The following is a 144179-nucleotide window of genomic DNA, read 5'->3' as shown; positions in this document are numbered from 1 at the left end:
GGGCCATGGTCAAAGGTAGTGCACTATGGGCCCTGGTGAAAAGCAGTGCATTATGGGCCATGGTCAAAGGTAGTGCACTATGTTGGCGATTAGGGAGCCTTTTGGGTTAGAGCCCTGGAGAAGCCAGGTACAAAACAAGAACCAGGGGACCAAAGTAGCAGTGGTGTCACTATCGTGTCATATTTTGGCAAATTACTCTCAATAAACTTCCTCATTTGTTCTGCAAGCTGTTTGGTAGAGGGTTTTTATAACTGAGGGGATCCCTCTAGCCTGGCAGGCACTGTAAATTGCTCGGCGGGTTGTTTTTAATGGGATTATAATGACAGTTATGGTTTACAAGAATTGATGTTTGTGACTTTTATGAGGTGTGAGTGAAGGGGCGGGCCTAGGCCGGGTCATAAAGGTAGCAGGAATGTTAATTGGTGGAGAGGCTGGGGACTACCCGGCCGACCTGCGGTAGTCCTCTTTGTTCTCAAACCTCAGTCCTCAGAACACTCACACTAGGCTTCTGTTGAGGCCGTTAAAGGCCAGGAAACTCATTTAAAATCTGTGACTGACCGCACTGACGCAAGCTCCAACTAGGAGTCTAGGATGACCTGTGGACTTTAATGTGAAGCGGTGTTCATTCTCTAAATGCTCAGATGGGACTGTGCCTCTGCTAATGTGCATATAGAGTTATTTTCCCATCATTAACAAATCCCAAAGTGAAATTACGTTTGTACACATTTCGAAGCATTGAGTTTTAATACCAGGGTATCGATAAGGGTGATGCCAAAAGCATATTTAGTATAAACTGAAAACCTAAAATAAGAGGAGAAGAGAGGATGAGGAGAGTATTGAACTTTCCTAGAAGAGAGCAGCTGTTTTATGTACAGGAGAGTAAATCCGCCATCAATCAATCAACCAATCATTATTAGGACAGTCCGATATCAAACGGGCCTCAGGAAACCTCTGGGACGATACATTGCCTCCTAGTGAAGGTCTAAACACTTGTTGCACAGTCTTTACATTTTGCTGCCTTTAAATTTAATCTAAAAAGGGATTAAATTCGATTTTTCCCCCCCTGCAGATTTACACAACCTGTGAAAGAAAAAAGTATTTTCTGTATTTTCAAGTATTGTGGTGGCAGCATCATGTTATGGGTATGCTTGTCACCAGCAAGGACTGAGGAGTTTATCAGGATCACAAGAAATATGAAAGGAGCAACACCCAGGTAAAAAGTTAGAAGACTTCTGAATACCTAACCCTGGGATGAGCAATTTATTTAGAAAAATAAATAGATATATGTTGCCTTAACTGTGTGCACTGTTGGTAGACTCTTTTTCAAAATTATTTACAGCTGTAATTGCTGTCAAAGGTGCTTCCACCAAGTATTAACTTTGGGGTGTGTCGAAGACATTCGCAATCAAGATATCTTTGTTTAGAATGTTTTATAAGGCCTTGATTCAATCAGACCGAGCGTTGGCAGATATCTGCATAGCAGTGGTGGAGTTGTTGGCGGTGTTGGAGGTGTTGGCGGCGTTGGAGGTGTTGGCGGTGTTGGCCGTGCTGGCGGTGTTGGAGGTGTTGGAACTGTTTTAGGTGTTGGAACTGTTTTAGGTGTTGGGGGTGTTGGAACTGTTTTAGGTGTTGGGGGTGTTGGAACTGTTTTAGGTGTTGGGGGTGTTGGAACTGTTTTAGGTGTTGGGGGTGTTGGTGGTGTTGGCGGTGTTGGCGGTGTTGGAACTGTTTTAGGTGTTGGGGGTGTTGGTGGTGTTGGCGGTGTTGGCGGTGTTGGAACTGTTTTAGGTGTTGGGGGTGTTGGAACTGTTTTAGGTGTTGGGGGTGTTGGAACTGTTTTAGGTGTTGGGGGTGTTGGAACTGTTTTAGGTGTTGGGGGTGTTGGTGGTGTTGGCGGTGTTGGCGGTGTTGGAACTGTTTTAGGTGTTGGGGGTGTTGGAACTGTTTTAGGTGTTGGGGGTGTTGGTGGTGTTGGCGGTGTTGGAACTGTTGGCCGTGCTGGCGGTGTTGGAGGTGTTGGAGCTGTTTTAGGTGTTGCCAGTGTTGGCGGTGTTGGAGGTGTTGGAGCTGTTTTAGGTGTTGGAGATGTTGGCCGTGTTGGCAGTGTTGAAGATGTTCGAGTTGTTGGAGATGTTGGAGGTGGAACTGCAGTATGAGCTGTCAAACACTGTAGGCGAGCGGCTACTCTTGTCTGTCACAAACCACGCCCTTCCTTACTATCCCTTTTGCGTTAGAAGTTCAAAACGGCGATAGAAAGTGTAGGCTAATGCATGTTTTCATGTTAATTTGGATGGGGGGATTTAGTCTAATTGAGGTGTAGAACATCACGCAATCAAGTTTTTGAACTTGTAATGCAGCTGCAGGAACTTCTCTGCCGCTGCATGGGATGGGATTTGTCAGATTAAAAAGTTGGGTGATTTCGTTGCATCCAATGACAGTGTCCCGGATAAACTAAGGCAAGGAGCCACTTGTGGATTTGACAGCTCCACCTCTGACACAAAAAAACACTACGCGGGCCCGGATCTGATAGAATCCAGCCCTTAGTTTAGAACATTTTCTATACTTTTTGTTTCACATTGAAAATGTGGCGCAGGTTGTGTAAATGTAATTTTAGATTTAAATTTAAGGCAGCAAAATGTGACAACTGTGGCCTTTCACTAGGCCACCGCCAACACTGGAATAACTGTATAAATGATCTGAAATCTGCCTGTACATGTGACTTTTTCATCTATGCAGATGATTCTGCTCTGTTGGTAAGACAAGGGGCGGCAGTCTCTGTATTTTTGTAAACAATAGCTGGTGCACGATATCTAAGGAAGTCTTGAGCTCTTGCTCGCCTGAGGTAGAGTTTCTCATGATAAGCTGCAGACCACATTACCTACCGAGAGAGATGTAATCTATATTCTTTGTAGCTGTTTACATACCATCACATTCAAAGGCTGGCACTAAGATAGCATTGAATGAGCTGTATTCTGCCATAAGCAAACAAGAAAACGCTCACCCAGAGGCGGCGCTCCTAGTAGCCGGGGACTTTAATGCAGGAAAACTTAAATCTGTTTTACCAAATTTCTATCAACATGTTAAATGTGCAACCAGAGGGAAAAGAACTCTGGACCACCTATACTCCACACACAGAGATGCATACAAAGCTCTCCCTCGCCCTCCATTTGGCAAATCTGACCATAATGCCATCCTCCTGATTCCTGCGCACAAGCATAAATTAAAGCAGGAAGCACCAGTGACTCGCTCAATAAGGAAGTTGTCAGATGACGCGGATGCTAAGCTACAGGACTGTTTTGCTACCACAGATTGGCATATGTTCCGGGATTCTTCCAAAGGCATTGAGGAATATACCACCTCAGTCGCTTGCTTCATCAATAAGTGCATCGATGATGTCATCCCCACAGGGACCGTATATACATACCCCAACCAGAAGCCATGGATTACAGGCAGCATCCGCACTGAGCTAAAGGCTAGAGCTACCGCTTTCAAGGAGCAGGACTCTAACCCGGAAGCTTATTTATTTATTTTTATTTTTACTTCACCTTTATTTAACCAGGTAAGCTAGTTGAGAACAAGTTCTCATTTACAACTGCGACCTGGCCAAGATAAAGCAAAGCAGTGCGACACAAACAACAACACAGAAATCCCGCTATGCCCTCCGACGAACCATCAAACAGGCAAAGCGTCAATACAGGACTAAGATCAAGTCGTACTACACCAGCTCTGATACTTGTCGGATGTGGCAGGGCCTGCTAACCATTACAGACCACAAAGAGAAGCACAGCCGACAGCTGCCCAGTGACACAAGCCTACCGGACGAGTTAAACTACTTCTAGGCAAATAACACTGAAACAGGCATGAGAGCACCAGCTGTACCGGAAGACTGTGTGATCACGCTCTCCGAAGCGGATGTGAGTAAGTAACATTCACAAGGCCGCAGGGCCAGACAGATTACCCGGACGTGTACTGCGAGCATGCACTGACCAACTAGCAAGTGTCTTCACTGACATTTTCAACCTCTCCCTCTCCGAGTCTGTAATACCAACATGTTTTAAGCAGACCACCATAGCGCCTGTGCCCAAGAGCACTAAGGTAACCTGCCTAAATGACTACCGACCCGTAGCACTCACGTCTGTAGCCATGAAGTGCTTTGACAGGCTGGTCATGGCTCACATCAACACCATCATCCCAGAAACCCTAGACCCACTCCAATTTGCATACCGCCCCAACAGATCCACAGATGATGCAGTCTCTATTGCACTCCACACTGCCCTTTCCCAGCTGGACAAAAGGAACATCTATGTCAGAATGCTATTCATTGACTACAGCTCAGCGTTCAACACCATAGTGCCCTCAAAGCTCATCAATAAGCTAAGGACCCTGGGACTAAACACCTCCCTCTGCAACTGGATCCTGGACTTCCTGACGGGCTGCCACCAGGTTGTAAGGATAGGTAACAACACATCCACCACGCTGATCCTCAACACGGGGGCCCCTCAGGGGTGAGTGCTCAGTCCCCTCCTGTACTCCCTGTTCACTCATGACTGCACAGCCAGGCACGACTCCAACACCACCATTAAATTTGCCGATGACACAACAGTTGTAGGCCTGATCACCAACAACAACGAGACAGCCTATAGGGAGGAGTTCAGAGACCTGACCGTGTGGTGCCAGGACAACAACTTCTCCCTCAACGTGATCAAGACAAGGGAGATGATTGTGGACTACAGGAAAAAGAGGACCGAGTACGCCCCCATTCTCATCGAAGGGGCTGCAGTGGAGTAGATTGAGAGCTTCAAGTTCCTTGGTGTCCACATCACCAACAGACTAACATGGTCCAAGCACACCATTACAGTTGTGAAGCGGGCACGACAAACCCTATTCCCCCTCAGGAGACTGAAAAGATTTGGCATGGGTCCTCAGATCCTCAAAAGGTTTTACAGCTGCACCATCGAGAGCATCCTGACTGGTTGCATCACTGCCTGGTATGGCAACTGCTCGGCCTCCGACCGCAAGGCACTACAGAGGGTAGTGCGAATGGCCCAGTACATCACCGGGGCCAAGCTTCCTGCTATCCAGGACCTCTATACCAGGCGGTGTCAGAGGAAGGCAAAGACTCCAACCACCCTAGTCATAGACTGTTCGCCCTGCTACCACACGGCAAGTGGTACCGGAGCGACAAGTCTAGGTCCAAGAGGTCTCTAAACAGCTTCTACCCCCAAGCCATAAGACTCCTGAACATCTAGTCAAATGGCTACCCAGACTATTCGCATTGCCCCCCCCCCCCCCCCATCTCCACACCACTGCCACGCTCATCTATGCATAGTCACTTTAATTAACTCTACCTACATGTACATAGTACCTAAACTAACCGTTGCCCCCGCACATTGACTCTGTACCGGCACCCCCCTGTATATATTGTGATTTTTTTTACTGCTTCTATTTAATGACTTGTTACTTTTATATCTTATTCTTATCTGTATTATTTTTAACTGCACTGTCATTTAGGGGCTCGTAAGTAAGCATTTCTCTGTAAAGTCTAGACCTGTTGTATTCGGCGCATGTGACTAATAAAATTTGATTTGAAATGGTTAAATGAAAATAAGCTGTCACTTCACCTTGTAAAAACAGAGTCCATCTTGTTTGTGTAGAAAGTGACACTGAGAAAATATCCAGAGTTGAAGGTGGTAGTAGGTGATTTAGTAGTCACAGAAAAATACTCTGTTAAGTATCTTGGATGTTAAGTATCTTGGATGTTAAGTATCTTGGATGTTAAGTTAATTTTCCTGGATGTTAAGTATCTTGGATGTTAAGTATCTTGGATGTTAAGTATCTTGGATGTTAAGTATCTTGGATGTTAAGTATCTTGGATGTTAAGTATCTTGGATGTTAAGTTAAGTATCTTGGATGTTAAGTATCTTGGATGTTAAGTATCTTGGATGTGTGCTAGATAACCTTCTGACAAGGGGAGAGCATGGCACAAAACGTTATCTCCAAAGTGAACCATAGAATTAGGTTCCTGGCAAGAACCTCCAAATATCTGGATAAGAATAGAATGGTGTCATTGACAGTGGCTCTTGTTCAGTGCCACTTGGACTCTGCGTGCTCTTCCTGGTACAATAGTGCCACCAAGATAATTAAAAAATAAATTGCAGACATCTGAGAACAAATTAGTCAGGATTATTCTTAAACTTCCAGCACCTACTCATCTTGACCATTCCCACTTTGAAAGCCTCAGATAGCTCAAAGTGGAGGAGACAAGTCTCAGATTAAACGGTGTCCTGTTTATAAACTTGTCCCCAGCATGGTCCCCAGGTACCTATGTAACTACTTTAACTCGGTCCGGGACAACCATAACTGATGTTGTTCCTTCTAGATTTAATAGTGGTACAGAGAAATAAACATTTTATCAATCATCTGCTATTTTTAGGAATAGTCTTGCTAAGAATTTGAAATGTATACCTTCAATGGGTAGTTTCAAGTTCTCACTGGGAAAAAAATGCTAGATAGTAGCATGTCTCAAAAGTGAGTCATAAGATTATAGTACGTGGCTGAGAAGGAAATTCCCCCCGGGGATAGCATTCGGTCTAGGGTGTATATTATGTATCATACTGTGATTGGTTTGTGTATACTAGGGATTGATCGTTGTATATATTAAGGGTATGTGAGACAAGGGAGATGTACCTGTCCATAGTTGTTTATTAGGAAATTGAACTGTACCAATTAGCTCATTTTAAGAAACAAACAACAATTTTGTCTGTCTTTGTGTGTTGCCACTGCAATTCCCAACCTCGCTGCGTTCCCCTCTCCTTCTCTACAAAAGGACCACAATGGAAATCATCTGTTGAACTTTATTGTGTTATTCTTGGTGCCTAGCCCTGCTAATATGTACTGTACTGTACTATCACAACCTAGCCCTGCTAAGATGTACTGCACTGTACTGTACTGTACTGTACTATCACAGCCTAGCCCTGCTAAGATGTACTGCACTGTACTGTACTGTACTGTACTGTACTATCACAGCCTAGCCCTGCTAAGATGTACTGTACTGTACTATCACAGCCTAGCCCTGCTAATATGTACTGTACTGTACTATCACAACCTAGCCCTGCTAATATGTACTGTGCTGTACTATCACAGCCTAGCCCTGCTAAGATGTACTGTACTGTACTGTACTGTACTGTACTGTACTGTACTGTACTACACAACCTAGCCCTGCTAATATGTACTGTACTGTACTATCACAGCCTAGCCCTGCTAATATGTACTGTACTGTACTATCACAGCCTAGCCCTGCTAATATGTACTGTACTATACTGTACTATCACAGCCTAGCCCAGCTAATATGTACTGTACTGTACTATCACAGCCTAGCCCTGCTAAGATGTACTGTACTATACTGTACTATCACAGCCTAGCCCAGCTAATATGTACTGTACTGTACTATCACAGCCTAGCCCTGGTAAGATGTACTGTACTGTACTGTACTATCACAGCCTAGCCCTGCTAATATGTACTGTACTGTACTATCACAGCCTAGCCCTGCTAATATGTACTGTACTGTACTGTACTATCACAGCCTAGCCCAGCTAATATGTACTGTACTGTACTGTACTATCACAGCCTAGCCCTGCTAATATGTACTGTACTGTACTGTACTATCACAGCCTAGCCCAGCTAAGATGTACTGTACTGTACTATCACAACCTAGCCCTGCTAAGATGTACTGTACTGTACTATCACAACCTAGCCCTGCTAAGATGTACTGTACTGTACTGTACTATACCAGCCTAGCCCTGCTAATATGTACTGTACTGTACTGTACTATCACAACCTAGCCCTGCTAAGATGTACTGTACTGTACTGTACTATACCAGCCTAGCCCTGCTAAGATGTACTGTACTGTACTGTACTATACTAGCCTAGCCCTGCTAAGATGTACTGTACTGTACTATCACAACCTAGCCCTGCTAAGATGTACTGTACTGTACTGTACTATACCAGCCTAGCCCTGCTAAGATGTACTGTACTGTACTGTACTATACCAGCCTAGCCCTGCTAAGATGTACTGTACTGTACTGTACTATCACAGCCTAGCCCTGCTAAGATGTACTGTACTATACTGTACTATCACAACCTAGCCCTGCTAAGATGTACTGTGCTGTACTATCACAACCTAGCCCTGCTAATATGTACTGTACTGTACTATCACAGCCTAGCCCTGCTAATATGTACTGTGCTGTACTATCACAGCCTAGCCCTGCTAAGATGTACTGTACTATACTGTACTATCACAACCTAGCCCTGCTAATATGTACTGTGCTGTACTATCACAACCTAGCCCTGCTAATATGTACTGTACTGTACTATCACAGCCTAGCCCTGCTAATATGTACTGTGCTGTACTCCACTATCCTTTGCGGCTCTAGTTCTCCTAATAACACCGCTGTGTGCACTACGCCCTTAGCCGTGGCATATTGTCCATATACCACAAACCCCGGAGGTGCCTTATTGCTATTCTAAACTGATTACCAACGTAATTAGAACCGTAAAAAGTACTTTTAAGTCATTCCCGTGGTATACGGTTTGATATACCACGGCTTTCAGCCAATCGGCATTCTATGACTCGAACCAGCCGGTTTATAATGCAGTATAACACAGCAGGGTTGTGAGTCTCAGAGAGAGAAAGCAGACCTAGTTTTGCACGGGGTCCGGCTGGCCCATCCCAGCGGGCGGAACATTCCCTGTGATCAAATCAAATAAATGTGTATTTGTCACATGCGCCAAATACAACAGGTGTAGACCTTACAGTGACATACTTACTTACAAACCCTTAACCAACAATGCAGTTTTAAGGGGGGGAAAAGTGTTAAAGTATTTACAAAAAAGTTTAAAATAAATACAAATAAAATAAACAAATAAATGAAAATAAGAAAAACATTGAGCTCCATCTCTCAGCGTAGATAATCCAATCGTCTTGGTAGTGAGACTGGGCATTGAGCTCCATCTCTCAGCGTAGGGAATCTAATCGTGATGGTTGTGAGACTGGGCATTGAGCTCCATCTCTCAGCGTAGGGAATCTAATCGTCCTGGTTGTGAGACTGGGCATTGAGCTCCATCTCTCAGCGTAGGGAATTTAATCGTCCTGGTTGTGAGACTGGGCATTGAGCTCCATCTCTCAGCGTAGGGAATCTAATCGTCCTGGTTGTGAGACTGGTCATTGAGCTCCATCTCTCAGCGTAGGGAATCTAATCGTCCTGGTTGTGAGACTGGGCATTGAGCTCCATCTCTCAGCGTAGGGAATCTAATCGTCCTGGTTGTGAGACTGGGCATTGAGCTCCATCTCTCAGCGTAGGGAATCTAATCGTCCTGGTTGTGAGACTGGGCATTGAGCTCCATCTCTCAGCGTAGGGAATCTAATCGTCCTGGTTGTGAGACTGGGCATTGAGCTCCATCTCTCAGCGTAGGGAATCCAATCGTCTTGGTAGTGAGACTGGGCATTGAGCTCCATCTCTCAGCGTAGGGAATCTAATCGTCCTGGTTGTGAGACTGGGCATTGAGCTCCATCTCTCAGCGTAGGGAATCTAATCGTCCTGGTTGTGAGATTGGGCATTGAGCTCCATCTCTCAGCGTAGGGAATCTAATCGTCCTGGTTGTGAGACTGGGCATTGAGCTCCATCTCTCAGCGTAGGGAATCTAATCGTCCTGGTTGTGAGACTGGTCATTGAGCTCCATCTCTCAGCGTAGGGAATCTAATCGTCCTGGTTGTGAGACTGGGCATTGAGCTCCATCTCTCAGCGTAGATAATCTAATCGTCCTGGTTGTGAGACTGGGCATTGAGCTCCATCTCTCAGCGTAGATAATCTAATCGTCCTGGTTGTGAGACTGGTCATTGAGCTCCATCTCTCAGCGTAGGGAATCTAATCGTCCTGGTTGTGAGACTGGTAATGACCAGAGTCCTGTTGTCTATATAGGGAATGACCAGAGTCCTGTTATCTATATAGGGAATGACCAGAGTCCTGTTGTCTATATAGGGAATGACCAGAGTCCTGTTGTCTATATAGGTAATGACCAGAGTCCTGTTATCTATATAGGGAATGACCAGAGTCCTGTTATCTACATAGGGAATGACCAGAGTCCTGTTGTATATATAGGGAATGACCAGAGTCCTGTTGTATATATAGGGAATGACCAGAGTCCTGTTGTATATATAGGGAATGACCAGAGTCCTGTTGTATATATAGGTAATGACCAGAGTCCTGTTATCTATATAGGGAATGACCAGAGTCCTGTTGTATATATAGGGAATGACCAGAGTCCTGTTGTCTATATAGGGAATGACCAGAGTCCTGTTATCTATATAGGGAATGACCAGAGTCCTGTTGTCTATATAGGTAATGACCAGAGTCCTGTTATCTATATAGGGAATGACGGGGTGATACCCACTACACCCAGGGCTAAGATGGAGCAGCAGGGTGATAACTACTACACCCAGGGTTAAGATGGGGCAGCGGGGTGATAACCACTACACCCAGGGTTAAGATGGAGCAGCAGGGTGATAACTACTACACCCAGGGTTAAGATGGAGCAGCGGGGTGATAACCACTACACCCAGGGTTAAGATGGAGCAGCAGGGTGATAACTACTACACCCAGGGTTAAGATGGGGCAGCGGGGTGATACCCAGGGTTAAGATGGAGCAGTGGGGTGATAACCACTACACCCAGGGTTAAGATGGAGCAGCGGGGTGATAACCACTACACCCAGGGTTAAGATGGAGCAGCAGGGTGATAACCACTACACCCAGGGTTAAGATGGGGCAGTGGGGTGATACCCACTACACCCAGGGTTAAGATGGAGCAGCGGGGTGATACCCAGGGTTAAGATGGAGCAGCGGGGTGATAACCACTACACCCAGGGTTAAGATGGAGCAGCGGGGTGATACCCAGGGTTAAGATAGAGCAGCGGGGTGATAACCACTACACCCAGGGTTAAGATGGAGCAGCGGGGTGATACCCAGGGTTAAGATGGAGCAGCGGGGTGATAACCACTACACCCAGGGTTAAGATGGAGCAGCAGGGTGATAACCACTACACCCAGGGTTAAGATGGAGCAGCGGGGTGATAACCACTACACCCAGGGTTAAGATGGGGCAGCAGGGTGATAACCAGGGTTAAGATGGGGCAGGGGGGTGATAACCACTACACCCAGGGTTAAGATGGGGCAGCGGGGTGATACCCAGGGTTAAGATGGGGCAGCGGGGTGATAACCACTACACCCAGGGTTAAGATGGGGCAGCGGGGTGATAACCACTACACCCAGGGTTAAGATGTGGCAGCGGGGTGATACCCACTACACCCAGGGTTAAGATGGGGCAGCAGGGTGATAACCACTACACCCAGGGTTAAGATGGGGCAGCGGGGTGATAACCACTACACCCAGGGTTAAGATGGAGCAGCGGGGTGATACCCAGGGTTAAGATGGAGCAGCAGGGTGATAACCACTACACCCAGGGTTAAGATGGGGCAGCGGGGTGATAGCCACTACACCCAGGGTTAAGATGGGGCAGCGGGGTGATAACCACTACACCCAGGGTTAAGATGGGGCAGCGGGGTGATACCCACTACACCCAGGGTTAAGATGGGGCAGCGGGGTGATAACCACTACACCCAGGGTTAAGATGGAGCAGCGGGGTGATACCCAGGGTTAAGATGGAGCAGCAGGGTGATAACCCCTACACCCAGGGTTAAGATGGAGCAGCGGGGTGATAACCACTACAACCAGGGTTAAGATGGAGCAGCGGGGTGATAACCACTACACCCAGGGTTAAGATGGAGCAGCGGGGTGAAAACCACTACACACAGGGTTAATATGGAGCAGCGGGGTGAAAACCACTACACCCAGGGTAAAGATGGAGCAGCAGGGTGATAACCACTACCCCCAGGGTTAAGATGGAGCAGCGGGGTAATACCCACTACACCCAGGGTTAAGATGGAGCAGTGGGATGATAACCACTACATCCAGGGTTAAGATGGAGCAGCGGGATGATAACCACTACACCCAGGGTTAAGATGGGGCAGCGGGGTGATAACCACTACACCCATTGTTAAGATGGAGCAGCGGGGTGATAACCACTACACCCAGGGTTAAGATGGGGCAGCGGGGTGATAACCACTACACCCAGGGTTAATATGGAGCAGCGGGGTGATAACCACTACACCCAGGGTTAAGATGGAGCAGCGGGGTGATAACCACTACACCCAGGGTTAAGATGGAGCAGCCGGGTGATAACCACTACACCCAGGGTTAAGATGGAGCAGCGGGGTGATAACCACTACACCCAGGGTTAATATGGAGCAGTGGGGTGATAACCACTACACCCAGGGTTAAGATGGAGCAGCAGGGTGATAACCACTACCCCCAGGGTTAAGATGGAGCAGCGGGGTAATACCCACTACACCCAGGGTTAAGATGGAGCAGTGGGATGATAACCACTACATCCAGGGTTAAGATGGAGCAGCGGGATGATAACCACTACACCCAGGGTTAAGATGGGGCAGCGGGGTGATAACCACTACACCCATTGTTAAGATGGAGCAGCGGGGTGATAACCACTACACCCAGGGTTAGGGTGGGGCAGCGGGGTGATAACCACTACACCCAGGGTTAAGATGGAGCAGCGGGGTGATAACCACTACACCCAGGGTTAAGATGGGGCAGCGGGGTGATAACTACTACACCCAGGGTTAAGATGGAGCAGCGGGGTGATAACCACTACACCCAGGGTTAAGATGGGGCAGCAGGGTGATAACCACTACACCCAGGGTTAAGATGGGGCAGCGGGGTGATACCCAGGGTTAAGATGGGGCAGCGGGGTGATAACCACTACACCCAGGGTTAAGAGGGAGCAGTGGGGTGATAACCACTACACCCAGGGTTAAGAGGGAGCAGCGGGGTGATAACCACTACACCCAGGGTTAAGATGGGGCAGCGGGGTGATAACCACTACACCCAGGGTTAAGAGGGAGCAGCGGGGTGATAACCACTACACCCAGGGTTAAGATGGAGCAGCGGGGTGATAACCACTACACCCAGGGTTAAGATGGGGCAGCGGGGTGATAACCACTACACCCAGGGTTAAGATGGGGCAGCGGGGTGATAACCACTACACCCAGGGTTAAGATGGGGCAGCGGGGTGATAACCACTACACCCAGGGTTAAGATGGAGCAGCGGGGTGATAACCACTACACCCAGGGTTAAGATGGGGCAGCGGGGTGATAACCACTACACCCAGGGTTAAGATGGGGCAGCGGGGTGATAACCACTACACCCAGGGTTAAGATCGGGCAGCGGGGTGATAACCACTACACCCAGGGTTAAGATGGGGCAGCGGGGTGATAACCACTACACCCAGGGTTAAGATGGGGCAGCGGGGTGATAACCACTACACCCAGGGTTAAGATCGAGCAGCGGGGTGATAACCACTACACCCAGGGTTAAGATGGGGCAGCGGGGTGATAACCACTACACCCAGGGTTAAGATGGAGCAGCGGGGTGATAACCACTACACCCAGGGTTAAGATGGAGCAGCGGGGTGATAACCACTACACCCAGGGTTAAGATGGAGCAGCGGGGTGATAACCACTACACCCAGGGTTAAGATGGAGCAGCGGGGTGATAACCACTACACCCAGGGTTAAGATGGCGCAGCAGGGTGATAACTACTACACCCAGGGTTAAGATGGAGCAGCGGGGTGATAACCAGGGTTAAGATGGGGCAGCGGGATGATAACCACTACACCCAGGGTTAAGATGGAGCAGCGGGGTGATAACCACTACACCCAGGGTTAAGATGGAGCAGCAGGGTGATAACCACTACACCCAGGGTGAAGATAGAGCAGCAGGGTGATAACTACTACACCCAGGTTTAAGATGGGGCAGCGGGGTGATAACCACTACACCCAGGGTTAAGATGGAGCAGCGGGGTGATAACCACTACACCCAGGGTTAAGATGGAGCAGCGGGATGATAACCACTACACCCAGGGTTAAGATGGGGCAGCGGGGTGATAACCACTACACCCAGGGTTAAGATGGAGCAGCGGGGTGATAACCACTACACCCAGGGTTAAGATGGGGCAGCGGGGTGATAACCACTACACCCAGGGTTAAGATGGAGCAGCGGGGTGATAACCACTACACCCAGGGTTAAGATGGAGCAGCGGGGTGATAACCACTACACCCAGGGTTAAGATGGAGCAGCAGGGTGATAACCACTACACCCAGGGTTAAGATGGGGCAGCGGGCTGATACCCACTACACCCAGGGTTAAGATGGAGCAGCAGGGTGATAACCACTACACCCAGGGTTAAGATGGGGCAGCGGGGTGATAACCACTACACCCAGGGTTAAGATGGAGCAGCAGGGTGATAACCACTACACCCAGGGTTAAGATGGAGCAGTAGGGTGATAACCACTACACCCAGGGTTAAGATGGGGCAGCGGGGTGATAACCACTACACCCAGGGTTAAGATGGAGCAGCGGGGTGATAACCACTACACCCAGGGTTAAGATGGGGCAGCGGGGTGATACCCAGGGTTAAGATGGAGCAGCAGGGTGATAACCACTACACCCAGGGTTAAGATGGCGCAGCAGGGTGATACCCACTACACCCAGGGTTAAGATGGGGCAGCGGGGTGATAACCACTACACCCAGGGTTAAGATGGGGCAGCAGGGTGATACCCACTACACCCAGGGTTAAGATGGGGCAGCGGGGTGATAACCACTACACCCAGGGTTAAGATGGGGCAGCGGGGTGATAACCACTACACCCAGGGTTAAGATGGAGCAGCGGGGTGATAACCACTACACCCAGGGTTAAGATGGGGCAGCGGGATGATAACCACTACACCCAGGGTTAAGATGGAGCAGCGGGGTGATAACCACTACACCCAGGGTTAAGATGGAGCAGCAGGGTGATAACCACTACACCCAGGGTTAAGATGGAGCAGCGGGGTGATAACCACTACACCCAGGGTTAAGATGGGGCAGCGGGATGATAACCACTACACCCAGGGTTAAGATGGAGCAGCGGGGTGATAACCACTACACCCAGGGTTAAGATGGGGCAGCGGGGTGATAACCACTACACCCAGGGTTAAGATGGGGCAGCGGGGTGATAACCACTACACCCAGGGTTAAGATGGGGCAGCGGGATGATAACCATTACACCCAGGGTTAAGATGGAGCAGCAGGGTGATACCCAGGGTGAAGATGGAGCAGCGGGGTGATAACCACTACACCCAGGGTTAAGATGGGGCAGCGGGATGATAACCACTACACCCAGGGTTAAGATGGGGCAGCGGGGTGATAACCACTACACCCAGGGTTAAGATGGGGCAGCGGGATGATAACCACTACACCCAGGGTTAAGATGGAGCAGCGGGGTGATACCCAGGGTTAAGATGGAGCAGCAGGGTGATAACCACTACACCCAGGGTTAAGATGGGGCAATCCTATACACACACTATCACACACTGAGAGAGATGGAGGAGGGCAGATGAGGGGAGGGGGGTCAAGGCAGAGGGCACAGGGGCAAGAACACTCTCTGGACCTCACTGTCTGTCTGTCTGGCTGGCCAGGGAATGACAGGCCAGTTGTGTGTGCGTGCGTACGTGTGTACGTGTGTGTGTGTGTGTGTGTGTGTGTGTGTGTGTGTGTGTGTGTGTGTGTGTGTGTGTGTGTGTGTGTGTGTGTGTGTGTGTGTGTGTGTGTGTGTGTGTGTGAGAGATGGTCTCAAAGATAAAGAGTGAAGGTGGGGTGGGGGGGTCGACATTCTGTGATTACTGAACCCTGTCGTTGAGATAGACCCACCTAGATAAATACGTGTCTCTATGGGACTGTAAACATGACATATTATTATTATTGTAAACAAATTAGGATACTTAGGCCAGGCTTCAATCCAAGTCGTGTTATAGAGTAACGCATTGCTCTTGACTTTTAAGGGGTAATTTACGCTTCACACTACATGCGCAAGCGTTTACCGTGAATGCGATCTTCTGCTGAGTGATCCGTACAGTGACCTACGCTATAACAGCACATTGGATTGAATACCAGCCTAAATTCAGCCTACATGCGCAGCATTTACCGTGAATACGATCTTCTGCTGAGTGATCCGTACAGTGTGCTACGCTATAACAGCACATTGGATTGAATACCAGCCTAAATTCAGCCTACGTTGGAACAGCGTTGCGAATGCGATCTCCCGAAACCGACATAGAAATATCTATCCTGAGACCAAATATCTTAGTAGAGAGATGCTTGGAGTTGCTTGTAACATCATTTCCCACTAGATGGCAGTACTGAGAAAGATAAAGTTCATCAAGACATCCTGGATTCTGTAGCCGTTAGGTTTTTTGCGGCTATTTATCACCTCTGACCTGCTGCGAGAGATCAAAACAAACCCCACCGTCTAAAGGTCTCACGTGATGTGTTTATATATTCACTGTAATACGTCCCACATTGTCTCAACATTTGTTACAGGTTGAGTATGAATGTGTTAGTGTAAGAATGTGCCCGATAGTGTTCCCATGAATTACCTTTCAACGTCAGCAGGCCTTTAAATTAACCAGAGCTCCCTGTCAAGGGGGTGGTGTGTGTGTGTGTGTATGTATGTATGTCTCAGTCAAGGCTGAGGAGAGGAGAACGTTCCCTGACCCCACCCCCAGACTCTTTGTCACCATTGTGATTGGTAGACTAAACAGCAGACAATATTCACCAGATCCCAAGCCCCTACGCGTTGGATCATTAAAACATGAAGATGTTCAACAAACGGGAAGCAAAACTCTGAACCCAAAGCGCCCACACACACACACGCACACGCACACGCACACACACACACACACACACACACACACACACACACACACACACACACACACACACACACACACACACACACACACACCCGCACCCGCACGTGCACGCGCACGCGCACACGCACACGCACACGCACACGCACACACACACACACACACACACACACACACACACACACACACACACTCCAGCTGAACTGTGATGTGTCCCTAGCATTATTAAGGCAGTAAACAAACACACACACACACACACACACACACACGCACACACGGACGGACGGACGTACGGACGGACGGACGGACGGACGGACGGACGGACGGACGGACAGACAGACAGACAGACAGACAGACCAGACAAGGGCCCACTAGACTGGGAATGTTGATGTTAATTTGACGCCCTCTGAGGGTCTCCTCTGAAGCCACTGATGAATCACAAGTGTGAGAGGAAGTAATGAGGCACACTAACTGGCATCTCTGAATCAGGTTCAAGAGCAGGCTTCATTAATGTGGTGTAGGAAAGGGTCCTTATGGACTGGTCCTCATCGACTGCTGATTCTATTTACACATAAGTCTTTCTACAGTCACTGATATGCTCAAATAGTGTAATTGAATGTCACGTGAGTCCACAAAACTAGCTGCCATCTCTGAAGGATGGGCCCTGGTCAAAAATCGTGCACTATGTAGGGAAGAGGGCTCTGGTCAAAAGTAGTGCAATATATAGGGAAGAGCACCCTTGTCTAAAGTAATGCCCTATATAGGGAATAGGGTTCCATTTGTTAGCCACTTTGTCTAAGTCCAGTTTTCAAGGCCCTCAGTGTTTGCTGTTGTTCTCTTCTCTCATTGGTTAGTTACTGTCTGTTATGTTCAACTAGTGTAACTGAATGAACAGCAAGTCGGAACACCCAACGAGTTCCTAACCAGGTCGGAACACCCAACGAATTCCTAACCAGGTCGGAACACCCAACGAATTCCTAACCAGGTCGGAACACCCAACGAATTCCTAACCAGGTCGGAACACCCAACGAATTCCTAACCAGGTCGGAACACCCAACGACTTCCTAACCAGGTCGGAACACCCAACGAATTCCTAACCAGGTCGGAACACCCAACGAATTCCTAACCAGGTCGGAACACCCAACGAATTCCTAACCAGGTCGGAACACCCAACGAGTTCCTAACCAGGTCGGAACACCCAACGAGTTCCTAACCAGGTCGGAACACCCAACGACTTCCTAACCAGGTCGGAACACCCAACGAGTTCCTAACCAGGTCGGAACACCCAACGAGTTCCTAACCAGGTCGGAACACCCAACGAATTCCTAACCAGGTCGGAACACCCAACGAGTTCCTAACCAGGTCGGAACACCCAACGAATTCCTAACCAGGTCGGAACACCCAACGAGTTCCTAACCGGGTCGGAACACCCAACGAATTCCTAACCAGGTCGGAACACCCAACGAGTTCCTAACCGGGTCGGAACACCCAACGAGTTCCTAACCAGGTCGGAACACCCAACGAATTCCTAACCAGGTCGGAACACCCAACGACTTCCTAACCAGGTCGGAACATCCAACGAGTTCCTAACCAGGTCGGAACACCCAACGAATTCCTAACCAGGTCGGAACACCCAACGACTTCCTAACCAGGTCGGAACACCCAACGACTTCCTAACCAGGTCGGAACACCCAACGACTTTCTCTACTTCCGGCGCCAACAGAGATGGCCGCCTTGCTTCGCGTTCCTAGGAAACTATGCAGTATTTCGTTTTTTTATGTGTTATTTCTTACATTGTTACCCCAGGAAATATGAGATTTTATTACATAAAGTCGGGAGGAACTATTGGATATAAGAGCAACGTCAACTCACCAACATTACGACCAGGAATATGACTTTCCCGAAGCAGATCCTCTGTTTGGACCACCACCCAGGACAATGGATCCCAGTAGGCGACCCAAAACAACGGCGCCGCAGAAGGGGCAGACGGAGCGGTCTTCTGGTCAGGCTCCGTAGACGGGCACATTGCGCACCGCTCTCGAGCATACTACTCGCCAATGTCCAATCTCTTGACAACAAGGTAGACGAAATCCGAGCAAGGGTTGCCTTCCAGAGAGACATCATAGATTGTAACGTTCTTTGTTTCACGGAAACATGGCTCACTCGGGATATGTCATCAGAGTCGGTACAGCCACCTGGCTTCTACACGCATCGCGCCGACAGAAACAAACATCTCTCTGTTAAGAAGAAGGGCGGAGCTGTATGCCTTATAATTAACGAGTCGTGGTGTGATCATAACAACATACAGGAACTCAAGTCCTTTTGTTCACCTGACCTAGAATTCCTTACAATCAAATGCCAACCGCATTATCTACCAAGAGAATTCTCTTCAATCATAATCACAGTCGTGTATATCCCCCCAAGCAGATACATTGACGGCCCTGAAAGAACTTCATTGGACTCTATGTAAACTGAAACCACATATCCCAAGGCTGCATTTATTGTAGCTGGGGATTTTAACAAGGGTAATCTGAAAACAAGGCTGCCTAAATTTTATCAGCATATCGAAAGCGTGACCCGGGCTGGTAAAACCCTGGATCATTGTTATTCTAACTTCCGCGACGCTTATAAAGCCCTCCCCCGCCCTCTTTTCTGGAAAATCTGACCACGACTCCATTTTGTTGCTCCCAGCCTATAGACAGAAACTAAACCAGGAAGCGCCCGTGCTCAGGTCTGTTCAACGCTGGTCCGACCAATCGGATTCCACGCTTCGATCACGTGGACTGGGATATGTTCCACATAGGGTCGAACAATAACATTGTTCAATACGCTGATTCGGTAAGCAAGTTCATTAGCAAGTGCATCGGTGATGTTGTACCCACAGCCTCTAGTAAAACATTCCCCAACCAGAAACCGTGGATTGATGGCAGCATTCGTGCAAAACTGAAAGTGCTTTTAATTAGGGCAAGGTGACCGGAAACATGACTGAAAACAAACAGTGTAGCTATTCCCTCCGCAAGGCAATCAAACAAGCTAAGCATCAGTATAGAGACAAAGTAGAGTCGCAATTCAACAGCTCAGACACGAGAGGTATGTGGCAGGGTCTACAGTCAATCACGGATTACAAAAGGAAAACCAGCCCCGTCGCGGACCACGATGTCTTGCTCCCAGACAAACTAAACAACTTCTTTGCTCACTTTGAGGACAACACAGTGCCACTGACATGGCCCGCTACCAAAACCTGTGGGCTCTCCTTCACTGCAGCCAACGTGAGTAAAACATTTAAACGTGTTAACCCTCGCAAGGCTGCCGGCCCAGACGGCATCCCCAGCTGTGTCCTCAGAGGATGTGAAGACCAGCTGGCTGGTGTGTTTACGGACATTTACAATCAATCCTTATCCCAGTCTACTGTTCCCATATGCTTCAAGAGGGCCACCATTGTTCCTTTTCCCAAGAAAGCGAAGGTAACTGAGCTAAATGACTATCGCCCCGTAGCACTCACATCCGTCATCATGAAGTGCTTTGAGAGACTAGTCAAGGACCATATCACCTCCACCCTATCTGACACCCTAGACCCTCTCCCATTTGCTTACCGTTCCAATAGGTCCACAGATGACGCAATCGCAATCACACTGCACACTGCCCTAACCCATCTGGACAAGAGGAATACCTATGTAAGAATGCTGTTCTTACATCGACTACAGCTCAGCTTTTAACACCATAGTACCCTCCAAACTCGTCATTAAGCTCGAAACCCTGGGTCTCAACCCTGCCCTGTGCAACTGGGTCCTGGACTTCCTGACGGGCCGCCCCAGGTGGTGAGGATAGGTAACAACATCTCCACCCCGCTGATCCTCAACACTGGGGCCCCACAAGGGTGCGTTCTCAGCACTCCCCTGTACTCCCTGTTCACCCATGACTGCGTGGCCATGCGCGCCTCCAAGTCAATCATCAAGTTTGCAGACGACACTACAGTGGTAGGCTTGATTACCAACAACGACGAGACGGCCTACAAGGAGGAGGTGTGGTGTCAGGAAACTAACCTCACACTCAATGTCAACAAAACAAAGGAGATGATCGTGGACATCAGGAAACAGCAGAGGGAGCACCCCCCTATGCACAATGACGGGACAGTAGTGGAGAAGGTGGAAAGTTTTAAGTTCGTCGGTGTACACATCACAGACAAACTGAAATGATCCACCCACACAGACAGCGTAGTGAAGAAGGCACAGCAGCGAGGCTGAAGAAATTTGGCTTGTCACCAAAAACACTCACAAACTTCTACAGATGCACAATCGAGAGCATCCTGTCGTGCTGTATCACCTCCTGGTACGGCAACTGCTCCGCCCACAACCGTAAGGCTCTCCAGAGGGTAGTGAGGTCTGCACAACGCATCACCGGGGGCAAACTACCTGCCCTCCAGGACACCTACACCACCCGATGTCACAGGAAGGCCAAAAAGATCATCAAGGACAACAACCACCCGAGGCACTGCCTGTTCACCCCACTACCATCCAAAAGGCGAGGTCAGCACAGGTGCATCAAAGAGGGGACCGAGAGTCTGAAAAACAGCTTCTATCTCAAGGCCATCAGACTGTTAAACAGCAACCACTAACATTGAGTGGCCGCTGCCAACATACTGACTCAACTCCAGCCACTTTAATAAGGACAAAAATGGATGTAATAAATGTATCACTAGCCACTTTAAACAATGCCACTTTATATAATGCTTACATACCCTACATTACTCATCTCATATGTACATGCTGTACTCGATACCATCTACTGCATCTTGCCTATGCCGTTCTGTACCATCACTCATTCATATACCTTTATGTACATATTCTTTATCCCTTTACACGTGTGTGTGTATAAGGGAGTAGTTGTGGAATTGTAAGGTTAGATTACTCGTTAGATATTACTGCATGGTCAGAACTAGAAGCACAAGCATTTCGCTACACTCGCATTAACATCTGCTAACCATGTGGATGTGACCAATACAATTTTATTTTATTTTATTTGACCAGGTCGGAATCAGGTGTGAATTAGTGGCACATGCTGAAAGGTCAATTCTATTCTACTTTATGTTCCTATTTTTTATTTTTATTTTTTATTTTATTTTATTTATTTTATCCCCTTTTTCTCCCCAATTTTCGTGGTATCCAATCGCTAGTAATTACTATCTTGTCTCATCGCTACAACTCCCGTACAGGCTCGGGAGAGACGAAGGTCGAAAGCCATGCGTCCTCCGAGGCACAACCCAACCAAGCCGCACTGCTTCTTTAACACAGCGCGCCTCCAACCTGGAAGCCAGCCGCACCAATGTGTCGGAGGAAACACCGTGCACCTGGCTCCCTTGGTTAGCGCGCACTGCGCCCAGCCCGCCACAGGAGTCGCTGGAGCGCGATGAGACATGGAAATCCCTACCGGCCAAACCCTCCCTAACCCGGACGACGCTAGCCCAATTGTGCGTCGCCCCACGGACCTCCCGGTCGCGGCCGGCTGCGACAGAGCCTGGGGGCGAACCCAGAGACTCTGGTGGCGCAGTTAGCACTGCGATGCAGTGCCCTAGACCACTGCGCCACCCGGGAGGCATGTTCCTATTCTAATCTTTTACTATTTCTTACTGCAATTAAACTGCAATTAAGCATTTAGTTGGACACTGTATACTATGTGTATTCTGTACATAAGACTAATAAGACTTGACACTTGATCAGGTCTGAATTAGTCCTCTATCAAAATGTTATGGTGGAAAGAAAAAACAGTAGACCCTGTGGAGATTGAGGACTGGAACCCCCCATTCTCTCCACCATGTCGCCCCCCCCCCCCCCCCCCCCCCCCCCATCACTCCAACATCGTGGCCAATGAACTTATATCGTCTCCAAGTTGATAACAAGGCCTCTTGAGCCTCGCGGCTAATCAACCCGAAGGAGAAGATAGCAGAGGAGAAGAGAAGGAAGTCTGTGGATGGAGAGATGTCTTTCTCCTCTTCGTTTTTCCATTTCTCTTATCTGAGCCTCTCTCTGCAGGGGATGCGGGGGGCCTAATAGCCTGCATGGGGGCTGCGGGGCTGCTCCTACATACCAGTACTCTGGCTGAAACGTCCTGATAAATCATACAGCGTCACACCATGTTCCCCCTGGTCGAAGAGGAACCGGAAACAAGTCTCTCCTCTGTGCCCTGCAAAGCGACCCCAGTGATCTGCACTGGGCTGATTGGAGTGCACTGCAGTGGTTCTCTCCGGGACTCTCCCTCTTTCTACTTCCTCGTAGGCACTTTTGCAGGGGCTTTACCCAGGGTGCCCTGCAGGTTGAAATGAGTCCTGACCCCATCCTCCAATGATCTGGCAGCACTTTTAGTTGGGTAATGTACAGGAAAACAGCTATTGCCTCTATGCTCGCTTCGAGGCAAGTAACACTGAAACATGCATGAGAACATCAGCTGTTCCGGACAACTGTCTGATCACGCTCTCCGCAGCCGATGTGAGTAAGACCTTTAGACAGGTCAACATTCACAAGGCCGCAGGGCCAGACGGATTACCAGAACATGTACTCTAAGCATGCGCTGACCAACTGGAAAGTGTCTTCACTGACATTTTGAACATCTCCCTGTCTGAGTCTGTAATACCAACATGTTTAAAGCAGACCACCATAGTCCCTGTGCCCAAGAACACTAAGGTAACCTGCCTAAATGACTACTGACCCGTAGCACTCACGTCTGTAGCCATGAAATGCTTTGAAAGGCTGGTCATGGCTCACAACAACACCATTATCCCACAAACCCTAGACCCACTCCAATTTGCATACCGCACCAACAGATCCACATGCCCAGTCCCCTCCTGTACTCCCTGTTCACTCATGACTGCACGGCCAGGCACGACTCTAACACCATCGTTCAGTTTGCTGATGACACAACTGATCACCGACAACGATGAGACAGCCTATAGGGAGGAGGTCAGAGACCTGACCGTGTGATGAAAAGACAACAACCTCTCCCTCAATGTGATCAAGACGAAGGAGATGATTGTGGACTACAGGAAAAGGAGGACGGAGCACGCCCCCATTCTTATCGACGGGGCTGCAGTGGAGCAGGTTGAGAGCTTCAAGTTCCTTGGCGTACACATCACCAACAAACTAACATGGTCCAAGCACACCAAGACAGTTGTGAAGAGGGCACGACAAAACCTATTCCCCTTCAGGAGACTTGAAAGATTTGGCATGGGTCCTCAGATCCTCAAAAGGTTTTACAGCTGCACCTTCGAGAGCATCCTGATGGGTTGCATCACTCCCTGGTATGGCAACTGCTCGGCCTCCGACCGCAAGACACTACAGAGGGTAGTGCATACCGCCCAGTACATCACCGGGGCCAAGCTTCCTGCCATCCAGGACCTCTATACCAGCCGGTGTCAGAGGAAGGCCCTAAAAATTGTCAAAGACTCCAGCCACACCAGTCATAGACTGTTCTCTCTAGTACCACACGGTAAGCGGTACAGGAGCGCCAAGTCTAGTTCCAAGAGGCTTCTAAACAGATTCTACCCCCAAGCCATAAGACTCCTGAACATCTAGTCAAATGGCTACCCAGACTATTTGCATTGCCCCCCCCACCCCTCCCCACCCTCTTCTACACTGCTGCTACTCTCTGTTATTATCTATGCATAGTCACTTTTACAACTCTACCTACATGTACATATTACCTCAACTAACCGGTGCCCCCCGCACATTGACTCTGTACCGGTAGACTATTTGCATTGACTGCCCCCACCCTCTCCCCCTCTTTAACACCACTGCTACTCTCTGTTGTTATCACCTATGCGTAGTCACTTTAATAACTCTACCTACATGTACATATTACCTCAGCTGACCGGTGCCCCCACACATTGACTCTGTACCGGTACCCCCTGTATATAGCCTCCACATTGACTCTGTACTGGTACCTCCTGTATATAGCCTCCACATTGACTCTGTACCGGTACCCCCTGTATATAGCCTCCACATTGACTCTGTACCGGTACCCCCTGTATATAGCCTCCACATTGACTCTGTACTGGTACCCCCTGTATATAGCCTCCACATTGACTCTGTACCGGTACCCCCTGTATATAGTCTCTCTATTGTTATTTTACTGATGCTCTTTAATTACTTGTTACTTTAATCTCTTATTCTTATCTGTATTTTTTTACTACATTGTTGGTTTGGGGCTTGTAAGTAAGCATTTCACTGTAAGGTACCTGTTGTATTCGGTGCATGTGACTAATACAATTTGATTCGATTTGATGAACAAACACACCATGCAAAACACACACACATGAACACACACACCATTAAACACATAAATATGAACACACACACACATGAACAGACACACCATGCAAAACACACACACATGCACACACACACACACACACACACACACACACACACACACACACACATGAACACACACACACACACAGATGAACACACACAAACACACCCCAGGTTGCAAGCCCTTAAATAGAGCCGTCATTATATCATCGAGAGAGTCACTAATCACGCTCGGCTGTTTTCTTCCACGGGTTTTAATGGGCCCCAACAAAACCCATTAGAGACCCCCAACCCCTCAACACACACACACCCTCAACACACACACACACACACACACACACACACACACACACACACACACACACACACACACACACGCAACACACACACACACACACACACACACACACACACACACACACACACACACACACACACACACACACACACACACACTCTATCACACATCCTCCTTGGTCTAAACAAAGTTGAGGTGGGAGACTAGGCACTTACTCTCCATCTCTCTCCACTAATTCTCTTTACTTGCACCTATTAAAGTCTAAGGTGTTGCGCAGTGCCAAGGCTTAACAGCTGAGGTGAGGGGAGAAACTATTAAAGAGAAGAGATCCATTTAGAATTAGAACCGGTGTCCTGGTAAGAGCGAGTTGAACTCCAAAACGGAATAACATTCCCGAGCACGTTGTCAAAACATCTGTGTATTTAATTTCCATCCGAACACTGATAATAAGTCACACTGCAGTAGCCTTTGAAACCCCGTCCAAGCCTTTAGCCGTAATGGATTAAAAGTCATTAAAGAAAAGGGAACTGGATCAAAACAATATGAGAAATCCAGACGTCTCCTAGACTGATTATATTGATTGACTTTTAGTTTCAAATAAAAGTTAAATAATTTTTTTTTTAAATACAAATTTAAGAGACTGTGGCTAGCGGGCCATAGATACGCCGCCTTCTGCAGCCACATCAAGCTTCTCCTGCCTAGTAAATGTCAGGTGAACTCGGAGAGAGATGTCATCCAGGGGTAAGCTGAGTCCCAAATGGTTCCATATTCCCTTAATAGTGCACTACATTTGACCAGGGACCATTAGTCTCTGGTCAAAAGTAGTGCACAATATAGGGATTAGGGTGCCATTTGAGACTTAGGCTGAGACACCCAAACCCCCATGTTAAACCTCCGGGGGTCACAAAGTTCAACCACAGAACAAGACTTACGAAGAAAAATAAAATTTCTGACTCTCATCGTCACCTTGAGCACAAAAGTAAATGTTTAAGTGAGCCGTGGTAAACACTTCTAAATCATGTTTGGGTGTTCGTACACGCACCTTAGGGGAGAATGGAGGAACTATGAATACTGAAGCTCTCTTAGCCGTCTCTGATCTGTCTCTTAACCGTCTCTTAGCCGTCTCTTAGCCGTCTCTGATCTGTCTCTGAGCTGTCTCTTAGCTGTCTCTGAGCTGTCTCTGAGCTGTCTCTGATCTGTCTCTTAGCTGTCTCTGATCTGTCTCTTAGCCGTGTCTGATCTGTCTCTTAGCTGTCTCTGATCTGTCTCTGAGCTGTCTCTTAGCTGTCTCTGAGCTGTCTCTTAGCTGTCTCTGATCTGTCTCTTAGCCGTGTCTGATCTGTCTCTTAGCTGTCTCTGATCTGTCTCTTAGCTGTCTCTTAGCCATCTCTGATCTGTCTCTTAGCTGTCTCTTATCTGTCTCTGATCTGTCTCTTAGCTGTCTCTGATCTGTCTCTGATCTGTCTCTTAGCTGTCTCTTAGCTGTCTCTTAGCCGTCTCTGATCTGTCTCTTAGCTGTCTCTTATCTGTCTCTGATCTGTCTCTGATCTGTCTCTGATCTGTCTCTGATCTGTCTCTTAGCTGTCTCTGATCTGTCTCTGATCTGTCTCTTAGCTGTCTCTGATCTGTCTCTTAGCTGTCTCTTAGCCGTCTCTGATCTGTCTCTTATCTGTCTCTTAGCTGTCTCTGATCTGTCTCTTAGCTGTCTCTGATCTGTCTCTTAGCTGTCTCTTAGCCGTCTCTGATCTGTTTCTTAGCCGTCTCTGATCTGTCTCTGGTCTGTCTCTTAGCCGTCTCTTCACAGTGTCTGAGCTGTCTCTTAGTCGTCTCCGAGTCGTCTTTGAGTTGTCTCTTAGTCGTCTCTGAGCGGTCTCTTAGTCGTCTCTGATCTGTTTCTTAGTCGTCTCTTATCTGTCTCTTATCTGTCTCTTAGCCGTCTCTGAACTGTTTCTTAGCCGTCTCTGATCTGTCTCTGATCTGTCTCTGATCTGTCTCTTATCTGTTTCTTAGCCGTCTCTTATCTGTCTCTGATCTGTCTCTGATCTGTCTCTTAGCCGTCTCTGATCTCTCTCTGAGCTGTCTTTGATCTGTCTCTTAGCTGTCTCCGATCTGTCTCTTAGCCGTCTCTGATCTATTTCTTAGCCGTCTCTGATCTGTCTCTTAGCCATCTCTGAGCCATCTCTGAGCCGTCTCTTAGTCGTCTCTTAGCCGTCTCTGATCTGTCTCTTAGCCGTCTCTTAGCCGTCTCTGAGCCGTCTCTGAGCCGTCTCTGAGCCGTGTCTGGGCCTTCTCTGAGTCGTCTCTGAGCCGTCTCTTAGTCGTCTCTGAGCCGTCTCTGAGCGGTCTCTTAGTCGTCTCTGAGCCGTCTCTTAGTCGTCTCTGAGCCGTCTCTTAGTCGTCTCTGAGCTGTCTCTGAGCGGTCTCTTAGTCGTCTTTGAGTTGTCTCTTAGTCGTCTCTGAGCGGTCTCTTAATCGTCTCTGAGCCGTCTCTTAGTCGTCTCTGAGCCGTCTCTTAACCTTCTCTTAGCCGTCTCTGTCTCTTAGCTGTCTCTGAACCGTCTCTTAGCCGTGTCTGATCTGTCTCTTAGCCGTGTCTGATCTGTCTCTTAGCCGTTTCTTAGCCGTGTCTGATCTGTCTCTTAGCCGTCTCTTAGCCGTCTCTGAGACGTCTCTTAACCGTCTCTTAGCCGTCTCTTAGCCGTGTCTGATCTGTCTCTTAGCCGTCTCTTAGCCGTGTCTGATCTGTCTCTTAGTCGTCTCTGATCTCTCTCAGCTGTCTCTGATCTGACTCTTATCTGTCTCTGATCTGTCTCTTAGCCGTGTCTAATCTGTCTCTTAGCCGTCTCTGAGCGGTCTTTTAGTCGTCTCTGAGCCGTCTCTTATCTGTCTCTGAGCCGTCTCTGAGCCATCTCTGAGCGGTCTCTTAGTCGTCTCTGATCTGTCTCTTAGTCGTCTCTTATCTGTCTCTGAGTCTTCTCTTAGCCGTCTCTTATCTGTCTCTTAGCCGTCTCTTAGCCGTCTCTGAGGCATCTCTGCGCCGCCTCTGAGGCGTCTCTTAGCCGTCTCTTCACCGTGTCTGGGCCTTCTCTGAGCCATCTCTTAGTCGTCTCTGAGCCGTCTCTTAGTCGTCTCTGAGCCGTCTATTAGTCGTCTCTGAGCCGTCTCTGAGTCGTCTCTTAGCCGTCTCTTAGCCGTCTCTGAGACGTCTCTTAACCGTCTCTTAGCCGTCTCTTAGCCGTGTCTGATCTGTCTCTTAGCTGTCTCTTAGCTGTCTCTGATCTCTCTCTGAGCCGTGTCTGATCTGTCTCTTAGCCGTCTCTGAGCGGTCTCTTAGTCGTCTCTGAGCCGTCTCTGAGCCGTCTCTTAGCTGTCTCTTAGCTGTCTCTGAGACGTCTCTTAGCCGTCTCTGAGACGTCTCTTAACCGTCTCTTAGTCGTCTCTGAGCCGTCTCTGAGCCGTCTCTTAGCTGTCTCTTAGCTGTCTCTGTGTGAATATTTGAAGTGCGACAGAGGAACGTTTTGGGTGATTAACTCTCACAGAGAGAGAAGAAAGCCACACAAACGCTGTGATTTGTTTGAAAACTGCAGCTGTTGCGAGCTCTAGCCACAGCGTTTTTTTTCCATCACTAGATCTGTGATCATACAAGATACTGTAGCACTTATGAGAACATGGTTTTGTTTGCTTCCCTCTTCTTCACATATAATAAACAAAAAAACAAAAAACAGGAATTTAGAAAAAAAAATGTAAACATGAAATATATAATAATTGAAAATATTGTATGATGAAAACAAATGTCTGAAGGCAATAATACAATGATGAATGTATAAAGATAAAGCTCACTGTGTGAGGAGGTATCCTTTGCTTTCCTTCGTTTCTTGATCATCTTGAGAACCAAACAAATCATTCCTGGGAATGTGGATAGGGCCTAGTGATGGTTGTGTGAGGTTGAGGTTAAGGGTCAACTCCAAAATAAAGATGTTGTGCCCCCTGCCATGGCGGACCTATCTCCAGCTCCCAGGAAGCTGCCGGGCTTTGGTGGAGCCAGAGACCTGCCCATCCATCATCCTTATCAGGGGGAGTCTGGCGGCACTGGAGTCCCAGGCTGCAGCAGGCCCAGCAAGGCCTGCTCCAGAGAAGAGGAAAGCAGAGGGCTGGCCCAGTGAGTGCTCCTGAGGCCCAGGACACTGGGACCGGCAGACAGAGGGAGTGAGGGGGAGAGAGAGGGAAGAAGGGAGGGAGTGAGGGGGAAAGGGAGGGAAGGAGGGGGAGAGCTGTAGCATTGCACTGATAAGCCCTGATACAAACAAAAACAACAGGCCCCGTCCACTAACATCAAAGACCCCCATTTAGATTTGCAACGAGGGGCCGGGGGTGGGGGGTGGGGGGGGGGGGGCAAGGAGTGTTCATCAAAGCCTGTACACAAACTGACCTATGCTGGGAGTCGGAAGACATCTTTTACAACGCGATGTTAAATAAACAAAACACAGTAAAACAAAAAAACGCAAGGGAGAAGCGGTCGGAATGTCAAATCTATCTGTTTTGTCTTGATATAGTGTTTCTGCTAAGGCAAGCTGAGTGGCTCCCGAGTGGCGCAGCGGTTTAAGGCACTGCATCTCAGTGCTAGAGGTGTCACTACAGACCCTGGTTCGATTTCAGGCTGTATCACAACAGGCCGTGATTGGGAGTCTCATTGGGCGGCACGCAATTGGCCCAGCGTCGTCCGGGTTAGGGTTTGGCCGGGGTAGGCCTGTCATTGTAAATAAGAATTTGTTCTTAACTGACTTGCCTAGTTTAAATAAAGGTTAAATAAATAAATAAAAGTTGAAATGTGCAAACAGGAGGTTTTTACTTTCCCAGAACCTATTCTTTTGAATGGCACAGATGGAAGATACTATGAATAACAATGTTTTACAGACATGAATTGTGAATAGTTCATCAGTGCAAATATTATAGCAAATATTATATTTGGCCTCGGCTTACTCTTGTTTGGTAAAGTTGAGTGTAGTTCAGAGTTCAGCTTCGCAGGATGTCAACCTTCAAAGCACATTGCCTTTCAGTAAAACCTTGTGCCGTGTACGTTGTCTTGTACTGCGTGCCAGTCGTCAGAGTCAAAGTGCTGCGTTGTTTCAACTGACCTACATTCGTACGCGACATATTGGCTCTATCCTAACCTATTCTGGTGACTGTAATTCAATAGCCTCTAGCTATAGTTGTCCATGTTGTTCCAACGACATCAGATAAGTATCCCTGGCTATGGAGTGTGGCTTTAAAGCGCCCTCTGTCTGGTTCACGCCAGAGACCATTAGAAATGGCACTGAACAGATTGCAGCCACACAAAGGAAGCTTTCCTTTAATGTTATCAGAAAGTGATGTATGTTGCTACAGTAATGAAGCTGTATCCCCTCCTGCCATGACAGTGGCCGTATGGTTTTTATAACCAGCCTTTAACACAACTAAGAGCCATTAGAAATATTTTGTTATTACATTTCCAAGCAGAGAAAACCTTCTTCATCTTCAGTGAGATGGATGGCTTTCGAGATTCATCAAGATACATGGTGCCATGTTTTCTGTGCCGCCAGGATGTTTGTTTCATGGGTGCTGGTGCATCTCACGTTGAAAAATCAATGACTTTTGGCTGAGAAGACACAGAGATGATCAACTTGACTTTACAAAAAGAAAATTGGTAACAATATCTTTTTGTTATGGTCAATGTAGTCATTTCTCACGAGGGAAATTGTTGTTTGGATGTTGTCAGTGCAGCCGGCCGTTACTGATCATCAGTATTAGTCCTCTGTTTCTAACAATCCTTTTTATTGCAGTGGTGGGGTGGACAGGACAGGCCTACAGGGATATTCATTCAACTCTCCCCATGCCGTGTCTGATCCCTGCCTACCTCTCATATTTCACCTCTTCAATCATCTTTCACATTCAGAAAATACTTATTGCTTTCTATCCCTCTGAAATCCAGCTTTTATTTTTATTTAACCTTTATTTAACTAGGCAAGTCAGTTAATAACAAATTCTTGTTTACAATGATGGAACTCAATGGAACTCTTACATCCAGTCCTTATACATCCAATCCTCATACATCCAATCCTCTTACATCCAATCCTCTTACATCCAGTCCTCTTACATCCAATCCTCTTACATCCAATCCTCTTACATCCAGTCCTCATACATCCAATCCTCATACATCCAATCCTCTTACATCCAATCCTCTTACATCCAGTCCTCTTACATCCAATCCTCTTACATCCAATCCTCTTACATCCAATCCTCTTACATCCAATCCTCTTACATCCAATCCTCATACATCCAATCCTCTTACCTCCAGTCCTTTTACATCCAGGCCTCTTACCTCCAGTCCTCTTACCTCCAGTCCTCTTACATCCAGGCCTCTTACCTCCAGTCCTCTTACCTCCAGTCCTCTTACATCCAGTCCTCTTACATCCAGTCCTCTTACCTCCAGTCCTCTTACCTCCAGTCCTCTTACATCCAGTCCTCTTACCTCCAGTCCTCATACATCCAATCCTCATACATCCAATCCTCTTACATCCAATCCTCTTACATCCAGTCTTCTTACATCCAATCCTCTTACATCCAGTCCTCTTACCTCCAGTCCTCTTACCTCCAGTCCTCTTACCTCCAGTCCTCTTACCTCCAGTCCTCGTACATCCAATCCTCTTACCTCCAATCCTCTTACCTCCAGTCCTCTTACATCCAGTCCTCTTACATCCAGTCCTCTTACATTCAGTCCTCTTACATCCAGTCCTCTTACATCCAGTCCTCTTACCTCCAGTCCTCTTACCTCCAGTCCTCTTACCTCCAGTCCTCTTACATCCAGTCCTCTTACATCCAGTCCTCTTACATCCAGTCCTCTTACCTCCAGTCCTCTTACCTCCAGTCCTCTTACATCCAGTCATCTTACTCTTACATCCAATCCTCTTACATCCAGTCCTCTTACCTCCAGTCCTCTTACATCCAGTCCTCTTACCTCGAGTCCTCTTACATCCAGTCCTCTTACCTCCAGTCCTCTTACCTCCAGTCCTCTTACCTCCAGTCCTCTTACCTCCAGTCCTCTTACATCCAGTCCTCTTACATCCAGTCCTCTTACCTCCAGTCCTCTTACATCCAGTCCTCTTACATCCAGTCCTCTTACCTCCAGTCCTCTTACCTCCAGTCCTCTTACATCCAGTCCTCTTACATCCAGTCCTCTTACCTCCAGTCCTCTTACCTCCAGTCCTCTTACATCCAGTCCTCTTACTCTTACATCCAATCCTCTTACATCCAGTCCTCTTACCTCCAGTCCTCTTACATCCAGTCCTCTTACCTCCAGTCCTCTTACATCCAGTCCTCTTACCTCCAGTCCTCTTACCTCCAGTCCTCTTACCTCCAGTCCTCTTACCTCCAGTCCTCTTACATCCAGTCCTCTTACATCCAGTCCTCTTACCTCCAGTCCTCTTACCTCCAGTCCTCTTACATCCAGTCCTCTTACCTCCAGTCCTCTTACCTCCAGTCCTCTTACATCCAGTCCTCTTACATCCAGTCCTCTTACCTCCAGTCCTCTTACCTCCAGTCCTTGGTTGGCTTCAGTGATTTTTCTTTCCAGGCCGTTGTTTTCATACTTTAAGGCTCCTGACAGATATAATAGAGTGCGTCCCCAATAGCACCCTATTCCCTATATAGCGCCCTATGGGCCCTGGTCAAAAATAGTGCACTATGCAGGGAATAGGGTGCCATTTGGGACGAGGACATAAGGATGTAATTGAAAGCGTCTGGTGTAGCGTGTTAGCCTACGGCCTTAGTGCTTCTGTCTTCACGTACAGAGAGATTCCGACCTGGACACACAGTTATAGGTGAGTCCCAGTACATCACGACTAAACGTCACAGCCATTTTACCCTGATCTATTGACTGTGAGACGTGTTGTCCTATGGGAGAGAAAACTCTAGGAACATCTCTGAAACACTGGTTCACTTTGGGTCGTAAATACCTCAGAAAAGACAAAGCACCACTACTGAGGGACAGTCAAACCAAGCAGGGAAGAAGAGAACAGATATTATAGGAATCTAAATGATTTCTCTTTCACCCCAGAGACAAGGGAGTTCCTCCTCTCTCTGATATAATAGGACGATCCTCATCGACTAATACAAAGTCTGTGTCCAAAATGGCAACCTACAGTATTCCCTATTTAGTGCACTACTTTTGACCACAGTCCAATGAGCTCTATGTGGCATTTGTCAAAGGAAGTGCACTATATAGGGAATAGGTTGCTATTTTGGATACAACCAATGTATCTATCAAGTCTTCCTCCTTTGTTTTAAGTGCTTCCAAGCCATGTACCCATAACAGTACCTAATGCCTAATACCGTACATGCTTTCCCAGTCAGAACCACCATAACATGACACCGCGGATAGTGAAGGGACTCAAGGGAGGCTAAACAGCATGTGAGGTCAACGGCATGGCCTATAAAATGGGGTGTAAGCTCCGTGGCTCAGTAGGTATGAGGAACAATGAGTGGTTAGAGGGAGCGGGGCGGGGCGGAGCGGGACAGATGTGGTATGGTGAAGCTGAGTGGGGAGACAGATTTACGTCCCTTTCTTTAATGAGGTAACATCCTTTTCACTCATAAGACTTTTTTTAAAGAATCTTTTTCCTCCCACATGCGAGGAAGCAGTTCTCCACCGAGGCGAAGGGAGAGGAAAACATTAAGACCTATTGTCTAATTTATTACGTCAACATAAACAAAAACGAAAGTAATCGGGCCAAGGGAGTTTTTGGCTATTTATGGTAAGTCAGATTACTCTGAGAGCAGCGTCAAGAGACTGTTCAATGGTTCATGACCTCTACATATCTCTTATCAAGCCAAATGAGTCTACTAAAGAAAGCCAAAGCGTGATTAGAGCCCACAGTAGTGTGTCGTATATAATCTGAAGGCCCTAGATTGTTTCTGCCGAAGCAGTGGGCGGCCCTTTATGAGCTGCTAACATGAATGAAACAAGGTTTTAAAACAGAGTAGGTAACAGAGGATTTGTGTGGCTGCACTCTGGGGCCTCCTGAACACTGGTCTAGATTGTTGCCCAGTCCTGAATGGTTGAGTCAGCACCCTTTAACTCCTCCACTTTTAGTTTGCGTCCCAAATGGCACCCTATTCCCTATATAGTGCACTACTTTTGACCCGGGCCCTATGGCTCCCTATTCCCTATATAGTGCACTACTTTTGACCAGAGCCCTATGGCACCCTATTCCCTACATAGTGCACTACTTTTGACCAGAGCCCTATGGAACCCTATTCCCTACATAGTGCACTACTTTTGACCAGAGCCCTATGGCACCCTATTCCCTACATAGTGCACTACTTTTGACCAGAGCCCTACGGAAACAGGGTACCATTTGGGATGAAGTTCTCCACCTTTACTCAACAATTTTTGAACGATGTTGAAGGACCCTCGGGTTGAAGAAAAAACACCCATATCATTCATGAATGGGTGTTGCATTCTGGGCTTTCATAAAGAATGAGGGAGAAAAGAGTCACAGAGGACCCGAGAACGACAAGTCTAAATAGAACTACTGTGAAAGTGATGTAATCCGGCTCTCCGGGTCATGCAGAGATGTTATTATCTCGATTTGGGGTTCGTTAATCCCTTGCGGAGCGGCCCGATGACAGGGTTTCCACCTTGTCCCAGCTGCCTGGACCTGACAGCTGATTTAGGAAGGCTCCCTGCCTTGGTATGTAAACCATTTGCAGCAGGAATGTATAAGCAAGCCATAAAAATAGGATTTTGGCTGAGACTCACAAGACAGATCGCATCATTAAACAACGTGCCCCATCTCCAGCAGCCAACGGTGGTTCTCACCGGCAGAGGGGAGCCCGCAGGTTCAGAGTTCGTCCAATGACAGACCATAGATTTGAGGGGGAGCGTATTTAAACCCGAGAACGGATTGTTAGCCCAGAACTTTTAAATCCTACTCACAAACAAACTATATATAATACATGACTCTCAAGGGGGGGACTTAAAGACCCAGTGCAGCCATTTTTATCTCAACATCAAATCACTTCTGGTGTCACGCCCTGACCTTAGAGATCCTTTTAATTCTCTCTTTGGTTAGGTCAGGGTGTGACTTGGGTGGGCAATCTACGTTTTCTATTTCTTTGTTGGCCGGGTATGGTTCCCAATCAGAGGCAGCTGTCTATCGTTGTCTCTGATTGGGGATCATACTTAGGCAGCCTTTTCCCACCTGTAGTTTGTGGGATCTTGTTTTGGTACTGTGCTGTTTAGCCCGACTAGACGTTACGTTTCGTTTGTATTTGTTGTTTTCTTCGGTGTTCATTGAATAAAGGAAGATGTACGCCTACCACGCTGCACCTTGGTCCACTCATTCCACCAACGAGCGTAACATCTGGGTAAAAATGAAGTACCTTACTGTGATTGTTTTTTAATTAAAATGGTCAAAAGTAAACAAAAATAGCTTCTTAGCAAAAAGCCATTTCTCAGGCAAGAATTTTGCTAGGACTGTCTGGGAATGGTTTGAGTGGGGAGGGGAAAACTGAAAACTAACTGTTATTGGCAGAGAGGTTTTGAACTCTCTTATTGGTCTATTAACTAATTTACCGGCTGGTGATGTCACCAGGCCAGCCAAAACTCCATCACACCAAAACAAGCTGAAATTTCAGGCCGTCTTTTCAAACAGCTCTGACACTAAAAGGGAATTATCACAATTTTCACAATTTCATAGTATTATTCCAACCTCATAGTGTGGGAAATATATATATGTAACGCACGTCGTCGGGAGAAGGAGAAGAGGACCAAGGTGCAGCGTGGTAAGTGTTCATATTATTTAATCAAATACGCAACACTTGACAAAACAACAAACACGACAAACGAACAGTCCTGAAAGGTGAAACAAGCACTAAACAGGAAACAACCACCCACAAACACAGGTGGGAACAGGCTACCTGAGTATGATTCTCAATCAGAGACAACGATAGACAGCTGCCTCTGATTGAGAACCATATCAGGCCAAACACACAGAAATACAAAACAAGGACAACATAGAACACCAGACATAGAATGCCCACCCAAACTCATGACAATATATATATAAAACACATGAAATTCACATTTTCGACTGCACTGGGACTTTAAGAAGAACACATCAGCTCGTGGGCTCCTGCGCTATATTCTGCCAGTCAAAATCATGGCTCCATGGCTGATGTGCTAATCATTATTTTTTACAACAAATAAGGCACAAAATCCTTCGTAACGGCATGGACAGAAATAGACCTACTTGACGGGCTCGTATGCCATGAGATGAGTTCACAGGACATCTATGGACACTGCTCTCTCCATCCATCCATGTGTCTCTCTCGCTCTCTCTCTCTCTCTTCCACCCTGACCTACTGTCCATGCATTACGACTGGATAATTAAAAAAAATTCTCTCCAGATATTCTGAATAAAAGTGAAATAAGTCCTTATAATTTGTATTATTTGTATTATAATTTGAATTGTTTTAACTTCACAGGAACCACGTTCAACAGTTATTTGTACCAGATTGAATGACGTAGTTCATTTTAATCTGCAGTCCCTTTGTGTTGAATATTGAATCAATGAAGACGAATAAGAATAAAGATCAATGAACGACAGGACAACATTTCTCTCCCTCGGATAGGATGGCCTTTAAACATCGACTCAACATCTGATCTAGGATCAGGTCCCGACACTACATCTCCTCCACAAAAGAGAACCAGACACCATTACACAGGAACAAAACACAGGAACAAAGCACACAAACCTTTAACAACAACAAAAATGTTCATTGTTAAACAACAACTTTGCCTTTCCAGCGTACATCGAGTAACATTGAGCTCCCTTTGTTCATAAAAAATAAATAAAAAATCATTCATTTTGGTGGCAGCCAGGCAGCACAAATAGGCTTCATGCAAATGAGTGAACTGTATACAGAGAATTACAGCATGTCATAATGCATAAGACAATAGTTGAGCAGAGAGTTCACAGAAACCTGCACTCATGCAAGGTAGAAAGCTTTACAAAAAAAAATTGCCCAATGAGGTCTACACTACACAGAGATGATGTCCTACCTTCCTGTAAATAACCAAGTGTACTAAATATCCAAGTGTACTAAATATCCAAGTGAATTGGATTAAAGTATATACGTTTTAGGGGGGATAAATCAACCACGTTATCACTGCTGAAAACTGGCATGGACAGAGATTGGAAAGTAATACTTCCTATTACATATTTACACGGACATAAATATATAATCACATGCTCTGTATATCTGCCGTTGTACGATAGTGTACACGCTGTCTAATGCATGGCAGAGGTCATATGTCAGAAACAGAGGAGCTGCCATAAAACCCCTAGAGGGAAAGGTACAGAAAAGAGAGCTGGGAGAGGGAGGAGGGGAGGAGGAGAGGGGAGGGGGGGGGGGGGGGGGGGGGAGGGGTGGTGGTGTCTGCTTTTTCTCAGGAGCAAGGCTGCAGAGCGAGGCCGACGTGGAAAAGCCAGAGAATGGGAAAGCGGTGCGAGCGGGGCAGAACCTCCAACCCTAAGCATTGCTCCAAACCCACTCTAGAACCACAACTCAGGACAGGGACAGCACACAGCCCTGGTCCCAGAGGCAGTTAGGGTCCAGATGAAACCCAGGGCCAGGTTTTAGGCTGTGACGGCCCATCCTGGCTTCAGACAAGCAAGGTGGTTCACCGAGCACCATTAGAGCTCAGCTGAGATATTCTCTTCCCAGAGAATTCCCTTCATAACAAAGTTCAAACAATATGGACAGATTTTAGGTTCCATCCTTCCATTATTTCTATTAAAAAACAGATCTAAAAACATCTGAAAGTACAATAATGTCATACACCTTGATGGATGAACAACAATATTCCATTTGATACAAGGATCGTTATTTCTCTCAATGGAAACACACAAAAGTAGTGTATATCTTTAAATGGACGATTTCATTTCATAGAGAATTGGTCCCTATTGAAGAAAGTAAAACAGGAGAGCTCCACGACAGCAGTATCCTCTTTCCTTGTTGGGAAGTGAGTCCACTTCCTCTCAGACGAGACCTCAAATTGCAACGGTCCAGACAGAATCACTGTAATTCACATGAAAATAACTTCATTTTGGGGGGGGGGGGGGGGGGGGGGGGTTTGCGTGAGGTACAGCGTTCAAAACACTCACTCTTTGCGTGACGTTATCCTGTGGTCATAATGCTATTTTGTAGTTTTGCCAAACACACACACGTTCCACTCTGTGATTATTATACACGGGAAAGTCCAGACTGCAGATAGCAGCTACCTCACCCAGGCAAAGAATTCACGGCTCATAATCAGGCTGTGTCGCAATTGGCACCAGGTTCCTTATGCAGTACACTGCTTTTGACCTGGGCCCATAGGACTCTGATTAAAAGTAGTGCACTATATAGGGAATAGGGACTCTGGTTAAAAGTAGTGCACTATATATAGGGAATAGGGTCTCTGGTTAAAAGTAGTGCACTATATAGGGAATAGGGGCTCTGATTAAAAGTAGTGCACTATATAGGGAATAGGGGCTCTGATTAAAAGTAGTGCACTATATATAGGGAATAGGGGCTCTGGTTAAAAGTAGTGTATTATATAGTGAATAGGTTGCCCATTTGGGACGTAACCTGAATATCATAACATTAGCACAGAGCCGACCATGGTTATGATAAGCGATCCAATCAGGAACAGCATTGCTATGATAAGGATCCAATCAAGCGCTGGTCTGAGAGCTTGTCACTGCATTCCGGCGGCAGTTCTGACATTATCACGTAGCCTGACACAGATAGACTTCCTGTGTCTGTTTTAGGGTCTATTCAGATATATCTAGATGCTTCAGGGAGGTGGACAGGGCAGGACACTGCATGCCGTGGGCATATTAATAAGTCAGACTACCTTTCCTGGCAACACAACGGACCAGCAAATTGACATGCCTTGTAATGCTAGCCTGGTCCCAGATCTGTTGTCTCCTTCTATAGCCTGGTCCCAGATCTGTTGTCTCCTTCTATAGCCTGGTCCCAGATCTGTTGTCTCCTTCTATAGCCTGGTCCCAGATCTGTTGTCTCCTTCTATAGCCTGTTCCCAGATCTGTTTTCTCCTTCTATAGCCTGGTCCCAGATCTGTTGTCTCCTTCTATAGCCTGGTCCCAGATCTGAAAGTCTCCTTCTATAGCCTGGTCCCAGATCTGTTGTCTCCTTCTATAGCCTGGTCCCAGATCTGTTTTCTCCTTCTATAGCCTGTTCCCAGATCTGTTGTCTCCGTCTATAGCCTGGTCCCAGATCTGTTGTCTCCTTCTATAGCCTGGTCCCAGATCTGTTGTCTCCTATAGCCTGGTCCCAGATCTGAAAGTCTCCTTCTACAGCCTGGTCCCAGATCTGTTGTCTCCTTCTATAGCCTGGTCCCAGATCTGTTGTCTCCTTCTATAGCCTGGTCCCAGATCTGAAAGTCTCCTTCTATAGCCTGGTCCCAGATCTGTTTTCTCCTTCTATAGCCTGGTCCCAGATCTGTTTTCTCCTTCTATAGCCTGGTCCCAGATCTGTTTGTGCTCTTGCCTACTCCTTGTCACTCATTGGCTCACATCATCATCATGTTCGGCGTGACAATTCCATAAGGAGTTGTCAAGAGAGGGTGGCATGCCAGAGAGCAGAACGAGGCTATTGTAATGCAAAACACTTATAAATAGCATTTAGGGGAATTTTCCCCTCCATGGCCTTAAGAGTTATATGCTACACCATATTTATATCCTCTTACAGTTCACTGAAAATCTTTTTGCCTCGAGCAAACAGGTTTCCCAGATGCTTACAGTAACAGGTTCACTGTGCTCTTTCAGATTTTACCACATGGCTCTCAGTCCTACCCCTCTGTCTCTTGGTTTCTCTCTCAAGTCTGTGTGATGTGTAACTTCGTTAAACCTCAACTAAAGCCTCTTACAATGCTCCCTCCGGGTAAGCTAACGGCAATCTGACATCTGTAGCTCATTCATTGGTTTTAATGAGCGGAGAGACTTCAGTATGAATGAACAGAGTGGCTACCTGTTTCTACCATTAAAGGCAATTAGTCCTACGAACACAATGACAACAGCAGCATTATAGCATTCACCGACACATAGTATTATAGAATGGTACATAAAAACATTTTTTTTTTTACTAAGACGTGCTACTTACTTCCAGTATCAACAAAGCCTTTTAAAACAAACTTCCCAGAGTCACATCTATAGGATGATGTTTTTGTGTGTCTCAATGCTGTTCTCCCAAAATACTCTGCAGCATTTTTGACATAGAACAGCTGTGCACTTTTAAAATGACTGCTGTGAAATCATTAGTGCCAGTCCGGTTGGTGGTCTCAGGAGCCGGGACTGTAAAATGTGGCGGGGGGGGGGGGGGGGGGGGGGGTCGTGTCTGCCCAGAGATGGGGCTGGAGGTAGTATTCTGCTGGGTTGGGTAGGCTTCTGTCCAGACCACTGGTCTCTCTCTCCCTGGCTGTACACACAGCATAAATCAGCTCAGAGGGCACTAGGGTCTCCCAGGCTCATCACTGCTGTAAACAATCACAAGAATCTGCCCCAAAATGTACCTCGCCGAGCCACCCTCACCACATTCCAGCCGGGGTGCCTTATCTTTATTAGTGGAGGATGGGGGAAAAACACAACAGCGACCGACAGTCATGAGGGTGATGCATGAGAGAGATGCTGCTTGAGATTGAATGGGACAGGGAGACAGCCAGGGAGGCACATGAAGCCAAAGAGCATATTTCCCCCCTAACGAGCAGCCATGGAGAGAGACTGTCTGTTTGTGTGCATAATGTTTAATCAATTTGCATTTAGATGTTTCATGTGAGAGATGGATATAAGAGAATACATTAAACACAGCCCTGAAAGTAAAGAGAAGAAGCGAGGGAACATACTGTGTAGAATAGTTTCCTAGAGTTAGTTATTATGCCATGCTGAGCACATAAGCTTTGAATCATTCTGGGGATATTTGTTTAAAATCTGAAGTCCAGAGTAAGCATTCTGAAGAGGGGGGAAACGGCACCATTGAAAAATCTACATGATGACACAAATAATTCTGAAGAGAATTCATAACACGGTCAAGATGGCTCCTATGACCTATTTTGGATGTTTCCCCAGGCACAGCTAGAAACGACAGAGAGAGAGAGAGAGAGAGAGAGAGAGAGAGAGAGAGAGAGAGAGAGAGAAGGAGAGAGAGCGAGAGAGGGAGAGAGAGAGAGAGGGAGAGAGAGAGAGAGAGAGAGAGAGAGAGAGAGAGAGAGAGAGAGAGAGAGAGAGAGAGAGAGAGAGAGAGGGGGGGGGAGAAAGGACAGAGAGAACGAGAGGGATTAAAAGAGAGAGACCACGAGCGAGAGAGCAAAAGAGAGAGAAAGAGAGGGAGATGGGAGTGGAGGGGTAAAGGCATAAGGTTAAGAGGTCACTGTTGGTGCCAGGGACCAGGGTCTTTCAGTGCTCCTGTTGGTGCTACAAGATGCCCAAGCCTATCCAAGCCTATCCAAGCCTATCCAAGCCTATCATAGCCTATCCAAGACAATGAGGAAGCTGATGCCTTTTTCGTGTTGAAAAGTGTCGGCTACAGCGAGCTACAGAACAATATGACCAGTATTGTATTTCATATCTGCGTAGTGGACTCTTAATCAACAGTGTCAGGTTGTCTTTTCAAGAGGCTGTGTCTGCATTGGTTGTTTCATACTCATAGGAGAACTATGGGGGGAGAACTATACCATACAAACGGAGGGTACATTAAATGGAATGATTGTAAGTCATTCATTCTTCTTGAGATATGCAGAGAGTGAACCTTCCCACTGGGCACAGATATCTAATCAACTTCTATTCCACATTGGTTCAACATAATTTCATTGTAATGACCTAGAAAAAACGTTGATTCAACCAGTGTGTACCCAGTGTGTAATGCCAGAAAGAAAATGGATATAAATTATGATAACCTTTTGCAAATCACATATTATTCATTTTAAATGTTTTAACTAGGCAAGTCAGTTAAGAACAAATTCTTATTTACAATGACGGCCTACCCCGGCCAAAACTCGGACGAAGCTGGGCCAATTGTGCGCCGCCCTAAGGGACTCCCATTCACGGCCAGATGTGATACAGCCTGGATTCGAACCAGGTACTATAGTGACGCCTCTTGCACTGAGCGCCTTAGACCGCTGTGACACTCGGGAGCCCCACGGGTAGAACATGCTATGGATTTAATTGTCTATACCTTCTAAAATGAGATAGCAGTAGCCACGTAATAGAAATCAAAGATCAGCACGAAAAAAAAAACATATTCCAAAAATACATTTAAGAAGCTAAAGAAAAGGCAGAAGCAACGATTTAAAATGCTGGAAAGTTGCAACCCGTTGATTATAATATAGTCTAATATTAATAGAACAATGTAGACTACATCCAATAATATTGAAAATGTCAAGCACAACACTTCTGGTGCACTCGAAAACAACAGTGTTGCACCCCCCCCCCCCCCAAAAAAAAATGACACGGACATAATGATTATTGTTGCAACTGTACAACAGTTATTTGCTATGATCCTACATCTTTACTGACGCTGAAAAGGCAGCTAGCCGAACATGACTGCATGGCCATTCATAACGGACATATTGTTGTGATTGATTATTTCTCGTGGCCGTTGACGTTAACATAGGTGACGTTAAAATATGTAACCAACTGCCCTAATACAAACAGTGGCCTTCCAAGGAGTGCTTTTATGGAATATGTGTGATAAACAGGAACGTGACACCTCTGATTTATTACTATATTTAGATAAGACATGAAGTAAATGGTTTCAAAATAGCGTCAAGGTCACACAATGTAATGGGATAATGTTTTAGGCTGATAGAGATTAGATGGTATGTTAGTATGGGGCTGCAGGCAGCAATGCGGAATTCTACTTGACTGAGCTATGGAGAATTAATAATCCTGAGCCCAAGAGAGATAACCGGCGCGTTCCCTTCAGCCGTCTCCCTCTCGACTGGCTCTCATGTCATAGCATCATTGAAGCACGTGATGTTACAGATCTGTTATTTAGGCCTGTGTATTTGTACACACGTGTTACACAAAACATTTTTTTTTTTTAAATATTCACACAAACACACAGAACCATCATTCATTTCAACCCCAAGACCATAAACATTCATTCAAATTATGCGTCATTGCGTTTGAATTGTAAACATTTAACCTATGATAAAATGAATAATTGTAATACATTTTAAAATATGTATATTAACATTAATGTTTTTGTAGCATATCAATACTTAGACTATATGCCGTTACTGCATATTTTTACTTAATATACATTTAATTACTTGAGCATTGAATTAAACATCTAATATCAGAAGCCTCTACAATTAATGGAATATTGGCTAATAAATAATTTATCTTTTCCCATGTTGATCACATTAACTGCTTAGACATTTTAATAGCAGCCTCTAATGAATGTATGTTATTGTGTAAACAAGTAGACTTATTTGACGAAATAGGCAGCTTCGAAATATTTATATTTTATTCCCAAATAGGACAAATATCCCAAATGATCCACGCCGTTGAATGTAACTTGCTAGATTTACGAAACGATGTTAACATTTCATTATTTAGAGGACACACAAATATGAGGCTACACCTTTTTTTCTCCCCCTATTCAGGTAAACTCATCAAGTAAGGTCATGATTTTAAATTATCTTTATAAATTCAGTTTATATGGTTTTATTTGCTTAGGCATTTGTAAAACTATAACAAAGGTTGATTGTACAGTTTTTGGTATGATTATTAAAAGCAACAGTTGTTGCATTGACGATTTCAATGCAGGGGGTTGAAATCAGAGAAAACAACAATTGACACATTTTAAAGGTTAATTGATAAAAACAAATGTTTCCAAATGTTCTTTTGGGGTTGCCACTGCTCAGTCACACATCTTACAAATGAGAAACCACAGTTTGCGCACTAACCAAGTAGACCATATTATCAATTTGGCAAAATAACAATGTTAAAATACACCATTGCATTTTGTCTTCTTCTAGGTGTAGGCGTATTACCTCCACGTTCATTTTTTCATTCCTATCTATAGCCTACGTTATATTTAATTAACCATTTCCCTTTCTCAAAGTATTTCACATCTATTTGTATTACATATATAGCCTATATTACATAGCCTATGTGCTCACAAATAAATAAGCTACAACATGCATACAATTAACTTATTTTTCCCACAAATCCATGCAATGTAGTACCAATGGAATCTATGCTGAACGAAAACACAATATTTTACTAACTGAAGCAATATAGACAAATAAAAAAATCTGAGTATGGGGGGGGGGGGGGGCGTGCGTAAAGGCTGCAGAGAGCTCAATATGGAATCCGCATGAGCCTTTTCAACTATAACTAATCGAACTAAACATGAAAACTATACTCTTCTTCTGGTTGAAAGGGGAACAGGCCGTACAAATGATGTATTGGTTTGCATACGTTCTCATACCGGTTTTGGTTGTGGCACCATGGCGCATGTTATTGTAAACCTCGCTGACTGCTCTGCTCTCCCACACTCTCCACCCCAACCTGTGGCCATCTCACCTCATTGGCTGACTGGTCGTTCTGTTGTTTTCGAAACCATATAAACCTGAGGCCCCGCACCTTCAGTAGGGTCAAATTTCTTGCGCAAATGAGAGCAATCCCACGAAAAAGAAGTGCTCTCCAGATTGTCAAAACCTATCCGGATTATACTACTTCACTTTACACGTAATTTTTCTAGCCTTATCAGAATGACAACGACGGTTATTCAACAAACTTGACACTTTTTTGTTTTTTAGGAGAAACGTTTGTACAAGTGTGTTGCTTGCTTGTCTTATGTGTTTGTATTTGTTATAGTGAAGGTATTCCTATGTCGATTTGGAGCATCGTTCGCTAATGTCACTTTCCCCTGATCACTATAGCTTTGGTCAGTGACGAGTGTTACCAACCTCAAGACTCCAAAAGACCTGCTGGGACCTGAGGAGATTTTGTTTTTGATCTATTTTCCAAAATGAACCTTATTGGGAGCTACCAGCATCATCATCTGATGCACGAGACCTTTCCATTCGTCCAGAGGTGTCATCAAGATAACCCGTACTTCCAAAGCTGGGTGGTGAACCACGGCGAAGTCCCTCCTGATTTCCAGATCCAGTCGCCGTACTCCACGGAGTTTGGGGCTCAGGGTCCGTCTCACGACAGCCAGCTGGACGCTCCCTCAGCGCGCACTGGGAAGAGGAGAGCCTCGGGGCCGAAGAAGGAGCGGAGGAGGACCGAGAGCATCAACACTGCGTTCGCCGAACTGAGAGAATGTATACCAAACGTACCGGCAGACACGAAACTGTCCAAAATTAAAACGTTACGACTAGCAACAAGTTACATTGCCTACCTAATGGACGTGTTGGCTAAAGACACTGGAGAGACCGAGGGATTCAATGCCGAAATCAAGAAATATGATAACAGAGATTTGAAACGGAAACGGGAAACGGTAAGCTATGTGTAATACATTGTATATTGTTCTAACTTTGTATGCCTAAAAAGTATTTGTTGGTATTTACATTCTGCCATCAACCTAAATTATTTTCATCGTTATTGAGTGTATTTAATGCGTAATTATGGAATATGCACCTTCGTGATTGTGGTTTTAAAAGTTGAAACAAAGTTGAGGCCATAATATTGTAATTCATGTATAGGTCTATTAAATTCATGTTCAAATTATTTGCTTAACCACATTTGTTGACAATTTAAAGCGAAAACATTTCACAGTTTAGAACAATGAAAGTTATTTTATTATCGCATATCAAGAGTTACATGTTTTTTGCTCAATTGAACAAGCCTGAGAAGGCCTTTAAAGATTCACAGTAGAGCACTGTGATCCTGTTAGCCTGGTTGTTAAATAGTACATGTAGGCTAATAGCTGTTTATTTAATTCAGACCATGTCAATATACATTGAGTTAAAAGTCAGTTAGCAATACAACTGCATAATGCTATGCTATATCATTATTCTGATCCCCTTGTGTATTGTCTTTCACAGAACGAGGACCTGCAAGAGTCATTAGGAAACGAGAAAAAGTTCAAAGGGCGGACAGGTTGGCCTCAGCAAGTCTGGGCTTTGGAATTGAACCAGTGACTGTTCTGACCCCACTGAGCAGAGCAGCAGCAGAAACCCACGCAGACTCCGTATTCAAGCACTTCGCTGCAAGGAATACAACCACTTAATATACACATCTATAGGCCTTCTACGTGCAATGTTCAAATTCAAACACGGTAGACATTGGTGAAATGCAATATTATGCAAATGATTCAAAAAATACCTGGATACCTTTTCTTTGTCATTTGTATTCTTTGATAGAATATAATTGAAAGTTAGGCTATATAGCTTAGAATAAATATGTTTGGTTGTGGATAGGCCACAATACTGAACGGAGAGACTGACACGGTGGGATGTGTGTTGGTGCTTCTTTATTCTTTACGCGGCAATCAATGTTCAGCACTGTTTTTTTATGCTATGCATTGTCTTGTTATAATAGTGTCGACTTGTCGTGTTTATGTCTTGTAAATATTTGTTGGGAATCTACCTCAAATTAACGTATCTGTCCCTTTGAAATAGAAAACAATTACATTTAGAGAAGTGCAGGATAAATATCTGTTAAAAAAACAACAAAAAAGGCACGTAATTCCAAAGGACACAGGTGGTTAACTATTAGACTGTATATTTGAATCTGACGAAATTGTTGTCTTTGTGTGGAATTGGATGTAAAATTATATTAATAGATGACTTAATAAATGAATTACATAATTAATCACACAATCGTTGTAAAACGGCAATGAAATCATTCAGTGCTTCAAAATAACGATTAGGTATAGGTCTCCAAATATTGATATGCAAATCTCTAGGCATATTAATTTCCTTTATTTGAGGATACACTTTCTAAGAGTTCATTTTTTGTTGTTGTATTGATACCAATCATGAGACACATCCGGGTAATGGTACAGTTTGGTAAAACATTTTAGGTTACAAATGGAACAATTTAATCATAGCATGTGTGGAAAAATAAAAAATAAAAGATTGCGGAAGACCATAAGAAGCCCATTTCCTCCCACTATCCCAGGTCTCCATACAGCTCGGCCCTCGACGATACATTTTCTTATTTTGTTTCTTCAATCTTTTGTTTTATGGTAATGTACTAAATAACATAAGGGTTTGAGTTGCAGTGGTTTAAAATATGAAAACACACGCTTCAGGGTGCTGGGTCCGAAGTACAATAAATAATCAGTGGCATATATCTCTAGTCATAATTGATATAGGTGAGGGAAGTCATACGCCATTCGTGATGGCAGTTATAGGCAATTTTCTTGGGTATGAGCTAAAACATTTGATTGGCTCTATACGATATTTACCATATTCAGAAATTCATTATAGATCAATATATTCAGTTAAAAATGTAGACGAAAAAGTAATATTTGGTTACGTTCAATTTACGTTGATTTCGTTCCATTTTTTCATGGGACAGACGCACGCTGTTTCGCCCGGAACCAATAAAACCGTCTTTCGATTGACTTATCAGCCCACAAGATAAACTCGTCCCATCAATCAATCAATTTCAAAGCATAGCCTATACCACGGTTTCCCAAATTAGATCCCGGGGCCACGTTTTGGTTGTTGCCCTGGCAGCTGATTCGAGCATGACCGAGTTTGTGAAACCCTGGCCTATTTAAGTATAGAATAATCAAATTAAGAGATAAGATTAGGCTATTATTTCAATGATGCAAAAAAACATATAGGCTTGAACAAAGATTTTCTTATAGATCACTCAGCAACTAGTGCTCAATATTTGCAGAGGCCTATGCATATACAGTGTTTTCAGAAAGTATTCAGACCCCTTGACTTATTCCACATTTTGTTGTGTTACAGCCTGAATTCAAAATAAAACATTCTCATCCATCTACACACAATATCCCATAATGGTAAAGTCAAAACAGGTCTTTAGAAATGTTAGCAAATTAATTGAAAATGAAATACAACAATATCTAATTACCACCCCGAGTCAATACTTTGTAGAAGCACCTTTGGCAGCGATTACAGCGGAGTCTTTCTGGGTAAATATCTAAGAGCTTTCCATACCTGGATTATACAACATTTGCCCATTTATTCTTTCCAAAATTCTTCAAGCTCTGTCAAATTGGTTGTTGATCATTGCTAGACAACCATTTTCAGGTATTGTTATAGATTTAACTCGGCCACTCAGGAAAATTCACTGTCTCCTTGGTAAGCAACGCCAGTGTAGATTTGGCCTTGTGTTTTAGGTTATTGTCTTGGTGAAAGGTGAATTCATCTCCCAGTGTCTGTTAGAACGCAGACTGAACCAGGTTTTCCTTTAGGATTTTGTCTGTGCTTAGCTCCATTAGGTAAAAAAATGTTATCCTGAAAAACTCCCCAGTCTTTAACGATTACAAGTATACACATAACATGATGCAGCCACCACTATGCTTGAAAATATGAGGAATGGTACTCAGTAATGTGTTTTATTGGATTTGCCCCAAACATAACACTGTCTTCAGGACAAAAACATAATTTCTTTGACACATTTTTTGCAGTACTACTTTAGTGCCTTGTTGCAAACAGGATGAACGTTTTGGAATATTTTTTATTCTGTACAAGATTCTTTTTCACTCTGTCAATTAGGTTAATATTGTGGAGTAACTACAATGTTGTTGATCCATCCTCAGGGATATTCAGTGGCTGATTTTTTTTTTTTTTTTTTTTTACCAATCTACCAATAGGTACCCTTCTTTGCGAGGCATTGGAAATCCATGCTGGTCTTTGTGGTTGGAATTCACTGCTCGACTGAGGGGTCTTACAGAAACATGTATGTGTGGGGTACAGAGACGAGGTAGTCATTGACAAATCATATTGAACACTGCTATTGTGCACAGAGTGAGTCCATGCAACTTATGTGTCTTGTTAAACTTAAGCAAATCTTTACTCCTGGGCTTATATAGGCTTGACATAGCAACGATTTTGAATACTTATTGACTCAAGACAATTCGGCTTTTCATTTATGGGATATTGTGTAGGCAAGCGACAAAAAAAACTACATTTAGGTAGTTGGAATATGGTTCATTTCTCTCAAGTTGAGACTTTCTACATTGTGCCTGTGTTAGCACAGCAACTACGTTTACTTTTGAAATAATATATATATAGTAACAATTACGTATTTTCCACCCTAATGAACACAACTTCAATTAATTGCTTAAAATGAGTCTTAAAAGCTCAAAGCATGAAAATGACCAAAAAACCTAAACTGTTGAAATATTTAGTTCCCACCAGACACAACTTTACATAGAAATCTTACAATCAAGGATGAACTAAAAGTACTGTTCTTTTATTTCTCACACAATAAAGTAGAAAAGTAACAAAAACAAGACAACATAGCTATCCGGGATCCTTGGGACGTTCGTACGGTTATAGGTTCTGGGACGTCCCTACCGTAAACCTTAACCCCTAGCCATAACCCTTTTATGGCTAGGGGTTAAGGTTTAAGGTAGGGACGTCCCAGGGAACCCCGGATAGCACTAGCCATAGGTTATACAGGCTATATATGGCCCGTCTAACTTATAGATCTACAGGCATTAAACTGGTTCCTCGAGCAAATAGTTGCATCTGTACACATGGATGGTCTCAACCGGCAAAGTTCATTGCTCATCAACAGGAATTTTTATTGGGACACACACACGTGTCATTCTCTTATTGCATAGCCTACGAAATGTCACATGTAGGTAGTAACACGTCAGGTTTCAGCCCTGCTACCTTCATGAGTAGGTCTAACGTTGTTTCTGCCGTTCAACCACTGCAGCCCAACAGAATGCTGCTGACACCTAGCGGTAGATCGAGTAACTACAGAGAGAAGAAGACAGGGAGGAAAATGCATGCGGTAGAGGCGCACTGTAAATCTGCAACACTAGTGATAGGGCTGCATAATAACTCCACGGTCTGTCGTTGGAAGAGCATGTAAGGAGAGCAGTTTGTCAGTTACTAATTCTATCCAGCTACTAAAAATCACAAAAAGAGAGAGTGACTACCCCACAGCAAATAAAGACATGCCATTATCTATGTACAATACGTTTATTAAAAGCAATACGCAGCCATTTTTAAATACACGTATTATCTATTACAACAGTTAGGTTTAAAGCAGCACAGCCAATACAGTATTAACGCAGCACAGCCAATATGTTCAAGAGGGGAACTCTATATGGTGCTAACAAGGCAAAAAAAAAGAGAAAAAAAAAGCCATCGATAATTCAGCAATGACACACCCGACATGGCTAACTGATGGTGTAACATGGAACGCAGCAGACATGACTTATTTCTTGGGACTTAAATAAGGACAGGGAAAATTTAAACAATTCAATACAAAAAAAAAAAAAAGGCATACCATCTGTGGAGAGACCACTGACTCAAACAAACCAGTGAACATACAGCGGTGTTGAAGTGAAGAAACTCATAATTAGTGACACAGAGGAAACAAAACCCAACTCCCATCTTCCTCCAGTGACTATAATTGGTACTGTGATCCACTAGACACACATCATTTCAACACCGTGCCAGGAAAGGAAATGGACTTGACACGTCCAGGGCGACATGATTCCAGGTCCCGTGTGGCTCAGTTGGTAGAGCATGGCGCTTGCAACGCCAGGGTTGTGGGTTCGATTCCCACGGGGGACCAGTACAAAAAAAGTATGAATGTATGTACTTGTAAGTCGCTCTGGATAAGAGCGTCTGTTAAATGTAAATGTAATTCCTCAGAAATACATTCCAATAGAATAGAACTAACATATTGTAAACACTAACGCAAAAAGGTACAGCCAGTGCTCATTGTGCACTGTTGAAAGCAATTTAAGTGGTTCACACGCAGTTCACTGCTCTCAAGTTGAGACTTTCTATATTGTGCCCGTGTTAGTAGCGCAACAACATTTGCTTTGGAAATAACATATTGTGATAAGGCATTTCCCACTCGAATGAACACAACTTTAATGAATTGCTTAAAATTAGTCTCAAATTGCTGAAAGCAAATCTAAAAAACAATTGTTGAAATAGCTACTCCCACCAGAAACACAACTTCACATAGAAATCTTACAATCAAGGATAAACTAAAAGTACTGTTCTTATATTTATCACAAAAAGGGTAGCGGGTAGAGAAAACAAATATATATAAAAAAAAACATCGACAACAATATTTGAAAATAACTTTTTTTTAAAACTGAAACGCCACTTCAGTCTTGAGTGTGTTTCAGTGTAGAAGATCGAGGGAGAGGGAAAAGTCTGTGTGTGTGTTTCAGTGTAGAAGATCGAGGGAGAGGGAAAAGTCTGTGTGTGTGTTTCAGTGTAGAAGATCGAGGGAGAGGGAAAAGTCTGTGTGTGTGTTTCAGTGTAGAAGATCGAGGGAGAGGGAAAAGTCTGTGTGTGTGTTTCAGTGTAGAAGATCGAGGGAGAGGGAAAAGTCTGTGTGTGTGTTTCAGTGTAGAAGATCGAGGGAGAGGGAAAAGTCTGTGTGTGTGTTTCAGTGTAGAAGATCGAGGGAGAGGGAAAAGTCTGTGTGTGTGTTTCAGTGTAGAAGATCGAGGGAGAGGGAAAAGTCTGTGTGTGTGTTTCAGTGTAGAAGATCGAGGGAGAGGGAAAAGTCTGTGTGTGTGTTTCAGTGTAGAAGATCGAGGGAGAGGGAAAAGTCTGTGTGTGTGTTTCAGTGTAGAAGATCGAGGGAGAGGGAAAAGTCTGTGTGTGTGTTTCAGTGTAGAAGATCGAGGGAGAGGGAAAAGTCTGTGTGTGTGTTTCAGTGTAGAAAATCGAGGGAGAGGGAAAAGTCTGTGTGTGTGTTTCAGTGTAGAAGATCGAGGGAGAGGGAAAAGTCTGTGTGTGTGTTTCAGTGTAGAAGATCGAGGGAGAGGGAAAAGTCTGTGTGTGTGTGTGTTTCAGTGTAGAAGATCGAGGGAGAGGGAAAAGTCTGTGTGTGTGTTTCAGTGTAGAAGATCGAGGGAGAGGGAAAAGTCTGTGTGTGTTTCAGTGTAGAAGATCGAGGGAGAGGGAAAAGTCTGAGTGTGTTTCAGTGTAGAAGATAGAGGGAGAGGGAAAAGTCTGAGTGTGTGTTTCAGTGTAGAAGATCGAGGGAGAGGGAAAAGTCTGAGTGAGAGGAAAAAAAATAAATGTGAAAGGGTCTGCCAAAATGCTACATCATTCAACTTCCTCAGTCTTCACATGCATGTCACACCACCGGATAACAGAATGAGTACTAGCTGGACAACAGGGAAAATGTACAACGCTTCCTAAAACATTTTTTTTTTTTAAATGATCTTTTCATTCACAAAATGCACCCTGTCCAGTTTATTGATATCTTAAGTTTGCACACTCTGGTTTGGCACAAACCCATCATTTTTCTTCTTCAAAGTTGTTAACAGTCGACGCAAAACAAAAACAAAAAACACAAACACCTTTAAGGCAGTTATCATACATTGCATTCTACCGTTTGCTGATTTCTTCATAATCTGTGCATTTTGTACATATCAGCATATTCACATTACAGCATTACATTACCCTGCGGAGTCTCAACAACTGTCTTAAGATCAGTTTTGGATGCCTGTCGAAAAACACCTTGTTATCAAACACACGTGTCCATGTCCAAGTCTTGGTATGGGAAGTTAAAATCGGTGGCCTTTACTCCAGCTGTTTGCTACCGTCCGACTTCTGGTCCAGTCGGCTTTTGGTGCTCTTCACCATATAAATAAAATAGGTCAGAGTCTCCTTCTCGTTCACCGGGATATTCCGGAAGTGACGACTGACAGTCTGAAAAACAAATAACATTGAGGCCAAAATCATTTAGTTATCACAGAGGAGAAGGTTCTAGATTTAAATCACCAAGTTATCAGAGGACAACAACGTTCTAGATTTAAATCATTTAGTTATCACAGAGGAGAAGGTTCTATATTTAAATCACCAAGTTATCACAGAGGAGAACAACGTTCTAGATTTAAATCATTAAGTTATCACAGAGGAGAACAACGTTCTATATTTAAATCACCAAGTTATCACAGAGGAGAACAACGTTCTAGATTTAAATCATTAAGTTATCACAGAGGAGAAGGTTCTATATTTAAATCACCAAGTTATCACAGAGGAGAACAACGTTCTAGATTTAAATCATTAAGTTATCACAGAGGAGAAGGTTCTAGATTTAAATCACCAAGTTATCACAGAGGAGAAGGTTCTATATTTAAATCATTAAGTTATCACAGAGGAGAAGGTTCTAGATTTAAATCATTAAGTTATCACAGAGGAGAACAACGTTCTAGATTTAAATCATTAAGTTATCACAGAGGAGAACAACGTTCTATATTTAAATCACCAAGTTATCACAGAGGAGAAGGTTCTAGATTTAAATCACCAAGTTATCACAGAGGAGAAGGTTCTATATTTAAATCACTAAGTTATCACAGAGGAGAACAACGTTCTAGATTTAAATCATTAAGTTATCACAGAGGAGAACAACGTTCTAGATTTAAATCACCAAGTTATCACAGAGGAGAACAACATTCTAGATTTAAATCACCAAGTTATCACAGAGGAGAAGGTTCTAGATTTAAATCACCAAGTTATCACAGAGGAGAACAACGTTCTAGATTTAAATCACCAAGTTATCACAGAGGAGAACAACGTTCTAGATTTAAATCATTAAGTTATCACAGAGGTGAACAACATTCTAGATTTAAATCACCAAGTTATCACAGAGGAGAAGGTTCTAGATTTAAATCACCAAGTTATCACAGAGGAGAACAACGTTCTAGATTTAAATCACCAAGTTATCACAGAGGAGAACAACGTTCTAGATTTAAATCATTAAGTTATCACAGAGGAGAACAACGTTCTATATTTAAAATCACCAAGTTATCACAGAGGAGAAGGTTCTATATTTAAATCACCAAGTTATCACAGAGGAGAACAACGTTCTAGATTTAAATCATTAAGTTATCACAGAGGTGAACAACATTCTAGATTTAAATCACCAAGTTATCACAGAGGAGAAGGTTCTAGATTTAAATCACCAAGTTATCACAGAGGAGAACAACGTTCTAGATTTAAATCACCAAGTTATCACAGAGGAGAACAACGTTCTAGATTTAAATCACCAAGTTATCACAGAGGTGAACAACGTTCTAGATTTAAATCACCAAGTTATCACAGAGGAGAAGGTTCTAGATTTAAATCACCAAGTTATCACAGAGGAGAAGGTTCTATATTTAAATCACCAAGTTATCACAGAGGAGAACAACGTTCTAGATTTAAATCATTAAGTTATCACAGAGGAGAACAACGTTCTATATTTAAAATCACCAAGTTATCACAGAGGAGAAGGTTCTAGATTTAAATCACCAAGTTATCACAGAGGAGAAGGTTCTAGATTTAAATCATTAAGTTATCACAGAGGAGAACAACGTTCTATATTTAAATCACCAAGTTATCACAGAGAAGGTTCTAGATTTAAATCACCAAGTTATCACAGAGGAGAAGGTTCTATATTTAAATCACCAAGTTATCACAGAGGTGAACAACGTTCTAGATTTAAATCACCAAGTTATCACAGAGGAGAACGTTCTAGATTTAAATCACCAAGTTATCATAGAGGAGAAGGTTCTAGATTTAAATCACCAAGTTATCACAGAGGTGAACAACGTTCTAGATTTAAATCATTAAGTTATCACAGAGGAGAACAACGTTCTAGATTTAAATCACCAAGTTATCACAGAGGAGAACAACGTTCTAGATTTAAATCATTAAGTTATCACAGAGGAGAACAACGTTCTATATTTAAAATCACCAAGTTATCACAGAGGAGAAGGTTCTATATTTAAATCACCAAGTTATCACAGAGGAGAACAACGTTCTAGATTTAAATCATTAAGTTATCACAGAGGTGAACAACATTCTAGATTTAAATCACCAAGTTATCACAGAGGAGAAGGTTCTAGATTTAAATCACCAAGTTATCACAGAGGAGAACAACGTTCTAGATTTAAATCACCAAGTTATCACAGAGGAGAACAACGTTCTAGATTTAAATCACCAAGTTATCACAGAGGTGAACAACGTTCTAGATTTAAATCACCAAGTTATCACAGAGGAGAAGGTTCTAGATTTAAATCACCAAGTTATCACAGAGGAGAAGGTTCTATATTTAAATCACCAAGTTATCACAGAGGAGAACAACGTTCTAGATTTAAATCATTAAGTTATCACAGAGGAGAACAACGTTCTATATTTAAAATCACCAAGTTATCACAGAGGAGAAGGTTCTAGATTTAAATCACCAAGTTATCACAGAGGAGAAGGTTCTAGATTTAAATCATTAAGTTATCACAGAGGAGAACAACGTTCTATATTTAAATCACCAAGTTATCACAGAGAAGGTTCTAGATTTAAATCACCAAGTTATCACAGAGGAGAAGGTTCTATATTTAAATCACCAAGTTATCACAGAGGTGAACAACGTTCTAGATTTAAATCACCAAGTTATCACAGAGGAGAACGTTCTAGATTTAAATCACCAAGTTATCATAGAGGAGAAGGTTCTAGATTTAAATCACCAAGTTATCACAGAGGTGAACAACGTTCTAGATTTAAATCATTAAGTTATCACAGAGGAGAACAACGTTCTATATTTAAGAGAGTACACCAGAGAGAAAGAGGGCAGTGTAATCAGTCTGTTGATTGAACATCCAGTTGATTTCTGCCCACTTCAATAAATAAATTAATGGCAAAGATTAGTGATATTGAATATAGAATGTTATATGTAAAAGCAGGAGGCAAGGCCAACAAAGACCAAGTGGGATCACCAGTCTGGTTAACCACAAAGTGACAAAAAACATTGAGTCCCCATACTGTCAAGGATTAAAACTCCACGTATAAATTCACAAGATGTGTTTCTAGGAGACATTCAATCCCCTTCTAAACCCAAACACAGAGATCATTCGAATTTAAAATAACAAGCGTGAGGGGAAATAAACATCCTCTGTGTAGTTTCACCCAGCTCCATTTAGGCTGACAGTTCCACTCAATGTGGGCGGCACATGGAGAGCTGTAATTGGTTGGACCCGTTGGCGTGTGCTTTATTAATGATGTGACTGGCTCATTAATGGAGAGGTCTGGGCCTCTCTACAGCCTGGGGAAACATTTAACTTACAGGGCAGTTTCATTTATTTCAGCCAGCTCCCGCAACGACCCCCCCCCCATCACCGGGTCGGGCTGGAAACATCACAGAGGAGTATTTGTAAGGACAGGAGTCGAGCCAGCTGTAAGATTACATGTCGATTTCACAAATTCTCCTAACAATACGTCTGTGTCCAATTACTGTGTAATTGGTCTCCCACACCACATACATCATGGTAAATAATAATATTATTATGGGTCACGGTTCCATTGGATGGGCTGGGCACACCTACTGAGGGTGAGGGTACCCCTTTCCAGGAAAATCCCTAAGAATAATTATCCTAAACGAAAACCCCAAGACACAAGTTAGCTCTAACAGAGTTAAGTCCTTCCGAGACAGCTTACCGAGTTCTTTGGGTGGGACACTAGCTAGCTAGCTATATATATATATTAAAGAGCTGCATTTTTGTATAAAAAAATGAATGCAAATGTTGAAATCTGAGACATTTTTAAAGTCCATGTACTGTCATTGTGGCAATAAACATTGCACTGTTTGTCCTATGGATATATTAACACTAAGCAATCCAAGCCCAAATTAGGTTGGAATAAGCTTATTTGGACATGGAATGGGAGTGACGCGAGTAGTTTCACCACCCGTGGGTTTAACTGGCGCTTATCCAATTAGGTGTTCCAGTCTACCAGCCAGCAACTCTTAACCCAGCACAGAGCAGCTGTTAAGCTGAACTGGTTTGGCAAGTCGCAGTTTGTTTTAGCCACTGGGAGACTTGGTAGGTAGTTGTCCAGTATTACAAAGTACATCTAGGATTGCAAAATATCAATACACCATAATAGGACAATACATGAATACATTCATCAAAGTAAAAAAATGATTTTAAAAAGTGCCTGATGCTTGTCTTTAGTTGGAAAATGTTGTTAGATGCCCCACTGGCGTGTACACTGTTAGCTGTCTATGACATCTTACTTTACACCTTACTACTGTAGGCTTACTAGTCTTCATTGATGTAACACAGGCCCTTGTATTTCTTACGAGCACTAATTTCTCTAACAGTCATTATTTTGAGAAAAGTTTTATTTGACTGTGATACGTGGTTGTCTTAGCTACCTTACCTGAATGCAGTGACCCAAGTCTTTCTGAATCAGACAGTGAACTTAACTACATTTGAAATGTAGGACCTACCTCAGCCAGTTGGGCCTTGTTCAAGCCAGGTCTGGTCTGCAGCTTGTAGTGTCTCTTGTAGCGTCTCAGCGTGTTCACCTGAAGCTGGAACAGGTCCACCTAACATCACATAAACAGACCGTGAGGAAAGACTGGTGAGTTACCCATAAAGGATTTCATATCTTTAAGCACATTTTTACTGTTCTCTATCAATTACATTTCACACATAAAATACTTAAGAGATTTCATGCTGTTAGGAATTTTCATCAATAGCCATCTTATGTTGTCTTTCATATCTATTCAACTTGCTGGTATTTTCTTCCACAAGGATGTTTCCTATTGAGAAGCAATGTGGTGTTTTAGAGTCAGATGATTAAAGTGAAGACAATGGGTTTTGTTTTCTCGGCTGTTACCTCTGGAACTTCCACGTCATGGTCCGGAGACTCCCCTCCGTCGTCACTGGTCTTCCTCTTCCTCTTGTTACGGACACTCTGGATGAAGTTTTTGTGGAAGTCGCATATGTAGAGATGTCGAACCTAAAATAAGACAGATATACAGTACCAGTCAAAAGTTTGGACACACATTCCAGGGTATTTTTTAAAACTATTTTCTCTCAACCAGCTTCACTTAACAGGTGTGCCTTGTAAAAAGTGAATTTGTGGAATTTCTTTCCTTCTTAATGCGTTTGAGCCAATCACTTGTGTTGTCACAAAGTAGGGGTGGTATACAGAAGATAGCCCTATTTGGTAAAAGACCAAGTCCATATTAATGCAAGAACAGCTTAAATAATCAAAGAGACACAACAGTCCATTACTTTAATTTCAAGAACCTCAAAAAAAATCAACAATTAACTGCACCTCACAGAGCTCAAGTAACAGACACATCTCAACATCAACTGTTCAGAGGAGACTGCGTGAATCAGGCCTCCATGGTCAAATTGCTGCAAAGAAATCACTACTAAAGGACATCAATAAGAAGAAGAGACTTGCTTGGGCCAAGAAACACGAGCAATGGACATTAGACCGGTGGAAATCTGTCCTTTAGTCTGATGTGTCCAAATTTGAGAATTTTGGTTCCAACCGCGGTGTCTTTGTAAGACGCAGAATAGGTGAACGGATGATCTCTGCATGTGTGGCTCCCACCGTGAAGCACGGCTTTGCTGGTGACACTGTCTGTGATTCATTTAGAATTCAAGGCACACAACCAGCATGGCTACCACAGCATTCTGCAGCAATACGCCATCCCATCTGGTTTGCACTTAGTAAGACTAATTTGTTTTTCAACAGAACAATGACCCAAAACACACCTCAAGGCAGGGTAAGGGCTATTTAACCAAAAAGGAGAGTGATGGACTGCTGCATCAGATGACCTGGCTTCTACAAATCACCCGACCTCAACCCAATTGAGATGGTTTGGGATGTGTTGAACAGCAGAGTGAAGGAAAAGCAGCCAACAAGTGCTCAGGATATGTGGGAACTCCTTCAAGACTGTAGGAAAAGCATTCCAGGTGACTACCTCATGAAGCTGGTTGAGAGAATGCAAAGCTGTCATCAAGGCAAAGGGTGGCTACTTTGAAGAATCTCAAATATATTTTGATTTGTTTAACACTTTTTTTGGTTACTACATGGTTCCATGTGTTATTTCACAGTTGATGTAGAAAATGTAGAAAATAGTAAAAAGAAAGAAAAACCTTTAAATGAGTACATGTATGTGTCCAAACTTTGACTGGTACTGTATAATTATGATGCACAAGTTGAAAAACAAGATAATTCTCCTTTTGGGTGTGACAGATGTGACCACTACTCAATTTATTTATTTAACCAGGCTGTTGTAGGCAGTTAAGAACACATTCTTATTTACAATGACGGCCTACCGGGGAACAGTGGGTTAACTGCTTTGTTCAGGGGCTGAACGACAGATTTTTTACATTGTCAGCTTCAGGGATTTGATCTAGCCCAAAGCTCTAACCACTAGGCTACCTGCCACCTCAATGTGCTATTCCACCAAAACTAGGCCAGTTTAACTCCTCATAATGTACGTTTCAACATAATTTTGTATTTAGCTCGTGTTCTTGACAAATATAATTTGGGAAAGCAAAGGGAATAATTATTTCTATTTGAGTTAGCCTAACCAAGTGTGGTGTGGTAGCTCTGGTAATATTGTGTTGGGACAGCCACAGGAAGAGGAACCCAAAACTCTGGCCTTAGGTAGGCTAGTGGTTAGAGTGTTGGGCCAGTAACAGAAAGGTTGCTGGATCGAATCCCCAAGCTGACAAGCTAAAAATCTATAATTCTGCCCCTGGACAAGGCCATAATTGTAAATAACAATTGTTCTTAACTGACTTGCCTAGTTAAATATATATGTTTTTAAATGAGCAGGTTTTCCTATACTCAACCGCTGTGCATGAAATCCTCTAAGAGAAATGGCCATGGATCACCACTTGGGTATTTGTAGTTAGGGAGCAAGAAGCCGCACCCCCATATTGGAACACAGCAACGTGTAGGTTTCCAGATAGCAAAGCCGCAATTTTACATTTCAACTTCAATTGGGACGGGGGGTTTGCGAAACACCTTATAGCATTGAGTGCTGAAAGAGTTCGATCTGTCTGTGGCGGATACATTGTTGGATTTTACAGACAACTAACTATATACACTAGGGAGTTTTTCTTCTTCTTCATCACACTTGCTTGTAGCCAAATAGAACTTCCTCTAACTTTTGTGTTTCCCCCCCAGGACAACCTATAGCTTCCTTAGTAACAGCCATTTTAGGGAGTGGAGGCGTGGAAAAGACTGTCTACGCAGGGTGAAACTGCGAGCCAAGGCTCGGATTGGAGGTGGGGGAGCAACCCTTCTTGTTTGCTGTCCCACTAGCTGCTACTCCAAATGAAACCTTAAGCAGTCAGAGAGAAGTCCACCATTTTCCGTGATACATAATTATGGCGCAGAACAAACCTTATAATAAAAGAGTAAGGTTGAATTTGACAAGCTTGCTCGATTAGCAAGTGCTTGGCTTGCTTAGCCAGTTGGTAGAGGGGATGTCTAACAGGGGCTAACTACCGTCTCAAATGATTGAGACAACTAACGTTAGTTAGCAATAAAAAACACTTACGCTTTTGTCGATGTCCAACTTTAGTTTTTTCTGCGATATGCTTTTTTGGATCCGTTTGCTGAAGGAGGCGTTTCCAGCTGATCGTCCGCAGCGCTCACCGTCCTCAATCAAACAACAAGTCTGGCCGTAAAACGGCGGCGCTGGGGGGCCGTCGTGGCTGTCTTCTTCAGTGCTGAACCCGTTCATGATTATTGGTTTGGGGATGTTTTTTGTAAAAACCACTGAGAACGTTATTTTCTCCTCCCAAAATGCCACCCCTTCACAGACAAGCGTTAACTAGAAAGCTGTTTTTCTCAAATTAAACAAATGCGAAAAACTACAACAATTAAAATTACACTTTAACGAGATTCCTGATCAAACTAGAAACTGTCTATGGATAAAAATCCATACCACAATACAGGCTAGAATGCCAAGACAGGACCACAAGGTGGCTTGCTATCAAAGCTAGCTGTGCTAGCGAACAAATTCCTGAGCCGACAACGGTGATGTCGATTTTGTACAACGTGCAACCGTTACTTTTCGATCATTCGTACATGCGGCTCCAACCGGTTAACACATATCAAACTAAATCGGAACACAAAAGTCGTCTTTCACTGATTAAACAACTTTGAAGTAATCACGTATTTCAGACTTCACCTTAATAGCCGCGGTATTCTTTCAGAACAGCCTGTACAATGAACATGCCCTGCTCCTGCAGCGGAAGTTCTTCCTGGATCACTATTGGTCATTTTCTAATAGAGGCGGAATTAACAGGTTTGTATTGCTCTTCGGTTGGTTAAAAAAAAAGCCAATCATTCAGTGGTTGCTTCCTGGATCAGAACGCGTATTTGTTTTGTATGAAAAGACGAGTCTGACATCTCCACTGTGTTCATGAGTAATCTTTATACCGAAAAACAGACATACGGGATTTTACTGTGCACAGACTGATAATCATGTACTCTGCTAGTCTGATAACACTGTTGATCTAGTCTCCGTTCGACTATGATTTCATAACGCATTCGTTTGGACATTTCCAACGCAGAATTCATTTTGTTACATCTGATAACTGGAAAAAATAAAAAAAACTTGCTCAGCCAGTCCTGGACCCGCTTCCCTAAAATAATCTTACGGCATTAGAACCACTGGTTCCTATGATTCTAACGATGCATTTAGCTTTGGGACCCCGGATAGTGTATTATTTAGAAACTAGTATAATTATAAATGTATCAAAGTAGATTCATAAGACAAAAATGGGTAAAAAAAAAAAAAAGTGACGAACACTCACATCCAATACTGCTGCAAATAAAATGGTGGTTCGAGATCAAATATGGCTGGAACAAGGCGAAAGATAGACAATGTTTAAGCATTGTCTATCTTTAAGGAGACAAACGTCATCCTCACTATTTAACAAGTCAGGGGAGTACTTAGCTACAGTATAGCAAAATAGTAAGCCCTGTCATCATGTCACTTTCACATGCGTGTTACATTTTTTCGGCACCAAGAGCAGCCAGTTTGAACTTAAGTTTTGCAAGAACTTTTCATGTGTGAAAGTGTAATGCAGACTATAAAAAGCCATTAAATGATTAGTCTGATGACGGTAAAGTATAGTACTGTTCTGACGTAAGCCTTGGTCAGCTCCCAATCTGTGAGGGTAAATTGGTCATCACGCCATCACCTGGTTCTTTATGAACATAGCACGAGCTGGTTGCCATGTCAGAAGAAAAAAAAAAGTTACAGCACAAACAACTTTCTAATGCATATTAATAAATATTCTTTATTTTGTCAATTTTACACATTGCACCCTTCTTAACATCACATCCAAACCCTGTTATAAATGGATGTTTCACTGTAAAATCTATTCAGATTATATAATTCCTGTACACATTTATTGGTACAACTTTTCCCACTAAAATGAAGCGTCACAGAGGAAGAGACAAGAGAAAAAATGGAAAATACAAAAAAAAAAAAAACACACAAGACAACTACCATCTAAACCCTAATGTCACAGCTTGCAAGCTTAATTATCAGATCCACTGTGCTCTAAACCAACAGCCCTACAAAATGAGACCAGAAAAGAAGCGGGGTTTGGTCAGGGTGGGACGGACGACAACAAGGACGGTGTGACAAGGTGAACAGGTAGAATGTGACAGAGGATGAACAGAGGTGGGAAAATAAGAACCACATGTACTTCAACCAAGGAGGGGGTGGGGGGGGATCATTGAACAAAGAGGGGGTGGGGTGGCTCATTGAACAAAAACACTAAAATGTACTACTGAATTCTTTCTCCTTTAAAAGGCGGTGCGAGCAGAGGGGTGGTAATCTGGTAATCACCATGTGTGTTGTCCCAGTAACAAGATATCATGACAGTAGAGTAGTGCAACAGCAGCTAATTCATTAATTGACGCTGGTAGTGGCAGCAGCAAACCAATCTGCATCTCCGTGGCAGTACTTGGTGAATTTATCTTTCAGGTGCTGTCGGTACTGGTCACGGTTGTTGTAGAAGGACTTGTTGTTGTCCACAAATGACTGGATCTCATCCTGCGTGAGGCAGTTCTCTTCATCTGAAGTCACTTCAGAGTCATCCTGTTTTTCAGTACATAAAAAAAAAAAACGCACTGATCAAATGGACCTTTCAAAAAGGCACACGTTGAATGTTTTACAGCCTACCACCCATATGGAACTCAAAACTAGTACAAATAATGGATGTCAACACTGAAGTGACCACCCCAACTTTTTTTGAAAAAAATGTCACTCACCAGTAGTTCCATGAGACTCTTGGCACTGCTATCCTCCAGATAATGGCTGATGTTCTTCCGATGTTCTGCACATGGTAACTGCAGTGCGATACTAGAAAAAGTGTCGAGGCACAACTGGGCACACGTCTCTTTCGTTCTGCACACGGGTGACGTTGCAGCAGTATTTTGCCCTTTCCTGTTCTCGTCCATAACACAAACCTCTGCATTTGGACCCTGGTTGAAAAAGGAAAAAGTATATATTTAAAACTTTTTTTTTTATCTGAGAAGCAATGAATGACATGACCAGATCACATCTCTGACTAGGCTAACATATCCATCAGGGAAATCTGGCTAAGGGAAAGGTCCATTTCAATTATAGGCTATATGAATGGGAAAACACTACAAAAAAATTTAAGCAGGAATTCCTGCTAAATCGCCATCGCTAGGACATTCTCATCTAACCTGATAGTAAGATAACAGGCCATTGTTCTTTCTTCTCTTATTCTTCTTCTTGCCCTTGGTGTTCTCTTCAGAGCTGGCCCAGCACTCCACACAGCTGTCCATACCCTCCTCCTCCTTGTCTTCAGCACATTGATGACCGCACAAGTAGTCTCCTTCAGATGACAAGACGACAAGGAAATGACAAGCATTCTATGCACGTATGCCACATTCTGAGCCTTCAACAAAATGACAAACAGCAACACTACTAGGGATGGAACAAATAGGGGGGGGGGGGGGGGGGTCATAAGGTTAACAGCATTTGGGGGGGGGGGGGGGTTCTGTTACAACCATCAGAAATTAATAAAATTCCATGTGAATAGCGAGGGAAAGCTGTATCTCGCAATTTTTTGGCATGCTATATCTGAAACCTTAAGTAAAGCAGAGGCTATCATCAATGAATAGGCTAGGATATTCTACAGGCAACAGAACGAAGACTGCACACACGCGCATCGTTAGCAAAGAGAAAGAGCAGGTGAGCCAGCGCATACGACTTCGTAATCTGCGTCTCGTCTTACAGGCCTCGCAAAGCCTAAAGTTCACCTCTTACTCTGGTTTTATTTAAAATGACAACTTTCCCCAGGCCTTAACAGCCTATCGTCTAGTTAGGCCATAACACAGAAAATAATATGTTTCGTAATAACTGTGAGTAAAACTTTTCCAGAAAAAAAAAGTTTTTCGGGATAGTTTTTCCCCCTTAACGTTACGAATCCCAATTTTGTTTCAGCTTTGACACAACTAGCCACTACTATTTGGACCATTAACTGAAGATGGACCAACCTGCTTCGTGGTGGTTGCAGATACCCTCAGTGCAGGCGACGTCACATCCTTCCTGTGAGCCAGGCTCGCTGCCTTCCATGCTAGACGAGTAACCACAGTCACTCCCATTACTGTGAGGCGAAAGACCTAAAGAAATGACCAAACAATTAAATATATAAACTCAATGAGGCTGGTCTAGCTGGTAATGCCCCCTACATATATACAAAAGTATGCAGACACCACTTCAGTGGATTCAGCTATCTCAGCCACATCCGTTGCTGACAGGTGTATAAAAATAGAGCACACAGCCATGCAATCTCCATAGACAAACGTTGTCAGAATGGCCTTAGTGAAGAGCTCAGTGACGTTCAACGTGGCACCGTCATAGGATGCCACCTTTCCAACATGTCAGTTCGTCAAATTTCTGCCCGGCTAGAGCTGCCTCGACTGTAAGTGCTGTTATTATGAAGTGGTAACGTCTAGGAGCAACAACAGCTCAGCCGCGAAGTGGTAGGCCGCACAAGCTCACAGAACGGGACCGCCGAGCACTGAAGCGCTTAAAATGGTCTGTCCTTGGTTGCAACACTCACTACCGAGTTCCAAACTGCCTCTGGAAGCAACAGAGTTTCACCATCTGGCAGTCCATCGGACAAATCTGGGTTTGGCGGATGCCAGTAGAACATTACCTGTCCGAATGCAGTGGCAACTGTAAAGTTTGGTGGAGGACGAATAATGTTTTGGGCTGTTTTTCATGGTTCGGGCTAGGCCCCTTAGTTCCAGTGGAGGGAAATCTTAACGCTACAGCATACAATGACATTATAGACGATTCTGTGCTTCCAACTTTGTGGCAACAGTTTGGGAAGGCCCTTTCCTGTTTCAACATGACAATGCCCCGGTGCACAAAGCAAGGTCCATACAGAAATGGTTTGTCAAGATCGGTTTGGAAGAACTTGACTGGCCTTCAGAGCCCTGACCTCAACCCCATCGAACACCTTTGGGATGAATTGGAACGCCGACTGCGAGCCAGGGCTAAATTGCCAAACAGTGCCCGATCTCACTATTGCTAATAGAAGCAAGTTCTCCCAGCAATGTTCCAACATCTAGTGGAAAGCCTTCCCAGAAGAGTGGAGGCTGTTCTAGCAGCAAAGGTGGGGGGAGGGGGGACTCCATATTAATGACAAAGATTTTGGAATGAGATGTTCAAACAGCAGGAGTCCACATACTTTTGTTCATGGTGTGCACACACACACTAGGGTTGGGCAATGTCTTAATGACACATCATCCTGTCCAGATATAGTTGCACTCGTAGGTGTCAAATGGCAGGAAAAACACAATATAAAACTACACATTGGTTATAACAGAACTGTGATTTGGTGCATAATGTCATTCTAATAAAGATGCAGGAACAGCAGCAAATACCTGACCGAAGTCACTTGCAGAATATGCAAAAAAGATTCAGGGAAAAGGATGGACAGATTACAAAACTGTCAACATTTACAAGTCCATCATCCTGCTGAATTCACTACTCTGGGGTAGAAAAGGTCAACATTCTGGTGTTCCCTGCCAGACATGGTAAACCAACTACCCCTAAAATGGTTCCTCATTGCACTTTAAAAAAAAAACATATATATTTTTTAATATATAAAAATGGTGGCCTATATTAAAATCTAAAAGCATCTTATTGGAAGACAGACACAGCCCCAAGCACAGGGAAAACAATATTCTGTCAAACCTTATGCTGTAAAACTTAATAGCATTTTTGTTGCACTAATTTAGGTTATTTTAGTACTTATTTTGTTTAGGCTACTTTAATATGTAACTTGTATGCCTATATTTAGGATGTGTACAGCTCAACATGCAAAATGCACATCCTAATATGCTTAGGCTATTTGTTTTTAGCCTAAGCCAATGTTCATTAATTTTTTTTGTATTAATTAAAATAGGGTCATAAAGATTGTTATAAATAATCACTATTTTTATCTGATTGTGTGTTTTGGATTTGCAGTTCAATAGTGTCTCAGCCTCCAGTATTTATGCTGCAGTAGTTTGTGTCAGGGGGCTAGGGTCAGTTTGTTATATCTGGAGTACTTCTCCTGTGTCCTGTGTGAATTTAAGTATGCTCTCTCTAATTTTCTCTCTCTCTCTCACGGAGGACCTGAGCCCTAGGACCATGCCTCAGGACTACCTGACTCCTTGCTGTCCCCAGTCCACCTGGCCGTGCTGCTGCTCCAGTTTCAACTGTTCTGCCTGCGGCTACGGAACCCTGACCTGTTCACCGGACGTGCTACCTATCCCAGACCTGCTGTTTTCAACTCTAGAGACAGCAGGAGCGGTAGATATACTCTTAATGATTGGCTATGAAAAGCCAACTGACATTTACTTCTGAGGTGCTGACTGGCTGCACCCTCGACAACTACTGTGATTATTATTATTTGACCATGCTGGTCATTTATGAACATTTGAACACCTTGGCCATGTTCTGTTATAATCTCCACCCGGCACAGCCAGAAGAGGACTGGCCACCCCTCATAGCCTGGTTCCTCTAGGTTTCGGCCTTTCTAGGGAGTTTTTCCTAGCCACCGTGCTTCTACACCTGCATTGCTTGCTGTTTGTGGTTTTAGGCTGGGTTTCTGTACAGCACTTTGAGATATCAGCTGATGTACGAAGGGCTATATAAATACATTTGAATCGGCAAAAGGCATAGTTTGGAAAATAGTCCTATTTGTCTTACGTGCGAGCGGTTTGCTTATGTCAATGTTGTGAACAGAGTGCCCCATGGTGACAGTGGGGTTATGGTATGGGGCAGGCATAAGCTACAGACAATGAACACAATTATATTTTATCTATGGCAATTTGAATGCAGAGATACCGTGACGAGATCCGAGGCCCCATTGTCGTACCATTCATCCGCCGCCATCACCTCATGTTTCAGCAGGATCTTTTTTGTTTTGTTTAAGGTATCTGTGATGAATAAGATGCATATCTGTATTCCCAGTCATGTGACATCCATAAAATAGGGGCTAATGAATTTATTTCAATTGACTGATTTCCTTATATGAAACTAACTAAAAAAAAAAAAAAATCTTTGAAATTGTTGCATTTATATATTTTTGTTCAGTGTAAATGCACAATTTGCAAAATAAAGTTGTTAGTGAGTTAACTTCTAACTCATAATTTATGTATTTTTTTGTACCCGCTTATTGAAGCTACACTTCAATAAGCGGGTACAAAAAAATACATAAATTATGAGTTAGAAGCTTATTTGCCCTACTGTTCATTGTGCAAGTCAAGCACATCAATAAACGCATTGTAAATAATATAAATAATTAATATATAAGTAATGTTTAGCCTACTGAAACGTTTGACAGTAGCCTACGGGTAGGTCTATATCCTATTATTTTCTGTTTTGATTTGCCAGGAGTGATTTTAGTCAAAGGCAGTAACGTTTCAGGTTCCTATTCCATTAGTCACTTGCAATTGTTTGGTCTCTCTCATTGTTACCATGTTTTTATTTAATGCTAAAAATCGCAAAACAACTTACTAAGATAACTCCATTAAGCTTATAGAGTCATTCAAATGGTTGATCGTGAAAGACAAGCCTATTATTTTGAATAGCTTACAAATTGTGCATTTACACTGAATTTAATTTAAATTTTAAAAAAAGCAACAATTTCAATGATTTTAGATGTTAAAACGATAAGCCAGACAACGGCGTGTTGACTATATACACCGTCACAGTCAGTGTGGGTACACATCCCAAGCCCACTGCTACTCTGCCTCCTGTCTGAATAAAGGGAAAATCATGAAATATATACACGGAACTGGAACAGAGTTCAGCCTGTCGATTCATCAACAGGCACTGAAGATGACAATTAGCTGTCTAGCTAGCATATAAATACATCACATTTCCTCCTGAGATTCACATTTCAATTGTACCCTTATATCACATAAATACATTTCAGAAAGGGTGGCTGTCATTGGTAAGATTGATCTTACCCAGGGTCAGGTGTCTGGTCTTGAGTGATGGTTGGATGGTGGTGACAGCATTACCTTTCTTGACTTTAGGAGAGCCCGGGATGGGCACGGTGCTGTCTGGGCAGCTGCAGGAAGTAGTGCTCTCGTTGCTGGTGACGACAACCTCCACACAGCTGACATGCCCCTCCTCCTCTCGGCTTCCACAGGCCTTGCAGCCACCGCTCTCCACAGACTCTAATGAACCCTGCATGGGGGGGGGGGGGGGGGATAACAGAGAACGACAGGACAGTATTAGAGTAACATCCCTAAATGGCCAGACTATAGAAAATGGAGGACAGTGTTATGGGCAGGGAGAGTTAAGGAATTTAAAACACTGGATCGCTATATTTGCCATTTAAACCTACGGACGGCATTTTGAACGTCTAAAATGTGATGAAACACAATGTGTGAACAACAAGGTCACAAACAGAATGCATTACTAACCCGTCAATAACATGGTTAGCTTGGATGAGGTTAACCAGATAATGTGGAACAAGTATGCTGATAGCATGTGAGGACAGTTTCCTATAACAGACTCCCTGGTATTTCCCTGTTGTCATGCTGCCTCAGTGCTCGCGTGTGTCCGTCTGTGGGAGGGGAAAACGATGAAGCGTTACCTCATCCAGGCTCTTGTCCTTGCCCTCGGCCTCCTGCTCAGACATGTCGAAGCCACACTTGTTTTTGCGTCTGTTCTTCTTCTTCTGTCTCTTCTTCTCCTGCTTCAGCTCCTTGGCCCTCTCCTCCTCCGACAGCTCCTCACACAGCTGCTCCAGACGACTGATGCCCTGTACCTTCTCCACCGCCGTCTGGGGAAATGGGTGTTACCAAGTCGTTATTATAAAGAGAGAAATCCTGGCTAAATAAACATGACATAAAATGTATGTCAAAGAGTCAATACATACTGACATGCCACCACACTGTAAACATAGACTTGTGTCGGATGGGAAAGCACTCACCATACATCACTTCAAACAAAACATGTCTGTGTCACATAAGCTTGTTATTGGTAGCCTAACGCTGGCAGGCATTGTGCAAACAAACCTCAAAGCTTTTGCGTAAAGCGTCGATGCCGAGGCAGAAGAGCATCTGCCAGGTCTGCTCCTCTGCCCTAAGTTTCTGCCAGATTCTGTGCAGTCGCTCGTACAGGTGGATGCCCAGGCAGGTGAGCACCTCTTCTTGTGCAATGTCAATGGTCTTGGCGTGCCGTTCTCTGCGTCTAAACGAGCGAGAGGGGCAGGAGTTGTTAGAATTTGCATGTTAATTCTATATGACATTCTAGACGATTCTAGAATGTCATATTTTTAGAACATTTAACTAGCGAACAAAAAGGTAGTTTAGAATTACAACTAAGTACATGAGAAGGTCACAAGGACAACAGGAGAGTGAATCACACTTCACTACTATAGTGCTGGTCAAATATACTGGCACTTTCCTTATTTTACGAGAAATGGGGAAATCAACATTATTATTATTTTTTAAGTTTGTGCTCGACACCATGTTATTGGATTTTCAACATTGCAGAAGCTATTTTATTTTTGTAAACTTTATTTTCTAAATTCACAATTGTAAACTTAAGATTTCGCATGGACAAAATTGGCACCCTAGACTCAGACTAGGATTAGACCAGTAGCGACAGAATATTACTCTAAAATTCACAAACTCAGTTTCCCCAGACGAGTTTCCATAAAATTCACTTGTTGCAGAAAAAAGGCTGTGCGTGATGACATGGAATCATTTATGTGCACTATCTAATTCTCTACTCTAGTTATGGTTGTCACAAAAACATTTTGTGTTAAATTAGGGAAAAACTGTTGAGTTATATAGCGATTGTGCACACTCCGGTCTTGGCACGTGCTCTCTAGCCAACAACTGGCAGATACAGTGTGGGTATAGCCTACCTGATGAGATTATCATGGACAAAAGAGTATTTGTTTAACAGCAGCCAAGCATCGATCATCAGAATAAGACCCTAGCTATTTATTGGAAAGGAGCATCAAGTCCATCACAGTGCACATTCACCACCCTGTGAAGTTCATCATAACTTACTTCATCTGTAGCCTAAAACTGCATGCTCCCCCCCCCCCCCAAGTCATAATGGGAGGACCACACAACATATCGCGTGACTCCCAAGTTTACTTCGATATGGTTATATCAATATTTTCACGTAAATGTTAGACAAAAAAAGATCCCACCTTGTCTTAGAGTATTTAGTTGTCAACATTTGGAAAGTTTACCAACAAATTTGCCCTTTCCATCCGGCCTGTCGTGACATTTCTTTTATCCAACGTACTTTACTTTCATAAAAAGGTCGTATCGAAACCTGGTTAATGTAATGAAATGTTGCCCATTTTTTCAGCAACAAATTCCTCTACTTCTTCAATGTTTAAAGGGATGGCCCTCCAACTTCTGTTCTCTGCACTCGCTGGTTTTGGATGTGATTCAGATCTGGACTCTTCATTGGAAGAGTCCAGAACAGTCCAGCAACTCTTCTTGAACCATTACTGGGTGCTTTTTGATGTGTGTTTGGGGCCTTCAATGGAGACCCAGTTTTTGGGACACTGTTAAACATTGAACTCCAAAACACCTGATGGTCTGCTGATGCCATGCTCACGTTTTTCTTTTGCACTGAAACATAAAAAAATTAAAATATCCCTGCTAGGGGGTAATGCAGGTTTTAACTAATTAAAACAAAAGAATATGATCAGTCTGTGTGTAAAATAGTGGTTAATGTGAACCTAACACAGCTAAAAAGTGTAAAGAAAGCATGCCCTTGTCATTTGTTGCCTAGACTTTACTGCAAATGAACCTCCAGTCTTGAGAAAACGACACCAATATTGCAGTTAGCCATGACAGCCTTTATAATAGAACGCCTGTTACCATGACAGCCTTGATAATAGAACGCTTATGACCACACACATTCTAAATATTGCACTTGGGTTTAATTTTTAATTTTTAAGTAGAACTAGAATGAAACAGGCATTCTATTTTTGCTCTATTATAGTGGCCACTATAGTAGACATCGATCAAGTTCACAAGGCTACATGTGTGCAAATATAACGTTCACTGAGTAAAAATGTTTATAAAAAGTATAATACCCCGCACTGTCCCCTCACTGTCAAGATCAAAACAACAATACAATATATTTGGGCTACACTGCACATTATACACTTTCTGCCTGGGGACATCTGTTCTACAATGTGCCAGCAGAGCATGAGACCCTTTGTAGGCATAACTGATCTCTTTCAGACAGAGAGTACACCTGGCCTTTTTATCCACTGTATTGAAAAAGTGAGAAAGATGGAAAGTGTGGCATCCAGCTTAAACCAGGCCCAGCTCCAGCTATACTTGATCCAATTGTTTAACAAGCAACACCTCATTTTCACCGAATTCTCTCATTGTGAAAATTAACCACATACTGATGAGGGAAACCACTAGTTACCAGATAGTGGCTAGTTAACTAATTTCACACAGATTGCTAGGGTCCAGTAAGCAACTAACGTGTTATAATTTGAGGAACTGTCAGAATCCCCCCACCCCCTTCTAATTTCCTTCATTTTGTGGCCAAAGTCAAATACTTTCTCTAGAACAAACTTCACGTCAGGATATTCAACCGAAATTAATAATTAATGTATGCGTGTTATATTAAACCAAGGGAGTAAAATGTTGGCAAGCAATAAACATTTCAGAACAACTATGGTTGAATTATTATCCTTACACTTACAAAAATACTAGTCGAATAAGACATGGGAGAGGTGACAAATTTCGGCAAAGAGATTTATTTATAGACTAATAAAAATCAGGAGGGGATTTAGGTATGGGTGATATGGGCAGCCGCCCAGGACTTTCTGCTACTAAGATTGCCCGGGGGGGCGGCACCGTGCGCCTCCGGGTGCGGCGCTGAAAGGGGGATTCGCCAGGGCGCCATACAAGCTAGAACCGCCACATACACTTGAAACAAATAGCCAAACCGAAACCTGCAGACAAAAACGCTTTCTGCTATTAAGATCAATGAAATGTAGGCTAAACTGACAACGGAGTGAAGAGCAAAAATCTCAACTAGCAAGCAAGTCACAGCAAAATCCTGTCAAGGGGGGATTTTCGACAACAACGGCAAGGAGTCGTATACCAGTTAATACTATAGCGAATTGGTTAGGTTACTAACGTTAGCTGCCTGACTTTATTAGCAAGCTAATTTTCACATCATAAACTCAATTATTTGAGCTGTTAAATTGGCTAATGTAGCTCAACATTACACTGGCTAGCTAACGGAAAAGTCAATCCAGCTGACGTTAGCAAGATGCTTAACAAAACTAACACTTGTTCCACCACACTTTCTCCCTCACCTCAAACTTTCCAAATGCCAGTTGTTTTTCGGTTACAGCTCGTGAAGTAACGTTACGCTTCATATCACCTTCGTCTCCGTGGTCAGGCTTCTCACCTGTCGTTACCTCATCGTTATCGTTCACGGGACGCGCTGCTGTGAACGGCAAGCTGCCTTTCCAGAGCGCTAGCTGATGCTGTAAATTGGTTGTCTCTTGTTTCTTCAGTCGAGGTGCTGCGCTGCATTCTGTTAAGTGAACGAGTAGCTGAGCCTTGGATACAGCAGACAGTATTGCTCCAAACGCGCATCACTCGTTCGCTTACAACCAGTCCAAACTTTTCTCATCGGATCTACACGAATCGCATTCCAAAACGGCGAATTTCGAAAGATGACTAGTTTGCATTCCTGTGGAGTAGCTGAATCCCATCCAAACCTATGGCAAGTGCTGACAACAGCACTTGGTGGACAGCACTCCTCAAACACTCAAACAAAATAGAGCAGTTAAAGGCTGAGCAATCAAGTACTAGCTGTGGGGCCAATGATTGTGTCCAGGATTTATTTTTTAAATATTTTTTTTTTTAATGTGGAGACCAAAAGTTCTCTCCCCAATATCAACAAATTTTAGAAGAAATAAGGAATTATTTAAGTTTAAGGACAACAATTTATTTGTCCAGTACTGAAGGTTACTACATGTGTATAGAACACATTATAGAACAAAGGAAAAAGCAGCAGTCTACATACTCGTAACCTCCGGAGAACTCCGGCTCAGCCCGGCCCAGGAGATGTGCCATGAAGTCAGTCTCACAGCAGACGTGGACATGGTGCTCTTGGGGACAGCAGCGGAGTCCCTCGTACAAGGCAGCGCAGTAGCCCTTCTCTTTAGTGCAGTCTAGCTCCCCTACAAGGATGTTGTATGCTCTCAGTACCTTGTTCTTACAGTCAGTACAGAACCTGAAAAAAAAAAGATTAAAACACTAGTACAATTTCCCAAGCAGTCTAATGTGAAAATAAAGCCCGTTGGATGTAAACATGGCCTATATTACTTAAAACCATTACTGTGACTTACCTGTGTTTGCGCAAGTATGTTTCCAGGGTCTCCAGGAGGCAGGTGCTGTCGATCAGGACAACCTCGTCCCTGCACTCCTGAGACATGAGCTCCCACACATCCATCCAGCTTCCCCTGTCAGCAGCAAACCCCCATTGTTAACATCATGCACGACTCAATCAGTGTATTATTTCAATAAATAAACCTATCAAGTCAGCTTCACAATAGAGGTGACGAAAAGGACAGGCATTGCCAACTTAACATTGGCAAGTATTCACTGGATAAATCCAGATTCAAATGCTCTTTAACCTCAAAGTATTTTACTTTCAAAAACGTAGAGCTTCACAGATGTACATGTGCACAACATAATGCATGACATGATCCAGACAATGAAGTTAACTACTTCAGACTGGCGCTAACTAACTAGCATCCAGAAATGTTACGTAGAAATGCTCTGAATGAACGAGCTGTGTCTGCTTTGCTGCCTACCTGCTGGGGGCCTGAAGGGGTCCAGAGTGAAAAACGATGCTACATCTGCTGTCTGTCTTGGCTCCTCCAGCTTTCTCTAAACCTAGCCTTTTGTCTACGCTCTCTTCTCCTCTAAAGATTCAGAGATATCTCAAAGACACTACAATATTGCACATCACAAATGACTTACTGCACATCACAAATGACTTACTGCCATTTCAAAAGCCTAGTTTGGCCCTGGTATGACAAATGTGGATATTCAGCCTACATTTAAAAGGTCTGACAGAACAGGCTTTACAACTTGTTTTTCCAAAAAATTGTATCATATATGACATCAAGTTCAATACAAGCAGTTTAATAGATGATAAATAGCAGCAGTAAATGTGACTCACCCCAAAGGCTTTGGCTTGTGTGTTTCTAAGGAGTGCAACTGGCAGCGTTTATTCTTTTTGCTTTTTGGAATGGCATTGATCATGTCATTCAACTTTGACCTACAAAAAATATATATTTTCCTGTTTAGCACATTACTTACAGTAATAGCTTACCATAAAAACATATAGTGGTCAGATTATTTCAGTACTTACATATGCTAAACAAAAAACCTTCCACACACACACAAATACAGCCGATTCTTACACAAGAAATTGTATGTAATATTTCTGCTGTCAATCGAGGGTACAATTTAGACAGATTGTTTCTTAGGTAAATTGGCCAATAAAGTACAGATAAAAGATAGGCCACAGCAAGAGTCGGTGTTGTGACATGTCAATAAAAAGGTAGGCTTCAAGTGAAGCAGTCTGACACGCCAAGTAAGTAAAGGTTACAGGAGTATTAGTCTTGTGACACGTGTCTCACTCACCCGTGGACGTAAAAGAGAGTGTAGAGCATCTTTGCGTCGGCTATGCAGGTCTTGGTGACAGACAGCACGCCGGTGGGCTTCACAGTGAGGGGCTCCAGTGCCGGGTTCCCAGACTCCACCAGCTGGGAGAAGAGGCGCTCCACGCTCCGCCTGCAGCCCACACACGGCACCAGCTGGGACAGGGCGCTGAACACCTCCCTGGAAGTTACCATCATGGCGATGTTCAGGTCCTGCTGCTTCAGCAAGTTGTGATGCTGAGGGGGGGGGGCAGAAGCAGGCAGGCACACGAGACACCACTTGACTTAGTACCATGTGTAATAGTTAAGTGTTGAGGAAATAAAAAAAGGCATAATCCTTGAAGTATGACCAACAGTCTTATGGTAAATTTTATCAAGCCATGTTTGAAAGGTACACCCAAATCTTCTATCACAGCACTCACTCACCTCAACAAACTGCTTCATCTGAGAGCTGTTGATTTGGTGAGTGCCAAGGTTCATGACACTGTCAGTAAACTCCATCACCATCTGTAAAAAAAAGAAAAAAGAGGGGCATATATTGATAGTGTCATTAGCACAAGTATCAAACAACGCGACTGGTACACGGGCTAAGTAGAGGAAGTGAAGCTATCCACTAAATGAATGCTATTTCAACATTAACCTGTCCATACAGTTCCTGCATTGCCAACATATGTCCAAGCTCAGTATCCAATAAGCTACCGCAGCTCAAATGATAACCATTTAGGTTAGCCACCCACCCAGCTAACAAGCTACCTAGCAACCGCATTAAATTAACAGTTTGCCGGTTAGCTGGTCAGTTAGGCTGGCCTAACAGCTCAAACGTAATTCCAAAATACATTGCATAACGTACATCTGGGAATCATTGCAAATTCATGACAGTTCGAGATAGCTCCTTATGCCAAAACAGCTAGCAAACATTGCTGACTGGAAAGCCGGTTGGAGAAGAGGGCTAGCTAAGTTAGCTTGCTAACGCTAGTTGTTGGAGAGGCCTAGTTACAGTAGTCATCTCGCTCGCAACTAACGTTAAAGCATTTGACCTGAGTTTCCTGGTCGACATAGCTAGCTTCTTTCAGAAGAGTACCTGATTGAAAAGCCTTCTAACAACTACAGCACCTTGTGCGAGACGGTAAAAATGTTTACCGTGAGAGTGTCATCGATGTACAAGGGAATCTGTCTTGCGAGGAAAGGGAAGTCCTCTTCCCCGTCCCTGCAAACCGCAACCAGGCGCGCCATGTCTTCCAGCTCCTGTCGTGGTGGTAGCAGTACTGCCTGTTTACAGTGGGGACAGATTGAGCAAATCCAACAGTCGCAGTTTCACCAATAGCTAGGGGTAACGTTTACACCGCGGGTCATTTCAACTTCTATGCCTTGTCATTGCGTAATATAAAAAAAGTTAACGAATTTAAAATTGTAAGGTGACATTGCAATGTATCGTTACCTAACTAGTTAATGTATGACAATATGGTGACGGCAACAATTTCGCGAGTATTCTTAAAACGCGTATGTGGTTGACAAATTGTACCAAGTCTGACAAATTTATCATGGCTAACTTGCTGGCTACGCTAGTTAAATGGATGCTAATAAATGTTGGCTAGCTAGCATGGTGCTTACAGTAGCAAAGTTAGCGCGCTAGTTGAGAGAACTTCAGTTGGTTTGAAACTGAGCAATCTTTAAGAAAATACAAAAACACCAGTCATGATGTGTTAGATTACGCCATTGGCTTTGTTCTTATTTACTAGTATCTAGTTGTGGTTAACATTATGTTAAGTTAGCAGTTTACGTTCAGGGTCTGAGGAAATTCTAATCAAATCGAAGCGTCAGAACGCCACAGATAGCTGGTTAGCTCTCGCCTCAGAGTAAGTTAATAACAGATCTGTCCATGTTCTTAAAAAACCGACACTCCTTTCCGAACTTATAATGACATAATTTCGTAAACACACGCAATTATCGTACATTACTTACCCGCTTTTGAAAGTTGCTTTTTTATACAAAAACAAACAAGTGCGACAGAGGTGTATGTGCCGGCGGCAGAATATTCATGTAACCTTCGCCCTCAAGACGTACGAACAAAAATAACTTCCGGGCAGGGTCTGTGCAATCAGGGATTATTGGGACGTCCCTAACCTTAACCTCGTGATTTTGGAGGTATGGCAAAGAGAGACCAAAGATTTGTATAACTAAACCTAGATAAGACCACAGCCCGTCGTTTTAAATGAAAACAAAGAGTCATAGTGGGCAGAACAAAGCAAGGAAATGAGCACAATCTAGCGAGATCCTATTGGTGCGTTCTATTAATAATTTGCATATTTCTGTTAGGCAACGCCTACTCTTAAGTGCGCGTGTGCAAAAACTCAATTCGCCTTTGCACTCCTAAACAACTGCATTAAAAAAAAAACTTTGTCAAATCTGATTGTAACATATTATACTTTTGGGAACAGAGAATTGTATTGAGATCAAATGTTTCATCGATGAGAAAAGTTGCAGAATGTCGGTCAAAATCCATATCCATCTTCTCCCACTGCCGTCCACTGAGCTTCTACCATATTTGGTAGTTAGTGGAAACGCCAAGCGGATGCTTCACATTTATACATCTGGTGAAATATCTGTCTCATTGTTATACCTGTGGCAGACTTCTCTTCAAATCAAATTTTATTGGTCACATACACATGGTTAGCAGATGTTAATGCGAGTGTCGCGAAATGCTTACCACAACCCTTGCCTAACTTTAACCCAACGTTTCCCAAACTCGGTGCACGTTTTGGTTTCTAGCTACACAGCTGATTCCCATTATCAAAGCTTGATGATTAGTTGATTATTTGAATCAGCTGTGTAGTTCTAGGGTAAAAACCAAAACGTGCACCCCATTCGAGTCCCGAGTTTGGGAAATCCTGCCTTAACCATTTGAAATGTCTACTTCAATGGGTGTTATGGACGTCCCAAGGATTCTTAATAGCACTAACCCTGCTGGAAATTATTTTTCAAAGTCGAGCGCTAGGGGTCAACAAAGAGGGAAAATGTTATTTCTGGTGGACCTAAATAATAAAGATGAATGTCTGTTTTTTCTCCTGGCTGGCTCTATGATAATATATTTGATCTAAGTGACATTAAATGTGAATTAAAAACAAAACATTTGAAAGCAGTTTATTATTAAGAGATCATATTTGTACAACATATTTGCATATTTAAAATGGCAACTTTTGCTTTAAAAGTCATGAACAGTCAAAATCATGTTTTTCATGAAATGTTATGATATTTGGATGAAACCAGATTAAAGTATTGATGACCAAATTATGAAAAACTACTGTTGCTTCTACATTGATAAAATTGGATCATTAAATTACTGGTCCCTCCCCCATGTAAAACACTAGGATTCAGGATTATTATCGGAGAAGGCGTGTTTGCCGAGGGGCGTGGTTTATACTATTCGTCTATGGCGAAGATACTGGTGTTAGCTAGTTACTGGCTAGCTAGGTCTTCATCTGTGTCTGGTGTTAGCTAATTACTGTCTAGCTAGGTCTGCAACCAGCCTGGAACAAAAGGGAAGGGAAGGTTAGTTCAAAACTCTGACACAGTTGTCATGTCAACACATCCGTCAATGCTGCTGTAAAACACATAGCAACAGACATGCCAAACGGGAGAAGTATAAAACAAATTGACATCAGTAGCTAGGTTTTCATCCAAATGGCAACCGATTTTCATGCTAATATTCTAAAATCTGCATTAAAAAACAATATGTGCATTTCCTCACCAGAGATGTATTTTCCATCAAATCTACTTGGCTGTGCGTGATGACGTAGTGCACATAAATTACTTTTGCTGTTCAATTCCCATGTACCAAATCAAAAATACAACCTAAATGGGTTCCCATCACATTTTCAACTCTACTGAAGGTTTTGTCACAAAACATTTTGCGTTAAATTAGGGATTGTGCTCACTGGTCTTGACATGTGCGCTCTAGCCAACAGCTGGCATATAGAGTGTGGGTATAGCCTACATGATGAGATTATCATGGACAAAAGAGTATTTGTTTAACAGCAGCCAAGCATCGATCATCATGTCATCAGAATAAGACCCTCGATATTTATTGGAAAGGAGCATCAAGTCTATCACCGTGCACATTCACCACCCTGTGAAGTTCCATCATAACTTATTTAAACTGTAGCCTAATAAACTGCACGGTTTCCCGGAGTCATAGTGGGCGGACCACACAACATATCATCGAGTGACTCCAAGTTTACTTTGATATTTTTGCGCATAAAGGCATTTCCACCACCATTTCTCGCATAATTAATTTTACAGATACAAAAAAAATCACACCATGTCGAACGAACAAATTCTGTCGGAATTGACAAAAATTGTGCTGAAACTACCAGTTTCCTCATCACAGCTGTCATGATTCTCTTGATACGGTATGACGTTACCCACATAAAAACTGGTTGAAAACGTGGTTACTAATGTTTGAGTTGTTTTGTGTTTCACCAAATTAGCTTAAGATGATTTTACTGCAACACTGCGTCCACGTTGCTTGACATAGGCGTTTCAAAGCGCTGTCTGTCAAGGCGAGCTCATGAATATAAGATCCCTGCCCACTCAGCCTGTATTTTCTAACTTCCTGGTAGTTAGACATGAGAGAGAAATTTACTTTTTCAAAAAATTTGAGCATTTAAAAAAAAAAATAGAATATTTTAGTTACTCAAAAGGCTAATTTACATGGGAATCAGAATGACTGTTCAGGACCTTTAACACCAACTATAATATATGAAAACAATGTAATAAAACACTACAGTTTATTGGAATAAGTCTTTATGACTTATTTAAAATAAGAAGAACAGGCAGGCATTGTAACGAGAATGGCACTGTGCTTACCAGAATTTTACTGTGATTTTCATGAGATGTAAAATGTATATTGCAAAACTATTTATGAACATGTAGGACAGCAAAACACACAGAGAAATGTAATCACTACTGTTGAATGTATCTACTAGCACATTTGTGATTCCAGTCAGTAAATTGGCAAGCATGAAAAACAACAATTGATTACGGTTCACAGCTTGAATGAGACAAAGTCCCTCAACTTTCTTCTCCATTTTCTCCTCGGATACAGAAGCTTTCTTTCTACAAGGATACCAGGAAGATGACACCAATACGCAACCTGACACCGTTTTCATAAAAAACAAAATAACATCAGCAGTTGCTAAACAGGACAAGAAAAACATTGACTGGGCAATAGTCCAGAGGCAGAATGGTAGATTGGCCATCCTGCGAGACACTGGCTCAACAGAGGCCTGACATAGGATCAAGGCAGTATACAGCACAGCACTTCCCAATAAGAGATTCCAAATCACTCTGATCCACTCTTTGACCTGTGTCCTTGGTCGCATTACATACAGTCCAATCTGGACCCCTGCCATATAGATGGCTATGTAGCCCACAACAGATGAAACCCCCTCCATGTTGGCTTGCAGAAAGCCTCCCGTCCTGTCATTGTTGTGGATGATGGAATACTTCAGTCCAGACATCTCCAGGGTCACTTGGTAAAGTCCTCCAATCAGAAGGGCCAGGAGCCATGACCTGTTGACAGGGAACAGAGCCAAGAGCACAGAGGCCACCACTCTGACTATGGCTAGGGTGAAGAAGAAATTCCAGTGCACACCATACTCTGACACGTGCTCGTGGTAACCAGACATTTTGACACTCACCAACCTGGCCAAGCCTAGAATGACCAGGGGCCAGACAGACACCAGCTGTTTAACCACTTGGCTTAACTTGGATCCTGAGACTTCCTTCCTCCGTGCCTCTGGGCAGACGAGGGCGTTGGCGAGGACATAGGCTCCAACACCAAAGTCCATAACCCCTGTTCCGTAGGTTTCTGTTTTGGCATAGCGTCTTGGGAACACGCTGAAGTCCACAGCTAGAATGCTAATGGCTGTTTTCACATTGACCAGGACTCGAAAGATAGTCACAAAGGGGACCTGGTCGCACTGAACATGGCTCTGGAAGAAGCTCTTGGCAACAGTGTCCATCGAAGTTGCCCTGGGCCTGGTTGGCCTTTTGGTACGGTAGATATAGCATAGCACAGCCCCAGACACAACCGCCAGGCCAAGGATGACCAGGTGAAGGATGTCACTCAGAACGGTGCATGATAAGACCAGGGGTAGTATGATCATGGAGAAGTCCAGGACGAGGTGGGCGATCCAGGGGAGGGGGAGCGCCCCCCTGCCCAGATGGTATAGAATCAGAAACAGTCCTCTGCTGATTAGGCACAGTGGGGCCAGAAAGGAGCCCAAGGCAACTTCCCCAAGGCTGGTCCCATTCAGATTGCTGACGAACGCCTCCTTCAATTCCTTCTGACTTGACATTTCCTACAAAGGAGGAAAAGAAAACCATCATTCCAACACCTCATAAAGTATTGGACAGTAGCCATCAGAATATAAGGACATTCCTACCATTACCCTAACCCCTACCACCATTACCCTAACCCCTACCACCATTAACCTAACCCCTACCATTACCCTAACCATTACCATAACCCCTACCATTACCATAACCCCTACCATTACCCTAACCCCTACCACCATTACCCTAACCCCTACCATTACCATTACCCTAACCCCTATCATTACCCTAACCCCTACCACCATTACCCTAACCCCTACCACCATTACCCTAACCCCTACCATTACCCTAACCCCTTAAAAGTTAAACTCAGCGAAATAACATTGCCTCTAGAAGCACTGCAGATATTGCAGTGAGTGAGATTCAAGACTTCGCTCTCACACAGATAGACACAGTATCTGAGCATGCGGATGGGTTTTCTTCAGGGGTAAAATCCATTTGAATTCAATCCCTTTTTGACAGCACCGCTTTTTTGATTTGAATAAAACATTCCATACATATTTGCCCATTGTAGAAGTGGTGAGAAAATGGCGTTTTAGACCTGAATGACAAAACATTCAGGTACTCAAAGTTAACCCATTTTTGCATACCCCACCATACAATGAGACATCCATGTCTTCATCACTTGAAAAGATAAATGGTTTAAATATTATTTAAAAGCTTACAAACTGGGATTTCAAACAAATGCATAATGTCTGAAAAAAAAAAAAAAAAATACTTTAAAAATTGCATTTATTTTTTCTTTAACGTCCATTATCTAAAACGCATAAACGCAGATTTTTTTCATATTCTATTATCTTGTTGCTTAGACCATATTTTACATCATCCAAGAGGCGTGCCCGCCATCGGTTGAGACACATGCTCTTGAATACAGGGTGAGAATACCTTTTTCAAAATGGTACCACAAAGATGGTTGGAGGTCCACACATTAGAGAATGTTGACATGAATATCTGTTGTTTTAAATTAAACTATCAATCCTCCATAGGAAACCTATTGAAACCATAGAAATATAGATAATAGAATAGACATGACCATTTTATGGTGGGAGGACCGGCGATCATCTTCGTGGTAGTATTTAGAAGTAAAAGTGTAAATTCAATAAAAATATCAATGCCAAGAGTGTGCAAAGCTGTCATACTTGTGAATTCTATGGTTTTTACTAGATTACTTGTAGTTTTTCATGTTGTTTGTCTGTAATTGTGTACTGACTTGGTGCAGCCTATCTTGGCCAGGACGCTCTTGAAAAAGAGATTTTAAATCTCAATGAGCCCTTCCTGGTTAAATAAAGGTTTAATAAATAAATAATTTAATAATCAAGGCAAAAGGTGACTACTTTGAAGAATCTCAAATATAAAATATATTTTGATTTGTTTAACGCTTTTTTGGTTACTACATGATTCCATATGTGTTATTTCATAGTTTTGATGCCGTCACTATTATTCAAATAAAATAAAATAAAAGAAATAGCCTAGAATGAGTAGGTGTGTCCAAACTTTTGACTGGTACTGTATTTAAGTTAATCTGGAGGCGAAAGAAACGCACACCTGTTTAGGCGAGGTGCTGGCTAGCGGAGTAGAACACCTGTTTAGGAGAGGTGCTGGCTAGCGGAGTAGAACACCTGTTTAGGAGAGGTGCTGGCTAGCGGAGTAGAACACCTGTTTAGGAGAGGTGCTGGCTAGCAGAGTAGAACACCTGTTTAGGCGAGGTGCTGGCTAGCGGAGTAGAACACTTGGGAGAAAAAAATGAGAGCTGCACACTCTAGGAGCTCAGATGCAATAATATCCTTTTAACAATACATTTATCCGAGCTTTTGTGCCGAATACGTTACGTTGTTACAGGTGTCAAGCTTATGGAGATGTGGTGGCAGTAGGGTGTGAGAAGGTGTGAGAAGTGTGCAGAAGGGCATGCGACAAAGGAGTGTGTAGCATTGGGGAAAGTAGTGGTATGTGTTAATTGAAGGGGTTCCCATGGGGCTGGGGATTAGAAATGTCCTCTGTGAGAGAGGCAGGTTGAGGTTTCCAGGGTTAGAGTAGTGCAGAAGTTGTCATATGCTGAGGCAGTGAAGAAAGTAGAGGAAGATGGGTCAAGGGGGAGGGATCCAGAGAGGAGTGGTGTGAGTAGTAGATCTGTACCAGAACAGAGGGAGGGATCCTGAGAGGAGTGGTGTAGTAGTAGATCTGTACCAGAACAGAGGGATAAACCATCAAGATATATATGTTCCAGTAAGATTTGATTTTTGGCATTTATAGCAATGGTTATCAACTGTACTGCAGGGATGGAACGTAAGTCGCAGAAAATAGAGGTTGTGGTGGCAGCTGCAGAGAGGTATTTGGGTGTGCGAGACTTGACATCAGAGTTACATGGTGTGTTAAGTGGTGGTGTCCCATCCTTTCAGATTGTTGGCCTGAAGTAGAACTAAATAGATTTAAATAGTGGAGTAGGGTATTTTTTTGTGTGTGAATGTAGTGTTAGATGGTTGGGTATTTGTTTTATTTTTTCAAGCAAAGTATAAGGGAGTTATACTGCAGTCTAGCAGACGGCGGTAATGCAACATTCATTGGATGCCGACCGCCATTAAACCTCATCGAAGAAGAAGGGGGCTTCCATCATTTTAATGTAGTCAACTGGGTCAGACTTCCAACTTCAATGGCTGATCCCTCCTGGTGACCCTGTTGGGAGTCATGTCCAACCGGGTCATCAGGAGGGATCAGACAATTGTAAAGAAGAAAATGGACTACTTCAAAATGGAGATAGACTCAATAGCTCTGCCCATGCAGTCACAGAAGCTATAATGGCACATACAAAAATACATCCTCTATATTTTAATGTGATTCAAATGGATTTACCTTTCACGCTTAAGCTTGGTAGGTATGGGACCAAAACAGCTGTTTCTAACTTCAACAGACATTTATCCTTGTGCTTCCAACACTCTAGAATAGTAGAATAAACAAGTTGCAAGTTCGAAATGAAGTTGTTGTTGAAATTGACCCACCAAGCTGTTTACTTTGTGCACCAGCTGAATCTACCTTTGATGCCGCATTCAAATCAACTGGGACCTCGGAACTCTCAGACTTTAGAGCGTTTAAGACAACTGGGAACTCGGGGAAAAAAACGAGCGTGGACTCTTTTGAACTCGGAATTCTAAGTCGAAAACTAGGGCATCTTTCCAACCTGAAGATCACTGACGTCATGATTTGACCTAGTTTTTTCTGAGTTCCCAATTGTCTTGAAAGCACCATGACTGTTTAATTTCAACTTCAATGAGGTGAAGTCAGAGCTGAACATAGCAAAGATTTTTTACATATTTTTTAACCTTTATCTAACTAGGCAAGTCAGTTAAGAACAAGTTATTATTTAACAATGACGCCTACACCGGCCAAACCCGGACGACGCTGGGCTAAGTGTGCGCTGCCCTGTGGGACTCCCGATCACGGCCGGTTGTGATAGCCCGGGATCAAACCAGGGTCTGTAGTGACGCATCTAGCACTGAGATGTAGTGCCGGGAGCCTACTCTGGATCCAGTTGACTTTTGCATAACGAGATAGCTAAGCAGTATATATTTTTTTACATTTTATTATTATGAAGTACAAGCAAATATAAGTTTACTTGTATGCCAACCAACTCATTATTTCATTACAAAATGTGATTACAAGATGTAAAATAATTTACGCCTCAATGAAACAATGAGTCTGGCTAGCCAGCATTTGGCGCTAACATCATACACAGACAGACTTGATTATTTTTCCACCTACCGCACTTTCCTTCGGTAGCTAGCCTGGTTCGAAACAAATATACGTTTATAATAGATGAATCATCCTAGATTAATCGCAGAGAAAATGTAGCCCACATCCTCGATTAATGGATTTAAAAAGCTACCACAGCCTGGTGTATTCTTATTTCCGCGTTCTGCAGCTGGGCGTTTCTGTGTTCTACGTCACGAAGAGTGTGCGTACTAGGCTCATGTCTCAGCAGCCGGTGTCAGCAAAACGAGGCGGGTTAAGCGTTTTTGTCCTTCACTGTGGAATTTTATGACAGAGGGATAGGGAAAGTTTCACATCCCATGTCAAATGGCGGCGGAATAGTCAGACAGACTATGGATCCTACACGTCTAAACTATATAAAAGTCTGATTCACTTTTGCCTGGTGTCAAGAAAAAAAATCCTTGATCAACAGCATCGCTTTTTCTACTCTTCGCAACGGCGGCGGGACAACTTCCAAATCCATGAATTCTGAGAAGAGTCAGCGCATAGGAAATGGACATGGGGAAAAGGTAGGCGACAACAGTGGGCCTTTTGAACACTTTGGTAGTTAGTTGTATATAAAGTGTTTTAATGATTTCCAAATCTCTCAAAGAATCGACGTCTGACCGTATTATTAACTAAAGTCGGCTTTATCTTGCATTGATACTGTTCTGAGTAAAGGGGCTTGTTCAGCAGAGTGTAGCGTTACATAAATAAATATTGTCTACACCAGGTTTCCCAAACTTTTTTATTTTATTTTCCCCAGCAGCTGATTCAAATAACAACTCATCACCAAACTTTCATTATTTGAATCGGCTGTGTAGTGTTCGGGCAAACCGGGGGGCCGGACAGAGATTGGGAAACTCTGGTCTAGAGCAGTAACATGCCTAGCCGTTGCCACACCTGTGTAGCTCATGTGTGCTAATATGTAACAGTTAATCTGTAACTGTCATGAATCTCCTCACAGTTTCATAGAATTTACAAAATTCGATAATCTAGAGTTGGCTTCATTCAGCCTTTTGAAAGATCTCCAAGACAGTTATTTTCAACCTTTTTACTGACAGTTTTCAATTGGTGGCATGCAATCATCACTTGTTACAAACAATTGAATACAAACATTTAAACATTGACAACGGAGCAAAAAATGCACCCCATTATTGCCTCTTACTTTTATGCTATCTAGTGCTCAACGAACATTTCATGAGTAACATAGCTTTAAAAAAAAAAACGTGTTTTGAAGCTACACACAATTTTACAAAGTTTCACATGACAAATAAAAACGTAAATAGATCATGATTGTTTTGATATGATAAGGTAAAACAATTGTATCACGACAATGCTGATGGTATGTACATAAAAAAATAAGCCTCTGCACACGTTGTATGCAAAGTGCACATATTTCATGCATCTGTTGCCAGACTAAAGAGGTATATTTAACTGAGCACCATTTCAAGCAATTGGTCGGATTTAACCAATCCAATAAAGATGTCTAGAGAACACACTAACTAGAGAGGATAAACAAGGTAGCTGGAGATTAAATGTTTATTTTGTTGAATGTAAATAGACTTAACCTACAACTGTTTTTGTAGTCTCCCGACAGAAGCTGTGGTGCAGTTAGTCGTTGTCCCGTAGGCCAGTCTGTTTTGTCCCGTAGGCCGGTATGTTTTGTCCCGTAGGCCAGTCTGTTTTGTCCCGTAGGCCAGTCTGTTTTGTCCCGTAGGCCAGTCTGTCACAAAAAACAATGATTTAAAAGATAAATTAATCATACAACTATGCACAAGTACTACTCTTAACAATTACCACTGAACATTTTACAAAAACACGTTTACTTGAAAAACAGTGCAGATGCTACGTTTGGTAACAGAATGACGGTTTGCAAACTTTGCAAAACTTTGTATCTGCACTGTTAAAGTAAATGTGTTTTTGTAAAATGTTCAGTGGAAATTATTAAGTCTTATTAGATTAATCTCAGTGCAAATCCCTCATTTAATGCTAAGGCCTGTTATGATACAGACCTGCATTCCTGTGGAATAGTACAGGCCGCTGGTGTTTACCCTAGTCCTCTCTCCCTTGCTTACCACAGGTGAAAGGGGGAGTCAGGAAGAAGTCTGGACATGCTCACAGGAAGTCTCTGAATGACTCACTGGAGGAAGAGGTCAAGGCCTTCCTCATAGATGAGGGCCAACTGCACACTTACGATGACCTCACCAAAGTCAACCCCGTGACCCCAACAACAGGTAGGCCCGAAGCCATGGCTACCTCTGTGTTGGAGAGAGCCAGACATGACTCACCAGCAGTCAAGCTTGTTTCGCTTTGGACCTGGAACTGACATTTCCGAGGGACTTTAAATGATGGTTCCTTTTTGAACATGTTATTATAGCTACTAGTTTAGACTTTCTGTTTTCTTGTTATTTCATGTGTAAATCTCTGTGTTTTTCTGTGTAAATCCCTGTGTTTTTCTGTGTAAATCCCTGTGTTTTTCTGTGTAAATCCCTGTGTGTTTTTCTGTGTAAATCCCTGTGTGTTTTTCTGTGTAAATCCCTGTGTGTTTTTCTGTGTAAATCCCTGTGTGTTCCGTGTGTAAATCCCTGTGTGTTCCGTGTGTAAATCCCTGTGTGTTCCGTGTGTAAATCCCTGTGTGTTCCGTGTGTAAATCCCTGTGTGTTCCGTGTGTAAATCCCTGTGTGTTCCGTGTGTAAATCCCTGTGTGTTCCGTGTGTAAATCCCTGTGTGTTCCGTGTGTAAATCCCTGTGTGTTCCGTGTGTAAATCCCTGTGTGTTCCGTGTGTAAATCCCTGTGTGTTCCGTGTGTAAATCCCTGTGTGTTCCGTGTGTAAATCCCTGTGTGTTCCGTGTGTAAATCCCTGTGTGTTCCGTGTGTAAATCCCTGTGTGTTCCGTGTGTAAATCCCTGTGTGTTTTTCTGTGTAAATCCCTGTGTGTTTTTCTGTGTAAATCCCGGTGTTTTTCTGTGGTTAGTGCTGAAATGCCTACAAGCCAGGTACAGGGCGAAGGTTTTCTACACCCATGCTGGCTGTACCCTGGTGGCCCTCAACCCTTTCCAGCCAGTCCCTGACCTCTACTCCTTGGATGTGATGAAGGAGTACCATTGTGCTCCACAGCCACAGGTACTGTACAACCATTAGCATGTTTCAGTGGGGTTATCATGGCCTTTTGGTTTATAGCATGTCATACATACATACATACATACATACATGCATACATACACACATCTACAAACACTGTCTACTAGATTTAATTTTTGTTCCAAGTTACTGTAACATGACTGTAACACATGAAACAAAGTTTGTTGGGTAAATTCATGTTTTAATAGTTTAAAAACATAGGGAAGGGTCAATGCTGACAGAAAGGAATCCCATTTCATGAATTCTACAACTGTCTCTAATATTTTTTTCTTTGTCTGTCCAGGAGTCCAAACCCCACATCTTCATCGTGGCGGAGGAGGCCTACAGAAACGTACAAGGCCAGGTGGAGCCCGTGAACCAGTCTCTGGTGGTCAGCGGAGAGAGCGGAGCAGGAAAGGTAAACTTAATAAATAATGGTGGATATAAATGTCTACGGTCCTTTATTAAACTGTTGTGAAGTATCAATAATGGAAGTTTTAACAGTTTGTTTTTAAAAGTACCTTGAATTATTTCAAATCACTGTCTCTTTGTTCTTGGCCAGACATGGACCTCTCGTTGCCTTATGAAGTACTATGCCACGGTAGCAGCGTCTTCCTCTCTGCTGAAGAGTCAGGACACCGTGGAGAGGATAGAGAAGAGGGTACTGGACTCCAACCCCATCATGGAGGCTTTTGGTGAGACTGGAAACCATTTTTAGTTTCTAATATCAACCCTCTTTTTTTTACTTTTTTTTTTACGCAATCATCAACAATTGTTGTTGTTGCTGTATGTGCTCATTCCATGCTTTGTTTATTTACTGGGATCCTATTTATATAGGCAACGCCTGCACCTTACGAAACAGCAACAGCAGCCGCTTTGGAAAGTACATCCAGCTCCAGCTTAACCGGTATGTCTGGTTGTGTATCTGATTCTAGATCAGTCCTGTTTAGCCAAGTGGTCATTGATGGCTATGACCATAATAGTTGACAAGATGGCACCAACAGATCTGGGAGCAGACTCGTGTGCTATCGCTGCAGACGCCTAATAAATAAGTTAAGGAGGTATGAGAACATCACAATATATCTAACTGAAAAGGCTGTTTTGTGCTGAGGACACAACCAGCGCCCTGTTCAATCAAATGTCTTTGTCATCTGTCCAGGTCTCAGCTGCTTGTGGGGGCGTCAGTGCAAACATACCTACTGGAGAAGACCAGGGTAGCTGGACAACCGGCTAATGAGAGAAACTTTCACATATTCTACCAGGCAAGTTAAAGGCAAACTCTTGACTATAAAGATGAATTCTAAGTTAATGTTTGTAGGTTAAGTAATATCTTGTGTGTGTGCCTGGCCTCTGTACACGTCAATACATTTAGTGTGTGATATACTGTATATTGTCCTTCTATTCAGATGATGACAGGAGGCAGCGACGAGCAGAGGAAGGAGTGGAAGATGTCACATGACCAACGTTTTGCCTGGCTTCCAAATGCTGAGAAGACATTGGAAGGTACGTTTGTTGTGTCCTCATTCTCCAGCCAGGGGATTGAAAACAAATCGCTTCTAATTGGTTGCATGTATTGAATGTAAAGGTACCATGTATTTTTATTCTATTCAGGTCAATGTTCCCAGTTTCTGATTTTGCTCCTCTTCGCTTTGTCTTCTTCCTCTTCGCTTTGTCTTCTTCCTCTTCGCTTTGTCTTCTTCCTCTTCGCTTTGTCTTCTTCCTCTTCGCTTTGTCTTCTTCCTCTTCGCTTTGTCTTCTTCCTCTTCGCTTTGTCTTCTTCCTCTTCGCTTTGTCTTCTTCCTCTTCGCTTTGTCTTCTTCTTCTTCGCTTTGTCTTCTTCTTCTTCGCTTTGTCTTCTTCTTCTTCGCTTTGTCTTCTTCTTCTTCGCTTTGTCTTCTTCCTCTTCGCTTTTGTCTTCTTGTTTTGCAGAGGATTGTTTTGATGAGACTGTAGAGGCTATGGTACACCTTGGCATCAATGCAGAGAAGCAGGGACATATATTTAGGGTATAATGATTTTAAACTAAATCACTTAAATGATTCCAAGGAAGATTCTGTGTACTGTCTCCACATAATCACTCCTAAATATATTTCTACAACAACTTCCTGTTGTCTTAACAGATACTAGCAGGTCTTCTGCAGTTGGGGAACGTGTCTTTCTGTTCTGCCACGGATGAATCGCAACCCTGTGACCTCGAGGAGAAATCCAAAGGTATTTAATCTGATATTACGCTAGATCAACTTTCCATTCTGGCGTTTTTAGACTTCCGTTCAATTTAAACTGTTGTCTGACTCCGTTCTCAAACCTTTTAGACATCAGTTCAGCTCCCAACGTGGTCTCAACAATCAATTAATCAATCCAATTTGAAGACCGTTTTTACATGAGCCCTCCTGTCTTATAGACTTTATGCAGCGTTGTGCATCGTTGCTGTGTGTCCCGGTGGAGGAACTGCAGACATGCCTCAGGGTACGGACCCTGAGGGCAGGGAAGCAGAGTGCTCTCTTCAAGCCCTGCTCCCTGGCAGACTGCAGTGTCAGGAGGGACTGCCTCGCAAAGGTCATCTATGCACAGTGAGTCAGACCAACAGAGGACACATTTCCTTCATAACCTCTTTTATAATCACGCCTATGTAAAAAATCTGTCTTAAATATTCAGATCTGAACCAGGTTGTGATTTTTGAGTACTTTATTTTTTCCTAAAGTAGATTCTGAGAGTGAATACTTATTATAAGCATGCGTTTGGGCTGAGGTCCAGCTCTTGTCTGTTGGGATGAAAGACTTACCTGTCCTCGCCCTCATCAACTTCATTCTGATAAAAAATCACACCCTTTTAATGTGTACTGTAACTACAAAGGAATCAGCCATTTGTGTAATGTGTACTGAATGTTAATTTTTTATTTTTTCCCGAACAGATTATTTGAATGGTTGGTTACGTTCATCAACGACAGCATATGTGCAGACAACTCTACCTGGTGTAATTTCATAGGTAAATAGGTCGTTTTCTATTACGTAATCTCTCCCATATTAATAATTTAAAATGAATCCTTTGTTTACTTGTCACTCTGGTTAAGCTGAACCTGTCCTATTTTTGGTTAACTTTTCCTTTATAATTACACCGGTATAGTGGGTTTGATAAAACGTCTGCTAAATAGCATTTATTATGTTTCTTCTCTCTCTGTGTCTGTCTCTCTCTCTGTGTCTGTCTCTCTCTCTGTGTCTGTCTCTCTCTCTGTGTCTGTCTCTCTCTCTGTGTCTGTCTCTCTCTCTGTGTCTGTCTCTCTCTCTGTGTCTGTCTCTCTCTCTCTGTGTCTGTCTCTCTCTCTCTGTGTCTGTCTCTCTCTCTCTGTGTCTGTCTGTCTCTCTCTCTGTGTCTCTCTGTCTCCAGGTCTGCTGGATGTTTATGGTTTTGAGTGTTTTCAGTTCAACAACCTAGAACAGCTATGCATCAACTACGCCAACGAGAAACTGCAGCAGCACTTTGTAGCCCACTATCTCAAAGCCCAACAGGTAGCTGTTAAGCTAAATTTAACATTTTCCAAGTTGAAATGGCGAACTGTGTTTTTCTAGTTTACCCTGAACATCAGGGGTATTCAACTCTGACCCTACGAAGTCCAGAGCCTCCTACTTTTTTGTTCTACCCTGACTTATTAATTGAACAATGGAAATAGAGAAAAAAGCAGTGAAACTGGCTTCGAGGTCCAGAGTTGTTTTTGGGGGCTGTACGGCTCTAGCCTCCGGTCTTAGGGCACTAACCTGTGTAGAACTAGACCGTGACAGAACTAGATGTTCCAAATCTGAATGAGCCAGAGGGTGTGTAACACTATGGAGCATAAGAAAATGTCTTGGTGATCTAGTGTTGTCTTGGTGATCTAGTGTTGTCTTGGTGATCTAGTGCTCAACAGTGAAGTCTCTCACCCTTAGGAGGAGTACGTCTCAGAAGGGTTGGAGTGGTCGTTTGTTAAATACCAGGACAACCAGGGTTGTCTGGATCTGATCGAGGGCATCCCCACTGGAGTGTTCTCTCTCCTCAATGAGGTGTGTACAGTAGTGGATCCCAACTCCGGTCCTCCAGTATCGCCAACAGCACACATTTCTGTTGTAGCGCCGGACAGAAACACCTGTTTCGACATAGGTTTGATGATTCGTTGACAAGTAGAATCAGTTGCGTTTGTCCGGGGTCACAACAAAAATATGTACTGTTGGGGGTACTGGAGGACCGGAGTTGGGATCCACCGGTCTAGAATACTGCATTAGAGCTACTTTTTTATTTTTATAAAGTGATTTATTTTGTACAGAAACAATATATCAAGCTCTTTGGTTATTTATGTTACTCATGTTTTCTGTCTGTTAACCCATCCATCCATTCAGGAATGCCTTCTCAACCGAGCGTCCGACGCCAAGCAGTTCAGGGTTCGTCTGGAGAAAGAGCTGTCTGACAACGGCAGTATGAGCTGGGACAAGTTCAGCAAGCAGCCCCACTTCACTGTGGCTCACTACGCTGGCAAAGTCTCCTACCAGATAGAAGGCATGATGGAGAAGAACAAGGTACGTCGGAACAATGCTGTGGAAGGTGCTGCTAATCATTTCATAGTTACGAGACCCGCCTGTGCCGATATTATAATGGATAACTGACATGTTTGGTCCAGTCACACACTACTGTATGGAAGTCTGTGAAGGATAACTGACATGTTTGGTCCAGTCACACACTACTGTATGGAAGTCTGTGAAAGATAACTGACATGTTTGGTCCAGTCATACACTACTGTATGGAAGTCTGTGAAAGATAACTGACATGTTTGGTCCAGTCACACACTACTGTATGGAAGTCTGTGAAAGATGCTAGCCCTACATACTTCATAGCCAGACGACATTGCAAGACTTAACTTCACGAGGAGACTTAAATAACAACAAACATACAGTGCATTCGGAAAGTATTCAGACCCCTTGACTTTTTCCACATTTTGTTACATTACAACCTTATTCTACAATGGATTACATAAAATACAAATCTAAACACTGTAATGACAAAGCCAAATGTATTAAATAAACAACTGAAATCCAATTTACATGTGGAGAAAGTGAAGGGGTGTGAATACTATCTGAATGCACTGTATAAGCAAAAGGACATAACAAGACTTAATTTCACGAGAAGATTCACACTAAAAGCACTTTTCTCCCTTCATATAGGACCCAGTGCCCCCAGAACTAATCCACCTGCTAAAGAAGTCTGAGAACCCTCTGCTTCACCAGCTGTTTGCTGACAGAGACCCAGTGGGTCAAGGCACCAGGGGACTCAGACAAGTGGTCACTGTGGTCTCCAAGTTCAAGGTGAGGCAAACATCCTAGATGTTAGGAATCCTTCTGTTGTATTCTTGATCTCTTTTTTTGTGGTATTCACTTGTTCTGGAATTCCTCAGAGCCTCTTGTTCCATATGTTATGGATGGTTTTGTCTCCCTATAGAACTCTCTGGAGAGCCTCATGAAGATTCTACACAGCACCACTCCTCACTACACCCGCTGCATCAAGCCCAACACAGACTGTAGGCCTCTCACCTTCAAAAAGGAGGAGGTAGGAGAAAGAGACTGCTTTGGTAGTCTTGGTAGTCTTGGTAACAAGCGACGAAAACGCCTGAATCATCATCACGTCTTTGTTCACTAGATGGTTTTTATCTTCTTGGAACACAATCGTGACATTTTGATAACTGGAAAATGAAATGTGCAGTTGATAACTCAGATATTGGTCACTAGGCAAATCGTATTATTTCAAGTCTCTCTTATAAAGCTATATTTTATGACTCGTTGTCAGGTCATTATGCAACTGGAGGCCTGTGGGATTGTAGAGACCATACACATCAGTGCAGCAGGCTTTCCAATAAGGTAAGGTCAGAGGGGGGGTGGTGTATTATACAGAGTTAGGGGTGTCAAATTTCAAGTAACTTTCCCAGGTTGTCCAGAAGTCCTGGTTGGAGGAGTCTGGATTTCTTGCTTATTCCCTCCTGATTCCAGGGATCTTCCAACCTGGTTTTCTGGATTTTTGCAATACTATAGAGAGCAGATCCCTTTCCTGAACTGGGCTTGAACCTCTGCACAACTACACAATAGGCACTGTCATCCGTACCACTGACCCAGAAAGACGAGGGTTATACTGAACAAAATCTCCTCTTGATTTAGACCGCCGCTTTCCATCTCACTCTGTTTTCGTTTCTCTGTGCAGAATTCCCTATACGAGTTTCACACAGCGTTATGGACTGATTTCCAACTCGACATGGTTTTCCCAAGGAGCTGGTGAGCAAGGTAATTCTGTCATCAGGAGACGTGTACTGTAGTAGTGTTTTGTGGCGTTATGCCAATGGTGACTTTAACTGTTTTTTGTTTTTTTTAATCGATGAGATAGTTTTCTCCTGAGGATGGATCAACAACATTGTGGTTACTTCTCAATACTAATCTATTTGACAGAGTGAAAATAAGGAAGCCTATACAGAATAAAAACATGTATCCTGTTTGCAAAAAGGCACTAAAGTAATACTGCACAAAATGTGACAAAGAAATAACTTTTTGTCCTGAATACAAAGTGTTATGTTTGGGTCCAATACAACACATTACTGAGTACCACTCTCTATATTTTCAAGTATAGTGGTAGCTGCATCATGTTATGGGTAAGCTTGTAATCGTTAAGGACTGGGGAGGTTTTCAGGATGAAAAAGAAACGGAATGGAGCTAAGCACAGGCAAAATCTTGAAAGAGAACCTGGTTGAGTCTGCTTTCAAGGCCAAATCGACACTGGAGTTGCTTACCAAGAAGATTGTTCCTGAGTGGACGAATTATTAAAGTTTTGACTTAAATCTGCTTGAAAATCTATGTCAAGACCTGAAAATGGTTGTCTAGCAATGATCAACAACCAATTGGACAGACCCTGAAGAATTTTGAATAGAATAATGGGCAAATGTTGCACGATCCAGGTGTGAAAAGCTCTATATACAGTTTATTTAATAAATGTTGAATTCAGGCTGTAATGCAACACAATATGGAATAAGTCAAGGGGTATGAATACTTTTTTGACGGCACTATAACTCCAAAGAAAACAAACCGTTGAATAGGGAACTCTTTCATACTCTCATATGCATGGTCAGTAGTTTTATCAAAATGAATACAGCAAGGGGTTCTGCTATCTTTGTTTTCTCTTGCTGATGGCTCTCTTCTTTTCTCTCTGCTCTCCTGTCCTTAGAGTTGATCCTGTACTCTCCCCTCCTACTCTGAAAGCTCCTTTAGAGTTGACTTTTCTAAAATATGTTTCCAACTATTTTATAATCTCTCAGGTAAACGCATGCTTAAGCAATTTCTTCATTGCATGCTGTGCCATTTCCTTCTCTGACGTTCCCCACCGGCTCTTGACTTGATGTCAAAATGAATTATCTGTCCCGCTGTCAAGTTGACGCTATTTGGTTGTATTCCAAAAAGGGAAATATGTGTTATGCTAATTGTCCATTGTTATGGGGTGACACTTTATAGCTCTAGAACCTAAATACCGTGGTATGCTCTCAAGATCTACATAGTTTTGCCTCATACCATGGTTTACAGGCATGCCATCAAGTGTTTATACACAAAGGGCATTCATTGTGTGGTTTGGCAGTTGAAACCAAATGGGTCAACAACATTCACTTTAACCTTGAAGCAGCCATTTTAAGTGCTACCTTGAATCAAAAGATCAGCTGTGGTTAGAAATCTGGTCAGTGTTTCGGGACCATGCAGACTACGGTGTCATGGATTGACATGTAAGATGTGTTGGCCTCTGCTGTGTGTGTCTAAATGCAGTCCTTCATATAGATGTCAATCTGTTTATGTCTCTAACCCTTCTCTCTCTCTCAGGATTGGAGGCGGACAACAAGGACGCTCTTGGTTCGGCTGTGGCTGATATTCTCAGGGTGGTGTTTAGTCACTCTCTCGACGGCTCACGCCATATCGACAACGAGACCCGCAGCTCGCTGGTGCACTGCGGCAGGACCAAAGTGTTCCTGACTAATTCCATGGTCAGTGCTGTATTGGTCTGAAGCATCATAGTTGTTTAAATTAACTTCTGTGATTTTATCAAATCAATGAGATTTAATACTCTTGAGACATCCAGTTATGTATACTGAACAAAAATATAAACGCGACATGCAAAAATTAACGATTTAACTGAGTTACAGTTCATACGATGAAATCCATAATTTCATTAGACCCTAATCTATGGATTTCACATGACTGGGCAGGAGTGCAGCCGTGGGTGGGCCTGGGAGGGCATAGACCTTCCCCTTGGGAGCCAGGTCCACCCACTTGGGAGCCAGGTCCACCCACTTGGGAGCCAGGTCCACCCACTTGGGAGCCAGGTCCACCCACTTGGGAGCCAGGTCCACCCACTTGGGAGCCAGGTCCACCCACTTGGGAGCCAGGTCCACCCACTTGGGAGCCAGGTCCACCCACTTGGGAGCCAGGTCCACCCACTTGGGAGCCAGGCCCAGCTAATCAGAATGAGTTTTTTTTACCCCACAAAAGGGCTTTATTACAGACATAGATACTCCTCCGTTTCATCAGCTGTCCAAGTGACTGGTCTCAGACGATCCCACAGGTGAAGAAGCCAGATATGGAGGTCCTGGGCTGGTGTGGTAACACATGGTCTGCGGCTGTGAGGCCAGTTGGACGTACTGCCAAATTCTTTAAAACTAAGTTGGAGATGGCTTATGGTGGAGAAATTAACATTTAATTCCCTGGCAACCGCTCTGGTGGACATTCCTGCAATCAGTATGCCAATTACACGCTCCCTCAACTTGAGACACCTGTAGCATTGTCTTGTTTGGCAAATCTGCACATTTTAGTGGCCTTTTATTGTCCCCAGCACAAGGTGCACCTGTGTAATGATCATGCTGTTTAATCAGCTTCTTGATATGCCACACCTGTCAGGTGGATGAATTATCTTGGCAAATGAGAAATGCTCACTAACAGGGATGTAAACAAATTTGTGCACAAAAATATGAGAGAAATAAGATTTTTGTGCACATGGAACATTTCTGTTATCTTTTAGTTCAGCTCATGAAACACGGAACCAACACTTTACATGTTGCGTTTTATATTTTTGTTCAGTGTAGTAAGTGTGAGTCGTATGTTAAGGCCCCTAATCCATACGCTGTAACAGTGTCACACTGTTGCGTGTAGCATAAACACTCAAAACATCCCACTGGGCACAAACTGGTTGAAACAACATTGTTAACACGTCTTTTCAACAACAACAACAACAACATCAATGTGATGACGTTGAATCAACATGGAAAACTGATTTGGATTTGCAAAAGTTATCAACGTAAAGGAATTTCGGACACGTATTTTTTTTTGTCTAAATCCAATGAGATGGTTCAAATGTTTTCTTGAATTCACGTTAGTTGACAACTTAAAATCAATTGTAAAATCAAAACTAAACGTTGAACTGACATCTGCCCAGTGGGAAGGGTAAAAGCAGACCCGATAGTCTGCAGACCCTTTGTCACCGTGGGCTGACCGTAGAATTAGGAATTTAACAGGATGTTTTATGGGGCTAACAGACTGAGGGCTCGGCCCCTGTGGACTATGAACGTAGGTGACCTCCAGACAGTTGTCCTGTCTAAAAGCAGTGAGCTGTGAGCCGAGTCTGGGATAGGCCTAATCCTCAGTACTGATCTTATCTATAGCTGGAGCTGCTGGAGGAACACAGGAACCGGGTGTGCTCTCAGAGGGCCTTCTCTATCCAGTGCTGCTGGCGCAGGCACAAACAACGCAGACGTCACGCCATGAGACGGGCCGTCACCCTAATCCAAGCAGGTAAGGTCAAGACCTAAATCCCTAGCAGTCTGTGAGAGAGGGAGAGGTCACAGTATAGCGCTCCTCGCTCCAACTGGGTCTGACATCACTTCTGTTATGCAAATGGAGATCATTGCATGGCACACAGCTCCACTGCTGTATGAACAGTAACCTGTCTTGGTCTGGCTGTTCCTGTCTGTGTCCTGTCTTGGTCTGGCTGTTTCTGTCTGTGTCCTCTCTGTGTCCTGTCTTGGTCTGGCTGTTCCTGTCTGTGTCCCGTCTTGGTCTGGCTGTTCCTGTCTGTGTCCCGTCTTGGTCTGGCTGTTCCTGTCTGTGTCCCGTCTTGGTCTGGCTGTTTCTGTCTGTGTCCCGTCTTGACCTGGCTGTTCCTGTCTAGGGGGCCTGGCTGTTCCTGTCTAAGGGGCCTGTCTTGGCCTGGCTGTTCATATCTAGGGGGCCTGTCTTGGCCTGGCTGTTCAAATCAAATTTATTCATATAGCCCTTCTTACATCAGCTGATATCTCAAAGTGCTGTACAGAAACCCAGCCTAAAACCCCAAACAGCAAGCAATGCAGGCGTAGAAGCACGGTGGCTAGGAAAAACTCCCTAGAAAGGCCAGAACCTAGGAAGAAACCTAGAGAGGAACCAGGCTATGAGGGGTGGCCAGTGCTCTTCTGGCTGTGCCGGCTGGAGATTATAACAGAACATGGCCAAGATGTTCAAATGTTCATAAATGACCAGCATGGTCAAATAATAATAATCACAGTAGTTGTCGAGGGTGCAACATGTCAGCACCTCAGGAGTAAATGTCAGTTGGCTTTTCATAGCCGATCATTAAGAGTATCTCTACCGCTCCTGCTGTCTCTAGAGAGTTGAAAACAGCAGGTCTGGGATAGGTAGCACGTCTGGTGAACAGGTCAGGGTTCCATAGCCGCAGGCAGAACAGTTGAAACTGGAGCAGCAGCACGGCCAGGTGGACTGGGGACAGCAAGGAGTCATGCCAGGTAGTCCTGAGGCATGGTCCTAGGGCTCAGGTCCTCCGAGAGAGAGAAAGGAGAGAATTAGAGAGAGCATACTTAAATTCACACAGGACACCGGATAAGACAGGAGATGTACTCCAGATGTGACTGACCGTAGCCCCCCGACACAAACTACTGCAGCATAAATACTGGAGGCTGAGACAGGAGGGGTCAGCAGACACTGGCCCAATCCGATGATACCCCCGGACAGGGCAAAACAGGAAGGATATAACCCCACCCACTTTGCCAAAGCACAGCCACCACACCACTAGAGGGATAACTTCAACCACCAACTTACCATCCTGAGACAAGGCCACAAAGATCTCCGCCATGGCACAACCCAGACAGGAAGATCACGTCAGTGACTCAACCCACTCAAGTGGTAGTGCATGTATAGAATGCCCCTCCTAGGAATGCGTCACTATTCCTGTCTAGGGGGCCCGTCTTGGTCTGGCTGTTCCTGTCTGTCTGGCCAAGAGGCACCAGATGGTAGAGCCTGCAACCCTGTTCAGATGACTACGGGTTACTGTCCTTAAATCCTTATGAAGGAATAGAACAACTTAAGCTCACCTGAACAAACACCGTGACCACATGTTTCCTCTGAGTCACATTGATGTTAATATCTAGATATACCTTTTGGTGATCAGATCTCGATGATTTAATCCAGATAAAGTGTTCCTTTTTATACAGATGACAGCATTTGACACAGCTGTTAAGATAAAATAGTGCATGTATAGAATGCACGGTTGTCTGTGATGGATCTATAGAGATACGATGTAATAGTGTTCTTTTTTAATTCTGCGGCTGTATCGTTATCTGATCGCTTCTCCTTCCTCCTGCAGTGGTGCGGTCATGGCTGGTCAGGAGAGCGGTCCGGAGGTGCCACAGGGCAGCCATAGTCCTCCAGAGGTCCTGGAGGAAATGGAGGGTGAGTAGAAGTCCTGATGGCTTCTCGCTAGGTCACCCTCGCACAAAATGTTTTTTTAACCTCAAGGATTGTTCCTGGTTAAACAAATGGTAAATTTAAAATAGGAGGCACGCATGATTTTCTTGAATTCAGTGGCTCGCATCCTCGCTGTCTGAATTCTAGGACAGTGTTTAACTCAAGTGGTTGGTTTCTTCTATGTAGGAATTTCTCCTTTCCTACAGGAATGAATTCATTTGATTTTAGAAATGTTAAAATACTAACGGTTGCTTCATTCAAAGAAAATACACCATATACCCATTAAAAACAAAATCAAGTCTTTTTTTTTTTTTTTCATCGTGATGGTCCTTGTCAGACATGCAAGAAGGAAAAGCTAGTACAGGAGTTGTGACTGTATAGACTTTGTCCTCGTGTTGCAGGCGCTGATGGACGCCCTGGCTGAGGCAGAGCTGGATGACGCAGAGGATCTTCAGGAGGCTATGCCACCAGAGTTGGACCCCATCCTCCGGGCCAGGGGCTCGGTGCAGCTCTCCAACATCCAGGAGCCCGTCATGGTGCGAGGCTGGCCCATGGGCTTGGCTCTGGCCTCAGCCCCCACCATCACTGTGTCCATGACCGCTACTGGCTTCCAGAAGATGATTTCTGTCATGGCCTGCCTCAACGGACACTGCTTCAGGAGCGGGGAGTATAAGGTGGAGACCAACCAATTCAAGCAGGGGGTTGCCTCCATCAGGGCTCAGCCCAGGGTAAGACTACTATCTCTCCCCTCCAGACAAATATTTGTAATACTTGAGGCAAGCGAAGTCGAGTGCACCTCAAATATACATAAAAAAAAAAAAGGTTTTACAATATGTATTTGACCCAGGTCTACCCCCTCAACCAGACAATTCTCACCTGTATTCACATGTGATACTGTATTGTTGAATTTCTGTACAAATCCTTTGTGAATGTTGTTTGTGGTCCTTTCCCACTTCATTAGGGGTCTATTAAGCTCCACTACCAGCGATCTCCACTGCTCTACGCTGATCTGCATCCAGACCACAAGCGTGATGGAGTGACAGGCTTAAACCAGATACTGCTAGAGAGCACCTGAGTGGGATCCATTCTATGTTCCTATCTTATATCCAGCACTTTTTTTTAAGTGAGCTGCCTCAATCATATAACCGTACCTTTTTGATAAGTACTGTAGATGGAGATAAATGGACCAGGAGAAATAGTGCTTTAGCTGCCATATTGGAAATATTTAATCATTGTTGAAAGTCTCAGGCTTTATGACCACTTGGGTGCCTTTCTCAAAATCTGTGGCGTTCAACTCAAGAATGTACTGTGGGTTGAACTTGGAATTTTTATTTATGGGAAGCAGTTCCTTTGGGATATTTGTACTCCTTTTGTAATGTTTAATTTTAGATATTGCTGCATTTTAAGTTATTGACAGGCATGTTTTCAGAGGGAAATTGTTATTTTCATCAGGGATACATGTTGTTTAAACCACATTCCATTTTTCTTAAATCTGTATTCCGTACACTTGAGCTCACAGACCAAATCTAAGTGTAATTTTAGCAAAGACAAAGGAAAGCTGGGCATTTACACCAAATCCAGTCTATTTTTATGGCACAAGCTTCATTATTAGAAGAGGCACACTACAGTGTTTTGCATACAAGGGAATAGTATGTCTTTGAACAAGCTTTATAATCAATGTCAACCAGTTTGCTGCTGATCGCTTCAGTGTTAAATCAAATGGCATGACAGAATCAACGTTTTGCTGTATTTATTTGAAAGGAACCATTGATGTGCCACATTGCTTAATGATATGTATATTTGCCCGAAAAGGATTGTATACTTCGATCTGTATTTTGCTACTTTGCCACTACAGTAGTTACCATGTCCCAATCTGCTACTAGAGTAACTGTTATTTTGTATAATCATTCCTTGAATTGTGTTTTATTTTGAACTGACTAAACAATGTTTGTTTTTAAGGGCATTCAACACCATACCCAGATCAAATGTGTTATGAAACACAGCTAGCTACTTGGTGTTTATATAGCTGTATCAAGAACCCTTTTAAAGATCTGACTTAGCTAGTTGGAACTACAGTATTGCACAGACAAGTTAAAATAAATATTTAACAAATTGGTATACAGTTTTGTATATTTACACAGAAAGAAACTGAGGATTTAATTGTTTTTGTCAAATTGAAAAGTGAACATGAATTATGGACTCGGTGTATATTCTGCTCAACTCTTGTCTTCAAGTACATTTTAATAGTTTTTCTCAACAATCTGCAAGCATTGATCTGATAGCTCAACAAACAGAGGCTCTTGCATTGCGGTCTTAATGGCGTCTGCTTTGCTGTCGGCCGCGTCCAAAGAGCGCATCAGCTGACGGAGATGGGGGTTTCGGAGCAGCTCTCTCAGCTCTTCCGACTTGCCTGTAGAGAAGCATAAACAAGGATATTCAAAACAACATTTCATACAGCACAATTCACCCATTTAATAATGTATTAGTGGAAACTATGACAGCTATATACCCAGTAAGTTAAAGGGGTTTAAAAGTCCAGAGTGCAAACTGAAATATCAAAGGCGTTTAGTACCTAATAGTCGTAGCCTCTGAAGTGGTACTCTATCTGTATGGTCATCATCAAGGAGATCTTCAACGGTCCAGGGATCCTCTGCTGAAACACAAAGTCAGAGTGTATAATCAAACTGCTGTATTTTTATACAGATCTTCAAACACAAATGTGATACCTGATAAAGAATCAGGAAATGGGTCCCAACGAATAAAGCATATTTCTGTCTGAAATGTTCAACTTCTGAACAGCTCACCAAAAACGAGTACATCCCTGGGAATTGATGAGAAGATTCTAGGTATAACATTGACCATCATGTCCTACCATTGCTGTATGTTCCATTTAGGTCTTGGTCAGGAGGGGGCACTGACTGTTTTAGGGGCTGGCAGGTATCTGGGAAAAGGAAACATGATGGTACTCATGTCACAAACAAGTGTTATCAGCTATTGCTATATACTGTATAGGCATGTGTAAAGTTATTTATGAATGATATTCACTTCCAAGACTTTAGATACTACTATAATGGAAAAACTAACGTTCTTACCATTGGCCTTGTGGGTCTTGTAACAACTGAGAGAGCAGCTGAAAAACAAAGGACAAAAAAAAAATGGAACAACATGACAGACAAATCATAATGCATGTTTTGTAGCTAGCTAAATTATGTAGCTTTAGTAACGTTAGCGCTAGCTAGCTAAATTATGTAGCTTTAGTTACGGTAGCTAGCTAGCTAAATCCTGTAGTTTTAGTAACGGTAACGTTAGCTAGCTAAATTCTGTCGCCTTAGTAATGTTAGCGCTAGCTACATTATGTAGCTTTAGTTACGCTAGCTAGCTAGCTAAATTCTGTCGCCTTAGTAATGTTAGCGCTAGCTACATTATGTAGCTTTAGTTACGCTAGTTAGCTAAATCCCGTAGTTTTAGTAACGGTAACGTTAGCTAGATAAATGCTGTCGCTTTAGTAGCGATAGCTAACTGTTTAATTTAAAAAAATCTGCAGCAGAAGTACAAACAAGAACTTATACTCACTATCTGATTCTACAGGCCGGACACCGGTATTTGGGTGTCTCTCCACTGCACACATTGCAGATCTGCATTTTGATTGTAATATTTTAAACAAAATAAACAGGGAACAAAAATGTAACGCGTCGACTACTAACTAGCTAGCTAGCAAAACAGACACATGTTGGTAAAAAAAGAAGAAGCGTGACGTAATCAGGGGTGAAAGTACCGCCCAGTCGCGCTGGTAACAACACTTTAGGGGACACCTACAGGCCAGCGTGGGTAGAGGGGATACCTACTGTAGTCTGTTGCACAGGTGAATGCTTTCAATTGAATCAAATCACATTTTATTTGTCACACAAGCGTCGAATACTTACAAGCCCTTAACCAACGATACAGTTTTAAGAAAAATAAGTGTTAAGTAAAAAATTGATAAGTACATTTTTTTCAACAAATAATTAAAGAGCAGCAGGACAACAACAGTAGAGAGGCTATATACAGTGGGGTACCGGTACAGAGTTCATGTGCGGGGGCACAGGTTAGTCGAGTAATTGAGGTAATATGTGCATATAGATATGAATATGCATGGATAATAAACAGAGTAGCAGCAGTGTAAAAGAGAGGGAGGGGGGGGGAACAATGCAAATAGTCTGGGTAGACATTTGATTAGTTGTTCAGGAGTATTATGGCTAGAAGCTGTTGAGAAGCCTTTAGGACCTTGACTTGGCATATGTCTTTCACATTTAACTGCCTTACTCATAGGTAGAACGGCAGATTTTTCCATCTTGCTGGCTCAGATTTTGAACCAGCAACTTTTCAGTTAATGGCACAAAGCTCTTAACCGCTAGTGTAACCGGTGTGAAATGGCTAGCTAGTTAGCGGGGTGCGCGCTAATAGCGTTTCAATCGATGACGTCACTCGCTCTGAGACCTTGAAGTAGTTGTTCTCCTTGCTCTGCAAGGGCCGCAGCTTTTGTGGAGTGATGGGTAACGATGCTTCGAGGGTGGCTGTTTATGATGTGTGCAGAGGGTCCCTGGTTCGAGTCCAGGTTAGGGGCGAGGAGAGGGACGGAAGCTATACTGTTACACTAGGCTAACTGCCACAAGGACAGTTGCACTGGCAAGACTTAGAGAGGGGGGAAAAAGTCTTACTGGTGAAGAGAAATGATAGAAATTAATGAGAAAGAAGTGGAAAGACAGATAGAGAAAGTGAAGAGGCTGAGAGAGGAGATGGAGAGTGAGGTGACTGTCTTACATTTGGAATTCATACCAAATTTGTCAGTGATGGGGAGTAGTGAACTACAGTACGTGTACACTGAACAAAAATATAAAACGCAACATGTAAAGTGTCAGTCCCAGGTTTCATGAGCTGAAATAAAAGATCCCAGAAATGTTCCATGTTCCAAAAAGCTTATTTTTCTCAAATTTTGTGCACAAATTTGTTTACATCCCTGTTAGTGAGCATTTCTACTTTGCCAAGATATCCAACTGACAGGTGTGGCATATCAAGAGACCTTGTGCTGGAGACAATAAAGGCCACTCTAAAATGATGTCTCAAGTTTTGAGGGAGCATGGAATTGGCATGCTGACTGCAGGAATGTCCACCAGAGCTGTTGCCAGATAATTTAATATGAATTTCTCTACCGTAAGCCACCTTCTACATCGTTTTAGAGAATTTGGCAGTACATCCAACCTGCCTCACAACCGCAGACCACGTGTAACCACGCCAGCCCAGGACCTCCACATCCGGCTTCTTCACCTGCGGGATCGTCTGAGACCAGCCACCCAGAAAGCTCAGGAGTATTTCTGTCTGTAGTAAAGCCCTTTTGAGAGGAAAAAACTAATTCCGATTGGCTGGCCCTGGCTCCCCAGTGGGTGGGCCTATGCCCTCCCAGGCCCACGCCCAGTTGTGAAATCCATAGATTAGGGCCCAATTTATTTATTTCAATTGACTGTTTTCCTTATATGAACTGTAACTCAGTAAAATCGTTGAAATTGTTGCCTTTATATTTTTGTTCAGTATAGTTCAACTAGTAATTTAATTACATTTTGCAGTAGCTTCGTGGTATGCCTAGTTGAACTAAATTCAAATTGTGGTATCATTTTCAGTAGTTAATTACTACTACACACTACATTTTTTATTGCTAAAAGAACAGAAAATATGGGTAAAATAGGCAAGATGTATTTTATAGAGGTATTTAGATCAGATAAATGAGGGTAAACTTTAATCCTCTTTTAAATCGTCATCTCTTTATTCACAACACAGTACTTTTTACACTTTAAACCAACAGTATCATAACAGCATAATAGTCCTAGAGAGGTCTTCAACCATTTAAAACCATTTATTATTGCACACTGCTGTAACTAGAGACCAGTTAGGTCCAGTTACAGGGGTGCAACGTGTGGAAAAGGAGTGCACTCGAAACTAACTGCCAAGGTGCATTTCTTGGCAGGCCAGTCACAGTCAACTCCGTTCTCCGGGTCAGAAGGGTCAGGAAAGGCAAAAATACAAATTTGGACCATGTTCCAGTTCAATCTTCAGCTAGGGTTGAGATCTGTATAGAAGGGAGATAAAATACATAAATCAACTATAATATTCATTTTTCAAGGTCAACATGAACAACAGTTACATTTGCTATTGGGTATAACTGCTGTTGATCCAGAACGTCAAAAACTCCACCCAATGCAATGCACACGGTTCTTTGTTCGTCTTAAAATGGCAGTTGGACAAGAACAACAACAGCGCAGAGGCAAAAAGACACGAACAGACATGTTTATGCGCAACATTGTTCGCACTAAAATAGCTTAATTGTCATCACATTTTCTATATCTTTCGTAGTGCTACAACATTACCTGACACAGAGTCCATCAAGATGATAAACTTTTGGTTCTCCTGCGTTTGAGTTCACTGTTTTGATATTTTTCAGTAATTTTTCTCTCGTGTCCAGCAGGGATATGGCGATTGGTGTTCAGTCCGATTTCTCTCTTGGTTCTACCTTTTCCACCAGCGTGACATGAATATTCGGCTAGATTGTAGTAATCGTATTGGTCGTAGTGTGCTTCTTCGAAAAAAGCAAATCTTTCAATGTCTGTTGCCATAATTTTAGGAGAGGCAAATATTGCTAGTACTCTATTGAAGTCTACCAACGGTGCAAAAGCTGAAGTAAACAGATGATGTCACTCACTGTTTATATTCTTAACGTCACATGATCAAGAGACGATTCTGATTGGCCCATGTCAAGATCCCTTCGTTTTACAAGGCGGTGTTCTCCTTGTTTTTTTTCGATGCATGGCAGCAAAGCCACTACACTACCAGGGTTACTTTCTAAATGTAATCCGTTACAGTTACTAGTTACTTGTCCACATTGTAATCAGTAATGTAACTTTTGGATTACCCAAACTCAGTAATTTAAACTGTTTACATTCAGTTACTTTTAGATTACTTTCCCCTTAAGAGGCATTAGAAGAAGACAAAAATGTATGTTTTCAATTGAACGACATCTATCGCAGGATAAATCAATGTTAAAGTTTACATAGCTGGCCATATATGGATGTTACATTTTACTTTATGGGTTGGTTATGTAGGCTTCTTCTAACCCATCGCTTTCTACTACATATAATATTACAGTTAAATTATATCTTTCCATCAAAAAACAAAGTCTATCAATATTCCAGTCATTCCAATCTTCAAGAATATTGTTTTACCTGAGCATAACCCTAAAACGAAGGACTTATTAGCCAGCCCTACTCTGTTGTTTATGATTTTGTTGTCATGGACGACTGATTGGGCTCATTGAGTCGAGTTGAAAAATAAATGCTGCGCTCATGGAATGACATGCTTTCAGCACTACTGAAAAGTGTTATATACATGTGAAAAATGAATGCCATATGCTGCATTTGCTATAAGCCTATTGTTTACCTTTTAGTTGGTGACATTTTGATATCTTGATAATATGCAGCTGTATAAAGGACAAATCTAGACATCAAACAATAACAAAAACGGATGCCCCACCTCTGTTTTGGTAAAAAGCTGAGGGATGGGCCTGGAGAAATGTAACCACTCTCAGATTACTAGATAGAGCTATGGATGCAAAGACTGACCATGCCTGATATCAAAATTATTGTTTTAACTATGTTATGAGGCTATACAGTGTTTGTTTACATTTACAATGTTTACAAACATTGGAGGAAAACAAGCTTATATTTTGGGTTCTCGTGGAGTGTAAGAGTTGAACTAAGCTCATGAGGCATTTAAAAGTTATATTCTTCAAGAATGCTGATAATATACATTACCAGTCAAAAGATTGGACACACCTACTCATTACAGAGGTTTTCTTTATTTTTACTATTTTATTTTATCTTTATTTAACTAGAATAATAGTGAAGACATAAAAGCTATGAAATAACACATACAGAATCATGTAGTAACCAAAAAAGTGTCAAACAAATCAAAATATATTTTATATTTGAGATTCTTCAAAGTAGCCACCCTTTGCCTTGATGACAGCTTTGTACACTCTTGGCATTCTCTCAACCAGCTTCATGAGGTAGTCACCTGGAATGCATTTCAATTAACAGGTGTGCCTTGTTAAAAGTTCATTTGTGGAATTTCTTTCCTTCTTAATAATTTTGAGCTTGTGACAAGGTAGGGGTGGTATACAGAAGATAGCCCTAATTGGTAAAAGCCGAAGTCTATATTATGGCAAGAACAGCTCAAATAAGCAGAGAAACGACAGGCCATCACTACTTTAAGACATGAAGGTCAGTCAATGTGGAAAATGTCAAGAACTTTTAAAGTTTCCTCAAGTGCAGTTGCAAAAACCATCAAGCTCTATGATGAAACTGGCTCTCATGAGGTCCGCCACAGGAAAGGAAGACCCAGAGTTACCTGTTCTGCCCTGAATGACATGTCGCCACTGCAATCCCTATACCCAGATACATGCAGTTGACTTGTAAATCTATCATGACGACACAGTATTAAATATGTCTGTTGGCTGTAGACTGCAAACTGGTCAATGCGAGTACAATCTAGACATGTCCAGTAAACATATGATACTGTCCACTTTCACATTCCATGTGTATTGTATTTGCAAGACATTTTGGGATGGCAGGTAGCCTAGTGGTAAGAGCGTTGTGCCAGTTGACTTAAAGGTTTCTAGATCGAATCACTGAGCTGACAAAAATAAATAAATAATGTCATTCTGCCCCTGAACAAGGCAGTTCTGTTCCTAGGCTGTTCCTAGGCTGTCATTGTAAATAAGAATTTGTTCTTTTACATTTACATTTACATTTAAGTCATTTAGCAGACGCTCTTATCCAGAGCGACTTACAAATTGGTGCATTCACCTAATGACATCCAGTGGAACAACCACTTTACAATAGTGCATCTAAATCTTTTAAGGGGGGGGGGGGGGGCAGAAGGATTGCTTTATCCTATCCTAGGTATTCCTTGAAGAGGTGGGGTTTCAGGTGTCTCCGGAAGGTGGTGATTGACTCCGCTGTCCTGGCGTCGTGAGGGAGTTTGTTCCACCATTGGGGTGCCAGAGCAGCGAACAGTTTTGACTGGGCTGAGCGGGAACTGTACTTCCTCAGTGGTAGGGAGGCGAGCAGGCCAGAGGTGGATGAACGCAGTGCCCTTGTTTGGGTGTAGGGCCTGATCAGAGCCTGAAGGTACTGAGGTGCCGTTCCCCTCACAGCTCCGTAGGCAAGCACCATGGTCTTGTAGCGGATGCGAGCTTCAACTGGAAGCCAGTGGAGAGAGCGGAGGAGCGGGGTGACGTGAGAGAACTTGGGAAGGTTGAACACCAGACGGGCTGCGGCGTTCTGGATGAGTTGTAGGGGTTTGATGGCACAGGCAGGGAGCCCAGCCAACAGCGAGTTGCAGTAATCCAGACGGGAGATGACAAGTGCCTGGATTAGGACCTGCGCCGCTTCCTGTGTGAGGCAGGGTCGTACTCTGCGGATGTTGTAGAGCATGAACCTACAGGAACGGGCCACCGCCTTGATGTTAGTTGAGAACGACAGGGTGTTGTCCAGGATCACGCCAAGGTTCTTAGCGCTCTGGGAGGAGGACACAATGGAGTTGTCAACCGTGATGGCGAGATCATGGAACGGGCAGTCCTTCCCCGGGAGGAAGAGCAGCTCCGTCTTGCCGAGGTTCAGCTTGAGGTGGTGATCCGTCATCCACACTGATATGTCTGCCAGACATGCAGAGATGCGATTCGCCACCTGGTCATCAGAAGGGGGAAAGGAGAAGATTAGTTGTGTGTCGTCTGCATAGCAATGATAGGAGAGACCATGTGAGGTTATGACAGAGCCAAGTGACTTGGTGTATAGCGAGAATAGGAGAGGGCCTAGAACAGAGCCCTGGGGGACACCAGTGGTGAGAGCGCGTGGTGAGGAGACAGATTCTCGCCACGCCACCTGGTAGGAGCGACCTGTCAGGTAGGACGCAATCCAAGCGTGGGCCGCGCCGGAGATGCCCAACTCGGAGAGGGTGGAGAGTCTTAACTGACTTGCCGAGTTAAATAAAATTCTACTTCACTGTTGGAGCTAGTAACAAGCTTTTCGCTGCACCTGCAAATCTGTGGCCGTGAGCAATACACTTTGATTTGATTCGTAGAGAGACAAACTCCTATGTTTAACTCAGTATATGTTTCATTAGAAATGATCTCAAACTCTAATATCTAACAGTACACGACTGAGACACTAAGAGGCAGTATGACCCCACTGGCAAAAAAAAACATTTTAAAGATGCTACACTTGCTCAGAGGCATGAGGGGATTGCCATACATGTTCATTGAATTTATTTATTTTTGTAATAGATTAGATTGGTCTCAGAGTGCAAGGACATAGGGAGCTTCAACTCTTAGATAGAGGTATAGTTTTTATCATAGACCAGGACTAAGTTTAGCTGACCAGCAATGTAATAAGTACAAGTCAGACTGTTACAGGTAGGGTATGGAAACATTTTGATGCACATGTTTATATCTACACAAACATATTTTCTGTATTGGCATTTGGCAGGCCATTGTACTGTAGACGAGGGGTTGCGAGACGGTGACACGCCCCTGCCCTGGTGGTGTGGCACGTTCTGACGCTTTTCCACGTCGCAGTTCTCGTTGTCCCCAATGGTAAGCGGTTGCGTGTACGACTCGAGCAAGGCCGGAGAAAGATGGCGGCGCCCGTCCTGAGAGTGTCCACCCCTCGATGGGAAAGAATAGCTAGGCTCCTTGTTTGCGTCTTGGGTATATTGTTGTCCTTATACGCCTTTCACGTGGAAACGGAAAAGTCTAGAGACTCGAATTATCGGGCCATGTGCGACGTGAGCAATTCTATCAGCTGTTCAAAAGTCTTCACCTCCAGGTAATTTGAATTCACCAGCGGCGCCGAGTACCAGCAGCGCTCTGAATGAGACTGGGTGGCATTGTGGGAACGGCTGCGCGGGCTGAACTGTCAAATATATATATATATTTTTCGCATGCCCCTCTTCTTTAGTACACTTTACAATTTCTGTAAAAAAATGCAATGGTTTTCCCCCCAAAAAACGTACAAAAGTTACAATCAGAAGCTTGCTTACTGTTGATAACAAACTTAGGCTGGTATGTTTTACTGTAGAAGCTAGTGTAACGTTAGTTGTTTAGCCAAATTGCTAACGCTACGCTACTTATTCACCAGCCAGCAACTAACGTTAGCTAGCTACTAACTGGCTGTTTGTTTGCTAGATGCCAGGAAGTGGTGTTTTTTTTATTTGCATGGATGCACATGTTACACATTTTGTTCTTCAAACTTCTAAACACATATTGCTTTCATTAGATTGCTAAATTAGCCAACTAGCTAGCGAATACGGCGCCACCGCCGGCAGCAAACTAACACTGGCTAACGTTATTTACTAAGCTAGCCCAGCTAGCTAGACGAGATCGGCGTAACCATTCAGTCAGTTTTGTGTAGTTTGTCTAAACGTGTGAATCAGCTGTCTAATCTAACGTGTAACACATGAAATAAGTTGGAGGGAACCTCAAGCACGTTTTCCAATATCTAAAACTGATTTAACTAGAAACTGTAGGCTACATTTGTGTAGGACCATTAACTATATATCAAATATACTTTTCCGATTTCTGCCCTCATTGAGAATAGTTGAATTGTCAGCTGTAATATGTCAATGACAATATGAACAACCTGTTCCTTAGATTGGGAAATGCAAATGTTATATTGACAAAGCTGAAGTCACATGACCTGTTGGATTTCATGGTAGCTACCATGATTATATGAGACGCACCATCCTGTTTGGTGTTTAATGTGGACAAGCAATGTCAGGTGGGTGGGTGGGGGATACAGTGAAGAGATTTTTCAGACATGGTGCTGGAGTCATGAGAACAACACGTGATGAGACCTTAAGTTTCTCAACTACACTCTGCCTGCCGAAGGCCATCATGATGCTTTGAATAACACCCAACATAAACCTGTTCATTTATAGTGGCATAATATACAGTATTTTGTCTCGAGGGAGAGCTTTTTTTCTATAGCAGAGAGAGAAAAGAGACTGGATGCTTTTGATCTGTGTGGCACGTCTGTGAACTAAATAGATGAACCCTATAGGAAAGGAGGCCAATATCATTGACCATGTGTAGCATAACTGCTAGACCAGAACTGTTATAAATACTAAAAGACATTCGCCCAATAACCTTGGTTAGCATTCTTGGAAAAGTCATTGTAATGCCTTCTTTAGGCATCAGTGGCTTGCTCATATAAGTCTTTTTAAGAGTCAGTGTAACTGTCATGACATTTTCCCATGGGATTTGATTGGCATGGTATCCATATTCCAAGTTGTTCACACCAGACCTCAGCTGGACCTTTCCATGGTTGTATAGGCCTAGCCTTCATGATTTATATAGGCCTTCATGATTTATATAGGCCTTCATGATTATATAGGCCTAGCCTTTTCAGCTGTCCTTCTCCATTGGTTGTATACAGTGCATTTGGAAAGTATTCAGACCCCTGGACTTTTTCCATTTTGTTATGTTACAGCCTTATTCTAAAATTGATTAAAGTAATGTTTTCCATCAATATACACACACTACCCCATAATGACAAAGAGAAAACAGATTTTTAGACATTTTTGGAAATGTATTAAAAAAAACAGATACCTTATTTACATAAGTATTCAGACCCTTTGCTATGAGACTCAAAATTGAGCTCAAGTACATCCTGTTTCCATTGATCATCCTTGAAATGTTTCTACAACTTGATTGGAGTCCACCTGTGGTAAATTCAATTGTCTATATAATGTCCCACAATTGACAGTGCATGTCAGAGCAAAAAACCAAGCCATGATGTCGAAGGAATTGTCCTCAGCATTCCGAGACAGGATTCTGTCGAGGCACAGATCTGGGGAAAGGTACCAAAACATTTCTGCAGCATTGAAGGTCCCCAAGAACACAGTGGCCTCCATTCTTAATTGGAAGAAGTTTGGAACCACCAAGACTCTTCTTAGAGCTGCCCGCTTGGCCAAACTGAGCAATCGTGGGAGAAGGGCCTTGGTCAGGGAGGTTGCCAAGAACCAGATGGTCACTGACCGAGCTCTAGAGTTCCACTGTGGGGATGGGAGAACCTTCCAGAAGGACAACCATCTCTGCAGCACTCCACCAATCAGGACTTTATGGTAGAGTGGCCAGACATAAGCCACTCCTCAGTAAAAGGCACATGACAGTTTGGAGTTTTCCAAAAGGCACCTAAAGGACCCTCAGACCATGAGAAACAAGATTCTCTGATCTGATGAAATCTTTGGCATGAATGTCAAGCGTCACGTCTGAAGGAAACCTGGCACCGTCCCTACGGTGAAGCATGGTGGTGGCAGCATCATGCTGCGGGGATGTTTTTCAGCAGCAAGGACTGGGATACTACTCAGGATTGAGGGAAAGATGAACGGAGAAAACTACAGAGAGATCCTTGATGAAACCCTGCTCCAGAGCGCTTAGGACAACAGACTGGGGTGAAGGTTCACCTTCCAACAGGACAACGACCCTAAGCACACAACAAAGACAATGCACGAGTGTCTTCGGGACAAGTTTCTGAATGTCCTTGAGTGGCCCAGCCAGAGCCTGGACTTGAACCCCATCGAACATCTGGAGAGACTTGAAAATAGTTGTGCAGCGACGCTCCCCATCCAACCTGACAGAGCTTGAGAGGATCTGCAGAGAAGAATGGGAGAAACTCCACAAATACAGGTGTGCCAAGCTTGTAGCATCATACCCAAGAAGACTCTGTATTCGCTGCCAGGTGTGCTTCAACAAAGTACATAGTAAATGATGAGGGCCTCCCGGGTGGCGCAGTGGTCTAGGGCACTGCATCGCAGTGCTAGCTGCGCCACCAGAGTCTCTGGGTTCGCGCCCAGGCTCTGTCGCAGCCGGCCGCAACCGGGAGGTCCGTGGGGCGACGCACAATTGGCATAGCGTCGTCCGGGTTAGGGAGGGTTTGGCCGGTAGGGATATCCTTGTCTCAGTATGTAAAATGTAATGAAATGTAATTTTTTTTTTAATAAAATGTATGCACTCTACTGTAAGTCGCTCTGGATAAGAGCGTCTGATAAATGACTAAAATGTAAAATGTAATGATCTGAATACTAATCTAAACGTGATATTTAAGTTTTATTTTTAATAAATGTGCCCAATTTTTTTTTTGCTTTGCCATTATGGGGTATTGTGTGTAGGTTGTTTTCCCCCCCCCCTCATCAATGTAATCCATTTTATAATAAGGCTGTATTCAAGACGGTGTCATTTACAAGTTACAACCATAAAAGTAAAAGCAGGCTTTCACTGAACCACTGTTTCCTTAGTTAGTGGAACTTCCAGAGGCCTCAGAAGTAAGACAACCAAGTACTTTGGAAGTTCTGAGCGACGCAACAACCACTAGTCCTGATTACACGTCTCCCCCTCCCTGCACTGCCTCCCCCTCCCTGCACTGCGTCCCCCTCCCTGCACTGCGTCCCCCTCCCTGCACCGCCTCACCCTCCCTGCACCGCCTCACCCTCCCTGCACCCCCCCCCCCCCTCCCTGCACTGCAGCATTGTTCACAGCTGACTTTTATGCACTACATTTAGGACCTATATATTCCCTTATTGTGAACTGTTCCCGCCTAATCAGTGAACTGACCTAAGCGCTTGCCCGAAGTATTAGTCGAATGACGAGTAACAAAATGTGGAAAAAGACAAGGGGTCTGAATAGTGTCCGAATGCCCTGTCAACCTAACCACACTGCCTGACAGTCAGCTCTAGTCTTTTCAGCTGGCCTTCTCCATGGCTGTGTAGGCCTTCTCCATGGCTGTGTAGGCCTTCTCCACGGCTGTGTAGGCCTCCTCCACGGCTGTGTAGGCCTCCTCCACGGCTGTGTAGGCCTCCTCCACGGCTGTGTAGGCCTCCTCTATGGCTGTGTAGGCCTTCTCTATGGCTGTGTAGGCCTTCTCCACGGCTATGTAGGCCTTCTCCACGGCTGTGTAGGTCTTGTCAGCTGGCCTTCTCCACGGCTGTGTAGGTCTTGTCAGCTGGCCTCCTCCACGGCTGTGTAGGCCTCCTCCACGGCTGTGTAGGCCTTCTCCACGGCTGTGTAGGTCTTGTCAGCTGGCCTTCTCCACGGCTGTGTAAGCCTTCTCCACGGCTGTGTAGGCCTTGTCAGCTGGCCTTCTCCACGGCTTTGTAGGCCTTCTCCACGCCTGTGTAGGCCTTCCCCACGGAGGCAACACCAATAAAGCACGATGACAAACTGAAAAACTAAACTTAAGTGCTGTGAGCTGGTGACGCTCTGGCCCTAAAAGTTGTCCAAATAAACATTCAGTAATATATCTGTATTATTCTTTGCTGTTGACATTCAGAAACACTCTGGTTGAATTGGAGCTGGTTGGAAAGACACTGTCAATTAAAAAAAAGCAAAAAAAACAAAGTCAGTTAAGAACATTCTTATTTACAATTACGGCCTACCCCGGCCAAACCCTGACGACTTTGGGCCAATTGTGGGAATCCCAATCACGGACGGTTGTGATATAGCCTGAAATCGAACCAGGGTCTGTAGTGACGCCCCTAGCACTGAGATGCAGTGCCTTAGACTGCTGCGCCACTCGGGAGCCCCTGGACCTGGTAGGAAAAATCACTCTGGTTGAATTGGAGCTGGTAGGACAAATCACTCTGGTTGAATTGGAGCTGGTAGGACAAATCACTCTGGTTGAATTGGAGCTGGTAGGACAAATCACTCTGGTTGAATTGGAGCTGGTAGGACAAATCACTCTGGTTGAATTGGAGCTGGTAGGAAAAATCACTCTGGTTGAATTGGAGCTGGTAGGAAAAATCACTCTGGTTGAATTGGAGCTGGTAGGAAAGACATGGCTCACTTCTCTCTTGGTTACTGTTACAGGGATGTTGACATGGGCTGTTACAGACCTCTTGATGAGCTATTGGGTAAAAGTGCAGTCTATGCAGTAATGATTGCTGTTTTATCTTGTAAAATTTGTGTGCATTTCGGTCTCCCGAGTGGCGCGGTAGTCTGAAGCGTTACTACAGACCTGGGTTCATTCCCTGGCTGTGCCACAACCGGCCATGGCCGAGAGTCCCATTGGACGGCGCACAATTGGTCCAGCATCGCCCGGTTTAGGGGAGGGTTTGGCCGGTGGGGCTTTAGCAACTCCTTGTGGTGGGTCGGGTGCCTGCAGCCTGACCCAGGTTGCCAGTTAAATGATGTTTCCTCTGACACGTTGGTGCGGCTGGCTTCCTGGTTAAGCTGGCAGTTGTGAAGGAGCGCGGTTAGGCGGGTCATGCTTTGGCCCACACATGACCTTCGCCTCTCCCGAACCCGTTGGGGAGTAGCAGAGATGAGACAAGATCGAACATTGGGGAGACAAAAAGGGGGTAAAATACAATATTAGTGTGCATTTCATTGGCCTCCTGTCAAACAGTCAACAGTGAAACATTTTGGAGTCAGTTTACCTTGAAGTCTGAAGGTTGGTTTGCCAGTTCAGGGCTTCCCTCTTAACCTCTCTTTGTTTCCAGATTGGATCAACAAACATACATTGATAACTCGTCATTTGATTAATACTTCGGGCAAGCGCTTAGGTCAGTTCACTGATTAGGCGGGAACAGTTCACAATAAGGGAATATATAGGTCCTAAATGTAGTGCATAAAAGTCAGCTGTGAACAATGCTGCAGTGCAGGGAGGGGGGGGGGGGGGTGCAGGGAGGGTGAGGCGGTGCAGGGAGGAGTGGGAGGCGGTGCAGGGAGGAGTGGGAGGCGGTGCAGGGAGGAGTGGGAGGCGGTGCAGGGAGGAGTGGGAGGCGGTGCAGGGAGGAGTGGGAGGCGGTGCAGGGAGGAGGGGGAGGCGGTGCAGGGAGGAGGGGGAGGCGGTGCAGGGAGGAGGGGGAGGCGGTGCAGGGAGGAGGGGGAGGCGGTGCAGGGAGGAGGGGGAGGCGGTGCAGGGAGGAGTGGGAGGCGGTGCAGGGTGGGGGACGGGGAGGCGGTGCAGGGAGGGGGAGGCGGTGCAGGGAGGAGGGGGAGGCAGAGGAGGGTGAGGCAGTGCAGGGAGGAGGGTGAGGCAGTGCAGGGAGGAGGGTGAGGCAGTGCAGGGAGGAGGGTGAGGCAGTGCAGGGAGGAGTGGGAGGCAGTGCAGGGAGGAGTGGGAGGCAGTGCAGGGAGGGGAGGCAGTGCAGGGAGGAGGGGGAGGCAGTGCAGGGAGGGGGAGGCGTGTAATCAGGACCAGTGGTTGTTGCGTCGCTCAGAACTTCCAAAGTACTTGGTTGTCTTGCTTCTGAGGCCTCTGGAAGTTCCACTAACTAAGGAAACAGTAGTTCAGTGAAAGCCTGCTTTTACTTTTATGGTTGTAACTTGTACATGAGACCGTTTGGCTACCTATTTAGCTGCCCTATCAGAATATAACTTAGTATTGTAGAGCCGTTATCTTTATGGTTGTAACTTGTAAATGACACCGTTTAGTCTACCTAGTTATCACCTTATCAGAATCGAGCCCAATAATAGCTTGAACTTTTTCGGACATTGCCATTGGTGGACATTGCCATTTGTATTTCAGGTTAATTAAATGTATTTGTCAATTTATCCTTGCAATTCATCAACATCACAATTACCAACAAATTTCCATTTCTTTCTTCCAATTCCTCTCAATGTGTAGGTGGGGTCGAGGATTTGGACTGTTGGGCTCGATCTTCGGAAACGACAGTGCAATGAACCAGCCAAACAGTGTCTACGGAATTGTATTTTATGTCTTTCAACTGTTACTAGGTAAGACTTTGGTTTTCCCAATACCACAGGCACATGCTATATGCTATACCACCCTGCATACCACTGCTGGCTTGCTTCTGAAGCTAAGCAGGGTTGGTCCTGGTCAGTCCCTGGATGGGAGACCAGATGCTGCTGGAAGTGGTGTTGGAGGGCCAGTAGGAGGCACTCTTTCCTCTGGTCTAATAAAATATCCCAATGCCCCAGGGCAGTGATTGGGGACACTGCCCTGTGTAGGGTGCTGTCTTTCGGATGGGACGTTAAACGGGTGTCCTGACTCTCTGAGGTCATTAAAGATCCCATGGCACTTATCGTAAGAGTAGGGGTGTTAACCCTGGTGTCCTGGCTAAATTCCCAATCTGGACCTCAAACCATCATGGTCACCTAATAATCCCCAGTTTACAATTGGCTAATTCATCCCCCTCCTCTCCCCTGTAACTATTCCCCAGGTCGTTGCTGCAAATGAGAACGTGTTCTCAGTCAACTTACCTGGTAAAATAACGGTAAAATAAATAAATAAAATTCAAAGTATGGATAGATGTTAGGTGGCAACCCAGGTTTTTTTCTGGATCAAAAGGGGGCTTAGGTGGTGGGTGTGACTGGGGGGGGGGCGCGGTCATCAGTGTGGCTTAATTTTAGAGAACATTTTAGAGGCCCCCCATCTTGACGGTGTAGAGGCATTTTAGCATTTTTAAGCCAAATTCCGGCTATTCTACAAAGCTGAGAGAACATTTAGCAGTTTTTAAGCTAATATCATACGACTATGCATTTTGCCATGGCTAATACTGTGTTGTTTTGCTCAAACATAATAACAAATTATATACTGCTAAATGTATTATTTTTTGAATTTTCAATTCTCATAGTTTTTATTTAGGTGACTGTTAGTTCTCAAAGATTATATTTAAAATATATATATATATATATATATATATATATATATAGGTTCATTATCTATTCTACATACTGTTTTTAGCTGTGTTAAGTTTACCCCCGAAAACACTTTTCTATCCAGAAAATTAATTAGTTTGGATTTAGGCGAACCGAGAGAAAAACCCCCGCTTAGTATAACAATGGCAGAAAACACCCTGCAAGCCTCCTTGATAGTCACTTGGTGCTATTTGTGCTGACACACATCTGACTGGCCCTTTACTATATCTGACTGGCCACCTCTGTCTTTACTATATCTGACTGGCTCCCCTCTCAGTCTTTACTATATCTGACTGGCCACCTCTCAGTCTTTACTATATCTGACTGGCCCAGTCTTTACTATATCTGACTGGCCCAGTCTTTACTATATCTGACTGGCCCAGTCTTTACTATATCTGACTGGCCCCCCTCTCAGTCTTTACTATATCTGACTGGCTCCCCTCTCAGTCTTTACTATATCTGACTGGCCACCTCTCAGTCTTTACTATATCTGACTGGCCCCCCTCTCAGTCTTTACTATATCTGACTGGCCCAGTCTTTACTATATCTGACTGGCCCCCCTCTCAGTCTTTACTATATCTGACTGGCCCAGTCTTTACTATATCTGACTGGCCCCCCTCTCAGTCTTTACTATATCTGACTGGCCACCTCTCAGTCTTTACTATATCTGACTGGCCCCCCTCTCAGTCTTTACTATATCTGACTGGCCCAGTCTTTACTATATCTGACTGGCCCCCCTCTCAGTCTTTACTATATCTGACTGGCCCCCCTCTCAGTCTTTACTATAACTGACTGGCCCCCCTCTCAGTCTTTACTATATCTGACTGGCCCCCCTCTCAGTCTTTACTATATCTGACTGGCCCCCCTCTCAGTCTTTACTATATCTGACTGGCCCCCCTCTCAGTCTTTACTATATCTGACTGGCCCAGTCTTTACTATATCTGACTGGCCCCCCTCTCAGTCTTTACTATATCTGACTGGCCCAGTCTTTACTATATCTGACTGGCCCCCCTCTCAGTCTTTACTATATCTGACTGGCCCCCCTCTCAGTCTTTACTATATCTGACTGGCCCCCCTCTCAGTCTTTACTATAACTGACTGGCCCCCCTCTCAGTCTTTACTATAACTGACTGGCCCCCCTCTCAGTCTTTACTATATCTGACTGACCCCCCTCTGTCTTTACTATATCTGACTGGCCCCCCTCTCAGTCTTTACTATATCTGACTGGCCCCCCTCTCAGTCTTTACTATATCTAACTGGCCCCTGGCTCAGATGCTGAGGCCTGACTGGCCCCTGGCTCAGATGAGGCTAAAGTATACGAGAGGAGTGAATTTTATGCTTCTCGTCATTGCGTCGTCTCTATTGTGTGTTCACTGTGTATATAATTTTAATTAGAAGTCAAAGGCATTTGGATCCATGCATAATATATGCTTGTCATCAAGTCGTTGACAATGTATATGTTTTAATCTAACCAACTTTTTCTATTTTATTTTTTTATTTCACCTTTATTTAACCAGGTAGGCCAGTTAAGAACAAGTTCTCATTTACAACTGCGACCTGGCCAAGATAAAGCAAACCAGTACGACGCATACAACACAGAGTTTCACATGGAATAAACAAAACATACAGTCAATAACACAATAGAAAAATCTACATAGAGTGTGTGCAGATGAGGTAAGATTAGGGAGGTAAGGCAATAAATAGGCCATAGTGGCAAAATAATTACAATTTAGCAATTAAACACTAGAGTGATAGATGTGCAGAAGATGAATGTGCAAGTAGAGATACTGGGGTGCAAAGGAGCAAAATAATAAATAACAATATGGGGATGAGGTAGTTGGATGGGCTATTTACAGATGGGCTATGCACAGGTGCAGTAATCTGTGAGCTGCTCTGACAGCTGATGCTTAAAGTTAGTGAGGGAGATATGAGTCTCCAGCTTCAGTGGTTTTTGCAATTCGTTCCAGTCATTGGCAGCAGAGAACTGTAAGGAAAGGCGGCCAAATGAGGAATTGGCTTTGGGGGTGACCAGTGAAATATACCTGCTGGAGCACGTGCTACGGGTGGGTGCTGCTATGGTGACCAGTGAGCTGAGATAAGGTGGGGCTTTACCTAGCAAAGATTATACATGACCTGGAGCCAGTGGGTTTGGCGACGAATATGAAGCGAGGGCCAGCCAATGAGAGCATACAGGTCGCAGTGGTGGATAGTACAGTTGAAGTCATTAAAACTTGTTTTTCAACCACTCCACAAATTTCTTGTTAACAAACTATAGTTCCAACAATTGTTTACAGACAGATTATTTCACTTATTCACTTTATCACAATTCCAGTGAGTCAGAAGTTTACATACGCTAAGTTGACTGTACCTTTAAACAGCTTGGAAAATTCTAGAAAATGATGTCATGGCTTTAGAAGCTTCTGATAGGCTAATTGACATAATTTCAGTCAATTGGAGGTGTACCTGTGGATGTATTTCAAGGCCTACCTTCAAACTCAGTGCCTCTTTGCCTCTTTGTAAACTTCTGACCCACTGGGAATGTGATGAAAGAAATAAAAGCTGAAAAAAATCATTCTCTCTACTATTATTCTGGCATTTCACATCCTTAAAATAGTGGTGATCCTAACTGACATAAGACAGGGCATTTTTACTAGGATTAAATGTCAGGGATTGAGAAACTGAGTTTAAATGTATTTGGTTAAGGTGTATGTAAACTTCCAACTTGAACTGTATATGGGGCTTTCGTGACAAAACGGATGGCACTGTGATAGACTACATCCAATTTGCTGAGTAAAGTGTTGGAGGCTATTTTGTAAATGACATCGCCGAAGTCGAGGATCGGTAAGATATTCAGTTTTACGAGGGTATGTTTGGCAGCGTGAGTGAAGGATGCTTTGTTGTGAAATAGGAAGCCGATTCTAGTTTTAATTTGGGATTGAAAATGCTTAATGTGAGTCTGGAAGGAGAGTTTACAGTCTAACCAGACACCTAGGTATTTGTAGTTGTCCACATATTCTAAGTCAGAACCGTCCAGAGTAGTGATTTAGGACGGGCGGGCTGGTGCAGGCAGCGATCGGTTGAAGAGCATGCATTTAGTTTTACTTGCATTTAAGAGCAGTTGGAGACCACAGAAGGAGTGTTGTATGGCATTGAAGCTCGTCTGGAGGGTTGTTAACAGTGTCCAAAGAAGGGCAAGAAGTATACAGACGGGTGTTGTCTGCATAGAGGTGGATCAGAGTTTCACCAGCAGCAAGAGCGACATCACTGATGTATACAGAGAAAAGAGTCGGCCCGAGAATTGAACACTGTGGCACCCCCATAGAGACTGCCAGAGGTCCGGACAACAAGCCCTCCGATTTGACACACTGAACTCTGTCTGAGAAGTAGTTGGTGAACCAGGCGAGGCAGTCATTTGAGAAACCAAGGCTATTGAGTCTGCCGATAAGATTGCGGTGATTAAGAATAAAGTGATTGACAGAGTCAAAAGCCTTGGCCAGGTCGATGAAGACGGCTGCACAGTATTGTCTTTTGTCGATGGCGGTTATGATATCGTTTAGGACCTTGAGCGTGGCTGAGGTGCACCCATGACCAGCTCGGAAACCAGATTGCATAGTGGAGAAGGTACGGTGGGATTCGAAATGGTCGGTGATCTGTTTGTTAACTTGGCTTTCGAAGACTTTAGAAAGGCAGGGTAGGATGGATATAGGTCTGTAACAGTTTGGGTCTAGAGTGTCTCCCCCTCTGAAGAGGGGGATGACCGCGGCAGCTTTCCAATCTTTAGGGATCTCAGACGATACGAGAGGTTGAACAGGCTAGTAATAGGGGTTGCAACAATTGCGGCGGATAATTTTAGAAAGCGAGGGTACAGATTGTCTAGCCCAGCTGATTTTTAGGGGTCCAGATTTTGCAGCTCTTTCAGAACATCAGCTTTCTGGATTTGGGTGAAGGAGAAAGGGGGAGGCTTGGGCAAGTTGCGGTGGGGGGTGCAGAGCTGTTGACCGGGGTAGGGGTAGCCAGGTGGAAAGCATGTTCAGCTGTAGAAAAATGCTTTTTGAAATTCTCAATTATCCTAGATTTATCAGTGGTGACAGTGTTTCCTACCCTCAGTGCAGTGGGCAGCTGGGAGGAGGTGATCTTATTCTCCATGGACTTCAGTGTCCCAGAACCTTTTGGAGTTTGTGCTACAGGATGCAAATTTCTGTTAGGAAAGCAAAGGCTAGCTTTTTCAAACTGCCTGTGTATATTAGTTCCTTACTTCCCTTTAAATTTGCATATCGCTTGGGCTATTCGATGCTAATGCAGTACGCCACAGAACGTTTTTGTGCTGGTCAAGGGCAGTCAGGTCTGGAGGGAACCAAGGGCTATATCTGTTCCTGGTTCTACCTTTTTTAATGGGGCATGCTTATTTAAGATGGTGAGGAAAGCACTTTCAAAGAATAACCAGGCATCCTCTACTGACAGAATGAGGTCAATATCCTTCCAGGGTACCCGGGCCAGGTCGAGTAGAAAGGCCTGCTCGCTGAATTGTTTTAGGGAGCGTTTGACCGCAGACCCATTACGGACGCAGGCAATGAGGCAGTGATCACTGAGATCCTGGTTGAAGACAGCAGAGGTGTATTTAGAGGGCAGCTTGGTCAGGATGATATCTATGAGGGTGCCCGTGTTTATGGATTTAGGGTTGTACCTGGTAGGTTCCTTGATAATTTGTGTGAGATTGAGGGATCTAGCTTAGATTGTAGGACGGCCGGGTTATTAAGCATATTCCAGTTTAGGTCACCTAATAGTACAAACTCTGAAGATAAATGGGGGGCAATTAATTCACATATGGTGTCCAGGGCACAGCTGAGGGCTGAAGGGGGTCTATAACAAGCGGCAACAGTGAGAGACTTATTTCTGGAAAGGTGGATTTTTAAAAGTAGAAGCTCAAACTGTTGGCACAGACCTTGATAGCATGACAGAACTCTGCAGGCTATCTCTACAGTAGATTGCATCTCCACTCCCTTTGGCAGTTCTATCTTGGCGGAAAATGTTGTATTTGAGGATGGAAATTTCATAAGACACGGGATACGACAAATACACACGTCCTACTGCTACGCCATCTTGGATAGACAAGGTTAGAGTGTTGGACTAGTAACCGGAAGGTTGCAAGATCGAATCCCCGAGCTGACAAGGGATGTCGATGGCGGTTAATCTGTCGTTCTGCCCCTGAACAAGGCAGTTAACCCGCTGTTCCTAGGCCGTCATTGAAAATAAGAATTTGTTCTTAACTGACTTGCCTAGTTAAATAAAGAAAAAATAAATACATGAAATGTTGGTGTCATTCAAGTAGTAGATAGTCCAGCATGGGTTAATGTTGTTTAGGAAAAGCTTTCCCCAGAGTCCCTCTAAGGGCCTGTGTTAAATCATACTGTTCACTCCCCTGACTGGCTGAAGTCCGTGTGGCAGGTTGGAGGTTTTGCTGACTGCAATCTAGAGCCATAATCATTAAAACATTTATTTTTCTGCATATCTAAGCATAGCTCTTTTTTTTAAAGAAACGAAATATGCTTCTCTTCTAAAATATGAGTGAAATATTGAAAGGAATATGAGTCTTATTCCGTACATTTTAATAATTGGTTTCTTTAAAAAAAAATAGATATTAACCTTGCCAGCAGGCATTCCAGCAAATATATTTTGATAAGCTAGCTACTCTAACACGATTGATAGCTTGAAATGGCTTCTTGGTAGTTAGGTTCCGAACCTCACAACTATATGGGCTAGCTAAACCAAACCTCATAACTAAATGGGCTAGCTAAACCCAACCTCATAACTAAATGGGCTAGCTAAACCCCACCTCATAACTAAATGGGCTAGCTAAACCCAACCTCATAACTAAATGGGCTAGCTAAACCCCACCTCATAACTAAATGGGCTAGCTAAACCAAACCTCATAACTAAATGGGCTAGCTAAACCCAACCTCATAACTAAATGGGCTAGCTAAACCCAACTTCATAAAATTGCTAGGTGGCTAGTAGTATTACAGAGAAACAACAACAAAACAAATCTGAGGGGGCACATGCCCCCTGTGGGCATGACGCTCTGAGTACTGACCTATGGGCCCTGGGGCCTGCTGACTGACCAATTTTTCCCCCTATATTCATTTAGCAGTGGAGGACAGCCACTCCCAAAAATATATATTTTTTAATTGCATTTTTGGGGTGGTAAAAATGTTTTTAGAGTAAAGTTAAGTAACCAAAACCAGATATAAAGTATGTAGAAAATATATTGGACTCATATATTTAATATTAGATCATCTTTTAAGAATGTATACTCACCTAAATGAAAACAACTAGACCGTCAGGGAGAATCAAAAATTAAAAAAAATGTCAACATGGGGGGGCCCCCCATTTTTTTTTTTTTTTTTTTGAGTTACTCAGATAGCATAAGAACGTGACGTAAGCCATGGTAAAATGTGTAGAATTGCAGCTACATTTTGTTCCTGTGTCCAAGAGGAGGGCCTTTAAAAACATTGGTCGTAGACCGCCCACTACCACGCTAACTTTGCCACCGCTGCTGAAAAAAATCCTAGGACAAGCATTGACTGACCTACGGGCCTGGGCCTACTGACTGTCTGGGCTCTACTGACTGTCTGGGCTACGGGGCCTGGGGCCTACTGACTGTCTGGGCTACAGGCCCTGCTTAACCACCTGGTGCTGCCTCAGAACAAGAGGCCCTTTAACCTAGTTTACTACACAGGCTTATTTTGCCTAACACAACAGTGGTGAGTGGAACTGACTGTCAGTGTGGTTAAGTTGAACATGTCTATATAAACAACATGGCCAAAAGTATATGAACACCCCTTCAAGTTAGTGGGTTCGGCTATTTCAGCCACACCTGTTACTGACATTTGTATAAAATCAAGCACACAGCCATGCAATCGACATAGACAAACATTAGCAGCAGAATGGCCCGTACTGAAGAGCTAAGTGACTTTCAACGTGGCACCGTCATAGGATGATACCTTTCCAACAAGTCAGTTTGTCAAATTTCTGCCCTGCTAGAGCTGACCCGGTCAACTGTAAATGCTGTTATTGTGAAGTGGTAACATCTAGGAGCAACAACGGCTCAGCCGCAAAGTGGTGAGCCACACAAGCTCACAGAACGGGACCGCTGACTACTAAAGTGTGTAGCGTGTAAAAATCGTCTGTCCTCGGTTGCACTCACTACCGAGTTTCGAAACCGCCTATGGAAGCAACATCGGCATAAGAACTGTTTGTCGGGAGCTGAGATGAAAACAGCAGATTTGTATAAACCTTCCTGTCTGTCTCTCTGACATTTGCAATATTGTTTCAATATTAAAATTCAATCGCCTGCTGTCCCATAGTAACGTGCCGGGAAGAGACAGGCAGTGTTTCTCAGCCAGTTGAAATCATGAATCGGCTGTCATTATTTTTATGGATATATATATATATATATATATATATATATATATATATATATATATATACAATTTTTTTTTGTTGAAAAAAACTAAAACGAAATGCAGCTAGTCTTTTCAGCTTCAGTTTGAAGTGATTGTGTTAGCTGTGTTGCTGGCTAGCTCCTCTGAACAACAGTTGCCTGACGAGAGAGAGTACATTTTCTATGCCAGGTGAAATTGTGCCTCATTAGCTCATTGTTATGGATGTATCCAAATCAATGTCACTAGAAAACCGCTTACGTAAATGCAGCTAGTTGGCTGTTATTATTCTGTTCTGTTCCCTATATAGTGTACTACTTTTGACCAGATACCCATGGGCCCTGGTCAAAATAAATGCACTACATTGGGAATAGGATGCCCCCCCCCAGACCCTTGTTACGTTCAACAGCTGGCTACTCAGATTTAAAGGTCAGAAAGATGGCCAGGTGTCCAATCTCTGTCTTTATATATTTATAATCGTCAAGCATGAGTAAGCAAATGGATAAATATGTCAGTTAAGCGCTAAGTCTTAAAGCTGACTGGTTATCATACAAGGTCACCAGAGGAGGGCACGGAACTTATTCCTCCCTGATTCAAGTACAAGGTCCAGGCAGTTTGTGACCAATTTATCCAATACACTTGCATTTGTCTTTTCCACATAGTAGTGTTTGTCATAGTGATTTATATTTATTCACTGCTAGCCTTGCACAGCACGTCTTACTTGTTTGTACACGTTAGTAGCCTAAACCCTGCTCTCTCTGTGTCTCTCTCGCTCTCTCTCTCTCTGGTGGGTTACAGGAATCACCGTGAGTGCGATGGCTGCCCTGATCCTCATGGCGACGTCCATCCTATCGGTGATGGGCTCTCTCTACCTGGGCTACATCCTCTACTTTGTCCTCGAGGACTTCTGCATTATCTGCATCACCACATATGCACTTAGCTTCATTCTCTTTATGCTCAACTACAAGCGACTGGTTTACTTGAACGAGGCCTGGAAGCAGCAGCTGCCGGTCAAACAGGACTAAGATGGGGCGGTCGGGGGGGGGGAAAGTAACAAACAAATTACGTGAACTCTTGAACAGAACATTTTGACAAGTCCACCAGGAGACCTTGCTTCCAAAACAATGTTTATTATGAAACGGGGGGGGGGGGAAATATTCTCTTCATTTCTTATTTTCGTTTTTATTTATACTCCTCTCACACATAATAAACAAGCAGGAAAGCAAAGGTAGAATCCCAGTTCACTTCACTGTGAAAGATGAGAGGACAGGACATTCCTTCTTGAACAAAAAAAAAGGACCAGAACGTGTGGAAGAAAATTGGGACTTCCTTAAAAAGGTGTATACTTGAAAATCGATAAGAAGGTCCTGTTCCTGACCAGCTCCGGAGTCTAGCTGCAACGTTACTACAACCTCAGCGGAACTGAATAATGGGTCAGAATACCAAATGCATGATTGTGGGGATTATAATCGTACAGTTGGGCAGCATAGCTAAGATCACATGAGGAAAGACAAACAGGTTAACACTCAACAGCATAGTTTTTATTTTCAATTTGTTTAATGTTTACACTTTACAGCAATTTTTTTGTGCGTCTTTGATAGTACCACTAATATTAAACATGGGAGACTGTGAGCAACTGTGTGGAAATCAGTCAGAATTGTTTCTATTTTTTTCTCTCTTTTGATTCTGTAAATAGCTGCTGGTTTTATTCCAGGTTAGATTGTGATTTAGTGTTGACATAGACTAAGTAAAAAAAATACAAAAAAATGTTTCGAAAGAAATCACAAAATAAGGAACAAAATAAGTGAAGTCAAGTTGTCATCTGGGTGAATTAACTCAGTCTGAAGACGTTTTGCAGTCAGTGTGTGACGTCTTAATTTCCTGCAACCCGCAAGCAAGGCATGCTGCATAGACCTGTGTGGAATCATGTGTTCACTAATCCGTTTCTTTCATCTCTTTCTCAGAAGTCTTTAACTCACTGACGTCAGAAAGCATATGATATGTGCATTCTCAAAGAGTCTTCAGAGCAGGGGTTGTGTTCATTAGGCAACGCAATGTTTTCATAACGTTTTGCACTGGGGGAAAAATGAAAATGTGCGTTTCTTATAGACTGGTTAGCTGACATCACGAAAGCAATGCACGTGCTTCAATGGGGCAGAAGGCAGTGTGGTGTTGTGATTCTTGATGGCCAGCAACAATCACATGAGGCTGCCATCTGGTGAGTCATAGGTGGCTTGTTTCAGTTTAACCAACAACTGTAACAATGTACTTATGTTGTCAATAAACAATGACGAAAATATAGTTTACGTGTCAATAAACAATGACGAAAATATAGTTTACGTGTCAACAAACAAACCCCCGTCAGTTTTGTTGCTAAACAACCAACCCGTCTTTTGTCCAGGTAGTAGAATCCTGTTGCAGTTGGTTTCTTCTTCTTTGGTGCCTAATGTACATGACCCTAGTTAATTTATTCTCTGCCAAGATGAAGTCTTGCTCTCCGTGAACTTCCCTGTCTTGTCGTCATTTTGTGTAAAAAAAAGGCATTCCTGGACACACTACTGTACCACTGGGGGATCCATGTAGACTTATGTGCCTGAAAGAGACGTGAATTCCCTTTATTTTGGTTGGGTGGAGGGGTATATGTAAATGAGACATGAATTCCCTTTATTGGGTGGAGGGATTTATGTAAATGTTTCACTTATTTTTTCCTCATTGTTACAAACCCATTGCTTTTTTTGTTTTGTATTTACTAAATTGTGTACTTAAAGGCCATTGGTGTCACCCCTTGTGTATAGTGCAATGATATGGTAGCACAGGCTGCCAAACAGTGATTGTCTGTCAGCTTAAGGTTGGTAGTAGTAGTAGGCCAGCCATTCAGTTAGGCGTTTTTGTAGGTTAAGGTTGTCGATTTTAAGTAATAAGGTTCAGTTTCTCTCTCTCTTAGTGGTACAACAGCATTTACAGTTTTTGGGGAAGGAAACCACACAGTACTTGGTGTCCTTGCCACTACCTCTCAGTATTGGCCAAAGTGTGTGATACAACCCAAGCCAGTTAGATTGTCCAGAACCAGCGGGCAAGCGAAGCAGAATAAGCCGACAGATCAGTTTGAAGCCCTTTAAACCGGATGTGTAAGTTACTGTCCACATTCATGGACAGTGGAACATCCTCTGGGTCACATTGAACAATCTCATTGATACCGTTTTAGATGGGCACTCAACATAGCTACATGTGTTGCCACATTATTATATTTTTTTACACCAGTTGGCAATTTCCAAATAGGAAAGGAGCTGATGTTTCCTAATGGCAGAGGTCTAAACAAAGATGGCTGATGACGCAAATGACTGCTTCCTGTTAAACCATGCCAGGTTATCATTTGTACATGCATGATGGAATATGAGGTACTTTATTGGTTACACATGGTTTGCGTTGTAACTCACTCACTAGCGCTGCACAAGGTATTTGACACAAAAATACTGTGTTGCATCTGAGTTTTAGCAGTGATACACCTGAGGTCTTTGGGACGAGATGCTAAGGTCTAAACCTCAAACGCCCAGAGTTTTGACTTTACAGTAGTCTGGTTGTATACTATAGACTTTCCTAAGGGGTTACTCACAGAGCCCTATGTTGGCAGCCATCATATAGGTCCTAACGTTGGAGCAACAAACTTAAATAGGTGTAATAATAGTCCCAAAAGTGACGTGTTCCAGAGAAGTATGGGTGGAGTGATTGGCTTTGAGTCACACAAGTCAAAGTCCTTAAAAGCTTGCTGAATGTGTTCCTATCGCTAACCTGCTGGATAAGGAGTCAACACATAAAAAAAGATTTTATTCAAGTCAAATTAGAAGATAAACATGTATTAATCAAAATCAACAGAAATGTATACTGCACCCCTCGACTAATTTTAATCCATGTGTCCTGTTCAGGAAGTGATTCAAAAAAATGTCCCAAGATTTAGAACCATGACAGTCATGTTCACTGCATTCAACAAAATGCCATCAAAAGTGCCTTCTGTTGGATCACTGGGCCTTTAGCAGTTAAAGAGAGACGGTAAAATGAAGCCTGGTGACTGGCTCTCTTGCTTGCCTTTTCTAAACATGTATTTCTGATCATTGGACCCAACCCACTTGTCAATATCCACAGCACGCTGTAGATCGCCTGCGTGCCAGTCTGTTTCTGCCCTCTTGACAACTTTAAAAGGAAATGTCTTGAGTTGGTAAGAGCACTAACAGATCAGAGACCAGGGGTGTAAACATGCCCGATTCTTTTGCTAAATATTGCGTTCAAAAACAAAGCGCAAACAAGTTCCTATTGGACAAATTCAGATCGATCCCACCTCGCGTCGGTTCCATTTGGTTCTTAAAACGGTTTCTGTAATGAATACACCCTAGGCTACTCTATAAACCACGTGAGAGATAAAAATGACTCACCGAAAAGCCCTGTCTTGTATTTAAACTGTCATTAATGTCTACTTTAATTTGTCATTAGAGGTCACTTGTTTCAGCTATAAAAATACATTTGTCTGAATTACTAGATTGTAAAGTTCTTTCTCTGTGACAAGTGAAATCATTTTGTATTTCTCTACTTATTTTGTATGAATGGGCTCTCCATTTGTCACTACATCTTAGCTGTATAGACTTAACATTCTGGGTTATTTCAGTAGAAAGAGTGATGTCTAGGAATCCATGTGTCAGCATCAACATTTGTTTGTGGGAGGAATACTGTAGGTTTGCTTCTGTATTTGACAAATGCTGTATTTTCATACATGGAGAAAGTATTACGTGAATGGTAGATTGAAATGGTTACAGAGAAACGAATCGAATGAAATCCACTATTTGCTTTTACCTTGTGAGAAACTGTTGTGAAAGTTGACACTACAGTGAACATTTTAAAATGGGGTCATTGTCGTGTGGAAATGGTCTACCATTAAAAAAAACATTCCATCTGAAGTGACCTTTGTGCCTCTTGTAGCATTTCACTCTTTAAATTAATATTACACAAAATATGTAACTGAAAAACACCGAATGTAATCTTGCCAACCAGAACAAAATCAGCTACTCAATGTTAAGGCTGTCACTCAAATTTCACTTGTGTTAAAAAATAACCAATATTTTTCAGGAGGAGCTTAAAAAAAAAAAAAAAGCATTTTATTGATAATACTTGTCCAAACTATTTCCTGTTGTATTTGACACCGTATATTCAGGCTTTGTAGTAACCAGTCAATGTTAGGGAGATTCTAGATAGAAACCACCTTCGACATCACTGTGTCGCCTTCAGGCCGGAACGTTGATGTTTTTTTATCCAAATTACTGGGAGGTTAGATTAATAGGAGTGTGCTACTCTTTTTATAGTTTATTCGCCGTTCGCCAGCACCTCTGCACTAAATAATTCTCTCTTTCAGGGAAAGGACCGACTGGTTAGCACGGTATAAAAGGTTTTATTATTTAATGTGGAATACCCAAGGCTATATTGAAGAATCTCTACAGTTCATTATCTAGGGACGTTAGGAACTAAATTACACCAGAGGGGTATACTACGAAGCAAGCTAAATCTACTCAGGGTTTTCTAAAGCTAGCCAGAGTCAGTTATCTTCGCATTCCAGCTCAGGCTTCATCCGTACTACAACAGTGGATATTGCTCGTCCGCCTACAGCGGACTCAAGCAGGCTTGTAACTCCCGGTGCATGTCGCACATGGCTTGTTGAACACCTAACTCTTCACAATGCTGAAACATCAAACCACTGACAAAAATAGTGCCACTTTTAAATGTTCCAAAAGCAAAATTGTTATCGTTTACATTTGTCATTTAGCAGACGTCTTTATTTAAATGACTTATTGTTAATGCAGTCTTTGGCGTGCTTATCAACAAACCAGCACCTTTTCCTCCCCACTCTTATTAAGGTCATACAAACGTTTCTGTGCGTGAAGTTAAATATGTAATGTCAAATCTAATTTTATTGGTCATATACACATGTTTAGCAGATGTTGAGGGTGTAGCAAAATGTTTGTAATGTGATAAAATACTTATCACAAAATGTATTGCTTTTTCAGTCATCTTGCTCAAATGAAGGGGATGACCTAATCTTTGTGAGATTGAAGGTATCTGATTTCATTGGTCCTCAACTCACAGCTCAGACATGTCAAAATAAATGGAGTTAACCCCGAGTTAGCTTCCCGGTTAGTTCTGAAGGATTCGTTACCATAGAAATGTACCTGGCTAATTTGGTGAGCCATATCCGTGCTACCGGTTATCCCAAGTTGAACTCGGAGTTACCAAAGTTACCTCGCTAACTCCTCAAACCTGATTCCTACTATAGGCCTCAGGCAGAAGTAATGGAATGTTCCAAAAACAAAGACTGATTGGTGACAAGGTAGCGCCCAATATCTGGCATGCTAAACTGGGGATGTTTTTCAGCGGCAGGGACTGGGAGACTAGTCAGGATTGAGGCAAAAATGAATGGAGCAAAGTACAGAGAGATCCTTGATGAACACCTGCTCCAGAGCACTCAGGAACTCAGACTGGGGCAAAGGTTCACCTTCCAACAGGACAACGACCCTAAGCACACAGTTAAGACAACACAGGAGTGTCTCTGACAGAGCTTGGAGGGGAGAAGAATGGCAGAAACTCTCCAAATCCGTCTGCCAAAGCTTGTGGGCGAGCGGATTACAGCCTCGAGTCTTACCCAAGACGACTCGAGGCTGTAATCGCTGCCAAAGGTGCTTCAACAAAAGGTTTCTAGAAACCGGTTTTTGCTTTGTCATTACGGGGTAGTGTGTGTGTAGATTGACGGGGGGGGGGGACTATGTAATCCATTTTAGAATCAGGATGTAACTTAACAAAATGTGGAAAAAGTCACGGGGTCTGAATAGTTTGAACGGACTGCATGTCCACAGTAAACGCTGCATATGTCCTTTACATTTCTATCACACAATCTGATACAGCGATTCAGACTGAATAAAGTCCTAAGATGAATACAAAATAAAAAGACAAGAGTAGAAACAAAATCATTATTTTTTCTTACATCACATTCCCATTTATTTACACTGAACAGCATCATGATTCACATTCATGTATATAACTGGTTGATCCCTGAATGACACAAAGAGGCAAGACAGAAGTTATAACCAACGGTTGTGTGCCAAGTCAGACTGTCTCAAATGAGGGCATTTGATTAATCTGGCCCGGGTAGGCGTGTTTTGTACCGGGTGATAGTTGATTGCATTGGTTTTGGAACCGGTTAAGGACATGGGAGTAATGAGTAGGATTCTGTGTTTTCACAATGCAAAAGTGATTGCTTTTGATAAAAACACTATTTCGCCTTCCGAATGATAACTAACATGACCGAACAGTGCAGATCACTGTTTGATTTGAGAAGGACACTCCTTCTCTTACTGCTTTTGATCGTTCACGTCACGAGCCATAGACCCTTGTCCTGCAGCTCAGCATAAATCCAATCCACCCATTGACTGACAGATTGCTATAACATATGTGGTTAGCGGACAGGTAAAATACCTACCCAGGCGTTGTTGCTGACGCCTGGCAGATCTTACATCTGAGCAAAGGGTCGCACAGGAATAGCTGCGTTTACACAGGCACACCAATTCTGATCATTCTTCCACTAAATCAGATCTGATTGGTCATTTGACCAATTAGTGAGAAAAAAAAAAGAATTGAGCTGCTTGTGTAAACGCAGCCATTGATCCAGTTGGTTCTGGTATTTATGTGCTGTGGTCTTCATAGCGTTCTAGTCGTCACGCAGTCTGCTCCATACAGGTTGGTGTTAAGACACCAAACGGAACAAAAACAGAGGACTACCTGGACTCGTCAAATAAAAAAAATGCTTGTTTTCGGTTGCAAAGCGTTTAGAAAATGCTGTGTTATAATGTGCAGGATTCTGCACTAATGAATACGACCCAGGTGTGTCAGGGGTATGTAGCCAGGTAACAGGGGTACCTGGACCAGGTGGGCAGCAGGCCCGTCTCATTGGCCAGCCTCCAGTACCTCTCCCTCAGGAGGAAGGCCCCAGCTTTGGGCTGCCTCTGCCGGCTGAAGATTCCCTTCCTGTTACCCACCACGCGGAACACCGCTGCAGAGGAGAGAGAGATTCATTTCCCTGAGTGCTTGTTTCAGCCGTCAAAGTATAGAGAAAAACTATAGATCTGTACAGAATACAAGCAATTTTCTCATTTAACTAGGCAAGTCAGTTAAGAACAAATTCTTATTTACAATGACGACCTTGGAACAGTGGGTTAACTGCCTTGTTCAGGGGGCAGTAGGACAGATTTTTACCTTGTCAGCTCAGAGATTCGATCTAGCAACCTTTCGGTTAATGGTCCAACACTAACCACTAGGCTACCTGCCGCCCCGGGAAGCAAACAGGGGAACTATCGACAAATTCAATGCCAAATTCCAGAGGTGTAGACTCACTTGAGTCACATGACTGGAGTAGTCTGACAGGGGCACACAGTATTCACACGCCTTTGTCCACATTGTTGTTTTACAGCCTGCACTTAAAATGGATTCGACGTCACTGGCCCACACAAAATAATGTCAAAGCGGAATTATGTTTTTCATTTTTTCCCCCAAAATGTATTTAATTTTTCAAAATTAATTAAAAATGAAAAGCGGACATATCTTGAGTCAATAAAGTATTTAACCCCTTTTTAAATTGCAAGCTGAAATAAGTTCAGGAGTAAAACTGTGCTTAACAAGTCACATAATAAGTTGCATTGACTCATCTCTGTACCCCACAGATACAATTATCTGTAACGTCACTCAGTCGAGCAGTGGATTTCAATAAACAGATTCAACCACAGAGACCAGGAAGTTTTTCCAACGCCTCGCAAAGGGGGGCACCTATTGGTAGATATTTTTTTTTACATTGAATATCCCTTTGAGCATGGTGAAGTTATTAATTGCACTTTGGATGGTGTATCAATACACCCATTCACTACAAAGATACAGGTGTCCTTCCTAACTCAGTTGCCGAAGAGGAAGGAAACCGCTCAGGAATGTCACCATGAGGCCGATGGTGACTTTAAAATAGTTAGAGTTCAATGGCTGCGATAAGAGAAAACTGAGGATGGATCAACAGCATTGGCAATTAGGTTAGTATTGTGGAGTAACTACAGAGTGAAAAGGAAGCCTGTACAGAATACAAATATCCAAAACATGCATCCTGTTTGCAACAAGGCACTAAAGTAAAACTGCAAAAAATGTGACAAAGCAATTCACCTTTTGTCCTGAATACAGTTTTATGGTTAAGGGCTCGTAAGTAAGCATTTCACTGTAAGGTCTACAACTGTTGTATTTGGCACATGTGACAAATAAAATTTGATTTGACGCATTTTCAGTATGCGAAAAATAGAAAGTTTATAATACTTTTCAAATTTTGAAAAAATCCAGTATGGTTTAATAAAATGTCAGGATGTTCCTCATCAGCTCTTCATCTAGTAGAATTCGATGCACACTTTTCCACAATGCATTGGAAGAGGTAGCCAAACAACAAAACTAGGCTACTTAAATTGGGAAGATGCCTTGAAGCTTCTGCGGTGGCATTCAAAATGTAGGCTAAGTAGTTTCATGAAGGTGGAAAAAGTACCCAACTGTCATACCCAAGTAAAGACAGCTTAATAGAAAATGACTCAAGTAAATGTGAAAGTCACCCAGTAAAATAATACTTGAGTAAAAGTCAAAGTATTTTGTTTTAAATATACTTATGTATCAAAAGTAAAAGTATAGATCATTTCAAATTGCTTATATTAAGCAAACCAGATGGCAGAGTATTCATGTTTTTCTTAAATTTACAGATAGCCAGGGGCACACGCCAACCCTCAGACATAATCTACAAACAAAGCATTTGTGTTTAGTGACTCAGCCAGAGCAGAGGCAGTAGGGTACAGTAGATCAGGGATGCTCTCTTGATACACGTGTAAATTGGACCATTCTCCTGTTCTGCTAAGCATTCAAAATGTAACAAGTACTTTTGAGTGTCAGGGAAAATGTATGGAGTAAAAAGTAATCAAAAATATAAATAGTAAAGTACAGACACCCCCCCCACCAAAAAGACTTTAGTACTTTTACATCACGGACCATACCAAACATATACTCATTTGAGTGTCCCGTACTGTTACATCTAGTCTACGAGACCAGGCTGTCCAAAGTGATAATGTGCAGACAGACCATGCTGTCCCATCTGATCCTGCAACCTCCACTGCATAGATGCAGGCCGTGTGACTCTGCTTGCTCTGGACTCCAGAGAACTGATATTGACTGCTAACATGAATGACTTTCAGCAACAAAAATTAAATTGTTTTACACCTGCATCTTAAGTTTTGAAAATGCATTGCCGTTTATGGCTGTAATGACAGGCTCCACTTGGGCAGCGTTGTGTTGCAAGCTTTGATCCACAGTTTCTCTTTCCGCAGGTCAAACAGTTTGAAAACCACTCAGCTAGCAAACAGATTGTTGATTTGCTGTACAGCTATTGGCTCGGGGTCCTGAACAAACATCAAATTGTGAGAGGATTTCCATAAATAAATATGCACCTCCCAAAAAATAGTTTGGTTTATCAAGAATATGAACTGTCTACTTTGCAAGCTCATAAGCAAATGGGACATCAACAATTACTAGCATAGGTCTACAGGTCTTTTAGTATGTCAAAATGGCTTGAAATTTATCACTTATGAAGCTTGCATTTGGAATTTGTTAAAATTCATTATTACATTTTCGGGACATAAAATATTAAAAGCTAGGGCCAGGACGATAACAGTATCGCAATGTTTTTTTCCGTGGCAAATATTAAAACACGAAGCAAACCGAAGTCTGACCTTTAAAAACCTGCTCTATGTAAAATATTTTGTGCTATAGCTCGTAAAATAATTCAAATGTGACTCTGGATGACATGTTTGTTTCCAACATTAGGGCTGTTTTTCTTAAAGAAGAAGTGAAAAATCGGCTTCGTGTTTCGATTCATATTTTATTTCGGGTTTTGTTTCCTTACCACGATACTAACGTGATTTTAATTTTAGAAATCTGTTCTGAAGTATTCCCACGCATGGTAGAGAGATGTGATCATATACAAAATGTAAGCAAGGTATGAAATTATTATATTTTAAATAAAAATGTTTGGACTTCTTGCGGTCAATTTAGAGTCTACAAATAATTAGTAATTATGTTCCGGTCCCCTGACCATCCGCTCAAGAAAGAAATCGGCCCGCGGCTGAATAAAGTTGATGATTCCTGGTGTAAACCCTCCTTGTGCCACACCCATCCCTGCTGACTCAGAGCTTTAAATATAATTCACATCAATATCAGCACCTTTTCAAGAACCGGCCCACGACGACTAACGCCCGCCGCCGCCACGCGACTAACGCCCGCCGCCGCCACGCGACTAACGCCCGCCGCCGCCACGCGACTAACGCCCGCCGCCGCCACGCGACTAACGCCCGCCGCCACGCGACTAACGCCCGCCGCCACGCGACTAACTCCCGCCGCCACGCGACTAACTCCCGCCGCCACGCGACTAACTCCCGCCGCCACGCGACTAACTCCCGCCGCCACGCGACTAACTCCCGCCGCCACGCGACTAACTCCCGCCGCCACACGACTAACTCCCGCCGCCACACGACTAACTCCCGCCGCCACACGACTAACTCCCGCCGCCACACGACTAACTCCCACCGCCACACGACTAACTCCCACCGCCACACGACTAACTCCTCGTACTACTGCCGTCTTTCCCCTTACTCTAGGCTCCATTCAATCCGTATGGTTGAAGTCCATCGCAATAATACAGTTGAAAAAAAATACAAAAAATAATCATTTCCGGTTGAGCCGACATACTGCAATGCCGTTCACCATGAATTCAGTCTCTGCCAACGCCGAAACATTGCCTTTCAATTTACATCGCGCTATAGCCCTGAACTTCGGCGATACGGATTGAATCGAAGCCCCTGAGTAAAGAGAAAGTCAATATTAGCTAAACAAGCAAAGGCATGACAACCAGCATGACAACCAGCTTCAATGGGTAGGTTTTTACAAGAACGGTCGTCATAACGACACTTTCAATCTATTCCAGTCCTATAGGTTTTTAGGAATTCCTCCTTACTTTGTGCCGTCATGAAGTCCGCAAAGTTCCAGATGAGCTCTCCAATGACATACTCCTTCCTCTTCTTGTCAAACACATCGTGGTAGTTTTTCAACACTATTTTCTGGTATTCCTCAGTGAACATCATGGGAGGATCCTGGGGGGGGGGAGACAACCTTTTAATTTCCATTGATCACTCAAGCGCAACCACTTAACTTTCAATTCATAGATTTCAACCAGTGTTCAAGCCTGGGTAGGTGCTTGACAGAGGTCTTTGTTCAAGCACATTTGACAAAATGGTATCCAGACTATTGTTCGCCTTAAAGAGAGACCTTGCAATCTTATCAAGCACATGTCTGTTTGCTTTAGACAATACCTTATGTAAAAAAAAAAAAATTAAGTGTGTTTCTGTTCTGTAGAGAACATGACACGGAACGTAGAACATCAAAGTAGTTGTGGAACACTCACCGTGTGCAGTCCTGGAACCACATCGGCTCCATATTCACTCTGGATGATGGGTTTCTGGTACTTCCCGTACCAGTTCTCAAACTGGGTGTTGAGCTGGAAGGGGATGACCTCCAGGTGACCCGGGTCACTGTACCAGGAGAAGTAACTGTTCACACAGATCACATCCACATAGGGAGCCTTGTGTGGGGGGGGGGGGGAAGCAGTGTTACGGTGTTCAACTACAACTTCATTGGTATTGAATTGCCATTGTAAATGTATGGAACATTACGGTCATAAAATAAAATGGCGCCTATGTATAGACGGTTTTCAACGCGAGAAGAAGAAATAGAACTACTGGTTCAGTGTTGCGGTCCTTGTTACGATATATATATATATATCTCTTCATTGGCATTGAATTGCCATAGTAATGTATGGAATGTTATGGTCATAACTGTGCTTAGTTTAGTCACTGATAAACTATGTCTGAGTGGAACAGACAGTCAGTAAAACATTCCTCTTATAGAGTTATCTGCAGCAGGGAGTCACTGTGGCTGCAGAGGCAGACCTTAGTGAGCCAGGATGATTGAATCAGGGCATAGGTATGCCTTAGAAAAAAAATAATATATATTTTGGCAACAAGCACAGTCAAAGGCTCTTTTTCCAGTTAGTCATTCCTCGATTCCTCAGATCCTCTACTTTGAAAAACATCTTGGAAGAGGTCCACAATTCCCCCTCTGACCTCATTCAATAAGTTTGGAGAAGGAGGAGAGGAATCGAGATCAAGCAAATTGAGAAAGCCATAGTTCGGTGAATAATCCTTCAATAACATAAGAAACAGTGACGTCTCACCCCCTTGTCCCTGGCGAAGTTACTGGCGGTGATAAACGTGACCGGTCGAGTGACATCCAGAGATTTGGTATGAGCTATCAGTGTCCTGAAAAAGACAAACAAAAACATTTAAAGAGCAATGGTTTCCCTGTTCCAAGATGGGGTAGGGGGTCAGGATACAGACGGACTTAGTGAGGAAGGACCTGGAAGAAGAAAATGAGTCTGAAAGTCTGATACGGCGAGGTTGTCTTTGTTGACTATGACACAAACTCCGTATCACAGTTAGAGGAAGACCGATTAAATCGGAATGGCCAATTTCAAGTTTTCATAATCAGTAATCGGCATTTGTGGACATGCCCGATTACATTGCACTCCAAGGAGACTGCGTGGCAGGTTGACTACCTGTTATGCGAGTGCGGCAAGGAGCCAAGGAAAGGTGCTAGCTAGCATTAAACGTATCTTATATAAAAAATTAAAACATAATCACTAGTTAACTAAACATGATTGATGATATTACTAGTTTATTTAGCTTGTCCTGCGTAGCATATAATCAATGTGGTGCCTGTTTTTTTATTTTACCGTTATTTTACCAGGTAAGTTGACTGAGAACACGTTCTCATTTGCAGCAACGACCTGGGGAATAGTTACAGGGGAGAGGGGGATGAATGAGCCAATTGTAAACTGGGGATTATTAGGTGACCATGATGGTTTGAGGGCCAGATTGGGAATTTAGCCAGGACACCGGGGTTAACACCCCTACTCTTACGATAAGTGCCATGGGATCTTTAATGACCTCAGAGAGTCAGGACACCCGTTTAACGTCCCATCCGAAAGACGGCACCCTACACAGGGCAGTGTCCCCAATCACTGCCCTGGGGCATTGGGATATTTTTTAGACCAGAGGAAAGAGTGCCTCCTACTGGCCCGCCAACACCACTTCCAGCAGCATCTGGTCTCCCATCCAGGGACCGACCAGGACCAACCTTGCTTAGCTTCAGAAGCAAGCCAGCATTGGTATGCAGGGTCCTATGCTTCCTGGCTGATGTTTTGGTCACTTTTGAATGCTGGCAGTGCACATTTGTGGCCTGCTGGAGATCATTTTGCAGGGCTCTGGCAGTGCACCTCCTTGCACAAAGGCGGAGGTAGCGGTCCTGCTGCTGGGTTGTTGCCCTCCTACGGCCTCCTCCACGTCTCCTGATGTACTGGCCTGTCTCCTGGTAGTGCCTCCATGCTCTGGACACTACGCTGACAGACACAACAAACCTTTTTGCCACAGCTCGCATTGATGTGCCATCCTGGATGAACTGCACTACCTGAGCCACTTGTGTGGGTTGTAGACTGCGTCTCATGCTACCACTAGAGTGAGAGCACCGCCAGCATTCAAAAGTGACCAAAACATCAGCCAGGAAGCATAGGAACTGAGAAGTGGTCTGTGATCACCACCTGCAGAATCACTCCTTTTTTGGGGGTGTCTTGCTAATTGCCTATAATTTCCACCTTTTGTCTATTCCATTTGCACAACAGCATGTGAAATTTATTGTCAATCAGTGTTGCTTCCTAAGTGGACAGTTTGATTTCACAGAAGTGTGATTGACTTGGAGTTACATTGTGTTGTTTAAGTGTTCCCTTTATTTTTTTGAGCAGTGTATATAAAAATAGTACGATTAATCGGTATCGGCTTTTTTGAGTTGTCCAATAAATCGGTATCGGCGTTGAAAAAAATCATAATCGGTCGACCTCTACTCACAGTATCAGACTATGATACAAACTCAGTCTCACAGTATCAGACTATTGACTATGATACATAGTCAAGTATTGTAACGTCAAGAAACTTTATGGAGGAAATTCCTGCTGTTTGCTTGTCGGTCTGTCACGTTGATATTTATGGTTAGGTACACATTGGTGCAACGACACTTTGCGAATGCGCTTGTTAAATCACCACCCGTTTGGCGAAGTAGGCTGTGATCCAATGATAAAAGGACACCTACAACTGCTCTGTGAATGGCAGGGTTCACTAGTCCTCGGACTGCATTCCACATGACAGCAATCCATTCTACCAGGACATGCTCAGACGCACCCTTACACTTCTCTCCCATCTGATGAATAAGCATGCAAAGTACACACCCACTCACATACGTGGGATTTACAGATGTAAAGTAAATACCAAAGCTGCTTGAAATACCTTGGAAATTGTAGCCTTCAAGGTCTTGCCTGGTCCCCTCCCCCCCTCAAGCAGTACTGAGTAATCCTCCCCAATAAGAACACAGCCTACAATCTTTGGGGCGGCAGGTAGTCTAGTGGTTAGAGCGTTGGACTAGTAAACGAAAGGTTGCAAGATCATATTCCCCGGGCTGACAAGGTAAAAACCTGTCACTCTGACCCTGAACAAGGCAGTGTTCCAAGGCACTCCCAGGCCGTCATTGAATTAAAGAATTTGTTCTTAACTGACTTGCCTAGTTAAAGGTCAATCTCTGTTATGCTCCGTTTCCCTTCCTCTATGACGTAATGCTAGGTAGTCCTCCAATAAAAACAACACCTACAATCTCTGTTATGCTGTTTCTCTTCCTCTATGACGTCACCGTTACAGTTTTTGCCGATTGTCTAATTCACTTTCAGTGTGTAAACAAAAGCATCAAAACTTCTGTAACCATGCCTTAAAAACAAGTCACCAAAAGTACAAACATTTTCTGTTTTGCACTTTGGTTTGCAATTCTGCAACACACTGCTTCTTACATTAGACACTTCGTTCAAGAATTAAATCTTGCAATCATTGGGAAAACACTTGTATTCAAAATGCAAAACATACCTGAAAATTGGCAACACCCACACACAAACACTTCTACAGTATTTGAACACCAATTAGTCTGAGCCTTACCACTACAAATAGACCTCAGGTAAGCTCACCACCTCTCGAGTCAGAGAGTCCAGCCCAACCTGATTGGCTACACGGTAGCATCCAGAATACGGACATTTAGACTGGAGAACAGGTATGTCTTCAAGGTTCTACACTAGACTGTACCTACGGAATTGTTGCACGTCATTCTGCATCACAGTACAATACAACGTAGTCCTACAATATTAGGTCTACGCTCCTCAGTGAACAAAACAAATAGGTATAGTACTGTGAAGTACATTGTAATACAGTTGTGATGTTACTGTGTACTGTCTGTAAAGAAGAACCAAGCCAATGACATCATAGTCTTGCATTTTTCTACAGAACTCCCAGACGACCTCCTGAGGGTGGAAGGAAACGTCCGTTTCACCAGGAACAGGAACTGGCCGTTGTCAATCTAGTGTTGGCAAACACCACCATCATACATCAACTACCAGAGCAAATCAGCGCAGATCACACAGCGTCCTATAATAAATCAACCGTGTCAGTATGTTGACCCTCTGCCACATCTTGCGTCAACACCAACTTACAATGAAGCAGCTGAACAGGGTTCTATTTGAGAGGAACAGCGTTAAGAGTCAAAGATCTTCGCTATGACGACGTGCACTACGTAAGTGTCACCGTACTACACTGTAATGGCAGTAGATTGTGTCCTACTGGCACTGCATAGATACATTTAGAATAAACAGTATGTGACCTAGGCAGGGGGGAGCGGGGGGGTGTTGTCTGTGGGGGCACCTGCCTTGCAGCTTGTAGTTTTGACTGAATGCGTCTGACCCCAATGCTATAGGATAAAGAGCCGTAGTGAATGTCCCTGGGCAGCGTGGGGGGGAAATATCACCTTGTGTGACACCATTAGTCTGCAAGGAGTTCTCCATCACCATGCCACCCTGGGTCCCTACAATACTGCAACACATCATCATGTCTGGATGCACTACATAATGCAGCTGTACAGGACGGGCCAGAGCAGCCCCGGTTTGTCGTCATCTGGGATAA

At 43.5% G+C, this 144179-nt stretch overlaps 8 protein-coding genes and 1 non-coding gene across 11 annotated transcripts in view; 4 read left to right on the top strand and 5 right to left on the bottom strand.

The window, feature by feature from the left end:
• Positions 1–45159: 45159 nt before the first annotated feature.
• On the top strand, positions 45160–47356 carry LOC129867770 (heart- and neural crest derivatives-expressed protein 1-like). Its single transcript, XM_055941277.1, has 2 exons — positions 45160–46032; positions 46580–47356. The coding sequence occupies exons 1-2, from the start codon at positions 45559–45561 to the stop codon at positions 46673–46675; spliced, it is 570 nt and encodes a 189-aa protein (XP_055797252.1). The 5' UTR covers positions 45160–45558; the 3' UTR covers positions 46676–47356.
• A 3296-nt stretch (positions 47357–50652) lies between these two features.
• sap30l (sap30-like) lies at positions 50653–61735 on the bottom strand. The gene is made up of 4 exons (XM_055941559.1): positions 61026–61735; positions 58331–58453; positions 57939–58037; positions 50653–53383 (listed from the first exon to the last, which is right to left on the bottom strand). The coding sequence occupies exons 1-4, from the start codon at positions 61209–61211 to the stop codon at positions 53255–53257; spliced, it is 537 nt and encodes a 178-aa protein (XP_055797534.1). The 5' UTR covers positions 61212–61735; the 3' UTR covers positions 50653–53254.
• Positions 51197–51272, top strand: trnaa-ugc (transfer RNA alanine (anticodon UGC)). Its single transcript has one exon. It is a non-coding gene; the product is annotated as a tRNA-Ala (tRNA).
• Positions 61736–62751: 1016 nt separating the features above from the next.
• ggnbp2 (gametogenetin binding protein 2) lies at positions 62752–77935 on the bottom strand. 2 transcript variants are annotated; one of them, XM_055941556.1, is made up of 14 exons: positions 77683–77935; positions 76861–76989; positions 76147–76227; positions 75704–75957; positions 75237–75335; positions 74398–74511; positions 74073–74282; positions 70052–70226; positions 69628–69816; positions 68993–69215; positions 65018–65143; positions 64202–64353; positions 63761–63973; positions 62752–63587 (listed from the first exon to the last, which is right to left on the bottom strand). In XM_055941556.1, exons 2-14 carry the CDS (start codon positions 76951–76953, stop codon positions 63399–63401), a joined length of 2118 nt encoding a protein of 705 aa, XP_055797531.1. In that variant the 5' UTR covers positions 76954–76989; positions 77683–77935; the 3' UTR covers positions 62752–63398. The 2 variants fall into 2 exon arrangements, with proteins under 2 accessions (XP_055797531.1, XP_055797532.1); XM_055941557.1 differs by having other exon boundaries at positions 69047–69215; positions 77683–77934.
• Positions 77936–78847: 912 nt separating this feature from the next.
• pigw (phosphatidylinositol glycan anchor biosynthesis, class W) lies at positions 78848–86029 on the bottom strand. Its single transcript, XM_055941553.1, has 2 exons — positions 85870–86029; positions 78848–82082 (listed from the first exon to the last, which is right to left on the bottom strand). Exon 2 carries the CDS (start codon positions 82077–82079, stop codon positions 80583–80585), a length of 1497 nt encoding a protein of 498 aa, XP_055797528.1. The 5' UTR covers positions 82080–82082; positions 85870–86029; the 3' UTR covers positions 78848–80582.
• Positions 86030–86066: 37 nt separating this feature from the next.
• Positions 86067–102867, top strand: LOC129868001 (unconventional myosin-XIX). Its single transcript, XM_055941552.1, has 24 exons — positions 86067–86387; positions 87941–88094; positions 88836–88984; positions 89286–89399; positions 89544–89676; positions 89819–89888; positions 90141–90243; positions 90388–90484; positions 90911–90987; positions 91102–91192; positions 91383–91551; positions 91893–91966; positions 92366–92487; positions 92902–93015; positions 93349–93525; positions 94168–94308; positions 94442–94549; positions 94787–94857; positions 95195–95274; positions 96847–97007; positions 98679–98808; positions 100649–100734; positions 101151–101477; positions 101711–102867. Exons 1-24 carry the CDS (start codon positions 86340–86342, stop codon positions 101822–101824), a joined length of 2910 nt encoding a protein of 969 aa, XP_055797527.1. The 5' UTR covers positions 86067–86339; the 3' UTR covers positions 101825–102867.
• A 90-nt stretch (positions 102868–102957) lies between these two features.
• Positions 102958–104532, bottom strand: znhit3 (zinc finger, HIT-type containing 3). 2 transcript variants are annotated; one of them, XM_055941555.1, is made up of 5 exons: positions 104323–104532; positions 103842–103879; positions 103622–103690; positions 103322–103399; positions 102958–103159 (listed from the first exon to the last, which is right to left on the bottom strand). In XM_055941555.1, exons 1-5 carry the CDS (start codon positions 104388–104390, stop codon positions 102990–102992), a joined length of 423 nt encoding a protein of 140 aa, XP_055797530.1. In that variant the 5' UTR covers positions 104391–104532; the 3' UTR covers positions 102958–102989. The 2 variants fall into 2 exon arrangements, with proteins under 2 accessions (XP_055797530.1, XP_055797529.1); XM_055941554.1 differs by having other exon boundaries at positions 103322–103402; positions 104323–104529.
• Positions 104533–111342: 6810 nt separating this feature from the next.
• LOC129868000 (vitamin K epoxide reductase complex subunit 1-like protein 1) lies at positions 111343–131876 on the top strand. Its single transcript, XM_055941551.1, has 3 exons — positions 111343–111659; positions 118458–118567; positions 127729–131876. Exons 1-3 carry the CDS (start codon positions 111469–111471, stop codon positions 127953–127955), a joined length of 528 nt encoding a protein of 175 aa, XP_055797526.1. The 5' UTR covers positions 111343–111468; the 3' UTR covers positions 127956–131876.
• A 2058-nt stretch (positions 131877–133934) lies between these two features.
• Positions 133935–144179, bottom strand: part of LOC129867999 (beta-glucuronidase-like) — a 20927-nt gene continuing 10682 nt past the window's right edge. Inside the window, exons 9-12 of the mRNA XM_055941550.1 lie at positions 140312–140396; positions 139484–139660; positions 139037–139172; positions 133935–135013 (exon numbers count right to left, since the gene is read on the bottom strand). Of these exons, the coding sequence (XP_055797525.1) occupies positions 134850–135013; positions 139037–139172; positions 139484–139660; positions 140312–140396 (562 nt within the window). The 3' untranslated portion in view covers positions 133935–134849. The remainder of the gene's footprint in view (positions 135014–139036; positions 139173–139483; positions 139661–140311; positions 140397–144179) is intronic.

The sequence above is a fragment of the Salvelinus fontinalis genome, chromosome 13 (genome assembly GCF_029448725.1).
Source record: "Salvelinus fontinalis isolate EN_2023a chromosome 13, ASM2944872v1, whole genome shotgun sequence".
Taxonomy (NCBI): Eukaryota; Metazoa; Chordata; class Actinopteri; order Salmoniformes; family Salmonidae; genus Salvelinus; species Salvelinus fontinalis.
This window is presented reverse-complemented; position numbering and strand designations above follow the sequence as displayed.

Coding starts and splice junctions, on each gene's coding strand:
- pigw (XM_055941553.1), bottom strand. CDS start 82,079: ATGTCAAGTCAGAAGGAATTGAAGGAGGCGTTCGTCAGCAATCTGAAT.
- znhit3 (XM_055941554.1), bottom strand. CDS start 104,390: ATGCAGATCTGCAATGTGTGCAGTGGAGAGACACCCAAATACCGGTGT. Junction 103,403..103,621: donor AAATGGAACATACAGCAATG/GTAGGACATGAT, acceptor TTTGTGTTTCAG/CAGAGGATCCCTGGACCGTT. Junction 103,160..103,321: donor TCAGAGGCTACGACTATTAG/GTACTAAACGCC, acceptor GCTTCTCTACAG/GCAAGTCGGAAGAGCTGAGA.
- LOC129868001 (XM_055941552.1), top strand. CDS start 86,340: ATGAATTCTGAGAAGAGTCAGCGCATAGGAAATGGACATGGGGAAAAG. Junction 88,985..89,285: donor ATTGTGCTCCACAGCCACAG/GTACTGTACAAC, acceptor TTGTCTGTCCAG/GAGTCCAAACCCCACATCTT. Junction 91,967..92,365: donor TACCTGGTGTAATTTCATAG/GTAAATAGGTCG, acceptor CTCTGTCTCCAG/GTCTGCTGGATGTTTATGGT.
- sap30l (XM_055941559.1), bottom strand. CDS start 61,211: ATGAACGGGTTCAGCACTGAAGAAGACAGCCACGACGGCCCCCCAGCG. Junction 58,454..61,025: donor AGTTGGACATCGACAAAAGC/GTAAGTGTTTTT, acceptor GTCTTATTTTAG/GTTCGACATCTCTACATATG. Junction 58,038..58,330: donor ATGACGTGGAAGTTCCAGAG/GTAACAGCCGAG, acceptor ATGTGATGTTAG/GTGGACCTGTTCCAGCTTCA.
- LOC129867770 (XM_055941277.1), top strand. CDS start 45,559: ATGAACCTTATTGGGAGCTACCAGCATCATCATCTGATGCACGAGACC. Junction 46,033..46,579: donor TGAAACGGAAACGGGAAACG/GTAAGCTATGTG, acceptor TGTCTTTCACAG/AACGAGGACCTGCAAGAGTC.
- LOC129868000 (XM_055941551.1), top strand. CDS start 111,469: ATGGCGGCGCCCGTCCTGAGAGTGTCCACCCCTCGATGGGAAAGAATA. Junction 111,660..118,457: donor TCAAAAGTCTTCACCTCCAG/GTAATTTGAATT, acceptor CTCAATGTGTAG/GTGGGGTCGAGGATTTGGAC. Junction 118,568..127,728: donor TGTCTTTCAACTGTTACTAG/GTAAGACTTTGG, acceptor GGTGGGTTACAG/GAATCACCGTGAGTGCGATG.
- ggnbp2 (XM_055941556.1), bottom strand. CDS start 76,953: ATGGCGCGCCTGGTTGCGGTTTGCAGGGACGGGGAAGAGGACTTCCCT. Junction 74,512..75,236: donor CACAAGCCAAAGCCTTTGGG/GTGAGTCACATT, acceptor TGCTGCTGACAG/GGGAAGCTGGATGGATGTGT. Junction 70,227..74,072: donor GAGTTCTCCGGAGGTTACGA/GTATGTAGACTG, acceptor TCGCTCGTTTAG/ACGCAGAGAACGGCACGCCA.